The sequence below is a fragment of the Lytechinus variegatus genome, chromosome 1, assembly GCF_018143015.1.
Source record: "Lytechinus variegatus isolate NC3 chromosome 1, Lvar_3.0, whole genome shotgun sequence".
NCBI lineage: Eukaryota > Metazoa > Echinodermata > Echinoidea > Temnopleuroida > Toxopneustidae > Lytechinus > Lytechinus variegatus.
Genome location: NC_054740.1, coordinates 80,171,913 through 80,286,288, shown reverse-complemented (window position 1 = coordinate 80,286,288; position 114,376 = coordinate 80,171,913). Strand labels below are relative to the sequence as shown.

General features: G+C 34.3%; 4 protein-coding genes across 5 annotated transcripts; 2 read left to right on the top strand and 2 right to left on the bottom strand.

Moving 5' to 3' along the window:
* Window positions 1-26,878: 26,878 nt before the first annotated feature.
* On the top strand, window positions 26,879-38,227 carry LOC121424673 (chitinase domain-containing protein 1-like). Its single transcript, XM_041620419.1, has 11 exons — window positions 26,879-26,971; window positions 27,934-28,132; window positions 28,586-28,741; window positions 30,326-30,458; window positions 30,994-31,145; window positions 31,716-31,870; window positions 33,093-33,188; window positions 34,709-34,861; window positions 35,287-35,358; window positions 36,292-36,334; window positions 37,083-38,227. The coding sequence occupies exons 2-11, from the start codon at window positions 28,010-28,012 to the stop codon at window positions 37,179-37,181; spliced, it is 1,182 nt and encodes a 393-aa protein (XP_041476353.1). The 5' UTR covers window positions 26,879-26,971; window positions 27,934-28,009; the 3' UTR covers window positions 37,182-38,227.
* Window positions 38,228-41,404: 3,177 nt separating this feature from the next.
* LOC121424666 (26S proteasome non-ATPase regulatory subunit 14) lies at window positions 41,405-47,709 on the bottom strand. Its single transcript, XM_041620407.1, has 7 exons — window positions 47,638-47,709; window positions 45,866-46,017; window positions 45,105-45,224; window positions 44,102-44,323; window positions 43,068-43,250; window positions 42,527-42,652; window positions 41,405-41,869 (listed from the first exon to the last, which is right to left on the bottom strand). Exons 2-7 carry the CDS (start codon window positions 45,986-45,988, stop codon window positions 41,708-41,710), a joined length of 936 nt encoding a protein of 311 aa, XP_041476341.1. The 5' UTR covers window positions 45,989-46,017; window positions 47,638-47,709; the 3' UTR covers window positions 41,405-41,707.
* A 2,986-nt stretch (window positions 47,710-50,695) lies between these two features.
* LOC121424646 (endochitinase A1-like) lies at window positions 50,696-63,952 on the top strand. Of its 2 annotated transcripts, XM_041620375.1 has the most exons (5): window positions 50,697-51,061; window positions 54,837-55,730; window positions 56,472-56,652; window positions 58,525-58,563; window positions 63,798-63,952. In XM_041620375.1, the coding sequence occupies exons 2-4, from the start codon at window positions 54,837-54,839 to the stop codon at window positions 58,539-58,541; spliced, it is 1,092 nt and encodes a 363-aa protein (XP_041476309.1). In that variant the 5' UTR covers window positions 50,697-51,061; the 3' UTR covers window positions 58,542-58,563; window positions 63,798-63,952. The 2 variants fall into 2 exon arrangements, with proteins under 2 accessions (XP_041476318.1, XP_041476309.1); XM_041620384.1 differs by lacking the exon at window positions 58,525-58,563 and having other exon boundaries at window positions 50,696-51,061; window positions 63,798-63,887.
* Window positions 63,097-72,099, bottom strand: LOC121424655 (transmembrane protein 18-like). Its single transcript, XM_041620395.1, has 6 exons — window positions 71,916-72,099; window positions 69,104-69,221; window positions 68,459-68,513; window positions 67,367-67,460; window positions 66,335-66,485; window positions 63,097-63,969 (listed from the first exon to the last, which is right to left on the bottom strand). Exons 1-5 carry the CDS (start codon window positions 71,985-71,987, stop codon window positions 66,339-66,341), a joined length of 486 nt encoding a protein of 161 aa, XP_041476329.1. The 5' UTR covers window positions 71,988-72,099; the 3' UTR covers window positions 63,097-63,969; window positions 66,335-66,338.
* Window positions 72,100-114,376: the final 42,277 nt, after the last annotated feature.

Sequence of the window (114,376 nt, the reverse complement as noted above, 5' to 3'; positions counted from 1 at the left end):
TCATCCCACTAAATAGATAAAAATGTCCAAAAGAGATAATGTTGGTTGTACATCAAGTACCCCCATGGAGCATTTTTGCCCAATATTTTTAGAGTGTATTTTAAATATAAATATTTATTTGATCCTATCTTTCTAGCTCTCATTCTCTTTCTTCCCTCTTCAGCATAATCCATCTGAAAAATCTCATTTGGAATGATATCAAACGTCTGCTTTGTATTTTTCAAAGGCTTGGTGATTGGGGAAAGATACACTACCCGATATTTTCATGAAAAGAAAAATCCAAAATTCATATATATAAAATACGCTTGAATATCTGATATTCTGAATAATAACTCCATCAGCTTGAAGCAGCTGTTGAAATTATTGCCTCTTTGAATACGTTTCGAAGACATGATAAAAGATGATTTACTTTCATTGATGAAAATTTCATTACACTTCTATAAGTCAACAATGTTCACGATTCGATCATATACTGGTAATTTAAACTTTGGTTTATATAATTAACAGGTAATCGACTCATTCCGATAGGTATTGCTATAGTCATAACATCTACTCGAAATCATTGAAGGCTTCTTGCATATTTTTTTTTTTGCATGTTTTTTTTTCGTCAGCACCAGAGTCTTATTAAAGAGCTGGGACATTACAAACAATTAAAAAAATGAATTGATTTACAATTTAAACAAAAACACCATTCTCCCTTCTATCCTCATACTCCTAAATCACTTTTTGTTGTGTTTTTCGCCTTATTTGCACTGGCAAATAGAGCGGAGCTTGGAGGCACTCACCACCAAAAACGAGTTACACGACCAAGAAGAGAGAAGAAAAAAAAAGCAAAAGAATGGGGGAATTTTGATCATTAGGTCAGAATCGATCACAAAATTTTATTTTTACTCTAAAAAGAAAAGGAAAATTGCTCATGATCTTTCCATTTATTTTCCTCCCCATACACCATGTTGTATCCATTTTGCTCATTACTCCACTTCATTTATGTTTCCATTTAGATTTTGAGGTGGGAGACAAGAAAGGGGAAGGTACACCCGTTCTACCCCCCCCCCCCCTTACAGCTGTAGCATCGTCAATCATGACTAATGATGTAACTTGAGTTGACATCTTAAATGTCAATTTAACTCTGACAATAAGATGGTTGCAATAAAAGTAGAAAAATTATTGAAACATAAAATAATTAGTGAAGGTGTGATGAAAATCAGTTAAAGAAAATGTGAATGGTATTATTTATCGTTTTGACCGACAGAGAAAGGCAATGGCAAGCATAGTGAATCAACAAAAATATCCAAGCCTTGTGCAAAAACTAAGGGATTTCTACTAATGCTAACAATACTTAAAATCACATTTACCCATGCTAACAATACGCAAAATCCTAAATTTTCCCGAGATTATTTTGTAGAACCTGGTTTACATATACATGTAGGCCCATAGTAGAATCTGAAAAAGCAACCCTGTCTTATGAAACTACTCGAGAATGCTCTAGGCCTTGATAGTTGCTCGAAACCTTAAAAGCCTTGATTTGATTTAAGCCTACTGCTATGAGAGAAGAGAGAATAACATAACAAAATATCGAAATTGTCAAAAAATAGAAGCATTTACATGATATCAATCTGCCCATGTCCTTGGATATAGGTTCATAATGCCCTCTGGTTACACGTGTCCTTTTGAAAGGTAACGAAGAAGGCACCTATCGATTAGTGACGCTCATGTTTACGGTACGCACGTGTGAGAGGGGGGGGGTCTTTAGTTCATCAAAATATACAGAGAAAAAACTGTTAGAGCAAGGGGGAAAACTGGAAAGATATTCAAATTATGAAATAATCAAACGTAACATATATATATCTTCATCTCAATCACATCCCATGTAACTCTCTCGTGGGCGGGCGTATGGGCGTTGAAGGGTTGAAGGATGGAGTCGACAAGACGGGATAGATGAAAATATGTTGCGCCACAAATTGTCGCCCCTGCACATAGTGTGCATTTTTGCTCCGTAACTTTATACACGCTGGTAAAACGTGAAAAGGTGCGTGTGGCGTGATTGTTATCTTTTACTCCTACTGGTTACCCGATACATAGGAAAGTGTTTGCTGATCAAAAGGTGATCAAGAAAACAAAATCTTGATGAGTTTCTCTTTATTTTCCTCCATGTACACCCCCCCCCCCCGGTGATCATGTAATACTACCGTTTCCGACGTCTGCAATGATGGGAGATCCATTATATGATTTTTGAGGCATGGAACGATCGACAATAAGTATCCGAATGATTTATATTATTGTTTTTTTGTTATATACAGGATTGAAATTCACTCCTTTTGTAAGATTTGTTGTATCATTTGATTACGTTTTGTTTTTATTTTGTCGTTTGTCACCACAGATTATCCATCTGTTTTCTGATATATTCTCGCTATCAAAACTTTAGCTCATCTGACATGTATCAAAGCCGTCTGCTTGACATTTTAAAGTGCACTTCTGAAAGACGTGTATATTTTCATGGATACATAGTTATCTGTTCAATATTGATCCCTTGTAATTATAGACATACATCTACATCTATCTATTATTTGCATAATTTCGGTATCTTTTACACGACCTAACACTTTGAGATCTACCATCTCATCTCATTGTTGTTTAGATTCGCTTTTCAGACCCAAGGATTAAAATCATTCCACCTGTCAATTAACTCCGAACTTGAGTCAAATGGACTGACGGGATGGGTCTATAATAAAACAATTTGGCGTCGACGCAGTGCCTTAATACGTCTGTAGTCTCGGAGATAAATACGTTTCAATATCCATCGCTCACGACATTTAATCAATTTCAATAGCTCTTTTACCAAATTTCAACGTCCCTGAAACATCCTACCGCATCAGTAATGATCGGTTGCATTCTTTGTGATCATGTACTTGCAAAAGTATTTCATCATAAGTATATACAATGGTAACCTGAGTAAACATCTTAAAAAGGAAAACGTAGGCATGTCAATATGTCAATTGTCAGATTAAAAGTAACAAAGCTCAATGTGACATGTTGATGTTTGATAGGATGGTTTTGTTAGAATAAGGAACTAAAGATCATGGTCATGGGATGTATGAGGACAACAGAAGTGCGTATATATCAAAAAAAAGTTTACACTTTAAAAAAGCCCTAGGAATTAAAAAAATATACAACATGTGGGTATTTTTTCACATATAGGCCTATTCTTGGGTTTAGGTCTCATCTATCCAATGGAAGTAAAAGTTATGACAAAATGTTACACTCGAGTGAGCACTGTCCATGTTTGTAAAACTTGCGGAAATCTCTTTGCGCAGAAGTGCTTGTTTTCACGCTGTGTCAAGGGGAAAGGGCGAAATCAAACTTACCCTGTGAAACATTTCTCATACATTTCCTTTGCACTTTTAGTCAAGTGAAATAAAACGGATACATTCAAGCATTTTGTAACAGTTATGCCTCCCAAATTGAAATGTCAACACTTAGTAAGCACAATCTTTACCCTTGTTGTGCCAGCTGAATCCGAGGACATAACTATATAAATCTGAACAAAAGTTATATCAGACATCTCCAGCATTTTCACTAAGTTTTTATCATTTGAGTTGGTTTTACATTTCATTTTTCATTTAATACCTGTTTCTCCTCACTTTTTCCACGCTTGACAATGATTAACAAAATAAAAATCAAGCCTAAGCCATTTCATGTAAATCAAAGCTCAGTGTAAGGCAAATATCGTCACGATGGCATCGTTGTGTGGGGGAGTGGGGTGGGGCACTCTTCGAAGTGTCTTGGGCAAGGAAACAAGATAAAATAAGGTAAAATATATCTTCAAATCAATTTTACTAGCTAACTTACATTACTGTGTTCTTTATCATTAAGGTCTACTTTTATTCGCATAATTATTTCCAAGTTCTGCGCAAATCATTTTCACTAACTTTTCAAAAGTAAGTGGTGCTCACTCAAGCGGAAATATTTTTTTGACAATTGTATCCTCATTTTGCTTAAATGGATCTGTACCATTGTTAAAATGTGGATAAATCATCAGGATATTATTACAAATGTATAATTTTATAGGACTTTTTGTAAGTGTAAAGTTTTTTGATACGCACTGTATAGATGTTAACATGGTTAAAGCTGGCAAACTTTGAAACATGATTCGACTCACATTGAAATAAGTTTAAAAAATATTCCAACGCGAAAACATTACACACACCACTTTATCACATCCAAAATGTCCATCATAGATGGAGGCTTGGGGCACGAATTGACCAAAGAAAAGTTTCATGACCAAGAAAAAAAAAGAGAAGAGAAAATTTAAAAAATGAGAGAGAAAGGAAATGATATTCCTTTTTTTATTCCATTTTCTTCCCTCGCTGGCGTTTTTTTAAATATATAATTTGTCCCACATGCCATGTTGTGTCAATCAAAATATTTGGCTCTCTAGACTATGTAAACACAATATAAATGGATACAATTTTATGCAGGCCTGCCATTTTCGGGTAGTATTGATTTCTCCTCGGCCGTATGGCAAGCCGTATTGATATATATTGTGATTTTGTGATATCACGAATTCGAATTACTGATATCACTAATTCGAATTACTGATATCACTAATTCGATTTAGTGATATCACTAATTCGATTTAGTGATATCACCAAATCGAATTAGTGATATCACTAATTCCCATATGTTTTTCACACAAATCCCTTTTTTGATATCAAGAAATAGAATTTGTGATATCACTAAATCGAATTAGTGATATCACTAAATCGAATTAGTGATATCACAAATTCGAATTTGTGATATCACTAAATGAATTTGTGATATCAAAAATTCGAATTAGTGATATCACTAATTCGAATTAGTGATATCACATATTCGATTTAGTGATATCACTAATTCGAATTAGTGATATCACAAAATGACAAAAGAAATTTAGCACTCATGTTGTGAAAGATATCGCTTTGATTTCGAGCTTTACCTCAGTGCTAGAATTCACGTGGTATTTAATTTGAGCTTTACTTTAGTGCTAGAATTCACGTGGTATTTTGAGCTTTACTTTAGTGCTAGAATTCACGTGGTATTTTGAGCTTTACTTTAGTGCTAGAATTCACGTGGTATTTTGAGCTTTACTTTAGTGCTAGAATTCACGTGGTATTTTGAGCTTTACTTTAGTGCTCAAATTCAGCTCTGTTTCTATCGCTAGTTTAGCGTTTTAATTCACTTGGTATTTATTACATTGATGCAAAAAATAACCTGTGATCTAAACCTTTACATTAGTGCAATAATTCAGTTCTGATTTTTTTTTTTGCACTTTATTCGTTTAAATCGATTGGCAACATATCAAGAATGAAATTAAGGATATGTTGCCAATTTCTATGTAATCATTCAGTATTCTCTTTTGACGTATGATATTTTGGGGTTTGTTTTTTTTATTACAAAAAATGAACAACTTATACTTAATTTGCATTTTTATGGTTGAAATTTAGTTTTGAGTGGCACATTAGACAAAAAAAATGAACGCTAATTGTGCAAAAATTGGCAACATATCAGTAATTCATTTCGTGATATGTTGCCAATTTGTTGTTTTTAAATATTATTATTATTTTTTCGACATCGCGTCTACTACACACTCTCGCTAAACTACACTCACGTTGCCACAATCTTCATGTGCCAATCCATCATTAATTATCTCTTCATGTTTTATGGACAATTCCAAATTTGAGTAATATGGCGGCTAATGTCAATGATGATGTGGTACCAGACAGCGTACTCTCAAGAATGAGTAGAACTCTGCGAGAAGTGGAAACACTGATTTTGAACGATGAACGTGTATTGGCGAAGGTAAAGTTGGACGCAGTGAAAGTAAACCTCGAAAGAGTAGCCGCTTGTCTCGCTGTCGAAATGCATGGTTATCTCAAAGAATGTGTTAACAAATTGTTGGATATCTGCCAGCGCGAGTATGGCAAGCCGTATTGATATATATTGTGATTTTGTGATATCACGAATTCGAAATACTGATATCACTAATTCGAATTACTGATATCACTAATTCGATTTAGTGATATCACTAATTCGATTTAGTGATATCACCAAATCGAATTAGTGATATCACTAATTCCCATATGTTTTTCACACAAATCCCTTTTTTGATATCAAGAAATAGAATTTGTGATATCACTAAATCGAATTAGTGATATCACTAAATCGAATTAGTGATATCACTAAATCGAATTAGTGATATCACAAATTCGAATTTGTGATATCACTAAATGAATTTGTGATATCACTAATTCGAATTAGTGATATCACTAATTCGAATTTTTGATATCACAAATTCATTTAGTGATATCACAAATTCGAATTTGTGATATCACTAATTCGATTTAGTGATATCACTAATTCGATTTAGTGATATCACAAATTCTATTTCTTGATATCAAAAAAGGGATTTGTGTGAAAAACATATGAGAATTAGTGATATCACTAATTCGATTTGGTGATATCACTAAATCGAATTAGTGATATCACTAAATCGAATTAGTGATATCACTAAATCGAATTAGTGATATCACAAATTCGAATTTGTGATATCACTAAATGAATTTGTGATATCAAAAATTCGAATTAGTGATATCACTAATTCCGATATGTTTTTCACACAAATCCCTTTTTTTATATCAAGAAATAGAATTTGTGATATCACTAAATCGAATTAGTGATATCACTAAATCGAATTAGTGATATCACAAATTCGAATTTGTGATATCACTAAATGAATTTGTGATATCAAAAATTCGAATTAGTGATATCACTAATTCGAATTAGTGATATCACAAATTCATTTAGTGATATCACAAATTCGAATTTGTGATATCACTAATTCGATTTAGTGATATCACTAATTCGATTTAGTGATATCACAAATTCTATTTCTTGATATCAAAAAGGGATTTGCGTGAAAAACATATGAGAATTAGTGATATCACTAATTCGAATTTTTGATATCACAAATTCATTTAGTGATATCACAAATTCGAATTTGTGATATCACTAATTCGATTTAGTGATATCACTAATTCGATTTAGTGATATCACTAATTCGATTTAGTGATATCACAAATTCTATTTCTTGATATCAAAAAAGGGATTTGTGTGAAAAACATATGAGAATTAGTGATATCACTAATTCGATTTGGTGATATCACTAAATCGAATTAGTGATATCACTAAATCGAATTAGTGATATCACTAAATCGAATTAGTGATATCACAAATTCGAATTTGTGATATCACTAAATGAATTTGTGATATCAAAAATTCGAATTAGTGATATCACTAATTCGAATTAGTGATATCACTTATTCCCATATGTTTTTCACACAAATCCCTTTTTTGATATCAAGAAATAGAATTTGTGATATCACTAAATCGAATTAGTGATATCACTAAATCGAATTAGTGATATCACGAATTTGTGATATCACTAAATGAATTTGTGATATCAAAAATTCGAATTAGTGATATCACTAATTCGAATTAGTGATATCACAAATTCATTTAGTGATATCACAAATTCGAATTTGTGATATCACTAATTCGATTTAGTGATATCACTAATTCGATTTAGTGATATCACAAATTCTATTTCTTGATATCAAAAAGGGATTTGTGTGAAAAACATATGAGAATTAGTGATATCACTAATTCGATTTGGTGATATCACTAAATCGAATTAGTGATATCACTAAATCGAATTAGTGATATCACTAAATCGAATTAGTGATATCACAAATTCGAATTTGTGATATCACTAAATGAATTTGTGATATCAAAAATTCGAATTAGTGATATCACTAAATCGAATTAGTGATATCACTAATTCCCATATGTTTTTCACACAAATCCCTTTTTTGATATCAAGAAATAGAATTTGTGATATCACTAAATCGAATTAGTGATATCACTAAATCGAATTAGTGATATCACAAATTCATTTAGTGATATCACAAATTCGAATTTGTGATATCACTAATTCGATTTAGTGATATCACTAATTCGATTTAGTGATATCACTAATTCGATTTAGTGATATCACCAAATCGAATTAGTGATATCACTAATTCTCATATGTTTTTCACACAAATCCCTTTTTTGATATCAAGAAATAGAATTTGTGATATCACTAAATCGAATAAGTGATATCACTAAATCGAATTAGTGATATCACAAATTCGAATTTGTGATATCACTAAATGAATTTGTGATATCACTAATTCGAATTAGTGATATCACTAATTCGAATTTTTGATATCACAAATTCATTAAGTGATATAAAAAATTCGTGATATCACTAATTCGATTTAGTGATATCACAAATTCTATTTCTTGATATCAAAAAAGGGATTTGCGTGAAAAACATATGAGAATTAGTGATATCACTAATTCGATTTGGTGAAATAACTAAATCGAATTAGTGATATCACTAAATCGAATTAGTGATATCACTAAATCGAATTAGTGATATCACAAATTCGAATTTGTGATATCACTAAATGAATTTGTGATATCAAAAATTCGAATTAGTGATATCACTAATTCGAATTAGTGATATCACTAATTCCCATATGTTTTTCACACAAATCCCTTTTTTGATATCAAGAAATAGAATTTGTGATATCACTAAATCGAATTAGTGATATCACTAAATCGAATTAGTGATATCACAAATTCATTTAGTGATATCACAAATTCGAATTTGTGATATCACTAATTCGATTTAGTGATATCACTAAATCGAATTAGTGATATCACTAAATCGAATTAGTGATATCAGTAATTCGAATTAGTGATATCAGTAATTCGAATTCGTGATATCACAAAATCACAATATATATCAATACGGCTTGCCATACGGCCAAAAGAAAGTAAAGTAAAAAATTACCAAGTGAATTCGAGCGCTAAATTAAGGCACAATTACAAAATGAATTTGAGCACAATACTAATGCTCGAAAACAAAATTGAAATTCTGCGTAAAATCAATGTTTAAATGTTTGTACATTTTGTGATATCACAAATTTGATTTTGTGATATCACTAATTCGAATTAGTGATATCACTGAGTCGAATTAATGATATCACAAAATCGTATTAGTGATATCACTTAATGAATTTGTGATATCAAAAATTGGAATTAGTGATATCACTAATTCGATTTAGTGATATCACCAAATCGAATTAGTAATATCACTAATTCCCATATGTTTTTCACACAAATCCCTTTTTTGATATCAAGAAATAGAATTTGTGATATCACTAAATCGAATTAGTGATATCACTAAATCGAATTAGTGATATCACTAATTCGAATTAGTGATATCACTAATTCGAATTTGTGATATCACTAATTCGATTTAGTGATATCACAAATTCTATTTCTTGATATCAAAAAAGGGATTTGTGTGAAAAACATATGAGAATTAGTGATATCACTAATTCGATTTGGTGATATCACTAAATCGAATTAGTGATATCACTAAATCGAATTAGTGATATCACTAAATCGAATTAGTGATATCACAAATTCTATTTCTTGATATCAAAAAGGGATTTGTGTGAAAAACATATGGGAATTAGTGATATCACTAATTCGATTTAGTGATATCACTAATTCGATTTAGTGATATCACAAATTCTATTTCTTGATATCAAAAAAGGGATTTGTGTGAAAAACATATGAGAATTAGTGATATCACTAATTCGATTTGGTGATATCACTAAATCGAATTAGTGATATCACTAAATCGAATTAGTGATATCACTAAATCGAATTAGTGATATCACAAATTCGAATTTGTGATATCACTAAATGAATTTGTGATATCAAAAATTCGAATTAGTGATATCACTAATTCGAATTAGTGATATCACTAATTCCCATATGTTTTTCACACAAATCCCTTTTTTGATATCAAGAAATAGAATTTGTGATATCACTAAATCGAATTAGTGATATCACTAAATCGAATTAGTGATATCACAAATTCATTTAGTGATATCACAAATTCGAATTTGTGATATCACTAATTCGATTTAGTGATATCACTAATTCGATTTAGTGATATCACTAATTCGATTTAGTGATATCACTAAATCGAATTAGTGATATCACTAAATCGAATTAGTGATATCAGTAATTCGAATTAGTGATATCAGTAATTCGAATTCGTGATATCACAAAATCACAATATATATCAATACGGCTTGCCATACGGCCAAAAGAAAGTAAAGTAAAAAATTACCAAGTGAATTCGAGCGCTAAATTAAGGCACAATTACAAAATGAATTTGAGCACAATACTAATGCTCGAAAACAAAATTGAAATTCTGCGTAAAATCAATGTTTAAATGTTTGTACATTTTGTGATATCACTAATTCGATTTAGTGATATCACTGAGTCGAATTAATGATATCACAAAATCGTATTAGTGATATCACTAAATGAATTTGTGATATCAAAAATTCGATTTAGTGATATCACTAATTCGATTTAGTGATATCACCAAATCGAATTAGTGATATCACTAATTCCCATATGTTTTTCACACAAATCCCTTTTTTGATATCAAGAAATAGAATTTGTGATATCACTAAATCGAATTAGTGATATCACTAAATCGAATTAGTGATATCACTAATTCCCATATGTTTTTCACACAAATCCCTTTTTTGATATCAAGAAATAGAATTTGTGATATCACTAAATGAAATTAGTGATATCACTAAATCGAATTAGTGATATCACGAATTTGTGATATCACTAAATGAATTTGTGATATCAAAAATTCGAATTAGTGATATCACTAATTCGAATTAGTGATATCACAAATTCATTTAGTGATATCACAAATTCGAATTTGTGATATCACTAATTCGATTTAGTGATATCACTAATTCGATTTAGTGATATCACAAATTCTATTTCTTGATATCAAAAAGGGATTTGCGTGAAAAACATATGAGAATTAGTGATATCACTAATTCGATTTGGTGATATCACTACTTCGATTTAGTGATATCACAAATTCTATTTCTTGATATCAAAAAAGGGATTTGTGTGAAAAACATATGAGAATTAGTGATATCACTAATTCGATTTGGTGATATCACTAAATCGAATTAGTGATATCACTAAATCGAATTAGTGATATCACTAAATCGAATTAGTGATATCACAAATTCGAATTTGTGATATCACTAAATGAATTTGTGATATCAAAAATTCGAATTAGTGATATCACTAATTCGAATTAGTGATATCACTTATTCCCATATGTTTTTCACACAAATCCCTTTTTTGATATCAAGAAATAGAATTTGTGATATCACTAAATCGAATTAGTGATATCACTAAATCGAATTAGTGATATCACGAATTTGTGATATCACTAAATGAATTTGTGATATCAAAAATTCGAATTAGTGATATCACTAATTCGAATTAGTGATATCACAAATTCATTTAGTGATATCACAAATTCGAATTTGTGATATCACTAATTCGATTTAGTGATATCACTAATTCGATTTAGTGATATCACAAATTCTATTTCTTGATATCAAAAAAGGGATTTGCGTGAAAAACATATGAGAATTAGTGATATCACTAATTCGATTTGGTGATATCACTAAATCGAATTAGTGATATCACTAAATCGAATTAGTGATATCACTAAATCGAATTAGTGATATCACAAATTCGAATTTGTGATATCACTAAATGAATTTGTGATATCAAAAATTCGAATTAGTGATATCACTAAATCGAATTAGTGATATCACTAATTCCCATATGTTTTTCACACAAATCCCTTTTTTGATATCAAGAAATAGAATTTGTGATATCACTAAATCGAATAAGTGATATCACTAAATCGAATTAGTGATATCACAAATTCGATTTAGTGATATCACTAATTCGATTTAGTGATATCACTAATTCGATTTAGTGATATCACCAAATCGAATTAGTGATATCACTAATTCTCATATGTTTTTCACACAAATCCCTTTTTTGATATCAAGAAATAGAATTTGTGATATCACTAAATCGAATTAGTGATATCACTAAATCGAATTAGTGATATCACAAATTCGAATTTGTGATATCACTAAATGAATTTGTGATATCACAAATTCGTGATATCACTAATTCGATTCAGTGATATCACTAATTCGATTTAGTGATATCACAAATTCTATTTCTTGATATCAAAAAAGGGATTTGTGTGAAAAACATATGGGAATTAGTGATATCACTAATTCGAATTAGTGATATCACTAATTCGAATTTGTGATATCACTAATTCGATTTAGTGATATCACAAATTCTATTTCTTGATATCAAAAAAGGGATTTGTGTGAAAAACATATGAGAATTAGTGATATCACTAATTCGATTTGGTGATATCACTAAATCGAATTAGTGATATCACTAAATCGAATTAGTGATATCAGTAATTCGAATTAGTGATATCAGTAATTCGAATTCGTGATATCACAAAATCACAATATATATCAATACGGCTTGCCATACGGCCAAAAGAAAGTAAAGTAAAAAATTACCAAGTGAATTCGAGCGCTAAATTAAGGCACAATTACAAAATGAATTTGAGCACAATACTAATGCTCGAAAACAAAATTGAAATTCTGCGTAAAATCAATGTTTAAATGTTTGTACATTTTGTGATATCACAAATTCGATTTTGTGATATCACTAATTCGAATTAGTGATATCACTGAGTCGAATTAATGATATCACAAAATCGTATTAGTGATATCACTAAATGAATTTGTGATATCAAAAATTCGATTTAGTGATATCACTAATTCGATTTAGTGATATCACCAAATCGAATTAGTAATATCACTAATTCCCATATGTTTTTCACACAAATCCCTTTTTTGATATCAAGAAATAGAATTTGTGATATCACTAAATCGAATTAGTGATATCACTTAATCGAATTAGTGATATCACTAATTCGAATTAGTGATATCACTAATTCGAATTTTTGTTGATATCACTAATTCGATTTAGTGATATCACTAATTCGATTTAGTGATATCACAAATTCTATTTCTTGATATCAAAAAAGGGATTTGTGTGAAAAACATATGGGAATTAGTGATATCACTAATTCGATTTGGTGATATCACTAAATCGAATTAGTGATATCACTAAATCGAATTAGTGATATCACTAAATCGAATTAGTGATATCACAAATTCGAATTTGTGTTATCACTAAATGAATTTGTGATATCAAAAATTCGAATTAGTGATATCAGTAATTCGAATTAGTGATATCACTAATTCCCATATGTTTTTCACACAAATCCCTTTTTTGATATCAAGAAATAGAATTTGTGATATCACTAAATCGAATTAGTGATATCACGAATTTGTGATATCAAAAATTCGAATTAGTGATATCACTAATTCGAATTAGTGATATCACAAGTTCATTTAGTGATATCACAAATTCGAATTTGTGATATCACTAATTCGATTTAGTGATATCACAAATTCTATTTCTTGATATCAAAAAAGGGATTTGTTTGAAAAACATATGAGAATTAGTGATATCACTAATTCGATTTGGTGATATCACTAAATCGAATTAGTGATATCACTAAATCGAATTAGTGATATCACTAAATCGAATTAGTGATATCACAAATTCGAATTTGTGATATCACTAAATGAATTTGTGATATCAAAAATTCGGATTAGTGATATCACTAATTCCCATATGTTTTTCACACAAATCCCTTTTTTGATATCAAGAAATAGAATTTGTGATATCACTAAATCGAATTAGTGATATCACTAAATCGAATTAGTGATATCACAAATTCATTTAGTGATATCACAAATTCGAATTTGTGATATCACTAATTCGATTTAGTGATATCACTAATTCGATTTAGTGATATCACTAATTCGATTTAGTGATATCACGAATTCGAATTAGTGATATCACTAAATCGAATTAGTGATATCAGTAATTCGAATTAGTGATATCAGTAATTCGAATTCGTGATATCACAAAATCACAATATATATCAATACGGCTTGCCATACGGCCAAAAGAAAGTAAAGTAAAAAATTACCAAGTGAATTCGAGCGCTAAATTAAGGCACAATTACAAAATGAATTTGAGCACAATACTAATGCTCGAAAACAAAATTGAAATTCTGCGTAAAATCAATGTTTAAATGTTTGTACATTTTGTGATATCACAAATTCGATTTTGTGATATCACTAATTCGAATTAGTGATATCACTGAGTCGAATTAATGATATCACAAAATCGTATTAGTGATATCACTAAATGAATTTGTGATATCAAAAATTCGAATTAGTGATATCACTAATTCGATTTAGTGATATCACCAAATCGAATTAGTAATATCACTAATTCCCATATGTTTTTCACACAAATCCCTTTTTTGATATCAAGAAATAGAATTTGTGATATCACTAAATCGAATTAGTGATATCACTAAATCGAATTAGTGATATCACTAATTCGAATTAGTGATATCACTAATTCGAATTTTTGATATCACTAATTCGATTTAGTGATATCACTAATTCGATTTAGTGATATCACAAATTCTATTTCTTGATATCAAAAAAGGGATTTGTGTGAAAAACATATGGGAATTAGTGATATCACTAATTCGATTTGGTGATATCACTAAATCGAATTAGTGATATCACTAAATCGAATTAGTGATATCACTAAATCGAATTAGTGATATCACAAATTCGAATTTGTGATATCACTAAATGAATTTGTGATATCAAAAATTCGAATTAGTGATATCACTAATTCGAATTAGTGATATCACTAATTCCCATATGTTTTTCACACAAATCCCTTTTTTGATATCAAGAAATAGAATTTGTGATATCACTAAATCGAATTAGTGATATCACGAATTTGTGATATCAAAAATTCGAATTAGTGATATCACTAATTCGAATTAGTGATATCACAAGTTCATTTAGTGATATCACAAATTCGAATTTGTGATATCACTAATTCGATTTAGTGATATCACAAATTCTATTTCTTGATATCAAAAAAGGGATTTGTTTGAAAAACATATGAGAATTAGTGATATCACTAATTCGATTTGGTGATATCACTAAATCGAATTAGTGATATCACTAAATCGAATTAGTGATATCACTAAATCGAATTAGTGATATCACAAATTCGAATTTGTGATATCACTAAATGAATTTGTGATATCAAAAATTCGAATTAGTGATATCACTAATTCGAATTAGTGATATCACTAATTCCCATATGTTTTTCACACAAATCCCTTTTTGATATCAAGAAATAGAATTTGTGATATCACTAAATCGAATTAGTGATATCACTAAATGAATTTGTGATATCAAAAATTCGAATTAGTGATATCACAAATTCATTTAGTAATATCACAAATTCGAATTTGTGATATCACTAATTCGATTTAGTGATATCACTAATTCGATTTAGTGATATCACTAATTCGATTTAGTGATATCACAAATTCTATTTCTTGATATCAAAAAAGGGATTTGTGTGAAAAACATATGGGAATTAGTGATATCACTAATTCGATTTGGTGATATCACTAAATCGAATTAGTGATATCACTAAATCGAATTAGTGATATCAGTAATTCGAATTAGTGATATCAGTAATTCGAATTCGTGATATCACAAAATCACAATATATATCAATACGGCTTGCCATACGGCCAAAAGAAAGTAAAGTAAAAAATTACCAAGTGAATTCGAGCGCTAAATTAAGGCACAATTACAAAATGAATTTGAGCACAATACTAATGCTCGAAAACAAAATTGAAATTCTGCGTAAAATCAATGTTTAAATGTTTGTACATTTTGTGATATCACAAATTCGATTTTGTGATATCACTAATTCGAATTAGTGATATCACTGAGTCGAATTAATGATATCACAAAATCGTATTAGTGATATCACTAAATGAATTTGTGATATAAAAAATTGGAATTAGTGATATCACATATTCGATTTAGTGATATCACTAATTCGATTTAGTGATATCACTAATTCGATTTAGTGATATCACAAATTCATTTTGTGATATCACAAATTCGAGTTAGTGATATCACTAATTTCTATTCATTTACTACACAAACCCCTTTTTTGATATCACGAAATAGAATTCGTGATATCACAAATTCAATTCTTGATATCACTAATTCGAATTTTTGATATCACAAATTCATTTAGTGATATCACAAATTCGAATTTGTGATATCACTAATTCGATTGAGTGATATCACTAATTCGATTTAGTGATATCACGAATTCTATTTCTTGATATCAAAAAAGGGATTTGTGTGAAAAACATATGGGAATTAGTGATATCACTAATTCGATTTGGTGATATCACTAAATCGAATTAGTGATATCACTAAATCGAATTAGTGATATCAGTAATTCGAATTAGTGATATCAGTAATTCGAATTCGTGATATCACAAAATCACAATATATATCAATACGGCTTGCCATACGGCCGTATTTAGGTTGGTGTGTAGTAAATATTTTTGTTGAAAAATAGAGCAAGCACAACTTATTATTATTATTTTTTGTACATGGAACATAGAGAGGGTGAATTTTTTAAGTCCCACGAGAGAGCAGCAGTTGGTCGAAGTTTGATTTTGGGGGACTTGATAAGCGGCCAAAGAAAAGGTAAAAATACAGTGTGGTATATGGTGGTATGAAAAGAAATTACATATTTGTATTACACGGGCTCCTAATTCTTTAGATGTATTTCCAGACGACACAACTATTTCTAATTTAATTACTTTTCTTATGTGTATAGTCCTCTATTCACAGACTTCCTTAAAATGTGAACGAATCATTATTGACTGAAATGTTTTAAATAGAGACAAGTTTCGAATCAACATTGAATGGACAGTTCGGCGTATGGAGTAGTAAACTTGAATAATGAAAAATGAAATGCGGTAAAATTTATCTGGACTTATAGTTTTGGATCCAGTGTACGTTTTCAGAAATAAATTGCGCGCGAGCAAAAGACGCGAGCCCTAAAATTACCACTTATCAAATCAAGTAGCAAATTCCGGCATACACTGTAAAAACTGCGGTGTTAAAACTGACACCAATTGGTGTTAATATAGAGGACAACACCCTGAGGTGTTAAAATTACATCTTAGAGATTGAACATAACACCAAAGAGTGTAAATGTAACAACCAAAGGTGTTGTAATAACACCTATAGGTGTAAAACTAAGACCACCAATTTCACACCGGTGTAAAATAACTGGTGTGGTCCTCTATGTACACCGATTAACACCACAGTTTTTGCTGTGTACCACTTATCAAATCAAGTAACAAATTCTGGCATAGAATTTGTTAGAAAGTTGAATAGGTCTGATGGTCAAGGAAACCCCATAAATATTATCATGTTATCATGTTGGAAATATAATTCAATAAAGTTTGGACTTTCAGTCCTCTTCCCTCATCGGCTTCCACCATTGCCTGTGATGATCAACACAGTGCTGGATCATTCCACCATTTAACAGGAGTATCGATTTCACCCTGACCTTCCATTATTACCATTACCATCACCACTCTTTTTGGTATAGGCCTATTCATAAATCACTTTGATAGAGCTATATTGATATGAGTAGGCCTGTATTAACTGCTATCAAATAATGCAAACTACCCCTCTTAAAAGTTGAAAACTGCCGAGCATAAAGCATGTTGCAAATGAGTGAAATTGGCAAAAACATGAAAATATACCTTGTTGATTTATGAAGTGCGCCGTATCCATGATAATGCTAATTTTTACAAAATAAAATGATGCTAATGAAAATAACACATTTTAATCGTAAGATTATATTAGATAGATTAGAAATTTATTTATAAATGGTGATGCGTATTTTTTTAGGTTAAAAAAATCATTGTCATCACAAACTACACACTGCCGAGGTTGCCCAAAACTATTATACCACACGCCAGGGGCGAATGACGGGGAGGGGTGTAACATTTTTCTTTTTTTCTTACTTTCGTTCTCTTTTTGTTGCTTTTTTGAAGGAAATAACATGTTCTAGACGAAAAATTACATAATTATTGTAAATTATTTGTAATTGTTGTTTTGATTTTTGTAATTATGTCTTATTTGATCAATAAAAAAACATAATTCTTATACTTTAAAAAGGATATGTAAAACATACAATTATCGTATATAGGCCCATTTCTTCTTTAAATTATGACCAGCGAAAAAGGGGTTCCCTTCCAATTATTATCATCGCCAGATGTGGAGGGGTGAGGTCTTCTCTATATACATTGGCGGATTCAGTAGAGAGCCGCCCCTAGTATAATGAATACGCTTTATATGATTAGAAGTTGTAACTACGGGCTTAAAATGTCATTCCAAACTTCTCCTTTTCTTGTTCTCTGTAACACATTCATCAACTTCAGTTCTTTTTCATTTAAAACCAAAAACACACGACCTATAATTTTCGCTGTGTAAGCGGGTATTCCGGGTAATCCTAATTTTGATTAAATGAAACTCATAGAGCCTTGGGAATGTTGTCATTATGTGAATATGGTCGGAAAGAATAGCCTATAATCTTCGTGGAATACAATCATCAAGATTTTCGAGATGAAGTTTGACGAGAAGATTGGCCTAAAATCGATTCACCTTTTTCACGCTATGTGGAAAGTAAAACATCTCAACCATTCTTTCTAAGAAATTATTGAAATATAAGCCTTCATTTACTTCCGTTTATTGCTCACTTCATTGTTTTATTTGACAGAACAACAGATTCATTTTGATGTAGTACCGGTACACTTTGCATCCAATGGATCTTTAAGTTACTAGTACGTGTTTAGAAACTGCTCTTCGATCCTACAACATACGTTCATTAATGCATAATCATATTGCTAAGACGTCTGAATGCTATCTCAGCAGGTAATAACTGTGATTAAATGAGACCCTAGGGATTGCAGTCATTATGATCATACCATTCATCTTACAGTGCTGTGGGGGTATTGATCTACAGTCTGATATGCATCAGTGAATGTATTATGTGATGTTTATGATTCCCTGAAAATGCCTTAAAAAAGGTATCAATCGCTTCGTGAAAAGTATAAACATAAATGAAATGGAAATGTCAGTCGGTTTTCTCCTAGCGTATCCTGCTCAGTGGAAAGAAATGTGTTCCGGTACTTTTTTTAATCATTTAACAACATATATTATGGAGTATCTTTAATAAAATTATAAATTGTACATTTGTATAATTGTTATTATATATTGTTATTGTAAACATCATGCTAAATATAGTCTTATCAGTGAAACCGACCCCAGACCGATCAAAGCCATTCAGTTCTTTATTTTAAATGGACTTGGTTTGGAGTCTATTACGTTTGTGTGACGGTATCATGGAACCTACTAAATAAAGACATTATCGGACCTCATTTTATTATTTTGTGTGGTGTTAGTTGTATCAGTCCTGTCGTATTCTAATCTATATGATTTTGTAAATATACAGAAACCAAATCCCTGTTATAGATGACAATGTTTACTAATTATTTTTTATTTTCATTATTATAAAAAAAATAAAAGTTGCTAAAAACCCTATATTCAATAATGCAATTTTTTCTAACGGCATGCCTCCTATAAAAATGAAGTATTTATCAATATTGTCTAAAAAATAATTCTATTTTTCAACAATATATACATATAAAACAATGATCATATAGTACATTGCATCATATAACAAGTTATATCTGAAATAAACGTGGCATATAATTTTCAGGTAAAAAAAACATGAATAAAACAGGAGATCGCCATTGCGAGCGGTAAGGTTTTAGTGGATGGCAACCTCCGCAGAGGAATGGTATAATCTTGAAATTAAAAAGTCACATTTTAAGCGCTTTTTGTAATCGTGAATATTATGCAGATATGTCACTAACGAAACAAGCCCTGTACGAACGTAAGGGTCTAGAGAATTACTTTAGTTAGTAATGAACTGATTGATAAATAGATGAAAAGATAATGAATGAATGAGTTCATTAATGGATGAGCGGATGGATAAATAATTGTATAGAATCAGGAAAGAAGGACACTATATTGGGTTAAAAAGAAGAGGCAAACGATCGAGCAGAAATACATCTATATCAAAGTCTCGCAAGCGGAATGTGAGATGATGGAAATCATCATCATCATCATCATCATCATCACCATCATAATCATTATTGGGACGGTCGTGTTAATGATGGTGGTGGCGATGAGTAATTATCATTATTATCAATAATGTTATATGCTATTATTATCATCATCATCATCATCGTCGTCAGTCAATATCAACATTATTGCATGAAAAACAATTCTACCAGCCAAAGTTCATGAAAGTCTAAACGAAGGACAGAGCGACCGTTTTGTATTTATCAACTCTAATTTTAATTAGAATTCAATAAGCACCCCTTCCTTCATGCCCTGGTCGGTATTCACACATGACATCTTCAAAGACATTCACCCCAAGTTTATCCTGTATTGTTTTATTACACGTTGGCCATTCAACTATGCCGGATGTCATTTCTGTATCCCATCACATCTTCATATTTTCTTTCTTGCTTGAATAAACGATTTCATGTTTTTAATCATTGGCCATAAAAGTGATGCTCATCGGTTAACAACATAATTTATCTATCGATCAGGCCCAAGGGATTTGTTGAAGAGGGTGATAAATGTGGACTGATGAAAAATATGAGTTTAAACACTTGTACTTAGTAGACATTATTATGCTCATCTGAATTTAAAATCATCAAAAACACAAGAACTCCGGACAACTTAACGATGGGGATGCGAGCCCGAGTATTTTAAGGGGAGGACATGGAAGGGAGGTCACTCTTGTGTGGTTACAAATCTCTCATATCATATATTCTATTGGAAGTTGATGAAATGGAATAAACCCCATCAGACTTGGCTAGAGAGGATGTGTCTCCCGACTAGATCATATTATTCGGGGTTCGGTGTACAAACGTCCGTTTATCTGGATTTGCCACTCTCGACTCTGGATGGTATTGAAAAAAAGGCCATTAATTTTGTAAGTTACGCACGACTTTACACGACTCTGTGCTGAGTCAGCAACATAGGGATTTATCGTAAGTCATGCGTATAGTTATTCTCAACTTTCGAACAGCTTTATATATGAACGGTCCCCAGCTGACGTAACAGACAGGTATTTATATTATAGGAAGGAATAATGTATAAAGCGTTATTTAAATGTTAGTACACCCCCCCCCCCCATATTCAGGCTCCCACATCCATGCATATCTGACAGACAAGCGAATGAATTGGCGTCCTTCCAATGCAGGAAATTTAATGCAATTTATTCGCCATATATTCACAATTCATATGCACCTCCCGAGTTCGCCGTCGGCAATCTGAGTTGATTTTCAAAGAGCTTTGTTCATCTCCTGTTATTATGCACAGCAGGTTGCCATAGAAACTGTTGATTATTCTTCGTGAGATATCAAGTTAAGCCTTGTAATGACTGACGATATGCTTGATTGAAAAGTGCGCTTATCTTCTTTCCGAAAACGACGAATTGGGATAGAAAATGAGAGATGGGAAAATGAGGCACGTTTGTGTCCAACCATTTCTTCCATTATATGAATAAAACATTGCAGTACCATGTTAACTCAACCGGGTCCAATATTTTTGTGCCATACCCTGGAGAATCGTGTAGTGCGCTCGGTCATACACAATGTTTATTGGATTTAGTTTATAATAATGATAGAACAACAAACTACTTGTCTACTGCTACTACTACTACTACTACTACTACTGCTGCTGCTGCTGCTACTATACTGCTGCTGCTGCTACTACTAACGGGTCCTGCATAACAAAAGGCGAAAACCCAAATAATAACACACGAACAAAGTCAATTTGAAAAGAGATATAGAAATGTCATGTTTTTTAAAATCAAATATTATGTTGGAAAACCACTCGATATACTCAAGCAATCAATGATATATGATTATTTTGGGGAGGCAGGTTCTTGCTTTTAAGGGATACATGCAAGGGAAAAGTGGTGACCGTCCATATGGAAATTAATTTCCAAGTGCTATTAAAATCAAGTGCTATAAAAAGATCAAAAATGGGAATGGGGTGGTATATAGCAGAGAACAGCCAATTAAGAGAGCACGATGTGATCATATCATTATACTCATTACATTGTTTTCATTTATGAGGCGAATAAACTCCCATCTTACCACTTACCTCAACCGCTATCCGTGAACAATGTTTGGAGCATTATACATATTGCCTGACATAGGGAGTTTCGCTTAGCAACGTACAGAGAAAAGCTGAATAAATGTATTGGAAATGGTCGTCAATAAAAAAGAACAGCTAAGAGGTCTTTGTCGAGATTTGGTAAACCGGAACAGCAGTTTCGTCATAAGTTTTAGAACTGACGAAAAAATGCAATCTAAGACCAAACTGTTGTTTAGATTCACCAATGTTCGACAAATACTTCTCTCTTTTTTCATTCTCATGACGGGTATTTGACAATGCATTTTCTTTGTTTTTGAATCCTCCATACGGCGCAGAGTGAAAACTCCCTTTTTTGGCATGTTTAGCGACCATAATTATTATGCTCGACTCCAAGCTTTACCTGTATAACCACTCCCACTTTACGCGTATGTCGGCGAGTAGTCTTTGCATACGGTGAATCCAATATGTCCACGTCAAAGCAAAATTCTCTTTACCCGCTTTCCTGTGATATTATTTGTAAGCATATAATGTTGTGCATGAACTTCAATTACTTATAAATAATATATGACGTTACTCCCTGCTTTACATTCTAGCCCCGGAGAGCATTTCATCAACATTTGTGTGTATGGCAACATTTCACATCTGACAACTTTCCTTGTTTTTTGATTTGCTTAACTGAAAGATAAACCATGGCAGACATAAATCATCCCCGGACTTCAGCTCTCCAATGAGAGTAGACCAATCATTTTACTAGTATCTTCAGATTTGACTCGAACTATCTTGTACTGGTGGCATTTTAGTCATCAATACAACAATTATGAAATACTAAATGGAGCAATTGAAATTATTCTGGTAACCCCCCTGTTGCACCCACAAATGTAATAACGCCCACAAATGTAATAACACTTTACCCACAAATGTAATAACACGTTACCCACAAATGTAATAATTTTTGATCGCCCACAAATGTAATAATGACTTTACCCACAAATGTAATAATGACTTTACCCACAAATGTAATAAATTTGAAGGGATTTTGGGCGAATCCGTTCTAAACTAAAATCCTATAGTAATGCGTTCATATAGCACAAAAGTGCAAAGTCTTTTTTTCAGACCGGGTTAATAAAACATCAAAGTACAAGTCCAAAGTCTTTTTTCCAGACCCGGTTGTTTCAAAAATTATAATATAAATCCAGTCTTTTTTCCAGACCCGGTTGTTTCAAGAATTTTAATAAGTCCAAAGTCTTTTTCAGACCCAGTTATTTCAAAATTTATAATATAAGTCCAAACTAAGATACGATAATGATATTCCTGTGGAAAAAATGGGAATCGAGCTTAGTCTTTTCTCCAGACCCAGTTAATTAAAACTGGTGGAATTAATGTCTTTGTTGTTTCAACTTATACGGTGTATATTGTGAATATATGCACTAAGAGTAAATTGAGAATCAAGCGTATTCTTTTCTCCAGACCCGGTTACCTGTTATTTAAACATTATGAATAACAGTTTAAAAACAGTATAAAGACCCCATAATCTTATTAATGCTGGATATAGCGTAGTCTTTCAGCCCGACCATTTTTTTCTTTAAAAAAAATGCTAATAGTAAGAATTAAAAAAAATCAAAGTCTAAGACCAAACAAACCTTCAACCTAAGAACCTGTTTTAAAAGAGGTTTAGAGTGTTGTCTTTATTCCAGACCTAAAACAGTTACGAAAAAAATCTTCTAACATAAGACCTTATATTCTTATTCTCGTGGAATAACACGAGTTTTAAAACGTACTCTTTCCTTCAGACCCGGCTATTAAAAAAAGTAACTGAAAAACTTCAAATCTAAGACCAAATTTCCAAAGTTTCACCCAGTAAAAATATGTCTTTTTTTAGATAATACTATTACCCCTACTAACGCGTGGGTAAAGCAGACATCCTTTCTCCAGACTTGGTTACTATTTGAAAAATAAAATAATTTTTACAAATATTCTAAAACGAATACCCAATAATCTAATTACTGTGGAACAACATGAAGACCGATTGTCGAAGATCGACTTTCCTCCAGACACAATTATTTCAGGAATAAAAAATCAATAAAACTCAACCCCAACAACGAATCTAAGAACCAACAATCCTCCAAATTAAGACCATGCATGTAGAAAAGCACATGTTTAGAGCGTTGTCTTTATTCCAGACCCGGTGATTTAAAAATGATTTAAACAATCCTAAAAACAGAAGACTCATATTCTTATTCTTGTGGAATAACACGAGTATTATGCTTAGTCTTTCGTCTGGACCGGTTATTTAAAAGATAAAGAAATATTGAAAAAAAATGACAGCTGAGACCAATCTTCAAAATTAAACCCACTTAAAATGCTTGGGCTTAGAGTGTTGTCTTTACCCTCACCGACGTATATTATAACTTTTGAAACGACCGGGTCTGAATAAAAGACTTTGGACTTGCATTATAATTTTTGAATTAACCGGGTCTGGAAAAAAGACTTTGGACGTATATTATAATTTTGAAACAACCGGGTCTGGTAAAAATACTTTGGACGTATATTATAATTTTAAAAAACCTTGAAACCTTAAAAAACTTTGAACTTTCGTGCTCTTTGAACGCATTACTATAGGATATTAGTTTAGAACGAATTCGCCAAAAATCACTTCAAATTTATTACATTTGTGGGTAAAGTCATTATTACATTTGTGGGTAAAGTGCATTATTACATTTGTGGGTAAAGTGTTATTACATTTGTGGGCGTTATTACATTTGTGGGTAAAGTGTTATTACATTTGTGGGCGTTATTACATTTGTGGGTAAAGTGTTATTACATTTGTGGGCGTTATTACATTTGTGGGCGATTATTACATTTGTGGGTGTAACACCCCCCCCCCCGAAAAATAGGCCCTGTTGATCACGACGACCAAATGTCATTCTCCTGAAAAGATATTTATTAATTTGTTTTCTTTATCTAATACTGCATTGTAGGCCTGTTCAGTTATGCAAACTGCTTTCCAAAGGCGCCCTGCAGTTTAATAAATAACTCAACATCATAATGTACAATGTTTCTGTAGCATATAGTAACGGTTTAACATGTTTAGTAGTAATTTTGATACAGTGTGCATGGCAATTAAGGCTGGGTGCACCTTTGCGCGGAGGGGGGGGGGGGGGTAGCAACATGAGGGTGATTTTCTTGCTCTTTTTCAATGAATTTTCGGGATTATAAAGTTATACGAACGACGTACACTTTGATACTTTCTTTCCTTTCCATTTCCTAGTCATTTAAGTGATTTAAAATCTCCCATTTTTTGTTTACAAATTCAACAAAATCACAGTGGTTGAGTGATTTGTACTTTTCTTTTCCCTCTTTCCTGGGAACCTAGCTGCCGCACCGCATCATGATATGATTCCGTGCTCGTATTATATAGTGAATACGATAAGATTACACGAGTACTGTACGTGTGCACCAAACGCGATAGTAAAATCTTTGTGAGATGTCCAAATTAATATATTTGATTTGATTTATTATTTTCTTCTGCATCCATAACATTCGTATAATACATTTTTCATACCATAATAAACATAATATGTTAGCATTTTTGGCATGAATCATAAATAAAGAGTACTAAAAATAATTCCAGACAAAAATTATATATGATATTCACAATTTGCAGGAGAAGGATTGTCATCATAAGCAGATTGCTTGAAAAATGAAAATCCCAAACTAATACTAATTGAATTAATTATACATTTATAAAGCAGAATATGCACATATTTTCAAATACGAAACATGAATTCATGCAATATTTTGGTATGAAGATGAAGATGAGAAAGCTGAGGGTGACGATGATATGATGATGATGATATTGTCAAGATTAGTCACTAGAATTTGGGTCACTTTCACATAATCTACTTAATTTTGTGTGCCAGGTGAAAAAATATAAGGCCTGTATATTCAGAATTAAGTCACTTGCGCCCCAATTTTTTTATAAGCCAACCAAGGGGGTGTACCATTAAGAGCGAGTGGGCGAGAACATCGTGACTGTAGCAGTTACATTTCCCCCACGGCGAGTACCGTGACGACGAATCGAAAACAGCCGTTTTTACATTTTTTTTTTGTACCAGCTCCAATTATCGGTGGTTAGAATGAAAATGATAGGCAGTCACGTTTCCTTTACGGCGGTATACCAAAAGCTTCAGTCTCTGTATTTTTGTTGTTCCGCTGAACTACGTTCATGGCTCCACTCAGAGTGTCAGAAATTGTTGAATAAATCCCCAGAAACAACGGTTATTCCTGCTACTACTAGTAGGCTACTACGGCGGCCGTACAGCGAGTCGATAACACCATTTTAATATTTTTTTTACCACCATGGGTAGCTGATAGAACAATGTTAAAAGGCTGTTTCGACTCGACTTACGTCCATTGTAGAGTTTAAAATGGTAGTTTTCGACACGCCGTAGGGGAAATGTGGCTGCAGCGAAAATTGTCAATGTTATTATTTTTTAAGGGAATTCCCCTTCCACCACAAGCCACGCCCATAGTTGGTTTGTCGATCCGATTTAGGATTTGCCTTTGGCTTTGCCTTTGCTGGGACTTTGCTTCATCATCATCAATTTACTTGGCAGGTAAAATTTCCGACTGACCAGTTTGTTATGATAAACTGAATAATTATCATCTTCTGGTGCCTGGGGGCTCAATGATTTTGTTTGCAACGATTTGTACTGTTAATTATCAAATTAGGAGCTAGAATTTATTTGAGCTCAGTCCCACATACAGTACTTTGTGTATCGAATAGAAGAAAGAGCTCTAACGAGTAGGCTAGGTTATATTATAACCTTGTTCATTGAACGAGTGGCCTAGACTAGAAAATAAAAGAACGTTGTTCTGAGACTGCTAGATCCAGTAAAAAATATGAGCATCGTTATTCCTTGTTCCTTGTATTCTAGTATTTTATATAGGAAGTAGGATGTAGGCCTAGGCTATGATCCACTTACATAATATTGATCTACTGAAGAGTGTTACTCGGTTAGATCTTATCATTTGTCAGTTTAATGATTAAACAATATAGGCCCTAAGTCATTTAGACTAGTTGCTCCTAAATAAAGCTAAAAGGAGCAGATCTGTTCTTGAAATCTTGAATCTCCACAATCCATATCTTGTATTATTTTGTGCTTCTGATTATTAATATTATGTACATTTCTATGTTGCAATAATTGTTGTGTCCCGTTTATGAATTATGTGACCAAAATTTCTTAATAGTAACTTTGACAGTTGATAAATAATATTGATAATGATTTTTTTCCTTACAATTTTGTAGCAAGTGGTCCATTGCCAAGACAAAGTAAAACCTATGAAAAAACTAATTCCATGGAATTTTATATTTTGAAGGATTGTGCTATGTATTGTCGATATTCTCAATCAATTCATAAAATATTACAAATTCTCCAAGTTGCCATCTTGTCTGGAAAAACAGCCTGTCTTGTTGAGAATATATGACAAAAATTTGTTTCTAGACAACTTATTATACAACATCTGTATGTATGATTGCCTTTTCCTGTTTAATCCATGTATCATTTATGATTTTCAGATTTATCCAGAAGATTGGATACCCCCTGAACTGCATTCTCTCATTTCTTGTGCATCTTGTCACATGATCAAGCGAGATGCGTCTGAGCTGGGAATGGAAAGCTTGGATAGTCATCATCTTCTCCATCTACCTGTGGTCTTTACCAGTTGATGCAGGCAGTCCGCCTAAAAAGGCAGCCAAGAAGTCCAAAAATGGAACGGTAAGAAAAAATCCTGGGCCATAAATGTTAGTTGTTAAACTTGTTAGATAAGTGCCATGATATTCAGTTATTCAATTAAGCCTAACTGCAAGTCAATGGAAAGCCATGTACAAAAAACTACAATTAATATTCTTTTAATATCTTATTTGTATTGTAGAAATTAAATAAATATAGAAGTTAAATAAAATTTGCTTATTTTTGCTTTTTTATTGCTTTCCAAATTTAAGAAATTAAGTGACTATCTTACTTTTACAGGCAAAATTAAGTACTGATTTGATCACTCATTCTGATTTTTTTTATGTTTGTTTGTTTATATGGCTCTGTGCAAAATATGGTTACTTTGTCTTTAATGTTTTAAAGATCTGTGAATTGACCAAATCTTACTACCAAATTTGCTTTTCTCCATGTGTTAGATGAAGCATTTTATTCCTTATTTCCCCTTCTGTACTTCAGCCAGAAGTCAAGCTCTCTGATAGGACCATAATGGAGAGAGGACTGGTCCAAGAAAACCCCAAAACAAAAGATATCCACAAGGAGCATGCCAACTACTGCAACACCAAGGCAGAGGAAAGACAATTCCCAGGAGAGGTGCTTGGCTATGTTACCCCTGTAAGTCTATATAAGGGGTTCCTGCATTGTGATGCATCAGGCCTTGCAAAGCTTCACAGGGAAGTCAAATATAATTCGTAGTTATGTTGTTTATATTAATAATAGCATTTTTGGGGCTAAGGATAATGCCTCATATTTAAAAGTTGTCCACCTTGAACACCACAAGAGGCACTTCAAGCAGGCCCCTGGACCCTGCGCTGTGCCATTTAGCTCACTACACATGATGGATAGTGGTGCCATACAAATTTCTGATATCAAATATGGCACTTCAATAAAACTACTTGAGAACCAGACAAGCAATTTGTTTTGTATCCCTTTATATTTGATTAAAATGTAGAATTAAGCTCATCAACTGGACTTTTTTTTAAACCCACATGGGCATTTATTATATACATAATTGAACATTCAAAGTCACATCACATGTTTACATAATTCTTTTTCAAACAAATATTCCAAATTAAATTCTCGACAATCTTTTCCTGTTTTGTTTCTTATAAGTATACATTTGTAGATACACCAAAAAGCAATTGTAAGAAATGAATCTAGTCCGGTTTCTTTGTGGGCTTTAAGTAAATGCAATTCTGTTACTTAAAGGTCAACATTGTACTCCAACTTCGCTATTGTTGTCAAGTAAGAAAAGAATCTCTTATTTAGTTTACACTCAACGAAAGCATGTACATTATCTTCGTCCACGTAACAATGCGGGCATCTCCCATCTGTTATAACATTCTATTTTAGCAAATTCTTTCTTACAGGCAATAAATCATATATAACCTTAAAATTGAATTCTTTCAGTTTATTGTTTTTACAGTGACACAAGTTTCTTTTAAAAGTTTTTTTCCAATCTAATGGTGACCCAATTATCTGTTCCCAATACAAATAGCATCTGTTAGTGCTCGATAAATCTAAAGATAGTAGTCTATAGAATTGTTTACTTGAAATATCATAAATATTTTTTATTTGATTTTTTGCTCCTACATCTATTTTGGGAAACTCTAATGAAGGTTTATTATTGTGGTTGGTACAAGGTGTTGTATTATCATTTATCCAAATTTTAGGGATAGCCTGACGTAATAAAGTGTAATAAAAAATCAATCTTTGCTTACTCTTCTGTGACTTAAGAAGGGAATGAATTTCTATTGTAGGTAAGAAGTTTCCGTTCCTGAGAATATCTTTCAAAATACTATCAACTGGACTGACAATTAAGAGAACATTGTTTCACAACCGATGCAGGACAGATGAACAGACAACCTCAAAGCATAACTGCAGGAATTCACAAAGAACGTTCAATCTCGAGTTGATGTTTGAATTCAAACTGTTTTAACAGTGAACAATAAATTTGGGATAGTCTTTTGTCGATATAGATCTTTGTTAGTACAAAACAAATTGCAAGTTTGTCACTTAAGTTATTACTGCACTTTTGGATCTCAGTAAACTTAAGTATCTCTAAATCTGCCAATTGTGTTGACTACACACCATGTTCCTTCGAAACCTTGTATTTTGAGTAATGTCTTTCAAATTATATGAAAAATGCAATATCTTTTTTCATGTGTCTCATTACTTATGAAATTTGTATTTTTACAGTGGAACTCTCATGGGTATGACATTGCTAAATGGTTTGGAGGAAAGTTCACTGCAATCTCTCCAGTCTGGCTACAGGTAAAGCGGATAGCATCCAGGGAGTTTACTATCAATGGTGCCCATGATATAGATAAAGGTAAGCTGCTTTTGAAATTATACAAAATGCAGAATGTTTCATGTGCAAAATCAGATTATCAAGAATATGTTTTTCCATAAGCTGAAGTTGAAATCCAATATGAAGAATGCAAAGTTGTTTATTATTCAAATATGATTAAAATGATAAAAATCTCTCTTCCATTATTAAAATGGTGCACCATTTCTTTTATGTTGCCGTTTATACTTTTGCATGTCTTTCACTGTTGTGTTTTTAGATGTTGTCATGAAAAGTATGTATGTAAATCCTGAAACAAATTTCCTATTTTCCTTTATAGACTTGAATAAATTGAATAAGCATTTTTGAGTATCTCATTTAGTATAAAAAGTGATTGGCATTTGTGTGTAAAGTTGTGCTCGTGCATAAAAAAGTTTGATGAAACAGGTCTATGGAATATCAGATAATGGCTGGGCTACCCTGATTAAATAAGAGTGCTCATCATGATTATTATGTATAATCCAATTCCATCAACATCATTTATATTTATGGAAAATGACTCTCACTGTTTAATCTTCAGGCTGGGTAAAAGAGGTCAAGAAAGGAAAACGTCAGGTTGGCCTTGCTCCAAGACTTTTGTTTGATGGTTGGACCATGAGGGACTACGATGCAGTCTTCAAGAGTGAAGCAGAAATTAAAAGCTTGGCAGATACAATAGTCAAATTCTACCAGTTGACATTACCATTTCATTAAAATTGTTGATTTTGAAATTCGATACTAAACAAGCCACTATATATATTTTTTTTACAAATATTTTTATAATTATCAGTGACCAAATATTTAGAAGTAATTACATATAGGTTTTATTTTTATATGTAGCTATGGCCATATTTGGATGTAGAAATATTAGCAATTTGAATTAAATAAAAAATCACTTTGATATTTCAACGTGCTATGTAAACAGCAATCTGTAGGGATAAATATGCTCAAATTAGATTTAGGTTAAAACTTACGATTTTGCAATGCAGATTTTGTGTGTTTCATAATTAATTACGCTTCATGAGTACCAAATATCCTATGCCAAAAGTGCACAAATATTTTGGATCTTTTTCAGTGTAGGAACTGCATAATCCATGGTTTCAAACCTATTCTGGTTCACTCCTCTTTATGAATTTTGGCCAAAGTGTTTAGATTTAGGATTAAAAAAATTCTAAAATTTGAGGTGGTGGAGATTGAAGACTGATTGTTGGCATATCTAATGATTTAAATTACTATCTCGTTTTATTCCATTTTATTTCTCAGAAACAAAAATTTGACGGTGTTGTCCTAGAAGTATGGAGTCAGGTTCGTTCCATGAATAAAGACGATCTCCTTCACATGGTTGTTGATATAGCAGATGCAGTCCACAATGCAGGAATGACTTTCTATCTGGTTATACCTCCACCTTCGCTTGGCGAGTGAGTCTAATATATACTTGCTGTAAACTTTTGTCAATCTTCTATCAATAAGATGTACTTCAAGTTATGAATAACTGTAATTTAACCTGTTTGTTTCAGAGCGACCACATTTTATGTTTGGCTCAATTACTTAGGTGGTGGTGAGGATTTCTTTTTATTATTTTAATTGACGGCTAAGAAACCATAAATTGTTGTTAGTAAGCAACTAGAGGACCAATATAGCACAAGGTCCTCTCCAAGAGACTTGGTAATGAAGATAAATGTCATACCAATGGGAACTAGTGCATTGACTTGGAATTTAACTCAAATCACTAGATTGCTAGACCACAGCTCTACCGACTGAGCTAGCACGCCTCCTAATTATTGATGGAGGGGCCTAAATTTAATACAACGTAAGGTAAACTGCCGATTCGTCTACTGCCAACTTATTCACTCATCACATGGTTTACCTTCATTTAGTTTAATGCCATTCCGTCCATCAACATTTCGTCTAATGGCCACTTGGTCCATTAACCATTTGGTCCAATGATTACTTCGTCTAATCAACAGTTCATCTATGACCATTTTGTCTAATAACCAGTTGGTCTAATACCCATTTTCTTTTCATTCATTTTGCCCCATTAACACTTATCCAATTAGACCAAATAGTTTATGGACTAAATGGCTATTGGGCCAAGTGGTTATTAGATGGAATGGCATTAGACTAAATGAAAGTAGAGCATGTGGATAGTGGACGAATTGATGATAGACCAAATGATAGTCAACAAGTTAGTAATTAGATGAATTGGCGTTAGACCAATTGGAAATAGACCCAACCTACATGGTACACATGCACTGTGGCCTTTTTTTAAGCATTGGTGTATTTTGTTTAGTGTTAAGAAAAAATTTTAAAATAGCCTCTGTCTTCTACATGACTCTTAGTTTTTATCTAATTTATTTCAGTATTCTATCTTTTCAGTCTTTTGGTGTATTTCACTTTGGAAAGCATAATAAATATGAGGATAAAAATAAGCAATGATAAGTCACTAATATTTCAACATCTTCAGTTGAGCATTAAATAATATTTTTTGTTGGTTGGGGACCTCTTTTTTTATATAGATATCTGCCCCTAACCCTCTCTCTTTCTTTCTCTCTATCTCTTTCCCTCCCTCCTTCCTCTTTCTCTCCACCTTTTCTTCCCCTCACCCATTCTTGATATTTTTCTTCACCTTTTATATTTTAGGCAGCAATCTCTTTTTACAAAGGATAACTTTGATATGTTGGCGCCTGTGGTAGATGGATTTAGCCTCATGACATATGACTTCTCCAATGTACAAAGGTAAGTTTGTTTCGCATATCTACCCTTTACCCGAGATTCTGGAAGAGTGCTGTGGATCCCAGCAGTCAGGCTTCCAGTTCTGTGCCATTTTCATCCATCTCAATGATTGGTGTGGTGTCTGCTCAGTGTCGTTTTGGCTCAGATCTCTATCTTTTATAAGGGGTTTGCTACTCGTATGGTGAGCAGAACCGCTGGTCTGCCCACACCTTGTCCAGTCTGATCTTGAAGCTATTCACAGTCTGAGCTGTAAGCACTACTTCTTCAGGAAGTGAGTTCCAGTCATTTATGACCCGTTGTACAATGCCTACTTAGCTTGTTTTACGCGAGCAAATGGGAGGCTGAATGTCAAACATTCATACCATTGCACGCAAGACGTACCATCCAAAATGTACAGTTGCACGGCTTTAGAAGGTGACGTCACTATACGATTTAATTCATTGCGCTCAGTAAAAATGAAGGTGCAATACATGTATAAACCTGCGGGCTAAATGGGCAATGCTGTCCAAGGTCATGTGCGCTTATGGGATTTTGCTTTTCGCTTTCAATTTTTTTTGCTCGCTTGTCCTAGATTACTGCAGGGAAAAACTCTTGTTTTTTCATATTTTCGCTAAATTCCGAGGCGTTGTACAACACAAATAGCGAATATTCTTATTCGTGCAATGGTGCGAGATTTCGCATTCGGTGAAAGAAAGAGACGCCTTTTTTAATAAAGCATCCTTCTTTCACCTCATGAAAAATCTCGCACCATCGCACTCATGCCTATTCGCTATTTGTATACTGGCTGAATGAATCTTGGCTCAGTTTGGTCAGGCATCTGGGTTTAGAAAGCTTCAGGATGTGACCTCTTGTATTGCCTGCTGCAAGTTCAAAGAAGGCATCACTTGGGATGCGTTCAAATCCGTGAACAATTTTGTACACTTGGATCATGTCTCCATGACGTCTGTGGTACTGAAGGGATGGAATAATTATATGTACTGTCTACTTGCTTCAGAAAGAGAGTGGTAAATATAAGGGTACAATGAGAACACTAATAAGAGAAAGGAATTAAATAAGTGGGATTTCAAGAAAATATTGTTTAGTAGTTGGAGACATTGCCTTTTGGATATTCAACTTCTTTAGCTCAAATAAAAATGTCTACATTTATTGATGTTAGATCATAAGTTACAAACTGGACTGTGACTGTTGATATTGACCCATCCTTGTAGGTGGGGAGTTGATGATAAAGCATGACAAAGTGTCAGATTTCATGATTAAAAAAAACATGTTTTCTCATGTTACTGCACCAATTGAATTACCTTTTTCAGTAAGTTCCTATGACAATATTTACTGGGTTTATTTGTTGGTTTGGTTTCCAAATTGAATTATTATTGCTATTTAAAAAGTTGCTACAGTCTACCTGTAAGTCCTATTTGGAATTCATGCGAAATATATGTCATGGCTTGGCATTCATTTAATGTAAACTCAAATTTCAAATTTTCACTTAGCTTTGAAAATTTATCATACCAATATTTGTTTTTAAGACCTGGTCCTAATTCTCCTATTGAATGGGTGAGACTGTGCGTAGAGGCTCTGGTCCCAGATCCAGGACCTAATCGTGCTAAGGTCCTTCTTGGTCTGAATTTCTATGGTTATGACTTTGGTCCACAAGCAGCTGATGCTATCACAGGCTCAAGGTCAGTACCTTCTTCATTTTCATAACTGTTTCTCCTTTTTGTAGATATTTTCTAAAAAAATATATTTTTAAAGATACTTCTGCAGATGCTTTCTCAAAAAAAAACTTGGCTGATGTTTGTTTCACAAAGTTTATGTGAATAAATCATTGGGAAGTGAATCTGATGCATTGTATGAATTCATGTAATCTTGTGTTTTTTGTCAATATTGTATAGTGTACTTATGTCAACTTGCTTTCATTGTAGGTCCTTCCTTTGGCAGTAAAATTTGTTGTTATAGTTTCCTTATTATATTTTGTGTTATTTATATTTATTTATCATTTATCATAATAATCAGCAGAAATGATAGCAGTAGTGGTGTAACTGATCCATTCCATTATGTTTATTGGTTGAAAAATGCCTTTTATTCTTGCATTTTTTCATTCCAGGTATTTAGAATTACTCAAGAAAAACAAATTAAAATGGGACTCAAATTCAGCAGAACACTACTTTGAATACAAGTAAGTTAAATTGCATTGGCCTTCTTGGAAATTACATGCATGTCAATTTTTATACTGATTTTGATAGGGAAAGTACTTGTTATAACTTTAACACTGGATATGTCCCCCTCCCTTCATAGGTCAGATGTTCCTAATGCTCCAAAAGAATGTAAAAAAAATCTCAATGTTTTCCTATCAAAATCAATCTGTAGGTGAAGGTTTAGTCTCATAATAAGAAAAACTTAAGCCTTGTTTCAGGTGTGATAAGAAACATTTTCCACTATTCAAACACAATGATACACATTGCTCCACTAATGAAAATAAATCAAAATAAAATATCCATAAATGTGACAAAAACTTGTGACAATTCTGTTATGACTTTTGTCATATAATGCGATAATGATTCATTATTATACAAATTTGAGTTTATTTGTACTTGTGTTCATACATGGATGAGAACCATGGAACTGTTTAACCCACACTGAGGGCAGAGCCAAGCGGATATGACTAGTTTCCATATTTTTATTTACCATATACAAACTATTCCTATCAACTCACAAACATACCTGTGCTTTAACTCTTTTCTGAAATGAGACTTGAATCATTGTCTGATAATAGAAACAATGCCAATGGTACATGTATATGCTACTGTGCCCAAGTTTTTGCCAATGAACAGTAACTTTTGGTGGGGGTACATGATGTCTCTATTCCTGAACCTGTTAAATTATATAATTTCTTCGCATAAAAATCAATCAGAAATTTGGGGGATAAAGCTTTAGTATAATATCATTATCATGTTACTATTTTCTTTAGAAAGTGAAAAAATGAGAAGCCTTCACAAGTGTGATTTTGAAGGCCTCTTCTAAAATGATTATGTAAATAAAGACTGGGAAACTGGAAATATACATGATATATTCCAGGTCATGTTTCTTTTTCATTGTTCTTTTTTTTCAGAGATGGATCTATTTCTCGACGTGTATTTTATCCAACTCTTCAGGTAGGAATCTTGTCTTTGTTGTCATTTATCGTCTTTTATGTTCTTATAATTTGATAACTTATTTGGGAAGGGATGTTTCACAAAGACATTAGGTATACCCGTAACATAAAACCATACTTCAAAAACAAGATAATTTGATGTGTAATCTCATTAGTGACTATTCAGTAGTATGTATTCCTTGAGTATGTGGTGATGTATGACATATACTGCATGCAACTGTGAATGGGATGGAACGATGAGATTTCATGATCTCACAAAGCTCAATTTATGTAACTAGATGTACACTGTAGGTAGTGACAATCTTGGTTTGACCGACTTTCTTGTGAAATCAGTCTTTACTGCAATCACTTTGATTTATCTTTAAGTGCACCTTCATATCGTTCATAAATGTTGGTAAAACAGTTCCCACATAACTTGCATGACTGTTTGGGTCATTAGGAAGCAGATGCTGTGCAGACGACAAGTAATGAATTTTAAGAAAGAAGGGACGGTTAAATGTGTTCTAATTGTGCTTTTGAAATCTATCTATTTATTTAAAATGGGTTGATGAAAACTGAGAAATCATTTGTCTTGATGACCGGGTACTGGTGCAAGCAAAGGTTGGATACATGAATTCATAATTATACAGTATCCGTTGACAACATAACTATTACAAATGACATTATCTATGGTGTCATAAATTGTTTGTTAGGAATAAAATTTAATACTGATTGATTGTTCATGTCTTTCTCTTATATTTTTCTTTCAGTCAATATCAATGCGAATAGATTTAGCTCGGGAGCTTGGCACTGGAATATCAATATGGGAACTTGGACAGGGTTTGGATTACTTCTATGATTTATTATGATAAATTGATTATGTATATATTAGGTATTTGAAATTGACTTTTAGTTGTTAACTTCCCAGTGCCTTATGTGAGTATTCAGACACAGTACCAAATCAATCATGTCTAGCATTGTATTTATTCAGGATAAGTTTGTAAAAATCAATATTTAAAAACCTTCAAATTAAAATGTTTAACAAGGAATCCTTCAATCTATTTGAATTTTAAATTTGTAACCCAGCAAACCCATTGAATGTCATTGAGAACCTTTTATTTGAAGAATGTGGTCGATCTGAAGTGCTGTCTCATATTTCCTATGGGGACTTGTGTGTATTGAAGCTTTCTCTAAGAAATTTAAACAAGTTGTATTTGTACTAGATATGTTTGAATTCCCACTTGAAAGATTTCAACCATGTTTTGTGCCTGCAGACTTCTATATTGAAGTAGACTCAACAACTTACTGCTACCTTGAGTAATGGTATAAATCTTAAATTATTATTTATCATTATTATTGTTGGCGTTATTGTTATAAGTATTGGATGATATCCGGGCATCAATGAATTGTAACCCCTACTAATAATGTCAACCAAAGTGTAAATTACAGGGACCACATTTTATTCTGTTATTACATTCAAACATGGATGGGTATTTAAAACCAAGACTCAAACCTGTTTTTAATTCCATGGAACTTTCAAATAATACACACCGTGTAGAAGACATATGTCTATACAAAAAAGAACATGTTTTTATAAACTCTTCATGACTGTTTGTTTTGCATCTATCCAACTGTTTTGCATACTTTTCCTGATGTCATGGTCATAACAAGTTGGTTATCATTCCAAAGGGAATAAATTAATATTTTTTAATATCAAGCATGCATGGTTTAATATTGAACTGGGGTTAGTAATTAGCTGAAATCAGATTTCTATACTTTTTAAGGGAGTTCATTTTTAATTGGTATGTAATCAGAACTTATATTTTGGGGAAGTTGGTGTTTTTTAATTAAAAAAATTCACTTCATTTCCATTGTATTTGAAATTTCCCTTTTTGTTGTTGAATGATAAGTCAGCATTTTTTTTCTAGTAGAGAACTACATGTTCATTGGTCTGTATATGTTGGCAATCTTGTACATGTACTTACTGTAATAATGATTGAAGGTATGCCACACTGCATAAAATCTTTATATCACCATGGTAACATTACTTAATAACAAATAAAAGAAAATGATGGTATGATCCATGGAAACTCATTTGATAGAGAAGTTATCACTGATGGCAAGTTGTTTGTACGTGTAGCAGCACTTTTTTTAAGGCCATAACTGCACAAGTGGGTTAAAGTTCAATTTGCACATCACATGTACATTGCAGTTTTACTGTATTCCATTCAATGGTCAACATGTTTTGAATATTTGTTTTTCTTGTCTGTGTCTTCTTAGAATTTCTTATTAAAGTTCCAAGAGCTACAAGTTAGTGATAACTGTATTCCTTTATTCTTATCTTAAACATTGCAGTTATCATGAAGAAGAGTATTATATGAAAATGAAACCAGTGAAACAAGATGAATTAATATAAACAACAAAATAAAAAAGATTAATTTAGAATTTGAGGAAGGTTGAATAAATAAGAAAATTGAGCATTTAAATGAGATCACTTGTGCGAGTAGATCCTTCCATTGGCAAAGTGACCATGATTTGTGATGTCATACAAGTACATCTTCTCTATTACTTGAGTACATATTTCATTTAATTTTTTCTTTTATCAAGTATTGCAAGATCTGGGCATGGTAACACATAGGCTGGTGAGTAATCCCTAAATGAAATGGCGTATCAAGATCAGCGTTGAATGCGCATTTTGCTCTGTGGACTGACTAGGAACCAATCCGAATTGTTCTTTCAAATTAGATTAATCGTTAACCTTTGTGTTACAGGGACCTGGGCCCCGTCTTACAAAAAGTTGCAATTTATCCAATCAATCACAACTATGGACGGCCAGCAACGTCAACATCTATTATGCATGTTTGTCCAAAATATTTTCTTGCTGTGATGTATATTCATGCATTCATTATTTTCTTGAAAATTCATTGTGCTTTCCTTTGTTTAAAAAGGACATTGTGCAAATTTCCTGAAGAAAAAAATTATGACACTGATGGATTTCCATAGTTAGTTGATTCAATCAATCATAATGGATCAATTGTAACTCTTTGTAAGATGGGTCCTGAACTGTCCCTTTTTATGGGAAGATATGTAACATAGTTTTACATTATATCATGGATGGATGGTATATTTTCGATGATGAAAGGGATATAGTTATTCATCTATGACATTAAAGATCTTGGTCGTATTTCGAATAGGAAGATCTTCATAGCATTCATGGTCTCAACATTCAAATGCTCATCATAATTTTTTTTTTTAGTTTTACTCAATCATTTTCTGCTATCACACAAGCTAACTTGTTTTATGAGTTCATTCTCTTTTAAGGTGCTTTGTTGACTTGACAAGATTGGTGGAGCTCTGTTATGTCCAGGGGGTATTTCAAAAAATTTAAGTATGACTGTAATAGAGTGGCACTTATGTCTAGATGCATGCGGTATAAAAAGGGTCACTGCATTGGTCAGATCATGCGAAAAGGACGAGCACTACAGCATGTAAGTGTCGAAGTCATACCTGTGAAACACCTGGAATACTTTTAAGAAACTTTTAGAAAATGTAGTTGGGCAATGGGGGTGGAGAATAAAGTTGAACAGTAAGGATGGATCTGATGGAGTATGAAAAAAAATGGACAATGAGAAAGAAGAGAAAGCTTGGGGTGCAGGATGGGAGAGCAATAGAGAGCAAATAGAAAGAAGATGATTATTTGTGCACCAAGTATCAAATGAATCAAAGGACTGGGAGACTCTCTTTTTTTCATTGATACCAAACTTAACAGTGAAAAGTTATTTACTGTCTTCTCAATGTTGATTGAATGTATTACATAAGACCATACATAAAAATAAAATTAAAACAGGTTTAACATTGTACATTATGTACATCTTTAATTTTTACATAATGAAACATTACAAACATACATGTAATTACTTTATTCATGAAAACATTGCAACAAAATCCATTACAAAGTGCTTTTATTTTGTAATATTAATATATGGACAATTTACATGAGCCATGCATTGGACATCAGTGACTCAAAAGTTTTACAATAAATTGCTTCAAAGTTTGGAAAAGACAATTTTGGCAATCATGAAAGTGAAAAATAAATGGAAACCCACAACTCTTCACAATTTTTTTTTTCATTATTTTGTTTGGCTCATTTTGGGCTTGAATTGCTATGTCAAGAAAATTTGTTTCCCATAACTTGAATGCAGATAGAATTGCAAAGCTGAGCCAAATAACCAGAAAATAAAATATGACCAAAAACTAGATTTCATCATTTCAAGCTTAATTAATCTGAAAAAAAATTGTGTCCATAAATATTGCCCTTTGAACACTTACCCTACAGATTCAGTAATTGCATATCGGGAAGTTACAAAGATTGATATAGATATCAATTTAGATATCAATGTAATATCACCCAGATCTCCTATATCAAAGAAAAGTGAGGGTTGTAATAAATCTGAAGGACAGATCAAATCACCCTTCATGACAATCACATGCCATTAAGGTAAAGTCCCTAGTTTTCCTTGATACACAAAAGGTAATAATATCACAGAATTTGGGAAGAACATGAAATAGAGTTCCCCCTAAAAATACAAATTTTTAAACTAAAAAAATTTGAAGAAAATTGAATATCATGCATTAACCTGATAAACAAAACAGTGTATCAGTGGAAAATCTGCCAATCTAAATTGTTTGCACTTTTTGCATGCGTTTACCTGGTTTATGTGTATACCACAATTCATGTGCATTATTATCAGACTTGTATTTCTCTAAGATTTTTCACTATAATTGCTAAATCATATCATATGTGTTATGAACAATACCTGTCATCAGACAAGACAGGATTTGATGTTTAGAACACTGAAACACATGGGCCCGTATTCTGAAGTCAGGTTTGACTTACACCATGGTCTAACTTATGGGAAGCCAAAAGTGTCAAAATTTTTATTAAGTAGTATATTTCCTATGTTTACTGTGCTCTTTCCTGATTCATCGATGGTGAAGACAATCAAATATTTATACTTCCTAGACAATTATGAATGATTTGAGAACCAAACAAGCTAAAATATGATATCTCTTCTGTTACTGATTTATGTAACAATTGGCTATGCATACAAACCACAACTTTAAACCTGAGTTTAAGTTAAACCTGACTTCAGAATACGGGCCATGGAATTTACATTTTAGAAAATGGAAAACTGGGGACTTCACATATTGATACTGATCACCATAGGTGAAATATCTTCATATTCAATAGCTACACAAAGCATTTGTAAGATCAATTTGTTACATTACCATGACCAGTGGTAAATAGATTGTTCTGACACTTACTGATCAATAATAATAATAATAGTTTCAGAAGCCTACAAGATATTTACATGAGACAGCAGTTGGTCATATACTATTTAAACACGACCGTATCCAGCATAGCACCAAGGCACTGAACGATATTCGACGTCATTAGTACCTCCACCCTTTCCTCCAGATGGCGCTTTGGATCCAGCTTGCCGACATTCTTCACCGCGAGTTGCTCTTGTGTCATTTTGTCTTCCTCTTCTACAGCCTGTCCAAATAAATAAAACCAAATTTATTATTTTTGTGCACATTTTTCTGTTTAGAAGTATTGGAAGGTTCTGATCAAACTTTTGGAAAAACTAGTGTACTACCAATAGTCTATCCATATTATCCTTATGGAGGGAAAGATGTACAAACACAGAGAGACAAAAGATTCATCTGAAATACTTTGAGTATTCATATTACATTTTTATCACAATGTTGGACATCATTAATTACATGTCCTATTTGAGCACACAAATAGACAGAGCAACTGATTGTAAATGATATCAACTATGGAAAGCGAATAATGCCTAAATTCACCATTTCCCATGTGTCCATACTGTCACTTAAAAAACAAAGGGAAACATGTTGGGCAAACTGATATGGTCCAATCTAGGGAAAAACCCAGTGGACTGGCTAGTTGTACTCTATGGAGTGGTCCATTTGTGGAAGAGGTCCTCTGGGAGACTTGCCCCCTGGGGATCTTTTGAGGAAATTTCCTTCTCCATATTTTTCACACTGGAATTTTATCGGGGGGGGGGGGGGTTCCCTGTTACATACACCAAGATAAAAGAATGTGTATGAAGACATTGCTGGCCTTCCACAGATTTAAAGATTTCTATAAATCATAAGAAAATTGCTAAGTGAGGACACAGTCGCATACCTTGTTATAAACCTTGGCTAGGTTTAACATCTCTTTGACTGTTGATTCGTTCAGTTTGCAGTGTTCATTGTAATCTTTCAATGTCAATCCATCCATCCAGCTCTTTTTATGAAGATTTAACAGCATCTGTTATATTGAAAAATGATAAGAGAGTCATTAATACAACAACAAAATCATTTATGTCTCAGTTTTTATGTTTATTTGATGTTTAGAGTACAAATTAAATAAATAAATAACACCTTACCAAATAATCTGTGTGTAAGATTTGTAAATGCAAACAGAAGATTTTTACTGGAGATTTTTAGCAGTTACAAAGAATAATCCAGCATAACTAACATCAAATTTGACAAATTCAAAATGGGACATACATGTATATGGATGTAAACACCATTTCATGAACTCCCTTATAAAGAAAACATTAAAAAATGTGATTGTCAAGTTGCTCCAGGCATGTGTTCTGAAGTGAAATAATGATCCCTCCCTTTCTTGTAAATCAATTCAATACTGCCTGCCTTTTGTATAAACAAAATTATGGTATTACCTTTTGTTCTAATTCGTTTTTCCTGTAGTTGATAGCTATGGAGTAGTAATGTCTGTTGAGGCCGTGGATCAAGGCTTGAATGGATGGCTTCTGTAAATGACCAAGGTTTGATGTGGTCTGCCTAGGTTCCTGACCCAGCACCATCATGTTAGGGTTGATCAATCGGAATGCATCTATTACAACCTGGGTAGCAAAGCAAAAATAATTAGAGACTGGTCACAAACCTACAAGTACTCAATATACTGTATGCTCTACTTGAAGTTTTGATATGAAAGTAGCAATATACATGTATATGTGCTACATTAACAACAAAACAGCTGGTAAATTGTACTTATTAGTATCTTGAAGTATCTATCATAATTGGATTCAATGATAATTTTTTTTTTTTGGGGGGGGCTAATATGCAATGTAATATTTCAAGCTATTAGTAAAAGAAATTGTATTCTGATTGTAGCACTTGCACTCTCAACTACAAAACCCAAAATAAAACAAATACATTATGTATACAGAGTTCAAGATAAATAAATGAACTGATTTCATCAGAAAGACTGTAAAACCATTGTTAATAGTCACTAATTCAACACAGATATAGATCTGGTAATTGCATAAACTAAATCATGAAATCTAAGTGGAAAAATATTAATACTAAAGATCAACCGCACTGATGAGCACATTTGAGAAAGTGTATCATTGCCTGGAAAAAGACTTGATGTTTTATATTGCTAAATTCTCAGCAACAGTACAATTTCTCCAAAAATCCTTTGACACATATTTTTTGTATTCATACATACAGACACTTGGGTGGTCATTTTATTTGATTCCATACAACCACCAACATTTACATGTATCTTCACATTAGTCTTCACTGTAGTGAGTGTATAGCATAAGACTACATATAATAAATACGCTGCAACTTAGAAAAGGATGCAGGATTGTAATGTTGTATTTTAGATCTTAAGATAGTGCTGTTAACGTGACTGTAAGACAATGGGTTTAGCATTAGATTTGGACGAAAGAACCCCTTCATCTCTCACCTTTCCTTTGACACTCTGAATGGGATCTACTACAACAGCCACTGCTCTGTCTGATAGGGCCTCAAAGCTCTGCTGTGTGTTGATGTCAACTCCCGATAACCAGCATCCAAACCCGGGATGAGAGTGATACCATCCAACCACCATCTCTGGACGACCGGTCTGCTTCAGCATGTCCAACATCTTGGCTTGGAATACAGGATCTACTGCTTCTACGCTCACTCCCTAAAAAACACAGGAGGAGAGTAATTTAGATACACGAACATCTAATATACATCGACATCTTCATTTACAGTGGTGCTAACAAGTTAGTGAACCCCATCAGAAAATGAACTTCTTCATGCTGAGTGTTGAATGTAGACAACAACACAACAATGTCCAGTGAGCCTTGAGAAACAAACTTCATTGAATGTGATATTTTATCACCTGACTTGAGTTCACAATTACATATCTAAAAGATGGCCAAACTTGAAAACTATTAAATATGTTCATTTTCTGGTGGGGTTCACCGACCTTTTATCACCACTGTTTATCTACTAACATCGTCCAGCTTTCCCATAATAACAAAGCAGAGGCAGCACCACACTGAGAGAAGGGAGTGTGTGGAGCAACTGTCTGCTACCCTGAGAATTTTCTAAGCAATACAAAAAATAATATTTAGTGAAAGAAGAGAAGAAAAGTAGAATCTTGAAAGAGAGGTCCCCTCTAGCAAAGTACCTTGGTGCTGCCCTTACATTTAAGTACCAGATTAATAGGCTACAGAAGTACATCTTGAAAATATTTTGGGGGATCTTAACAGGGTATATAACTTCTTTAACATAAAGCTACACAACAGAAAATGAACATATTACATTAGAGGAGCAAGTCTCAGTCAATCAAAATAAAATTTTCAGATCTCACAACTTGTCATTATTTATTGATAGAATGTTCTCCTGGATGAAATATATTCTTGTTAAGGATCACTGCAAAGACAAACTGGGAGATAATGATATAGAGGCAAACTTACCGTTCCTGATTGTGGCATAGCAAAGACATCGATGACTCTGACTGTGTAATCATCAACAAACTCTCCCAACATAAGACCCATAACTTCCATAGGTACACCAGCTCTACCATGTTTCAACATCTGCAAGAGAAAACAAATCAATCAAACAAAATTATTCAAAATTCACATCAATTTTATTTTTAAAAATGGTCCAATCTTGCTAACCCTGTTATTCAAACTTCTTACTCTACTTGACAAACTATCTAAAAAGTTTGACAGGATTTAGTTTTAACACATAAATATGCCCTTTTTTCAATGAGAGATCAAGGTAAAAAGTGACAAAAAGGAAAGAATCTTGTTAAAAATACAAAATATTGACATTGCATGCACTGCACTTATACATACATGTGTAATGATATACTGTACCAGTACATTTTTTAATCACTTGTTCCTTTAATTTCTGGATGACCTATTCCATAATAATTATGTCCCTTTGGCTGACAGTAAATTTATATTCCATTCTTCAATTCATGAATAACAAAGGAGATCCTTTCTTAATTTAAATATATTTGAACACGGATGCTTTCTGTATGCACATTAACAGGGGAGGAATGTAATATATTAAGGGGTATCACATTCAGGCTAAATCAACCTAACACAGACCCTGTCCCAACACATTCAATATCAGTTTGCAGGATATCAAAGGAAAATTGTAACACGAGAAAATTGCAAACATTTAATTCAAACTTCTTCATCCAAATACATATAACTATTCAGTTTACCTTAAGAAGAGCAAGAGATGATATGTACACTTGTTCTGCAGTATCAACAACAGGTCCATCACTGGGTGTTGTGCCTTGCCCAAGGCCTGGCATACCACCTCCTAGTCTAAGTAACCTGTCCATTGTGGGAGTCTCTGTCTTGGTGATTTCAACTGAAAGATAACGAAGAAAATTGGTAGAGAATCATGTTTTTTTAATTCCCCAGTTTCATTGAAACCAACCTATACAAATGTTCTCCAAACTATCATATTGCCTTGCCAATTGGCACATCACAAAATTCCATCCCGAGGTTTGGCATTCTAATATTGACTTAATCACCTTCAATCATACCTGTACATGAGTTCAGAAGTCATGACGCCCATACAGATTACTCCATTGAATTAGATTTGATTCAACCTGCAAATAAAACTGGGCCACAGGCATGAGATTCATTAATTCAGGTATTCAAAAAAAAATATTTTTAAAAATCCTACAATTATTTTTCCTGATTTTTTTTATTATTACCATCTTCCCATTTAAAAGATGAATGAAAAAATGCAGTCCTATATTAATTAACTTTACCTAAAGTTCTGCTGCTTCATATACAAGGTCTTGTCTATCTTCTAATTTCTATCTAGCATGTCCAAGGAATAGAGTCATGAGATTAATCTGCCCAAGATTCAACTGCAATATCATTTGTTCAATCCTTTCCTTTTACAAAACATTTCCCCCATACATGTAGATTGTCTATTCTTAATTGCAAAATCCAATTTCGACTCACAATTCAACAGACTCTAGAGTAATCTGCCTGGAGTTCGGCATGTTATTTCTGCAATATATTTTGTTCTAAAATGTCTTTTCACATAATAAAAGATGCCTCATTTTGTTGAATATATTTGTCTATTTGTCTATGTTTCTCTATTTCTGCAACATATTTTGTTCTAAAATGTCTTTTTACATAATGAAAGATGCCTCAATTTGTTGAATATATTTGTCTATTTTAAACTGCAATGTTTATTTTCTCCTATCTCAATATTTTGAATCTTGTTATGTATCACATTATTTAGCACCAACCATTCGATAGCCCCGCCCTCCACCGTTCAAAGTCAATGCATGCAATATGCAACCCGGAAGTAGCAACAGCCCTTCGCTCCCGCCTTTACAATATGCTTTATGCTCGGGAACGGACTCATGTAAAATGGAGGTCTGCCGCAGCCCGCATGTCAACTTGATTTCTGTGTAATTTCAATGGCAATATGGCAATAATACAGTAGACTTTCTGTGTTTTTTTTCTTGATAGGTAGGTTTGAATAGATAAAATCCTAAAAAATATAAATTTGCAAGAACATTCACAAATTCAGAACAAAACTAAACTAAATTCTAATAAATTTGCAAGAACATTCACAAATTCAGAACAGAACTAAACTAAATTTCTTCATTTTTACTTTTTTAGTGAATTTTTCAGTGACCAACTTCTTATTGGAGTCAAGCAGCCACTTGATTTGAAAATAGCTCGCAAATTCCGCGTTTTAACGCAAAATCGACTGCACGGAGTTCACTCAGCTCAGGAAATTGTCTTCAGAATTGCCCCCGTACAGGCCTAATGACAAAAATCTATACATATGGGACCGAGGTGAAGATCTCAATTCAACGACGAACAAGGCATAAATTATACAACAATTCTTTCAAAAGTGAGTCACATAATGAACCTAAAATTTTATCTTTAAGTTCGAATACAACTCATTAGTCAATCTATATTTCGTATAGGTCATATAAAAATGTAATTTACTCACCTAATGAACTTTTCAGACACCGATTTTTGGCATGAGTCGTGTAAATTTTGTTCCTTGCATGTACGAAACGTAGAGGGCGATAAACCTTTTTTTTTCACCCGGACTTTTGTCTTTATATTTCTCGACAAAGTTGGGGCAGAATTTTCATGGAACTCATCCCATTCGTCATCATAAGAGAACAACACAATTGGCCCAACTTGAAATTATGCTGTCAAAGCAGCATTTTTGGGGGATGTAGAATAATGATTTTATTAATGTTCCTTTTTTTGGGGGGGGGGGTGTTGTCTGTGGCGGATCTTTGGTGATTTTAGAAATCTTAGTGGCAGTTTGGGCAGTCATGAGGATGATGTCGCCAATTATTGACCTCTGCATTTTGCTCACTGACACGTTTTACAAACGAGCTTCAAAGCCTTTTGAAAAAAATGTCTAAATAAAATACATGTAAATGAATAATAACTGTAATTATATCAATAAATAGTAGAATTAATGATTTATTTGAGTTAGCGGACTGTTTTTTTTAAATTCATTAGAAAATTGTTGAATAAAATTATTTTTCACTGAAAATTGTAGTCAGCTCATCAATCAGTTTATTTTTTATATCTCTTTTCAATAAAATCTAAAAAAGGAAACGATTTTTAAGAATGCATGATGAAATCTAATTATTTTACTATTTATTACAGTTTGATTGACTTTTTTTCATAACTGAATATTTTGTTGATTATCTTTATTAACATATCGAGAAACAGAAAGTATAATCAATAACTAAAGACTCATTATAATAGAAAAGGTATGGGTACATCAATGATACTACTATTATGCGGATCTACGGGGCCGCTACGCCATTATTGATTTTCATGATAAAAAATGTATGCAGAATGCCCAGATTCTGTGTAACTCTGACTCACGCGCACTACGCATAACATGTTCTTTATTTGAAACGTGCTTAAATTATCCACTTTCAGATCAGAATAATAAAAAAATTCTGCTCGCATCATTAATACAGGGAGATACCAAATCAGCAATCCCTTTTTATGATTTACAAAACATGAATAGAATGTCCCGTTTTCAGGGCTTAAATCTCTTTTTTGCGCTTCGCACTCGAAACTATAAGAAAAATAGATAATAAGCTATCAGACAGCAAAACAAAAATATGAAAAGATTGAGGAAATAAAACAAACATATCACAGAAAATATCATCAAAATCAGATGTGAAATAAGAAAATTATTACTTACTACAGAATCACATCCTGGTTTGTATGCAATATATGACATATTTTGTCCCCTTCATAATATTAAAATGTGAAATGTGTTTGTTTCTCCTTGAACGTGTGGAGTTGTTATTCTTGTAAGTTATGGCTGTTAAAATGAGAGCTTTATTATTTTCAAATCTGTAAAAAAATAATATTCTGTAGTCATCTTCAGCCCTGACTTCACGGGGTATTCGCTTGACAAAATAGCCCGATAAATGTACAGTAAGGGTTAATAAAATACAAAAAGAAACAGTGATATCGACTCTCTAATGCACCTACAGCTCATGTTAAGCAAAACTTCATAGGGTATAAATCATAACTTTCGTATTTAATATCAGCTTTTCTGCGTTGTAATCGTATTGTTTGTTTCTATTTAGTTAAAAAAAATTTTAGTTGTTTCAGATGGACTTGAATTATTCAGAATGCTTGATGGAGATGGTTGCACGTTAATAACAGATCAATCAAAATAAAATCACCCTATTATGTGCACTGCATTATTAAAAAAAATTATCCTCATCAATACATCTTAATTTTTATCATATGTTTATTGGCCCATTTGATGGTATTTCTGGTGAGAAAGTTGTAAATTGTAATATTAGTATTGATACATTTTGTTTTTCAAAGAATTTCTATATATGTTACCTTTATCTCTTAACGGCTTAGCGACAATTTTGCGATTTTGTGGTATATAAAGTTTTTATTATTAATCAGTATCTCTGCACGTTTATATAAATGAAACTATTACGTATTTTGTTCTCTTTATTTTGTATAGGTTAATAATACTGGGTACTTTGACACAATAATGTGATTTTTAATAAAAAATAATAAGCAATAATCGTAGACAGAGAGTGATTAATAGAAAAGGAGAGGGGAGAGAAAAGGGATTCCTTAATTGGCTATTTGTGTGCCTATTCACGTCCGACATAAAAGTCCATTGAGTTGTTTGCATGCTATATTTCAATTCTAGTAATATTGTGTCTTTGTATTGCCAAATGGAGGCAGGGGGCTCTATCTGTTTATTTTATCGTTTCATCTTGCACTTGCTTGCCTTATCATTATTCTAGTCGTTATTACTCTGATTTATAGGGCCTACTCTTAATCGCCTTTTAATTGGAATTGAACGAAGCATTAATGTACATAGACTTGAAACTTCTTTAAAAGTTCATCATTGTCTCACGGTCTGGATCGAAGAGCTGATGTCACAACAGAAACGCAATCTCGCAGAAAAAAATATTAAGGGGGGTGAAGCTGAGGAGATTGTAATTATTATCTATTTTTTTTTAAATATTTCAACGATCTTTGCCGCTTGCAACAGAAAGTTGTGAGCTCTTTACAAGACTGCATATCAGTTGGGTTTCATGTGCCTAAACTTCTACATTGCGGTTGAATACGATGCGGCGCGCCGATCAGAGCATCGAATCATTCGAGTTATCTGTGAGAAAGGAATTTTTTATTCAAAGTCATTAACCATTCCCGACGGTTCCATTTACCTCGAGGCATCGATACCCGGCGATACATATACCTACGATTCAGTATGATCGAGCTCCTTCATGATGACCTTCCTTTAGCCTTACCACCAACTTTTCACCATAACAATAGGAGATGGTGTATGTCGTTACGTAATTCGTAACGGACGGTATGTCTTTAAACACCATAACCCATTCACGAAAGTGATTGGAATAGACAGCAAAAAAGGTCAGTTGTGGTTCTAACTTTTGAGGACTTTGGGAACAACACACCGCCCTGAGTTTATTCAAATCGATCTTGTTCTTCGGAGGCATTCAGCCATACTTTCTTTTTTACTCACTTGGGCAGACGGCCGCCGACACTCCCATTCATACTGCCACGGGCCACTACTTGCGTCCTGTGAAAAGGCTGGTATTGTTATAACCGTTTTCTTGATCTACAAGAAAATTCATATTTGCAGAGAGATTTACGCCATTGTTCTCCTTGAGTTCAGGGTTTTAACAATGCTCCTTCGGAAAGACATCAAAAAGATGCCCGCGTAGTTAGCATGATAATAGAGCTCAAAGCGTCGAGAAATTCCAGAATATATTCGAGGAGCCTGGTGTTAGAGCACATAATTCTGTGGCCAGTTCTATTACTTTACAAAGCAGAATACGAGATACAACACGCCCATTTTTCAAAGATCTAGATTCAATACACGATGCAAGGTAAGTAACGCCTTTTTGCTTATGTTTAACATGTAATGTGTGGACCTAATTGGTACTAGGAGTGTTTAACAATGGTATTTTTTCATCATACAGTTTCATAATACACAGAGGTTGATGCCATCTTCTCCATGTCAGTCTTTTTAACGTAATGTTATAATCATGAAAATACCTGAACATACTTTACTTCTTTGAAATTCCTGTTTCTACCAGTCTTCCGAGAGTTTAACAAGGGGTTTATCAAGCAGATGTATAGTCCATGATTTAATTATTTTGATTCAGATAGCAAAACCAGATGAATCAACGAGTGAAGACAATGGTACAATATTTGCATTGTCTATCCTGTCACACATCAGTCGAAAATTACGGTTATGTTAATAATTATGACCGAGATGTGCAAATTCCGGCATTATGTTCGGCTTTATACAATTATGGACTACATCTGCATCAATCATGTTGTTAATGAATTGTTGTGGTTGTTACAAAAGATGAGGGTGACGATGATGTTGCTGCTGCTGAAGGTGATGATGACGACGATCTTGATGATGGTGGTGCATGTGGTGGTGGCGATGATACTGATGATGATGGTGGTGGTGATGATGATGATGCTGCTGCTGATGATGGTGGTAATGATGATGATGATGCTGGTGGTGGTGGTGGTGATGATGATGATGATGATGCTGATGGTGGTAGTGGTGATGATGATGGTGGTGGTGGTGGTGATGATGATGAATGTGATGATGATGGTAGCAGTGGTGGTTGTCATCGTGGGTGTGGTGGTGCATGGTTGACAAAAATAAAGATAATAATGATATTGCGATGGTAAATGGTGACGGATGTTGACAATGATGATGATGATAATTTTGCTGGTAATGGTGCAGACGATAACTTATGATGATAATGATTGTGGCAGTGACGACGATGACATCTGATGATGACGGTGGTGGTGAAAAAGCAGTGACGATAATGAGGCACTCTCTTGCTTTTATATCTGCTTATACACTGTACATCTCACAAAGGCCACAAAGTTTAAAACATATTCCCAATCTTTTCTTTTTTTTATTGTTATTTTTCAAAGGGCATCTCTGCCCGTGGATGATGTTAGAATATGTCTAAAATATTAACATACTGTCGATGCATCCACTAACACTGTTTAAAAGTTTTATTTGTAAGGGACAAGTTCATCCAGCTAAAGGTTAAGATGATTAAGAGAGTGAGAGAGAAAAAAAACCATACCAGTTTGATTATGAACACTTTTATCGAAATGGGACCTCAATTGAAAAACATTACATTTTAATTTGGGGCTTACTTTCACAAAAAAAGTTATATGCACATTCTTGTTGGTATGCAAATGATGACATCACCCACCCACTATTTATTTTGCATTTTGCTTTTATAATATCGAGTATGGAATATTTCTATTTTCTCCTCATTACAATGTTACACAAAGTTTTATATCTTATTATTATGGAAGTGCGATTGTTGTAATATATTGTTAATCGATAAAGAGTCTCATTATTGTCAGATATTCAAAGATGATATATTGTATAATTCAAACACTAAAATGCAAAGAAACAGTGAATGAGTGACATCATTGACTCTCTACTACACATCTATGAGTTGTGCATAATTTTTTTGGGGGAAAATAAGCGAAGTTTTCAAATGTCATAACATTTACGTGTGTTTCGAAACGCATAAAAAACACAATGACGATTTGCCTGGTAAGAAATTGTCCATAAAATCGTCATTGTAAAAGAAATCAGAACCTTTAGCCTATAGAATCGTTTATTGTACTTGGTCACAGTCAGTGGCACACACATCAATTCAATGGTCATTGTAATAGAAACGACTCACTTGACTGTTCCCTTTTAGGGGATCCGAAGAGGGGGGGGGTATCATTTGATAATGGTGCCTTGGTTGTTCTGTGAATTAAACTGTCATATCGCGATTAAAACCATACTCCAAATAAAAAAGTCAAAAGTTTGTTTGAAGTGGTTCCAATTACCAACTGAGGCCTCCCATAATTGTTTTTCAAAGTTGATAATAAACATGTCCTTGTTGTTTGAAGGTTTGCGTGGTGGCAAGTACAATTGCTGATATGGTTTACGTTACACCATGTGGAGTGTTATAGAAACAGTGGATAGAAGAAGAGAAGAAGTGGATAGGCGAGAAAGTGGAGATTTGAGAGTAGAGTATTCTTTCTTGAAAATAGTCCTGAAAAGGACTGTAAACCAGAAGGAATGTTGAGTGAGAACAGTTTGAGTAGTAGAGCTGATGAGGAGATGTTGACTTGAGTCGGCGAGTAGAGATGATGAGTAGTAGAGGGATTCGACGTTTCGGACAGGTTGACTGTCCGTCTTCAGGAGTCCTTCATATCAGCTTGATATTGTACAAAGGCAACGGATAACAATTGAAAATATGACAAAATATGAACAATACCTCATATTTTATTTCTGGCGGTCATTACCTTTGCCGTGAGCCTTATCCAACAGCAAGAGGCCAAAGCCCTTTTATAACCTTTTTCCGAGATCAATGATGTCTTACGAATGTAACCATCATATTTACCAGAGTTTCACTGAAAAAGAATATGAAAATAAACTTTCACGCACATGTTCTTTTTTTTAAATAGTTCTTCCCGTGTGACGTAATTCATAATGACCCGAATTCGTTTTCATACTACAATGTATACATTGTCATGATTATGCTATTGTATATGAGATACCAACATTGTTATCATTACGACAATGGTACTTTATGCAAATATTTTCACATAAAGTACCATTGTCGTAATGGTACTTTATGTAAATATTTTCACAAAGTCAGGTTCATATTGTGAGTTTATCAAAAGTAAAAGACAATATATATCCGAAGTGGTTAAAATCTATAATATTACGTTAATGTGGTTACTACATTCTTTCAAATTAAATTGGTCTCATAAGATCATGGTGCCCCTTTAAAACAGAAAATTTAGATTGTGCTCATCAGGGAACTAGATCAACGACACTCCACTTCTCCAGTCTTGTTTTCCAATCACTCATTCATATGTTCCTTCCTTCACCCCCCCCACACCCCTTTCGTACACTTCCATCTCGGCGAGTGTGTACCCCAGTTTCTTCATGATCTTATCAATATGATTAACATCAAAGTTACATCTATACGCATGCTAACATTGGAAATGTGGCCATCCTCTAAAATATCGCAAAAGATACAAATTAAAATGATTATTTCGAAGTGTCATAGCCTTTTCGAAATATCACCCTATCGATTTTGGGTTACTGAAATAACTGTCGATCGATATTTGTCATTGAAATGGTACGTCGCATCGTCTGCCCAGTAATATAACGATTTGATTGTATGGTTTGATATAGATAAGATAAAAAGATGTACTGTCCTTTCATCTAAGAACATGATTTACTACATATTTTACCAAAGTACATGTATATAGGCACAACGAATGTTAAATAACCTAACTTATAACTTATTATGAAAGTGTAATACTATTTTACCCCACTTTTATCCCACATGTGTTTATATTTCTGAACCGCCAGGACCTCAATCGTGTTTTTATGTCATAATTGATTGCGGGGCTTACAAATTCATAAATAATCTAGAGCCCTGGCAAAATAGGTACATTGAATGATTTACATTATTTCTGCGATGGTTTAAGTTCATAACAGATTCAAATAGAAATTGAAATGAAATACATTTGTCAAATAAAAAAAACATCTACATGTTTATAGCATAAAGTTTATTTTCCTTTTTTTTAAATATTATATAGATGAGGGACCGCAAATTACCCGATGATGAATATAATCGTAGGCTACACATCTATGCCGAAACCCCGGGTCTTCAACAGCCGGTACTAGTCCCAGCCTCAGAAAAAGAGCTCAACGCCCCTCGACCCCCACCATCATCAGCATTACCCGCTCAGGGACACAGTAGTATACAGACACACCCCTATGCTAGGATTCCAGCCGCTAACTTTGTGGAAGAAGAGGAGGAAGACGTTGACTTGCCGTCATCAACCCCAGTCACAGGTCAATCGTCGTCGTCGGCATCCTCCATAATTTCTCCGGGGACGTCAAGAAGCAATGGTTTGACGAATGGCAAGACTGTTGGACAAGGTCGAGATCCTATTTACGCCGAGTTGGATCATCGACATTCAGAAGATGACAGAACGGAAAATGCTTCGGAAGGCATTACGAAAAATAAAGCAGCCAGTATTCATTCATCAACACCGTTACGAACATCAGATGTAATTCTTAATCCGTCTGAAAGTACAAGCGATGGTCGATCCCGAACAGTTTCACCTCAACCACTATCGAAACGGCAAGCACCTTTGCCAGGGTCGTCAATCGCGAAGAAATTAGACTTGACTCAAGGGTCAGGACCTCATTCGAAAACAATAAGGACACATACACGACTTGATGCAAGTCTTGAAATCCCAGCGACACCACGTCCGAAATATTCAGGGACGGAAAAGAAGGATGACAACGGGATACTGCTTATACGGAAAACGGAGCATAGTTCCGAGGTTAAAGAGACGACGACGTCCTCGACGAAGAATGAAAATGATGGCGTCGTCACCAGGCCCAATGGTTCAGGTGGCTCAGGGATCACTCTGACTCGCGTCAGGAGTATAGATGGTCAACCGACAATGGCTCTTAGAGAGGTATGATTTCTATTTAAAGAGCGACGGCAACAGCGGGTGGTTTAGATAGAGGGGCAGGGGTGGATAAAATTACTGTCAATTATTTTTAAGGTTACCGAGGTGATTCAATAAGGGAAACTTGGAGGCCCATTTACATGCTACCCATCCCCATTTTCAGGCATAACCCCTACTGAAAGGGAGGGGGTACAGTATCTTCTACAATACATGACCAGAGGCCGCGGAAGCGGGGGGGGGGCCGGGGCTGGGGGCTTCAGCCCTCTCACTTTTTTCCAAAACCGTGTACAAAAACGTGAAAATATACGATTGCGATTTTTTGCATGGTCAGCCCCCACATTGAAAACCGTTCCGCGGCCCCTGATGACTGTTAATTCAATAGATTTTCAGAGAAAGAAATCATACCACGTTTCTCCATAGAATTACTTTGGTGAGGGGGGGGGGTAATAAGACTCCTGAGAACTGAAGATTTTCATGAATTGGGAAATCGTCCATAGTCATCGTTGGTGACGAGATATTCTTCTTTGCGTTCACCTTAAGGAAGAGAGCTGAGGAGGGGGGGGGGGGGGGTGGTTAAAGAACTTTGGAAAGTTATTCAAACCCTTTTAGCAAATAGTGCGGCAGTAAAATTAAAATCAACAGTGAAATTTACCCACTTTAGTAAATTACATAACTTAGATGATCTCCCCACAAAAATATATATATTAAGAAGTAGCAGTTCCAGTTTCCGTCTTCTTTTTTTTCCAGGGCGACGGCGAGGGTGAAGCCCAGATTGCAATGCCAGTCGATCCTGAATTCGACGCAGGCATGGCTGTCATAAAAAAGAAACAAAGGTTCCGAAGAAATATGATCTTCATCATTTCATTTCTTATGATACTTCTAATCGTCGTCGCTGCTGTCATCATCTCTCTCGTCATCGTCACCAAAAGTAAGTATGGATAGTACACATTTCTGGATCATTTGCCGATGGTATGGAAGCTAGGGTATACGGCATGGGGGTGGAGGTGAGGGGGGGGGGGGTGGCGGTGCAAATTATACCAGTCCTTTCACGATTCCCTAAGATTTGACCAGCGAGGGGGAGGGGCAATACTCACCCTGCGGGATATTTACAGGAGTTTGTTGTTCCGGCGGGTGACCTTTTCGCCATAAGTTCTGAACAAAGGATGTGGTTATCGGACAGATCCCTATAACATCGGGTGTGATTTATAAATCAGAACCAAATCTGAGTAACTGACATCAGAACCAAATCTGAGTAACTGACACGGCCCCGGCCCCAACTGATAACGATTTGACGTTCGAATATCTTTCAGTCCAATTCATAATTTGTTGGAGAAAGTTTTTAATTGAAGAACGTACGAAAAAAACATATCTTGAATAAATAGTAATTTCCCCTTTGAAAATTAACATACATCTGAACTAATTATTATATCGCCGCGATCATTAGAGTAAAAGGCATTACATTTTATTGTTCCTTCTTTCATTTCTTTTGGCAACAATATTGTTTATATGTGAAACGGGAGTTGCTCGCTCTTTATTATTGGTGGATAAACTGACGATTTTCTCCGCTTGCCCCTGACGTATCCCCTTTCTCCCCCGATTTTTTAGAAGAAAAAATATAGAGGGCCTCATTGAGGCACCAACTTGAAATTATAAATTACCTTGACTACTAAATCTCAATAACATCAGCTTTGGAACCATACTTCTCAGCTCATATTGCCGGATAGTATTTAGTTAATAATTCTCTGTGTGGGAAGCGATTTAATTTCATGTATGATTTTGAAGTAATGTCTGTGAGCGAGCAGACAAAACAAACATTGGAAATGTATATTTTTCGGTCCGAATTTGACTATGCCTCAATAATTCTATTCATTTCCCCATCTCACCCTTTCGTCATTTATTATTTGAATGCAATGGCGACCACATGCAGAGTTATGATACTTTCCAAAAAATTGGGATGTCATTTTCAACCCCTTTCTTTCAATGATAGAGGTTGGTACATTTCCAACTACATTATACAAAAATAACAGGATTTGAGGAAGTTCAGCGGGAATTATTTGTTCGAGGTTATAGGATATAATAAAATGTATATGAGATAATGTGTACATTCAATTTAGAGACTGGTGGGTTGATCATGATTTTGTAAATATGTGTGTGTGTGTGGGGGGGCTAATTAAATGCACTATATCCCTCTAAAAAATATCTGACTAGGCCTATAGCTAAAAAATATTGCTTTTGTTCCCTGAAAGGTAAATGACTCACTTTCAAAACGGGGGACAGGTTATAAACAGGGGGATATGAAAAGTGCTGGATCTTATAGTCAAGACTCACAAAAATGATAACAGAAATATCAATTCAATTTACATTGGGCATACTTTTGCATAACTTTGTATCAGTATATGATTTCGAATGCATTTTCTGTACATTCCTATCATAACTTTCTCCCTTTGGTATACAGTCGTGTCTATAATTCCGAATGATCCACAGGTTATATATAATTGTCTTTTCATTTTCTTGTAATGTATTTCAAAATCACAATATAAACTTTTATCTATAAAAATTAATGTCACTTATGTGATTTCTCTGCAGATATCGCTCCCATGCAAAATAATCTGGTTTTCTCAGTAACCTGTTCTTATATTCTTTTAATTTGCCATGATGCAATTCTTTTTTGTTGACTTACGGTGGTTGGTTCAAAAGTATCATACAAACTTTTGTATTATACTTTTAATGCTTATGGACTTTGGGGTGCTTTCTGCATTCCTCTCTCCCTTTTTTGTTCACCTGCATTGCTTGCATATAGTGGGAAGGTTTTGGTAGACAGACTGACACTGAAAGAATGGTGAGTGTGTATAAGGGCCAGTCATATCATTCTCAAACTTATGGTTTCAAAACTTTAGTATATAAGTCTGTTGTAATTCATTGGAATGATGAAAAGATATATCCAGAAATGATTATTTTCAGGGGTGATTTATTGAGATCTGCCTGCATCTGTGCAATTGTTTGAAATTTACTACATGTACTCCTATTCTGGTTGCACCATGGACCTTTATGGTACATAAGACAGCTTGTTTAATTCCCAATTATGTATCTGATTCACAAATTATATATTGCAAATTTAGAATGGTATCAAACACCCTGAATACTCTTTAGATTGGCAATAAGCATTTAATAAATTACAAAGATGCATTTAGTTGAAGAAAAATATTGATAAAGTGATTTGATGTATTCATATAAGATCTTCTTATTGTGGATGGGACGTTTGGGATCAGAAACTAACAATACCTACATTTATGACAAAACCTTCTTTTTTGTAGATATTCCTCAGGCATTCAACTTTTAACATTAACTTTAGTGTGTGAGCACAAAAAACCCATGATAAATGTGAAGAATGTTGCGTTTCATAAAGACTTGTTTTAATAACAAATGCACAATTTCTATTCACTATCAGCCAGTCAGAAGCAGCTTGTAACTGTTAATGTAAAGTTGTCATTACATAAAGTTTCATGAAATGGGCCCCAGGGTTACCTTTGATGGTTTACAAGCATTTGGTCTACATCTGAAACCCCTTGGGCTAAACTCCTACTACCAATTTGATCCAAACTTCACTTGGTCTAATAACCATGGCCCATATTCTGAAGCCGGGTTCAATTTAAACTGTGGTTTTAAGCTGTGGTGATGTTGGACCAAGTGAATATAGGACAAATTGGTATAGCCCACTAGCGTACCTATGGGGGGGGGGGCAGTCACAACCCATGCAAGGGACATATCCCTGCCCCCCCTGACGAGTCACAACTGATCCCTGACGAGCCACCAGTGGACCCTCCTTTGAAGTTTAAGACCTTTTTTGTGCTTGTCAATTTTTTTTTCTGGTGTGAAATCCTTTATTTGTGGTTGAAGACTTTTTTTACTTAAGCGGACGATTTTGCCCTCCCCCCCACTGTGGAAAATCCTAGGTACGCTACTGGTATAGCCTAACCATGGATCCTACTAGATCCATGGCCTAACTGGAATTTAGAAAAATATGGGCTGAATGGCAATTTAGGTTAGACCATGAGGGGCGAGACCAATGGAAAGTAGACCATTTCTTTGATTCACAAAACAAAATAGAAATTTCCCTTCTTTCTTTAAAATACAAGAACTTTTGAATGAAATTTGAAAGGAATGGCCTTACACACAATTACTATCATCAACTTAGTATGTAAGTCGGCCGGCAGTTAATGAAAATTTTAACTCACAAAATTGTCAAATGGTATATTAAAATGGGTGAGTTACCTAATTGGTGTGTTTAAAGCAAGTTGGACTGTAATTTTGATTTTAAGTAATTATTGTGTTTTAGTACACTCACCTGTGGTCTGTTTCATAAAGATCTTATTTTATTGTAACATTGACATTGTTACTACCCTGGAAATGTTGATTGTGATTGGCTGTTGAGCCATGTTACCATGGTAGTTGCCTTTAAATAGCCAAGTTACCATGGTTCTAACTCTTAATGAAAAAGGCTCCTAGAGTAAATAGGATTTTTTTTTGAATTTTAGATATCTTATTTTAACAAGTTTCTGAGTGATCAATGAATCAATCCCTCTTCTATAAGCAATGGGTTACTTTAACTCTAGGTCCCCAGTTTTCTTTGATAAAACAGAAAAACTATTACCGAATGAGACTAAATCATTCATGAAAAGATAAAGCAAAATTGATTGGAATGCTTTGTGTATGTCATTTTTAAAACATTTTGCTATTTAAAAATTGCTATGCACATTTTCTTGAAGAAAATCTAATTTGAATTTAAGAATGATGAACAACAGAAATTTCTTTAGAAACAGGGGAAAACCGGGGACTTCATTCATACTTAACTACTCTATAACAAGTTCAACTAATATTTATATTAAAATTGAAGAAAATCATTCTAATCTTGTTTAACAGCCACTTTGGAAAATGAAAAAAATTGGGAGAGTTTTATTAGAAAAACAAATGGGTTGAAATTGACAATACCTTGTAATCGGACAGGGAATACAAAATTTGATGTTTGAATAGAATAAGATCACCTGACTATGCAAATATCAATTTAGCAACATGGTGAGTAGATTGTGACAAATGGCAGGTTAACTTTCCCATTCATGTACATACATGTAATGATCAGGAATATGCGGCTTTCTAAGCATCTTTCCCTCAGTGCAGTAATCAAAGTATAACATTTACATAAATTGCATATTGTTACAAATCCTCATTAAAAATAGATGTAACTTTCCAATTTCCATAAGTATAGTGATTACAACTTTCTGCTACTTCGTGAAAACATTACTCTGTCCATTTTTTCAAACTTCACCTCACTTGCTCCTCTGATTTGTTTTTTGTTATTAACAGTAACACAATCTTTTATTTGGGTTAGAAACTAATTTTTCTAAGCCTACTGCCTAAATATATTACTTCAGATATATTACTTCAGATAAGCCTTAAAAGACAAGTCCACCCCAATAAAAAGGTTATTTTAATAAATAAGAAAAAACACCAAACATAGCACTGAAAATTTCATAAAAATCGGATGTGAAATAAGAAAGTTATAGCATTTAAAATTTTCACTTGATTTCACAAAAAAGTTATATGCACATCCTGGTTGGTATGTAAATGAGGAGACTGATGACATCATCCACTCACTATTTCTTTTGTATTTTATTATATGAAATATTCTAATTTTCTCCACATTGTCAAGTGAAACAAAAAAAAAATCCTCCCTGAACATAAGGAATTAGCATTTATTAATACTATATGGTTCGTATCCTGAGACCATGTGTGAAATTTTTTAGCTAATATTTGAGCAGACAATGCTGGGCTATCTGTATCGTCTAATCCCTCAAATATTTGTCAACATTTGTGATCGTCGAAGATTGTCTAAAATGTATTGTTTATACACTAGAAAGAGATTCATTACACCTCAAATCTTGACAGAAAATTAATTTTCTTTTGACAGTCATGAAATTCATCCCCCTAAGCCAAAACAAAAATTGGAATTTGGCACAAAGTCGACAAAGAAATTGAATAAAAAAATATATCGATGTAATTATTTGACATAAAAAATCATATTTAATAAATTAATGAACTTCATGTTCACAAACACAGCTTCTTTCAAAGAAATTGTGGATATGAACATAATAAAATGAGCACACTGAAGTAAAATTACTCTTCAATATGAATGGTGTCTGAGTACAATTTCGATATTTTTTACATTTACAATTAAGTCTGCAAAATTGACATTTCACAGGTTGAATAATACCATGTTGAAACTTTTTTTAGACCAGAATATGAGAAACATGTGTCATGTTAATAAATAAGAAACAAAGTTTGCTGAAAATTTGCATTTTCTTGTGATAGATACCCAAAGTCAACTTTGACATGAAGTATGGAATCTTGTCACAAAAATTTAACTCATAAACACGATTAAGACTTTGGTTGACTTCACAATGTTCAAATATTGATTCCAGGAGAAACATACCGTAACTTTAAATTATCTTTATCATTTCATGATTACAGCATGATCATTATAACACACAATTTCGTTTTAACCATCATGTGCTAAACCCACGATTCTTAGTCCTGAAATTAATATCACTTGTGGAACATGTACAAACATACACAGAAGTTGGATGTCTTCAAAGTGAAAATCACATCTTTGGTGTCAAAAGTAACTATATATAAACTAGTATATCATATTTTTTTATTGAAATTGGTGTGATTTATGGCCAATTCAAAATAATTCATTGATTCATCTGTCCTGAATACTGTTATTACAATGCTAAAACTTAGTAATGATAAATATATGAAATACAGATGTTAGTTGGAATGTAATGACTTTGGGCTAGAACATAAAACCTATCATATGACAGTCTAAGGTACCACATTGCCATTATCAAAATGTTGAAGCCTATTCTACTGTGGAAAACCCATTAAAAAAACAGATCACCTCACAGAAAGAAAAGTTACTTAGAATATGAATGCAAGTGTTCATAGCACAAAGTCTCAAAGTTAGGTATTACTAACCAATTAATGTATTGTGTTACATACCATACGCTACCAAAATTCTTATCCTTTATGAAAAAGCGCACCAATAAAGCCATTTCCTGATATAACAAGACTGCTTTTCACTCTAACCCCGACACTGAGGGTGTTCTTGGTATAACATGATAATGTCATTGACTTTGTACTAATATCCCACTGTATAGAGCTTTGTTGTAAAATCAATTGTTCTCCATAACAAAATTCTGCTGTAAGTGTACAGTATTTATAAGCAAAATCTACAAATCTTAACAATCTAAATGAAATCATATATTGACAAATTAATCTCCACTTCATCTACCCAAAAATTAATGGTCAACTGTTCTCTAGGTAGCGTAGCGCTTGCTGCCCTTTTTTGGAAAGTCTTGCCCACTTTGAGATTTTCCAATGGGAGTGGAATTATGTGGATTAATCCTAAACTGCACTTTATGGCCCCAAATAACATATAGTTTGAAACTGTGGTCTATGCAGATTATACTTGATCAGGTCTGTCATGATTTGTCAGAGAATGCTTGATTATGGTTGGAATCAATGGCAGAATTGAAATAAAATTGTACAAAGTGGGGCATTCTTTACAAAATTGTGTACAACCAACTAGTAACAAACATAAAGTTAGCACAATTTCATAAAACACTGTTCTTTCAATAATGTACCCTTTCTGAATGTAAGTTTTAAACTCAACTTGTTTGCACTTTGATCTCAAGCCATGGTTTTAAACACCACCTTTTTAACTTCAGGCTCAAGCAGCTCTATAAATCAAAATACAGCTTGTAAATGTGGTGATTAAAACCATTTGTCTTCTAATAAACTTTCAAGGAGTGCCAAAGTCATAGCACTCACAATGGCAAGTGTTGCATGCAATATTCAAAGAGAATATTTCTTCATGAAGTCTCTCCACGACACTAGCAAATATACAAAATAGTACTTTTCATGGTTACAAAAATAAAGGCCATTTCGTTGCTTTCTACATGTATGTACATATAACCTTTTGCTTTGACATTGTCTTGTTTATCTCATGTTGTACAGATAGGTGACCAGAGAGGGCAGTGTTCAACTTCTGAGTTTCCAGCCTGAGAGAGTTCTTCACAAATCCAGAAAGCTTCTTCCATGACTGACTGATTATTCCTGCCGTGATGACCTGCGTCTGAATCCACCAAGCAAGGATGCGAGCATGGAATTCAGTATTTGAGAGACAGATCTGAAAAGAGAAAAATGTCAAATCTTATTACACAAAAGTTGAAGAATATCTTTAGATTTTTAAGCCTATTACGAATCATTACATTCTACATCTTTAACCCTAAAAAGACCATCTATTTAGATGTCTAAGAAGAATGGGGGGGGGGGGGGAGGAGTTCTGATTCAGCCCCCCTTAATATCTTGGACGTCGATCACGTGATCACTACAAAAATTGGCATGAGTGTAAACAATGGCATAATCTACATAACTATAAGATCAAACTGAAAAATCTCATTACTAAAAGCTAATTTACACATAAAATCATAAGTTTGCTCTAATTAACTAAATAATGCCCTAAAGTGCTAATTTTTGGTTCATAGACTCTTCATAGGAATCTGATCAAATGAACTTTTAACAAATTTGAACATCACATTTATTTCATTTTTTTATGGCTTTCTAAATTTCTCATGCACTTCATTGTTTTTTTCAACTTTTTGTTTTTTATTGTTTTTTCAATGGAAATTGTAGGGGACATTATTTTTTTACCATAAACAAAATGATATTACTCTAATTTAATCAGCAAAAGGAAAAATATTGATTAAATGAATTTTGGAAAAAAACACTATTTGCATTGGATCTGTACACAAATTCACATTTTTGAGCAATTTTGGGTCTGCATGCATGTATGAAATTGTTGTACTATTTCAGAACAGCGTACCCAAGGGTTGCAATTTTGGTCTCAATAGTTGCGCAAGACTTGAAAGTAAAAAGTCAGTGACATGGTCAAAAAAATTTGCACAGCGGGGGGGGGGGGGGGGGGAGGCTGAATCAGCCCCAGCCTTCCCCAGTCTTATTTAGGGTTGAATTTACCAAAGGCCTTATTATCTGTTGCACATTGTAACATTTTCACATACACTCACCTGGTGTACAAAAAGGAAAATGGAGGGGGGGGGGGGCATTTGTGGTGTATTTCAATTGCATAAATTCATCTTTTATCTAAAAAAAACAAATTTATTTAAAATACTATTTTTAAAACTACTAATTTTTTTATTTAAAACTACTTTGTAATTGCCTGACTTAAGTGGATATATCTATGATTTTCTAGCAACAAAGATACAGAATGCTTTTTTTTTTCAAAGTTACATTCAGGATTTATTCAGTAATTAAACAAGCCAACAGAATTACATAAAATTATTGAATAAATCATGGAGCTCACTTATGACAGAATATTAATGATTACTGGTCCATTACAACTTGAATTACTGGCACTGTTATCTTTAGTGCACACTGACAAATGTTTGAAATGTTAGATATTAAATCAAATTTTAGGCAAAATCAACATACTGGACACAGTCAGGTAAGGAATGGATTACACAAACATGGGAAAACAAAACATTTTGTGAAAATTGTTTTATCAGTTTCATGATACTAACTAAATGGACAAAAGATGACATTGTGGATATTTTTAAGGATTTAGTAGAGTTGAGATGTTCTGCAAGTTTGAATCTGAGATTCTGAACCACGCACCTTTATAACTGTTTGTCGGCTCGTGGAAAGGGTATGGTTAATGACTTCTAATGAATAGTACTTGATATTAAATTACAAAACTAATCTCTATTAAATAAACTTTGTTTCTTTTGTGTTGATAAATGTTCTACTTTTATATCCAACTAATGTTTAATAATCAACTAGGGTTACTTTGGACATACCCTCAGACAAAGATGTATTCTCTTTCCCAACAAAATCTCTATCTCCCTGCTATTAATCAAATACCGGTAATGCTACATACATCTAATATCATTCAATAAAAGCATTTCTATGTCATAGCAAAAGTGACTTATATACTTTGGAATAAATATATGTAAACACTGGTGGTACATGGTAAATCTGATATTTATCTTGCCACATGGTGTGTTAGACTTCCTATGGGATCCAATAGTGGCGGATTTAACTTGGTTAGATAAAATACCATTTCAGGGATGGTATTGTTTGTGCAAAGTTTTCGTTCCTAATCTGGTTAAATTTACTACTACTCCAGGATGTTAATGTCATGCAACTGATCAAGTTTCAAATCACTTATTTATTGTGAACCCCATTGCTTTTCTAAAGCAGTAGCAAAATCATTCACAAAAGAGAACATTCCTTAACATTTTTGCATGGCTGCAGCCATTCTTAAAGAAAAGGATGGCATCTGTTATGTATACATGTATATACGATGAAATATTTTAACACCAATAATGAGATACTGAATATGTACAATTACTATCATTAATAAATACAAATATGAATGAAAAATGTGGTCAGTTTGAATTTGTAATTGTTAAAAAAACAATTTTATTATATATGTTGCAGATCAAATCTGTGAATCTCTGTAGGAAACATTTTACCTCTTCAGTCTTTCTTTTTACTGTCTTCATCCTTCTCAACCGGCTGATCTTCTGTTTCTGAGGACTGCACTTCCTGGGATTTGGCCTTTTCCTTCAGCTTTCCTCTTTTTACAGACACCACCATGTGTGCTGCTGTGTGTAACCATATACACTGAAATAAAAAAATTTACAAATACATAATCATTTTCTATTATATATAGCTGATGGTCATTCATTCATTTCCAATTCCTGACAATACACTTCAAGCATAAAATAAAACCCCATTTATATGTATCTGAAATTCTCATTTTAAGACATTTAAATCACTTAATCATTTAAAGGGGTGGTCCAGGCTGAAAATATTTATATCTTAATACACAGAGTAGAATTCACTGAGCATAACACTGAAAATTTCATCAAAATCGGATAACAAATAATAAAGTTATTGAAGTTTAAAGTTTAGCAATATTTTGTGAAAACAGTTGTCTTGAATATTCATTAGGTGAGCTGATGATGTCACATCTCCACTTTCTGTTTTCTTATGTTATTACATAAAATCATATTTTTTCATTATTTCATACTTGTGTGAATAATATGTTCCCTTATAATAAAATAAGTTGCAGCAATACATATCTAATGCACTAAATCAGTTGTCAATCCAATTTTTCTAGTTCTTGGAGGAAAAAAATTGAATAAACCTAATTTCATATAATAAAATACAAAAGAACAAGTGGAGACGTGACATCATCAGCCCACCTAATGAATATTCATGCAAGTGTTTTTACAAAATATTACTTAACATTAAAATGCAATAACTTTGCTATTTGTTGTCCGATTTTGACGAAATTTTCGGCATTTTGCTCAGTGAATTCTACTCTATTTATTAAGCAATAAAGTATTTCAGCCTGAACCACCCCTTTAATCAGATTAAAGAGAGTTTTGCAAATTTGAGATATCAATGCAATTAAGACTAGAGATTTAAGTTATTTTATTCAAATCTTCAAAATATGAGAGTAATATTTGTATAAAAGAAAAGAAAAAAAAGGTACTTACAATCATAACAAGACAATTGATAAGTAAAGGAACATTGTAAACAACAGAAATGAAGAGGCCTCCAGAGTCAAAATACTGTAGTCGAGAGAACATTCTGTAAAAAGAAAATGAAAATCATTTTTAAAATATCAATGACTTCTAAAAATATATTACCATATCATTCTAGGACCTGCATTCGGTTGCTTAAAAAGTGGCAAGTACTTTGTCATTTTGCTACCATGAATACTTTTATTTGTAGCCATGGTATTCCCCATAATTGCAGAGATAAAATCAGAGTAGCCAACCTGAACAAGAACATCTCAGTATTTTTAAAGCTGAAATTCAGTATTTTGGTGAGGAAATCAGTATTTTCATGAAAGTTGAAACCATCAGTATTCTTCTATTTTTTTAATACTAAATACAGAAAATCTGTACTACTTGACAGCTCTGTAATATATTTTTTTGGTGAAAAATTACATGTTGTGTATTGTGAAATAGCAAGACAAATTTTGATATTCCCAAACACTCTCTTTCTCTTCCCTTTAATTTTGTTTTCTCTCTATCTTTTCTCTAATTTTGTTTTCTCTCTATCTTTCCTAAACTCTCTCATATCACTTTTTTATCCCCTTTCCCTAATAGCATTTGTTTGTTTGGATATGCACTGATACCTTTGTCCCCATTTCCTTGAAATATTTGGTGCATTAATATTGCATAAGCTTGTATGTATTTTTCAACGTTGTTTTCAATGTTCCCAACTAAATTCAATTCAATCATTCACGTTCAATCTAATTCATTCAACCCAAAGATATTTGAAGCAAAAGGAAGAAAATAAACTTGATAAAAGAAATATATATGAATGTTAAAAAAATGCTTGTATTAATTGCATAATTTGTGCTACTCTTACAGTATATCACACTGCAATAAAGGCAAAGTGCGAATGGATAAAGCAGAATGATTTGCAAATATCAGGGGGCAACTGCCCCTGATCTGTGTGCATTAGAAAATTTCCTTTGATAATAACCCATTTCAAAACATTGTTTGAGTAAATTCTATAAGAAAGGGTATCCTAGAGATTGATGGTATATAGTAAAATTAACATTGATTTCAACATACCTGTAGTGTTTGGCAGCATACTGGTTCAGATATTCTGACAGGTAGATCATTAATACTGTCAAAGGAAATAAAAGTAAAAAACAAATTTCAACATAATAATTTTATTTACGCTTACTCACATTTCCAGGTACAGTACATATAACTGGTACGAAAAATTACTTAGTAGTAGGCCGACTTATTCAGTTACACGTTACCAAAGAAAATGGCCATCTTTGAAATGATCCCAAATGGTGCTACTCTTACATGTACATATATTCAAAATTGTTCTTTTATTTTATTTATTTATTTGTAGATTTATTTATACAGGGTGGCATTGTCAGTTTCAAAAACTGCTTTCCACAACGGCCCTGTATTCACATACAATTAAAGTACTACAATTCTAATGCTATGTATTTTTATTTTTTCTTATTTTTTTTTACTTCTCTTTTACATTACCATCTACCCTTATTTTTTTACTATGTATTTTTAATTCCCCCAAAATTAAAATCAAATCTATTTTGGATAAAAAATAACAAATCAATCAAATATGTAACATAGATAGAAAAGTGATCGGACTTCACAAACTTCTGTCACATGCAAATTATGGTCATGTCATTTAGTAAGAACTATCTTTAAAGGATTAAAAAAAATGCAGAAAAGCCTTACACATAATGAGAAATAGGATGATCTGGAAGTTGTTATATCTCCTAGTGATTATGGTGATGATGAGGCAGAATAGATGGAAAGCTATCAGTGAGATGAGCCAAGGTTCTGACCAGTCAATCTAAATGGAATGAAACATACAAAAGATATTTAGAAAGAAGCTAGCTCTGTATTTTTTTCACGAAATATCCCTTCGCTTCTGGGCTGGGATCACAAAACCTTGACATTTGTAAAAGGTTCGAGAGAGTTAAAAAATATTATAATTTAATACTTTATCATCATCATCAGCAGCAGTAACCCAGGGAGCTCCCGCATGCGAAGTGGGCGGGAGCCCAGGAGCTCACCGTGCATTTACTCATACTCATGGGACTAGGGTAGATTGTGGTCACAATAACTTGGAAAGAAAATTGTGAAAACAGAAATTATGCACTTATCATGATTATATGGATGAAGGTCTATCGTGTGGCAGTATCACGACATCGAGGCACAGACTGGAACCTCAAAAAAACAAAATGCTCTGTCGCGATACCTCTCCTAATTCTTTCAAAATTCATAACAAAATGGCCGATCGAGACTGGGGTAGCCGGGTAGGAGAGAACTTTTCGTTTTTTTGAGGTTCCAGTTTGTGCCTCGATGTCAGGATACTGCCACACGATAGACCTTCATCCATGTAATCGTGGTAAGTGCATAATTTCTGTTTTCACAATTTCATTTCCAAGAAAATGCGAAATTTTCGACAAGCATAAAAAATTGCCAGTTTGCAAGCAAGGGTATCCAAATAAATAAGTAGGGCCTTAGTAAAATTTGATACCAACCGAATTTATGGCATTTTAACCTCCATCTGATGCAATTATCTTACCTTTGTGTAATTGATCTATCCTTGTTTCTAAAGCTTTGCAAGACGATCATGCGCAAATTATGGTCACACTTTTTTATGACATTTTTTCAGAGTGCATTAGTCGATCGCCATGTATTTTAATTTTGAGATCGCGATACATGCAAAACCATTGTCCTACTTAAAATTCCATCAAGCAAATTTGACTTTGGATCGGATCTTGCCTTCTGTCTGCCGGTCTGGTATATTGATTAATTTTGTGTGAACGGTGTGAGAAATTTTTGATTGAAATTTTAAATGAAAATCAACTTGTTCAAGATAATTTTAATTAAAATGTGCGCAAATTATGGTCACCCCATCATTTTGGCCAAATCGTGGTTTTGGGAACCACTCGTAGATTTGTGTACGCGCACTTGTGTACAGAGTAAATGGAGGTGGAAATAGGGAACCGTGCGTGTGACTGAATAAAGCGCTGCTGTATGAAGTGAACGGTGGTTCCCAATATCACGATAATGCCGCCATCATTTTCATAGGCCATAGGACCCTAGAGCTAAGTTATGTAAACCTAGATCTAGTGGTACCTGGCGGTATTTGACAAACTAACCCGGCCCAGGCATGCCAGAGGCAGGTAGCTGCGGCGGCAGCCGACAGCTCCTGGCTCCCTGGACCTGGGCACTTGTCCCGGGGGGGGCCACTTCCATTCACGAGTGGATACCATGCGCGACCATGGGGTCTCGAAAAGCACCCTAAACACGTAATTTTCATATTCTGAAAATGCACCCCTTAACAAGTATTGGGGTGTGAAACCCTACCCTTAACAAGTATTAGAAACAAAACGATACTCTTGGCAAATATTCCCTGAAATGAACCCCTAAACAAGTACAGGAATGTTTTCTGGCGGTCGTCGGCTTTACCTTATTTGGTTTAGTACGACCCCACCTTCTACACCTCGCGCAAATCGGGACTCTAAACACGAAGTGTTGGGGCAAAAAGGACATCCTTTATAAAACATTTTAATTTTGTTTTATCATCCCCGCAAATTCGACCCTAAACACGTAATTGTCCTAGCGAAATAGATACCCTTTTTTCATTATTTTTGTGTTTTTGACACCCTTATCACGTTACGTACGTAACGTGCCCTATCGTGAAAAAGACATCCTTTTTACGTGTTTTTTTGGTCGCGCATGGTATCCACTCGTCAATGTAAGTGGCCCCCCCGGGACACTTGTTCACTGCAACCATCCTGCCTGTGGGGAATCTACAGGTAGGACTATGGTATGCCAATGCTGTACATAACACACACTTTGAAAAATCATTAAAATATCACTTTTGACTGTTTTGTGACTAAAATTACTAATTCTCATACAGTTGCAATTTATTTTTCATTAGGCCTAGTAACTTGGAAATAATTTTTGTATTCACCAGAGCGCTCAAAAACTTGAATTTGGGGCATATTTTTGTGTATGCCCTCTATTGGTGGAAAGTAACATGGCAAGAAAATTTTCATTTTTCAATCTCTATTTTTAATTAAGAAAAAAATAATTTAAAGAATTAAATTTACATACATGACATAAGTGCCAAGTTGTATGATAAATAGCTGTATGAAAACTGACAGTGTGAGCATGGTGGAAAAATCAAGCATTTGTCTCATATAAAAAGAGAAATTAAGCCAAACATTGCCACCATTATTTTGCCACACATGGGGATGTAACTGAGAACATATCATAACCTTGTTCAATGAATGAGTGGACCTGGGCCGGTTTTTATTGACAAGCGGAGCGGAGCGCATGCTCGAGCCTCGAGGTGCTGGTGGGCAGGTGATTAACACCCATAGGCTGTTGGCCGTGTCCGCCCAACCTCTGGCGATGCTTACTCGCAACTGCCCGCTCAAATCAACAAGTGACGTGGCCAAATTGAGGCAAGACTGTCTCTATGTTAGGTCGAAGAGACAGGTACACAATTGCAATTATACACACTTACGTGAGACAAAAATGACCACATTCCATCGATCTCTCCAACGCGAATAGCATCCTTGAAGTGATCTTTCTCCATCTCGTAACTATTCGGAAAACGAATGTTTTTAATGCGAGTATAACTCGCAGGGTAACTCTTTGATAGTTCGGGTCAAACTCAAAGCAGACAATTGTGATGGTACGGTACGTAAGTTATCCTATGTAACGTAGCTGCTGATTGGCTGACTCCTTAATTGAAATATGTAGTCGTAATGTTCAGACACATACGGTACGTTGAATGTCCCAGTGGCTGGACAAAGGCAAATTGTTTCTGTGGTATTAAAGATTTGATTCATAATTACATACATGTAATTCAATATTTATTTGAGAATTGTCATTTGTTTACCAAGGACATTTAAATGAAATATCAGGGATTGCTAGGAAAACTCTGATCGAAATCTACTGTTGCGGGGCCCGTTGCGGGCGGGCCTTTATTATTTATTTTTTAACTGTCACCCCCACCCTCATCTCTCTTTCTACTTTGCTTTCACCATATTTCTCCTTTTTCACTTTTATCCGGCTTAATTCTCTTTCTTTCTTTCTTTCTCTCTCCCCCCTCTCTCTCCCTTTCTCTCTTTCTTTTTTTTTTCTTTCTTTCTTTCGATCCTTTTTTTCATTCTTATTTCTACCCCGCTTTCTACCCCTTTCTACCTACTTTTCCTTTTCTTTCATCCTTTTTATAAACAGGCCGGTCCCTGCAATATGATTTCATATAAAATTTGTGCCTATTTGTGTTGTTATTTGTTATATGTTGAACTGTATTAATGTTAATGTTATAACTATGAATAATGCAAGGGATAATATAGTAGATGTGTGTATTTATTGGTTCTCGACTTTCTCGTAATTTTTTTTTTTTCTTTCATTGTGGTAGTTTAGTTTTACTCCAACGGCAACGATGTTGTAGGACTAAGCCTGTCCATCGATCAAAGAAGAATGTCTATGGCTGCTCTCCTTCAGACAATATTTTGAATATTGTACGATGATTATTTTCAATTTACTGAAATTTACAGTATGAGTGCAATTGTGTTCCTGGAACTGATGAAATGGAGTAAATAGATAAATCTCGGCAATTGTCCTAAAATTCCTCGCATTCTTAGAGATAATAAACCAATCACGTTGGATGTACCATAACAGTTAGATACTTTCGGCGACCTCAAAGCAAAAGAGGAAGAGTTCCCTCGTGTGTAATGTCAACAAATGATAAACTCGGCGCGGTTACGTTGTTTACGTGATTGTGTATGCCCGTGAGTTCTGAGACTGATCTGACAGAGACTGAGAAAAAGCGGATTCTGAGGCAGGTGAATCTTTTGAGAAGTGATACGAGATACGGCTGCAGGTATAATTCAACTGGTGTAATATTTTCCAAAGGACGGAATTCTTCTTTCAACAATGGATGAGGTAACGTGGAACTTGCATTTTCACCATGTTTTTAATGCGTGTGCATGCAGTGCAACGTACCGTACCGGTACGTGTGATGTGGTGTGGTGTACGAGCTGCTGAGCTGAGCAGATGCAGAGTGCAGTGAAGTTGAGCGAAGCCAAAGCCAGGGCCGCCGGCCGACCGACCTGAACTTCGTAGTTGTTCCTCTCCGCACGCCCGGGCCATGGGCGGAAAAAAGGGGCGGTATCAATCAGATTAGCAAATTCGGCTTTAGAATCCAATGTCATGAATCAATTAAAGATAAATGAAAGCAGTTGCAGTAAACACTGCATACAGATAATCATAATAAGCTAGCAGGAACAATATAATATAACAAATTATATTCACTCATCTTTTGTCTCGCCTGCCATGCCTGCATTGGCAGAGTGAGACTAGTAGATATATAGACGCAAGTTTTCTGAAGGCACCAACATCAACATCAAACCTTAACCAAAGGTTTAGTTTTTTAATTGTCATAATAACTTAGAAAGTATATTGCCCTAGTTCATGGTTATCTTACTGAACGATATTTGTGAGTTTCAGGTCATACATGCATGATTTAGAAAAATTAGGGCTTATGTTGGGGGAATCAAAATGAAATCTTAACCAAGGTTAAGTTTTTGTCTCACCTGCGAAGCAGAGTGAGACTATAGGCGCCACTTTTCCGACGGCGGCGGCGGCGTCAACATCAAATCTTAACCTGAGGTTAAGTTTTTGAAATGACGTCATAACTTAGAAAGTATATGGACCTAGTTAATAAAACTTGGCCATAAGGTTAATCAAGTATTACTGAACATCCTAGTAGAGTTTCATGTCACATGACCAAGGTCAAAGGTCATTTAGGGTCAATGAACATAGACCATGTTGGAGGGATCAACATCGAAAATCTTAACCTGAGGTTAAGTTTTTGAAATGTCATCATAACTTAGAAAATATATGGACCTAGTTCATGAAACTTGGACATAAGGTTAATCAAGTATCACTGAACATCCTGCACGAGTTTCACGTCACATGACCAAGGTCAAAGGTCATTTAGGGTCAATGAACTTTGGCCGAATTGCGGATATCTGTTGAATTCCCATCATAACTTTGAAAGTTTATGGATCTGATTCATGAAACTTGGACATAATAGTAATCAAGCATCACTGAACATTTTGTGCAAGTTTCAGGTCTCATGATTAAGGTCAAAGGTCATTTAGGGTCAATGAACTTTTGCCGAATTGGGGGTATCTGTTGAATTACCATCATAACTTTGAAAGTTTATTGGTCTAGTTCATTAAACTTGGATATTATAGTAATCAAGTATCTCTGAACATCCTGTGCACGTTTCAGGTCACATGACCAAGGTCAAAGGTCAATGAACTTTGGCCGAACTGGGTGTATCTGTTAAATTACCATCATAACTTTGAAAGTTTATGGATCTGATTCATGAAACTTGTACATAAGAGTAATCAAGTATCACTGAACATCCTGTGCGAGTTTCAGGTCACATGATCAAGGTCACAGGTCATGTAAGGTCAATGAACTTTGGCCATGTTGGGGTTTTTTGTTGAATAACCATCATATCTCTGTAAGTTTATTGGTCTAGTTCATAAAAAGTGGACATAAGAGTAACCATGTATCACTGAACATCTTGTGCGAGTTAGAGTAGTATTCAAAGTCAGCACTGCTGCTATATTGAACTGCGTGGTGCAGGTGAGACGGCCAGAGGCATTCCACTTGTTTTTTAATATAATCACTCTGAAAGTATATCTTCATGTAGTTCATCCAAGGCTAATTTCATCTTCGAAATATGCTGCAGAATCCTTTGAAGATTATAGCTGGTGATGATAATGATGAGGTGTAGATCTACTCCGGAGATTATCCAGCAAGGTCTTACTTCCTAAGCTACATGTATGCTATAAAGTGACATGAATGAATGAGTTAACTTTATAAAGGCCAAGTCCACCCCAGAAAAATGTTGATTTGAATAAATAGCGAAAAAATCAAACTAGCATATTAATGCTGAAAAATCAACAAAATTAGAAGTAAAATAAGAAAGTTATGACATAGTTTCGCTTATTTTTCATACAGTGTATGCACATCTCAGTAACATGCATATGAGACAGTCGATATCCATCACTCTGTTCATTTCTTTTGTTTTTTATAATTTGAATTTCATTTTTACAGATTTGACAATAAGGACCAAGTTGAGTGAACCATATAAACAATGCATATACTGGGTAACTGTTTTGTGAAATTAAGCGAAACTTTAAAATGTCATAACTTTCTTATTTTACATATCTGATTTTGATGAAATTTTCAGTGTTATGCTTGTTGGCTTTTTCTCTTTTTATTCTAATAAACTTTTTGTTGGGGTGGACTTGTCCTTGAAGAATGTCAAGTTTCATGGACAAAAGTGGCTTGACTTCATGTACAGTAGGCTCTAGCCAGAATGTGTTTGGGTAGATCTAGTACATGTAGGTCTATTTCTGTCAGGGATATGCACCGCTGGGACTTTGTAGAGCTCTGCAGTATCCACTCCCATCATTAGACTGATGACGGTCATTTGGCTCGTAATGGTGGAGGTTTGACCGACACTTAACTACATCATCTATGGAGAAAAGGGTGAGCTAGCACACCCTCTTCAATTACATGTACATGTACTCCTCAATTCCTCCTTTTTTAATGGATAAAACAAAGCGTTTGAATTAAAAATATGATTTTATAAAAAACAATCAGCTTACCAGTTTCTTGAAATATGTGATTTGACTTCCAAATATTAAATTCCAAAGAGCTGATGTACGGTTCCAACAATTGATTGTCGTCATGTTTATTTTGTAGCTTCATACATTACAAATGCACAAGCCAATCACGTTTGTGTTACATATCCGTGAAAGAGAGAAAATGCTTGCTCAGATTTCTGGTCGAGTTTTAACTCCTTACCTTATCAAGGGATTGTTTTTAGTTTGTCTGTCTCTTGAATACAGACTTACATGTAGAGGAGAAAGGAAGATTGAGCACCACCCTGCACCTGCACATTGTAGGAAATGTACGAAGACGACGGGGGATTTCACCGTCATGACAGCCAAAATTGCCCTAAAACTTGCAAAATGGAAAGCTTTGGACTGACATCTTTTCTAAAGTTGCCGCAATATAAAATAAGAAAGTTATGACATTTTTTTAAAGTTTTGTTTATTTTCACAAAAAAATGTGCACAATTCAGTGACTGTAAATGAGAGAGTCGATAATGTTCCTCACTCACTATTTCCTTTTGTTCGCTTTTGGTTGACTTGTCCTTTAATAAAATCAACATTCTACACATGAGAATAGTGCTTTTAAGCACAATTGCTCACTGGAGGAAAAAGTAGCCCTTGAAATGTAAGAAATATCTCCAACAAAATTCAGCCATTGGACCTACAAATGTATATCTATATGGCAAAAAAAGTAGCCCTTTAATGATATGAAAACAATTATTTTGTACCCTGGTTCTGGATTTCAGTTCAGTTTGTAAATTTTACACATCAATGGTGGTTACAGTATGTCTCAATGTTTCCAGGGAACAAGACACCTTAAAACCTTACAAGGTGGACTCGTAGATTGAGAAAAGATAGGGGGTAGTGGGGACATTTTTAGAAGGATTCTGTGTGGAGGTTCAATGCTGATTATTAAAAAAAATATTTTAACAATATAAGCATGGTAGGCAAAAATGAAGGCTACTATTAACAGATAATAAGTGCAGTTGGTTATTGTTATTGTTTGACCTGTTAAGAATAAGAGCTTCTGCAAAAGACAAGTCCACTCCAACAAAAAGTTGGTTGGAATAAAAAGAGTAAAATCAAACTTGTGCAACACTGGAAATTTCATCAAAATCGGTTGGAAAATAAGAAAGCTGCATGACATTTTAAAGTTTTGCTTAATTTCACAAAACAGTTATATGCACATCCTGGTCATTATGAAAATGAGGAAACTGGTGACATCCACTCACTATTTCTTTTGTATTTTACTACATGAAATATGACATATTCAAATTTTATCGTCATCATGGTCATGTGAAAGAAACGTTTATTCCTCCCTGAACATGTGGACTTACCATTCATTTAACATTCTGTGGTTCAAACAAGAGGACCCTTTTGTCAAATCATTAAAAATTGAATTCTTGTATAACTCAAACAATAAAAACAAAAGAAATATTTAGTGAGGGACATTATTGATTCTCTCATTTGCATATTACTGAGTTGTGCATATTGCATAAACTGTTTTGTGAAAATGAAGCTAAATTGTAAAATGTCAGAACTTTCTTTTTTACATCCAATTTTGATAAAATTTTTAGGTCTGGTATTTTGCTTCTTTGATTTTCTCTTCTGATTCAAATCAACTTTCTTCTGGGATGAACGTAACCTTTAACAATGTATACAAACATGCATTTGAGTCAATATTTTGGTTACAAATGATATAACTTTTCTGTTTGTGTGCCGTGTGGCTAACATAGCGCCAAAGTGAATTACAATGTAGGCCTATTACTTTTCTTACATTATAAATACATGTACAGTATAATGAAATGATACGATTTTCAGTGATAGTCGTATAAGTTAATAGAAGGCAAGGAAACAGATCTGGGGGTTTTAAGCAGAGAATACAGTAGATCAGGGCTCTGTCTTATAAAGAGTTATGATTGATCCAATCAATCATAACTCCATAGAAATCCATCAGTGTCATAAATTTTTTCTCCAGGAAATTTGCAAAATGTCCTTTTTAAACAAAAGAGATTACACCAAATTGTCATGAATTTATGCCCATACATTCATATAATTTTTTTGAAATAAACATGCATTTTATATGTTGACTTTGCTGGCTTTTCATATTTGCAATTGATTGGATCCATCGCAACACTTTGTAAGATGGGGCCCAGGATTAAATCATGAATGAAATAATACATGTGCCTTTTAGTCGACAGAAACGAGTCCTTGTTGATGTTAAATGTAGTTGAATGTAGAAGGGAAAGGTCAGTGGAACTCACCTGTTCACTGAGAATGGATATTCTGGGTGTATACACATGGGCCTTTCAATTATACATATGTTTTAATAAAGAGGTGATAGATAGTATATAAAACACATTGTCTGAGTGGTGATATTCTCAGGCAAGTTTACTGCATTGTGTTCAGTTTTAAGTGAAGGTGAGGTGGATTAAGACGTGGGTGGAAGCCATTCCAATGGCAATGCCAAGGTACATCTGTTTTCCAGTTTTCAAATTCCATTACATATCCCCTACATAAATCCACCATGTGAGAATTTCAATTCCATAAATACACACAGGAGTGACTTCACACTAGGAAAGTGATGTATTTGAAATGGAATGATTGCAGATAATTTTTTCTCCAACATGTAGGGGAAGGCGGGGTAAGTTGTGACAGTTTTTGCTTTTTGCATGTTAGAATTGATATAATTAATAATCTTGTCGTAATAAGTACCTTGCCTTGAAATTTAATTCTTCTGAAATATTTTCCACCTATATATAACTTTTTATCCCCACACTGAAATTCATCATGACCTTTGAAAAAAATGATGTCAAATGGCTCAACTTGCCCCATATATGGGGTAAGTTTGAGCCACCTTCTGGGGTAAGTTGAGCCACAAATACTATGTACAAAATGTATGAGGGGAGAACTAGCATGTCAATTTTTTGTTTAAAGTCGTTTCACTTGCTAATTCTCCATAAATACTAACATCCTTTAAAAGGAAAAGAGTAGTCATGTAAATTTGCTCCTTTCAGCCAGCATTTCAATCGATTTTTATGGTTTGTTTGTTTTTTAAGATACATTACCATAAGAATTACCATGGCTCGACTTGCCCCATGCTGTTTGGCTCAACTTACCCCAGTCCGAACTTAGTGCGATAATTTTGTATCCACACATTTATTATGCATCCATCATATAAACGACTATGACAAGAATGAAGATCCATACCTGGACTAATAATGTTGCTATCATGTATTTATTATATTTAAAGACTTGTGTGTTTATAAAGCACTTATCTATTTCACACTCTTTTTTACTTTTTTGGCTGAAATTCATATTTTTCCCTCTAAAAATCTACTTTTTGTTTCAAAGTTGAAAACAATGTGGTGGGTTTAGGGGTTATGCTATGGGTCATCAATATATGACACCACCACAATGTCTGACTCATTCATTATTGGCCTGCGGCTGGTGGCTCAACTTGCCCCTATGCTCAACTTACCCCGCCTTCCCCTACCAGTGATGTGAGTGATTAATGTACATACCTAGATGGATTTTGTTGTTGTTGTTGATGCATTTATAATCAGACCTCTTTCAGTTTGAATGGGATAAAACAAAAAATGAAACAAAATTATGTGTACAGGTAATTCTGAATGAATTTCTCATTTAGCGTGGGGGGGGGGGGAGAGGGAGGAGAGAGGCAAGAGTCTTACATGTATTCAAATGACATTTCGAGGACTGATTACTCCAACCTTGATTGAAGTAACTGCACAGTAAATCTCCTGACACAGGGGTCAATGCAAGTGCAACTATATTAAAACAAGCATAATCCTACATATTATTTTTCCATTTTCAACACTTCTTAAAATAAAAGTTTAGTTCAAAGCTGGGGTGTATTCAAATATTCTACTCTAAAATTGAAATATCTCATGTCCCTGATATATTGTATTCTTTGGGTTTAAAAGTAAATATAAACTTAAACTTAAACTTAAAGATCCATGGTTGTTAGAAATTGCTTGAAATATACTATGTCAATGATGATCCTACACGTATGATCTTATTGTGGCCTACTTCATGAACTATGTACAGTTCGATTATCACTGACTACACCAACTGCCAAATGAAGGTTGAAGTGGGGTATATTATAATATAGGAATCAGCGTACGGTTGATCGGTGCATTGCCAATCTTGCGCTTTGAACTACTTCCTCAAATAGTAAACAATTCTCATGATATTTGGAAGTAGTTGGTCTTAGGGTAAAGATGTGCAAGACACTTTTTTTGCATGGGTTTCAATTGTGTTGCCATGGTAAGGGTATGTATAGTACATCAAAATTAAGTAAAAAATCTTGCGGTTCAAGATACCTCATCAGTTCTCCACTAATTCTCATGAAATTTGGCTCACACATTGGGTTTGAGGTAAAGATGTGCAAGACATAGTTATGCATGTGTCCAAAATCATGTTGTCATGGTAACTGCATATTATGGCCAAATACTCAGGAAAACTCATTGCAGACCAAAATACTTTCCCAGTTTATGGCTAGTGAAGAGTTGGCAAGAACATTGGTCTTTGGGTAAAAACCTAAAAATTTAAAATTCATCTTTCCAACTACATGTATGTTTTGAATTGTGTGGCCATTGTAACAGCATGTTATTGGCAAAATCCTACAGTAGGAAAACTACTTCCAGAGTTTTTTTTTACCATAACTCTTGAAACTTTACACACGCATACATCTTGGGTAAAGGACGACATGCAATTTTAATTTTCCAAGTGTGTTTGAAACTGCATTGCCATGGTAACAGCATAGGACTACGGTATTAATCACCTTCAATGATCTAGTTTGATCAGGGTCCATCAGATGCAAGGATTTGGTAGCTTATAAAACATTGCATGGTCAGTGAGATGAAATGCTCCCCTGAATTAACTGTGCAGTGTCATGTTACTATTTGAAAAGATAGGGGAAGTACTTACACATGTATCTGAATTTATAATTCATTCAACGACCATTTGGTCCAATAATCACTGCATCTTTTCACTAGTTTGTTTATGACCATTTTGTCTCATAACCTGTTGGTCTAATATTTATCTAATACCCATTTTGTCAACTAGGGGCCTATAAATATTACAATACTGTAAGTATGAAATACATGTACATGTATAAGTATGAAATACATGTTTTGTAAAAAACATGGAAGTTTTGCACTCAAATCATCGCTTCCCAATCAAATTGGGCAAGTGACTGTGAACTTTACTTGCCCGTCTGTGTCTTTCACTTACTTTCACTTACATGTATGGTTATTGTTATGTTTGTTTTTATTCTTTAGGACTTTAATAGTTTAAGAATCGCTTGAATGCATCCTTTATACATGTACATGTATGCTATAGTCACATCGATCTAACCAACTTTTAAGACCGATCAAAGCTATTACGTTATTTCAAATGGTATATCATCTGTCGGTCTGGAGTCGGTTTCGCTGGTGTAACTGAAGCAGTTGCTGCACAAGTTCATGTATTTCCCTGTCATCAGCTGATTGTATGTGATGTAAAGTCCATCACACACGTGCTGGTCATCTATCAATGTCTCTCCTGATATGAAGAATCTGTGCAATTCGGCTCAGCAGAGTATGATGTCATTGTCGGAGCAATCCCTGGGCACCCGGCCACAACACGGTGTCTATGTATTTCAAATTTTACTTTGGAATAAAGAAATCTAGTATCAAAATACAGGAACTGAATTTTATGTCACTGTAATCAGCCCTTGGCTGATTTTTAGTAAGAAGTAAAATTTTCAATTTATCCGCCAACTCGTCCACACATCTCATGGTCCACGTGTACCTTCCATTGATCTAAAATGCCATTCCGTCCATCAATATTTCATTCAACAACCATTTGGTCCAATAATCACTGCATCTTTTCACTAGTTCGTCTGACTATTTTGTCTCATAACCTGTTGGTCTAAAATACCCATTTTTTTTTCATTCATTTTCCCCAAATTAACACTTAGTTCAATTAGACCAAATGGTACATATATGGACTAAATGGCAGTTTGACAAACTGTTTATTAGTAATAGATGAAATGATGGATGGATGAAATGGCAAATAGACCCTGTGGATTGTGGACGACTGATGGTAGAGCGAATGATAGTAGACGAGATGGTAATTTCATTGAATGAATTGGCATTAAACCAATTGAAAATAAACCGACTCTATTCCCCACAATCCTTGTGTCACTGAATGAAAACAAAAATGGGGTGATGATCACCTCAACTTAACATTGAGGGGAAACCTTTAGGCTCAAAGCCAGGCTTATTTTGCATCAACATTTTTGCCTTACTTTCCAGATGGCCTTGATTTGTGATTTGAAGTTTGCCGACTTTGATAGGTTTGTAAATCTGAGATTCAGTTGGTGTCAAGTTATTTCGGGGCCGTTCAAACAGACAAAAAAAAACCCAATCATTTTCCTTGTATTTTATGTAGGCCTATTGAGTATTGACTCCAGAATTGAAAGTCCATTCACACAATCACACTTTTTGACTGAATGACAATAGAGACTTGGTCCAGAGATTTATTTCAATCCAGACTTCAGAGTTTGTATGCTTGTGATATTCAAGAAAAGTCATGCTGTGTATCTGTACTTCCAGGTGAAGGTAGTTTCTTTGGTGGCCCTATTGTACATGTAGTCTTGGCACAGTTTCTATCTTGAACAGGTCTTTGATGAAGCCGGCCTATGTTTCAGACTAGAAATATTAATTGAAGGGAATGTGGCTAATGGTTTTGTACACCGATTCTAGTAATCTGAAAGGGGTCAGGGATCTGAAGCGGAGCTGTGACACCTTATTCATGCTTTATTCCACTTTGATTTCCCCTGGGACAAGATGAAACATTCAGTGACCCCTGGAAGCAATTATGATCAAATGAATCAATGTTTAGCCCATAGCTAGACCAGCTGCTGTATTTGTATGTTGCACTTACTAAAGGTCCATTTATACCAGAGTGAAATGATATTCAGTCAATGGAAATAGACCTTTGGTTTATGCATGGACCTCCTAGCAAACAGTTTTATTCCCACAAACTCAGCAACAGATCTCAAAAACAGTAATTTTCGCATGAATTCTAGTAAAGAGCCACCATCTTGTGTCATAAAAATTCACAGTATTCAGACTTGTTCCACCTCCAATCTCTCTATAATTATGCCTATTCTTTATTTCTTTCATTGTTATGATGATTTTAAGCTTTTATGAATCTATATAGACATACACATGGATTAATAAAATTGAAGTGAAGAATTAATAAAGATTATGATATCATGGCATGACAGTATCCATAGAGCCAAAATGGCACTAGGCTTGGCAACCAAGGAATAGTAGGCCTACATGTATTTACATGTAGTGCAGAATCGACTCAGGCTTAAATTTTACTGGTAATAATCATCATACATGTACCTCAATGTAGGCCTATTTTTTTTGTTATGTCAGCAGTCAGCTACAATTTAAATCTGAATATACAATGAATGCTTCATGATATAGTGATACATGAAGATCTTGAACTGTAAATTTTTTTCCTCAACCTTGAAAATATGCATGAACCAGACAAGCAGACGACTTCATAAATATTGTCAGATGCATGGCAAATTTTTCACTCTATTGAAGCAGGCAGAGGTTTGTTATTTTTTGAAGTCACAGTTTGTTTTGCTAGCGTGCTTCTTGCCAATAACTTTTAAAGGTCATGTACACATGTATGTATTTTATACACAGTGTATGGTTATCATACTGACAAAGTCATTTAAGTTGATGAACTGGATTAAATCATCCTAAAGTTTATTCATGTCACATCAAATTTGAAACATTGTTTAGCAATAATGTACAAGCACCAAAAATACATGGCATGTAGCTAAATTGACCTCATATTGGTGCCTCTGTGTATCAGTGTGTTGCAAGTATGTATGTATACATGTACCCATGTATTGTCATGATTGTAGTCAGAAATATAAAGGTTGTTCCAGACAAAGTCAATTAGTCAAATTAGTCAACCTGAGGAGAAAAAATGGTAATAGTGACTAAAATAATAGTTGATTGTAAAGTATCTGTATATTGAAATTTGAAATTGATAGCTGTAGTAAAAAACCTTGATTTTATTAACATTGCTAATTGCAGAATCAGTATAATTAGTATTCTGTACTATTATTTTGTATTATTCCAGGCTTAAACATTAGTTTTTTTGTTTTTTTGGGGGGAGGTTGTTAATAATCTACATTAACACAATCATATACATTTGTTGTGAATAATTCAAGATGTAATGTTTTCACTTATTCTATCTGTAAGAAGCAAGCGAACCTGTACAAGTACATGTATGTTTCCTCAAATTATTAATGGCACAGCACCCTCTTGTGGTCAAGTTTATAAAGGATGAGAGTTGCTCTCGGGGCAGGTTACAAGGAGGAAACCTCAATGCTGTGATTTAGTTTTATGTTCTTTACAGCTAAAGGGCATTGTAATTGCTTGATAAAATATGAATTTTGGTGTGGTTGGTTACTTGGTTTTGTTGCATGTGTAGTGTACATGTATAGTAGCTAGTCAATTACAGGTAGCAATAACATTATGTACATGAATGTATTCATTGATTTTTTTTTGGGGGGGGGCAGGGGAAGAAAGACTGGATGGGGTGTTGAAGAGGGTACATGTACATATTGAATCTTTTTTATGTTTTTTAAATTTAATTTATCTTTATATTCTTTATGTTTTGGGGTCAACATTAAAAGCAATTACAATATTTGCAGGTAATCATATACATGTAGTCCTCAGAAAAACAGAATGAAAAAACATATCCCCCCAAAAAAAAGGGGGTGGAAAAAATTCATGCAAAGTTTATGAAATGAAATGAAGTGGCTCGTAAAATTAACTAGGAGGAAATATTGTTGTCTAACATGGACTTTGGGTTTGGTATAAAATTGGAATTGTTAATTGTTTGGATGGTGACGGATTCATCGGATTACAGTACGGTACATGTAATAACATTTTCTGATTAATTGGAAGCTCAATCTATTATTCATGATACACAGCCATAATAACAGTTGGATGAGTAGTAAATTAAACAATAAACAAATTATAGTTGGATGAGTATTTGCATCCACTCCCGGATCTTCCACAGAGCCTTTGTATAGCAACACAATAAAACTCGCCCAGTAAAAATGAAAATAATGTAGACTGAAAATTTTCCCTCCAACATTATTTGAAGTTTGCTCCCACACAGAAGTGGGAGAGACCATCTGTCATGCAAGTTGATGCAACCTCTCATTTTCATGTGCCGTGTATGTATATACATGAATGCATTACAGTGCATGATAAATCAAGCCACATCTGTAATTGTTTATCAATATCTCCTGATGTTTGACAGCATTTATAAAACACTGGTGACAGATACATGTAGGAACTTGGCTTAATGTCATGGTGGGTAGGAGTTCAAGTGGACCTGCTGCTCATTCAAATTTGCTGGAAAAAGGGCACTTGTCCATACTGCGCCTACTTAAAGAAAAGAAAGAAAGCAAACTTGTATTACAAAAAATACAATATTAAAAAAAAAGATTCCTTTGTAATTTTTGTGAGAGAGCAAAATGAAATTTTGTTAAGATTCTCTTCTTCATTCAGTCAAAGTACATGTACACGTAGGCCAGAGCAGTTGGCAATTTCATTCTAAAATGTCATTGTGTGCATCCTCAGTGCTTCAGAAAATCTCTTTGAGTAAATGTAAAGTCTCTCAATATTTTTTGTGTACTACAGTACTCGAATTTAGTGGCAATGGAAGAGTATGTATATGAGCCCTATTTTCATTCTAAAAAAAAACTATTCATCTAGATCAAACTACTTGAGCTTTTAAAAAGAATTCCAGGATATGTATCAAATATTGTATATGTGACCATCTGCTTGGAATTTGATGTTAAAGGCCTTCTTCCATGTGAAGCTGATAGTTGTATCAATCATAATTTCTGAATCATGAAAGTCAGAGACTCGTAAATATCCAAAGTACTGTGCTTAGGCTGTAAAATCAGAGATGCAGAGATTGGAGGCTGGATGTAATACTTCACCTCACATGCTTAAATGCGATTTATGTACAATCCCGGACATTCCTTTTTATTATTTGTGTATTAAATACAAGTATGTCCTTTTTTTTTGGGGGGGGGGGTTAAAATGCTACCCTTTTCTCCCAGCTAATTGTTATCATTCTCCTGTATTAACAAAAAATGTGGAGGGGGGGGTAGAGGGTACGTAGGATTATTCTTTTTAATCCTAAATCCTAATCCTGAAATGTTTGAACAGTAATTTTATCAGTAATTTCACTATAGCTATTTATTCATTATGATGTGAAATAGGACACTACATGTAGGTATGTTCACGCATGTATTTGCTTAATAAATTCCGTATATTTTTAAAATCTACTCTAAGTATTCTCAAACCCCTCTCCCCTTTCCTTAAATTCTTGCACCCCCTCTCTTTGTCTCTCTTCCTCTCATTTACTCCCCCCTCTCAGACATATGCCCATGACCTGTCTACCCACATTTTCCCCGACGACTGTGTTTCATCATCCCACTTGTAATCGCTATCCATCTGCGTTTCCTGTCATTAGCATGTATCTACAACCATCTCCATCTTGCCTTTGTCTCTGCCCACCTGTGTTCCATCTCCAGGCAGGCTTGCCAGTAACCTAATCTGTCTACTGCCCTCGTGGGGGCACCGAGTGCTCACCCTAGCTGGTTCATCATCACGCCTCTCCTCCCATCGCTTGGCGCGCAAGAGGAAGACCCCCTTTTCACTGACACTTTGATCTGTGCCTGGCTGGCAATGATGCAAACACATGAATATTTAGGCATACTAATATATGTAGATCTTGCTTTCTTGTCTTGTTCAGTAATCATTTGCATAAAACAGGGTTGCCCCGATATTGTTCCCATCATCAGTTAAATATACATGTATGGCATGATATGTATAAAAATATATGGTATCAACTAGATTGAGCATAGACAAGAATTACATGTACAGTAGCTATTCATTATTTTACAATTCATATTTGTGAATTAAATAATTTAAGTGATTGGTCCCAACTACATATTAAGAAAGAAAATAACATTATCATGTGATGGAAAATTGAGGGAACAAGTGGTCGAAGGACATTTTGGATGGACACTGGACTCGGTTGTCAGTAGAGATTGTTTGAAAAGAGAGGAGTAATATGAGTGTCACTAATACTTTCAATAAGAGATACTGTATATATAGGACCTTTAGGATTATTGAACAGTATGGAAGCCACAGTTGAATAATATTTGAAGTTTTGATGGAGAGAAACACTTTTCTTGCTGATGAAGTATGGATGTAGCTGTGGCATATTTCCTTAATAATGTATTCACATCTTCATGAGATATGCATGTACAAGTGCATTTGTACTACTAATGAAGCTAAAGCCAGAATTCGATACTTCTTTATATGCCTATTTCTAAAGCCTGCACACAGGATTGTGCAATAAAAGAAATACCCCAAAGAGTTTTGAAAACTCCCACCTTTTTTAAAGTGCACCAATTAGATAATTTAAGGCCCAGATGAGGGTTCTTGGACTGTGAATGATCTTTCCAGATAAGTGGTCCTTTTAGACAGGTTACTTTCAGTACATGAAAAATCCTTTGACATTTATGATTATTGTAAGATTCCATTGAATAAAAACTCCATCAATGTTCCTTATAATACAGGTACTATACATGGAAATGGTCTTTAATAAAGAGCACCCAAACACACTCCAAGAGAACACTCTTTAGATAAATATTGAGGATTGTCTTCATTAATAGATGGCCATCATGTGCAGGTTTAACATGTATTGGATGGAAAATGTACATGTGCTGTATGGTGCCAAAATTACGTCTGGAGGTTATTCATGTATAAGGAGTTTTTTAGGATAATGCATGTTATATTTCTTTGGCTACCTGTACATATATATCTCATTAATTATGCGTTACTTTTCAAACCAAGGCAGTATCCCTTGAAGGAGTCTTGTGAAACCAAAGCCAGTTTTAAAACTCAATCCCCAGTAGTCCTTGCGCTTGCCCCGTGGTGGTAGCGTTTATGACAAATTGAAGTGGACACTTCATATGACCCGATTGATTATACTCCCACTCTCACACATCTACCGTGACAGACCGGTCTAGTAGCACGGGTTGGCAGTGCAGAAGGGTTTGAGGATTCCGGTCTTGAAAGATCTTTGAAATTCTGAAGAGTGCATACAGTCAGTTTTCTCATAAAACTAAATTAAGACAAAAACAAAAAATACTATGAATCACAAAACAACCATGAAACACAAGTCATACTAGTATTCACTTCAGGAGAGCATTCAAGCATTTTTTTTAAAATCAACAGTGATTCTTTCATTTCAAGCCAAGCCACTGGACATGGGAGGTATCGGTCATCTTGGGGTATATGCAGTGTGCCCAAATGAGAAGAAGTTCTGACATATACTAGACTTTCAATTGTTTAAAGGACAAGTCCACCCACAAAAACTTGATTTGAATAAAATGAGAAAAATTCAACGAGCATAACACTGAAAATTCCATCAAAATCGGATGTAAAATAAGAAAGTTATGGAATTTTAAAGTTTTGTTATTTTCAACAAAATAGTTATATGACGAGCCAGTTTCACAAATGAGAGAGTTGATGACATCACTCACTCACTATTTCTTCTGTATTTTATGAAATGAAATATGAAATATTTTTATTTTCATCATTGTCATGTGAAATGAAGTTTCATTCCTCCCTGAACACGTGGCATTCCATTATTTCAACATTTTGTGCTTCAGGCAAAGAGGTCCTAATCGTCAAATTCGTAAAATTGAAATGTAATTCAAACAATAAAACACAAAAGAAATAGTGAGTGAATGACATCATCGACTCTCTCATTTGGATGGAACTGGCTCGTTCATATAACTATTTTGTTGAAAATAAGTGAAAGTTTGAAATGTCATAACTTTCTTATTTTACATCCGATTTTGATCAAATTTTCAGCATTGTGCTTGTATGATTTTTCTCTATTGATTCGAATCCAATTTTTCTGAGGTGGACTTGACCTTTAAATGACCATGCATCTCAGAATCTAATGTTTCATATTTGTTTTTTGAAGGATGCTTGTCTTTGCGACTGATACACCCTTGAACACACCTTTGCATGATCTGAAAACTTTATCCTAGGTTTAGGGATACATTGCACACAGCCATGGTTCATTATGCAAAAAACAATGTTTAAGGGTCATTGTTTTAAAAAAATATTTGAAAGTAATATTAATTCATTTGTATACATGTATATGAGAAGTGCAAACTCTGTACATAATAAACACTACACAGCAGCAATGTTACCACTTGGGAGGGGGGGGGGGTGTAAACTCATATTACTTATAGCTTTCATTTTGAGCAAATTGAAATGTTATGAATATTAATATTTTTTTTTTAATTGGAGGACAAGCAAATTAAATTTAGATATGAGTATGAATTTTGCCTCTTTTATAACCCCTATCGTCAATGTCATTGCCTCATCAGATCAGGCTTTCAGATATTTGTGTGTACCTTAATTATTCTTTAGGAGATAAACATACCATTTCTTTGTTAGTTTTGTTATAGAAGGGGTGGTATCGTTTCTTTCTGAAGACATAAAGTTTGGTGACAAAGCCTAAAATGATTTCATGACCATCATGCTTGCATTGCAATTGTCACGCTTGTGAGCCCTGACTTGAAATCTTTGCGGTAGCTTGCATGTCTGTGCGTGAATTGGATGATGATTTATGTAGCTCATATTACTTCTAGGTCAAGATTCTCTCTCTCTCTGATCTTGTTCTTGACCGCTGGTTGTTTATCTCACTGCTGTCAGATCAACACTTGACTATGCTCTTAAAAAAAGTTGCATTCGTTTTAATTCTCTACAGATTCTCAACACGTAAAGAGCTCTAAAGTGACTAATAGATATTCTGATTTTACAATTTGATTTTGACCTTTGAGATTATATTAGTCTTGCTGTTGCAATTTTGTTTTTGGGTTCAATATTAAAAAAAAATATGCATATTGCATATACTGTAGAAGGAGAGTTGTACTTTATTTGATTCATATTTTCTACAAACCTGTACATGTTTGACTTTTCTTCAGTACTACAATTGGTTATTTCCCATTTCATTCCTCACACTTCCCATCTTCCATTAAAAGGTCAGTAACCTGACCCATGGCTCCTCACGCCTTCTCTGCCCTAGGGATGGAGGAGTTCGTTAACCCCCTTGTGACCCACTAGGGGGGCAGGGAAGATAGTTCCAAGTGCTAACTGAATTTACTTATTCCAATATAAGTGATTATGATAGGGCGGTGTAGCTGAAGAAGAGAGTCTCCAGGGATCCTGTATTAGCAGCTGCTTGTGTTAATAGCATCCACTTAAGAGATTTTCCTCTAGTTATTCTTCTGGTCAGTTTACATAGGTAATTCCTCTAAGGGCCATGTATGTGAGTTCAAGTCTAAACAATTTACATGATTAGAGAGATCATGAATAAATAAAACATATAGTGTATTGAGGAGTATTTTATACGGGCCTATCTAATTTAAATTTTTTTAAACAGTGCTTTTTTGTACTCCTTCCTATTTTACCCTTGGTTGACCAAAATATTAAAAGAAACACTGAGGTACAGTATATATTACATACATTTACAGAAAATTCTTTACATTATTTTGAGTTATCAAATCATAGAAATTTTTATTATGTAATTAAAACTACTTTCTGTTCTCATCCCAATCTCCATGTACATACACATGTATGCCGTCATGAATTAAAAAAGAAGTGAACCATATCAATGGTGTATGTAGGGGCCTAGGGGGGGGTTACATTTATTGGGGGTACAAAACCTAAAATTTGTGGTGAAGACCTTTTTTGGGGGTTGTCAACATTTCTTTCAGCTTGTAACCCCCTTTCAAAATCCTGCGTACGCCACTGAACCATATTATGCCCTCTTGACTTTAAAATCCTCGATGCATGTCCTTTTTTAACACAATTTTTTTTTGTCAATATGAAATAAAGTTTTGATCAATATATCTGTTGTCATTCAAGGAGTTTCCACTTTTGTATTTATTTCATTTGTCATTAGGTAGAGTTGGATGTAAACATCTTGAACACATCTGCTTCCGACCGCAAGAATCAATTGAATCCCGAAGCTCAAGAATGCATAATAAAGGAGAGACTATTTGTGGCTTGTCCCCTCTTCTGCCTTCAGTGCCTTGGTAAAAAGATCTCGGGAGGTTTAAACTCATGGAGAACATCATTTACGATACTTCATGATAAAAGGATAACCCCCTTTTTTCTGTTCGTAGCTGTTTGCAATTTCTTTCAAATTAAGTACCATCGAGTTGATGACATTTTACCATCATTTTCTTCAATTTGGTCATTTTGGTGGGATGGTCTCTGATTAGACATTGCTATTTGAAAAAATCTATCCGTTCTTGGACATAAAGAAGATATGTCAAGAATAAATGACCTTTGATCGATATATAATATTGTTTTATTCTTCAAACTTGCTGTATAATATCTGCAGCAATACTGCAAGTTTAGTGACTTGTGAAATTCCTCCTTCCAAATATTCATTTTTTAACTCTTAATTTTAGTACATTATGAAATCTACATGGCACTATGAATTTTCTACATTTTTATACACATTATTAGTGCATTACAGCAATGTATTTAAAAAATACATTCTTGGATGTGGCAGAATCAGGAATAATTGATGGGATGAGGAGGCAGTAATCTGGAAAAAAATATGCATGTAAAACTATGTATTATCTTTTTGCAAGTTTATGGCTGATTTTTTTTTTATACATGTACATGTTTTATTCATGCCACCTACATGATAGGATGATTTCATAGGGAGCTCATATAATGGCTCCCAAATAGATTTTTACTGCTTTTATTATCTCCATTCCTTGAAATTTACTACATGTATGTTCGTCAATAGAACAATGTTCATGAAAGTAAAGTGTACTGGTACTCCTACATATATCTTCGATGCCATTTCATTTGATAAAGTCAGATTGCTCCTCTACATGGGCAGATGTTGGACCTCATAAATGAGGGAGGGGGAAATAAAAAAAATGTGTTTTTAAAGATCATCCAGCCAAGCAAATGAAAAAGAATGGGGTAAAGGTTTTCAGATCAAAAGTGACTGCATTGAAAAAAAGGGCATACTTGGTAGTGAGTGTATCCATTTTGGGGCAAAAAAGAGGGTCCACTGCCTCTCCTCCTCGAAATGACCCTTGTAGTGCAATTTTACTTTTTCATGGAAAACATGAAGGCAACATCCTTGTGTGGGGGAAGGATCACAAAGCCTTAGTGCATTGACCAATTTGTCTTTATTGGAAGAATGAGCCGTGGTTCCTAGGATGAAAACATAATACATCTACTCCAATCTTTCATTATTGTTTTGACTGAAATATCCAATTGTTCATTCTTTTGTATTGTGTGTATAGATATGATCAACACAATTGCATGTTCAAAACATCCGCAAACAATAGAAAGGATCTGATTGCTTTATGTTTCTGTTTATGGTAACTCTCGTAGGAACTCGGCAGGACAGCTTTTTGCTGGTAAACGCCAAGCTGGTATGTAACTAATTTCTTACAGGAACATTTTACGTCTAGGTTAATCAGTCATAGTGGCTGACCTTATGATGCATTACAAGATACCATGAATTGTTGCCATTTTCAATGAGGTCTCAATAACAAAATACCTTTATTCAACATGTTTCATTAATGGGTAGGCCTACATGTATGCAGGATTCAGATTAACTGCAAGGTTAATATGGAGTGACTTTTGATACTATAGAATATTGATAAACCATGTAAGGAGGACGCAACATATACCTTTTATAACCTGATTTAGGGATGGTGCTTCAATACATTTACTTATTATGGCCTGTTACTCCTACTGGAGCATAGGCCATTGACGACAGCACACCAGCGTCTTCGGTCCTGGGCTGCGTTCACCACGGTTTGCCACCCCATCAAGATCCCTTCTCCAGGTATTCCTGGGTCTGCTGCGACCATGTCGCTTCCCCCGAGGATTCCAGGTAAAGGCCTGCCTTGCTTTGTTGTTTGATTTCCTCAGTGTGTGGCCAAGCCACCCCCATCTTCTTCTCAGGATCTCTTCTTTCTTTGGTCTTTGATTTGTTTGTTGCCAGAGATCTGAGTTGGAGATTGTCTCTGGCCAGTGAATCCTGAGAATTCTCCTTAGACATGTGTTGACAAATGTCTGAATCTTGTGCAGAATGATTTGGGTGGTCCTTCAAGTTTCTTCGCCAAAGAGCAATACGGACTTGACATTTGTGTTGAATAGGTGCAGTTTGGTTGCCCTACAGATCTCCTTGAACCCCAAATGTTCTTGAGTTGTACGAATGCTGCCCTTGCTTTACCGATTCTAGTTCTTACATCTTCATCCCTCCCTCCCAGTTTGTCAACAATGCTTTCAAGGTACCTGGAAAATTCTACCTCTTCTAGAACCTCTCCTTCAATAATAATGGAGTTGCTGTTGGCTTTCAGAAGCTTTGTTTTTCCTTTATGGATGTTGAGTCCCACTTTGCTTGATGTTCCTGTAATTACTGTACCTTGTCCTGCATCTTCTGATGTTTATGAGAGAGAAGAGCAAGATCGTCTGCAAAGTCTAATATATATTTACTATGCAATTATTGTTAACTTGTGGGGTGTTGCAAGAAAACTGCAATTGATTGCAAGTCAGTTTTAATAATAATTAATAATCATACTTGCTTATATAGTGCTCAATACTTACTTTGTCGGAAGTCTCTAGGCGCTCTACAGTATATGCAGCATAATTACCCTGGCTTTAGCAGTGCAGCTGTTACATGTATGTGCGCTGTGTTTCAAGGAATAAATTCCTGCCAGGTACTCATTTACCAATTTTTTAAGTCCTTACACCAGTTGAAATTCATCTATTTCATTACAATATTGAAATTGATTGATGGTCTGCTTCTTGCATCAACAAGTATAAATTGAATTGCTTTAATAAAAAATTGATCTATTTGCATTTGATAGCAAGTATTTTCTCAAAACCCCAGAGAACTATCATTTAAAAAAATCACCAACACTGATCAGGTCTCTTTGAATACCATTTTAGTAAAAAGAAAAATTCTGTTTATTGCTTCATTTCAAATAATTTGTCATGTATTTTCAGCTCAAGTTACAATTTGGTTGCATTTATAGGCATGTCAGTGTTTCTCTCTATATTTCTCTCTTTCTCAAAATAGCATTGCATCTGTGATGCAATAAAAAAGTGTAAACTGTCATAACAAATTTGTTTATGCCTTGTAAAGCTTGTTCTTCTTCCAGGCTTTGATTTCTCATTTGATTTGATGTATTGGTATTGCAGCAATATGCCACTTTCCCTTTCATAGCCAGACCTCCCGGTTTTCTTTATTGCATTTAAATACTTTTTTTCTAACACATGGAAGGCTTATAATATACAATGTCATTTTAAGATATTTTTGCTTCAGTCCTATTAATACATGCATTCTTTTTCATTTTTTTTTATTCACAAACCATTCTCATAATGATTTTTTTAAATCCTAAATACATGTATAATGCACTTTAGCTTAAAGTGATGTGGTAAATTAATTATTGCATTTAAATACATTTTTTTTATAGCACATGGGAGGCTTATCATATACAATGTCATTCTAAGATATTTTTGATTCAGTCCTATTTAATACATGTAATCTTTTTCATTTTTGTATTCACAAGCCATTCTCATTATTTTTTTTTATCCTGAATACATGTATAATGCACTTTAGCTTAAAGGACAAGTCCACCCCATCAATAACTTGATTTGAATAAAAAGAGAAAAATTCAACAAGCATAACACTGAAAATTTCATCAAAATCGTACGTAAAATAAGAAAGTTATGACATTTTAAAGTTTTGCTTCATTTCACAAAACAGTTTTATACTTATCTCGGTCGGTATGCAAGAGGGAACTGATGACATCACTCACTCACTATTTCTTTTGTATTTTATTATATGAAATATGAAGTTTCATTCCTCCCTGAACACGTGGAATTCCACCATTTTAACATGTGCTTCAGGCAAGGAGGTCCTAATCATCGAATTCGTAAAAATTGAAATATTGTATAATTCAAACAATAACAAACAAAAGAAATAGTGAGTGAGTGACATCATCGACTCCCTCATTTGGATGTAACTGGCTCGTTCACATAACTATTTTGTTAAAAATAAGCGAGAATTTGAAATGTCATAACTTTCTTATTTTACATCCGAATTTGATGAAATTTTCAGCATTGTGCTTGTCTGATTTTTCTCTATTGACTCATTTTTCTGAGGTGAACTTGACTTTTAAAGTGATGTGGTTAATTAAAAATTGTCAATGATTCTATTACTTTCTGGACAACAAAACTAGATAATCATTTATGATAAATTGAAAATATCATTTCCTTTTTTTCTAGTTTAATTGTGTGCCAAATTATTTTTGTATAAAATGAAAACTTGCATAATAGTGAACAAAATGATATGTAAACTCACAAGGTAGAAATTTGATGGAATGAATTACGAAAATGAGGAAGATGCAAGATACTGTTTTCATGAGTCTGTTCCTGGTATTTTCACGACTTAATCAATTTACGATGTGCATTATAGGTACCCCATGGCTACAAGTCTCTAGGGAGTGTGCTCATTAAGCCTTTTCTTTTCCTCATGCAACAGCTAAGCGATGGACATGCATGATGATCACTAGCAAATATCAAGGTCGGCGATGGTGTCTGAGAGATCAGGAATATATTGAGAAAGCGCTCACGATTTCAGCGTAATGGAACGTGAAAGAGTTCTCGGCAATCAAATTTTGGTGTCATTAGAGTATGCATATTACTATCGGATAGCTAACAGTATAAGTTAAAAATAAGCAAGATCTGTTTCAAAATGGAGATGCGTGAGGGTGTTGCATTTGTTAAGATTTCATTTTGGTGTTCTGTTCTGATTACAAAAGTGGGGAGATTTGTTAAACATTCTGAGACATTCTACACTGCATCATATTCAGCTATAGAATACAGATGGGAGCAGAAGATGGAAAAATATTAATTGCATATCATAGGGAGGAAGGAAAAAACGAAGTTATGAGGGACGAAAATTAAACAACAACTTTGTAGGGGAGGGGCGGGGTGTTGAGATAAGGAGATGGTTTGTAGGGAGTTTTAGAAGGAAGAGAGTGGTGATCAATTATAAACTTAATGAAAATTGTAAGTGTGATGATTTAAACTTTGGGGCCAATGAAACTTTCGTGCCAATGAAACTTTCATGGTAAGTCTAGTTTAACTAGTAAATGAAATGGTTGTTTGTTATTTGTATGGGTGAGATGAATTTACATGTGGTAGGGTTTGATAACAAATAGGACTGATTGAAAGAGTGACAAAGATAAAGAGAGATAACGATAAAGAGGGTGAGTGTTCAAGAGGGAGAGAATATCATTGTAATTGGTAATTTTGTCAACTAATTAAAAGTAGAATTATTTAAAGAAAGAAATGAGAATTGCATTCATATCTCATACTGATACAGTGTATATGTAAACTTCTTTATAAACAGAAATAATTGGAAAATTATTTTTTGTTTTAAACACTGATCAACATGTACATGTTGTGTGTACACTAATACATGTATACACTATATCAGATTTCTGTCCAAATATTACAAGCATGAATTCTAATAAAGGAAGAGAGACAGATAGGGAGAGAGAAAAAGAAGATCAAAATTTTCATGTAAATAGGCTAAGGATTATGGATTTTTTGCAGCCAAAAAAAAATTGTTTGAGGCAAAATACAAGTGAATCTGACTAGGGGAGGGAATAACATACATGCTTTTCAAATCATATGAATGAATACATAGATGAGTAGGAGGAGGAGGACAAAAAAAAGTAGGACAAATGGAAAGGTGAGATCAGACAAGTGTGGGGGAGGTTGTAATACGGTCTATCTCTGATATGTTCTGTATACCAACGTTCAGAGTGCCTACCGGTAATTTTGCACAGGAGCTCTCTTCTCACGTGCGAACGTCGGAGGGCATCAAGCTCTGCTGCATTGAGTGGCATTCTGGATGCACGGCTCATTTGTGCCAGGGATACCAGTGGGTAGGCATGCAGGGAAAGATGCGGGGGAAGGATCGAGAGGGGGTTTTGCGACGACGACGGCGGGTTTGATGGATGATCAAAAGCTGTGTTGACAGCTCCTTGGAGCACCGAGGATTCACCTGTCCAACACCTCTCTTAACAGTACATCAAATCTTCTGTTTGGAATATGTGATATTACTCTGTTATTCACCGCTTGAAATTGGATCCTTTGTGTTGCTTTACGGTTGAAAGATTAATTATGAGCCACCGTTGTGGAATAGGAGCACGAAATGCAATTTAATTGCTCTCTATTAATCGTTTGAATGGAAAATTGGTTATTGCTATCGGAGGTTTGGATCTTATCAACTGCCTCTTGAATTTCTTTGAATGAATCATGCAATTTGCTTTCAGTCGAGTCTTTTGGAATTTCTCTTTGAAATTTGTAGAACATGAACAGGAGTAGACTTCTACTGTCAAAGGATCTTACAAAATTTGTCCTGGCTTTTTTTTTCTCTGTGCTTCGAATTGGGATTGTTCATTCTACATACAGCTACATGTTTTCAGCTATTTATTTTTCATCTTGTTTATTACTACAAAATATCATAGATTGTGAAGTAGTGCCATTATCGTGGAGTTATGGTTTTCCAGCTCAAGGGCATGCTGTAAACAGTTATTTACAGATTTACCTGTTTTATGTTTAATTTCAAAGCATTTTTTTTGTACATCTTGTTTTCTAGTATCGTTAAATGTCTAAATTACAGTCTAGCTTCATTGTTAATATGTAATGAGCCTTGGTTTTTCACAGTGCTCCTGTTTTTGGGGGGTGTAATGATAAAGAGCATAAATTTGTTTTCCTGTTGTTTTGAAAATAAGCAAATTTTCTTGTTCTCTATTGAATCCCTCTGCTATTGGTAGGTTCATATGTATACGCCAGGCCTGGGATGGAAAGCTTATGTACATACATGTATGAACATTACTGTATTTGTATGATTTGCTCATTGGGGATAAACTTATGACACACACATGAAGTTGATTGTGATGTATATGGCCATGAAGGCGGACAGTTAACCAGCATTTGTGACTAATCCAATGAATTGTCAAAACCACAGTAGGGATTGAGTTCAATTCATATTTTACCTTTTGCTCAGTTCACATCTTATGCTGATAGCAGCTGTATGATGAGCAATATGTGAACGGATCATTGCTGTATCCATTCTTCCTCTGGAGGGAAATTTCAAGTTTCCTTTTGATTTTAGCCCTGCTATCACACCATTGATTCATGAATAAGGTCTGCAAATTTATGCATAAGACCTGATCAATGGCTACCTGGGGAGGATGTTAAGGCAATTTATGTGTTAAATTCTCATTGAAAATGCTATTTTATAATATTTTTCCTCTGGGAACATTTGAATAATAAATGAAAGGAAATAGATCATACAATAATATATAATGATATATACAACAATATATACAAATTTCAGTATAAAAAGATGCATTCCATTTTTCAATGCCTGAAGCTTTACAACTTGTACTTCTAAACAGAAATGAGAAAGAAAATATCTATGCATATTCTACTCTACCTTTTTTTTACAGACTTTTGTGGTATCACACATCTTTTTTATTCATTTTTGTTATACTGGTATTGTCACTTCATTATTAAAAGGTATAGTAAGTCAATTCTTCCAGAAAATGGATTTACTACATTATCACAGTCAGGAAACAAATTTACCAAAAAAACTTCTTTATAGTGTGGGAAAAATTTAGAATTTTCCTGCAATTTTGAGTCATGCAAATATATTATAAGTGAGGTATATGAGGCTTGGGACAAGGTTTTTGTTGAATCTCAGCATGTGCTTATTCCATTGATTTTCAGGCATCATGCCCAGAGTTGCATGAATGATTGACTTGCATGCTCCAATGCTCAACCAAATGTCGTACACCTGAATGACATCACGTTGGACTTTCTCGGAACAAGTTTATTGCGTCTTCGTCCAGTTTAGAGCTGCACTTGAACCTGTCATTGTTTCTTGAGACAGGAGCTCACCAGCTGATTTTCTTCTTAAACCATTGACACAAATACCCCACCTTGTTTGTAAGCCAATCCTCATACTGCAAATATGGTGGTGTTAACAACTATGCCACCAGTGTCAACTAAGGACCACATCAATTATTTTACGCCAGTGTTAAATATGTAATTTATGGTGTCTTTGCAACACCCAATGGTGTTTTGTTCAATGTCTATGATGTGTCTACGAGGATGCGGTCCTGTCAGAACACTGACTGGTATTGTTTTAGCACCATAGTTTGTACAGTTCTTAATACCCTGCTATTTTACATGTACATTTTTCTCGAAGATTATTGTAGCTTCTTAGAACTAGTTCATGGCATCCTTATCCAGTGAAAACTTTAACACCTGGTAGGTATTTCCTAAAGCTGTTCAGTTTTTAGGAACTTAACAAACGATAAACCTCTCTCAGATGCTAAAATAAACATCAGCAAAAATTTGGTGTTTATCATTTACCACAAGAAAGGATCACCAGTCATTTTTCAAGTCACTTGTAACTGATGAGCAGCTTTATGAAACATCCACATGTTCTGCAGTTATTACAAGATACCCTGGGTTTTAGGGATTTCCCCCATCTTTTTTTCTTTTGTTGGTATTCTGATGCTCTTTACATTTTGGCAACATTCATCCTTCTCTGATAGATTCAGCTTGAATACATGAAGAACAGCGAGCCGGGGAAGCTGAAGCTTTGCATATGTGTTCTCATGAATGTGACTAGTTTCATTTTCTGCTTTTCTCTGATTTCTTTGTGGAAATCACGCCCCCAACAAACCTTGGACATTTCTTTGTTGCCATTTAAACTACTAGAAGGAAAAGCACCCCTGTGACAGTGTGAGGCCTCCATGAATCCATATGAAAATACCCCCAATAGATTGAATATTTGAATTTGTCTCTATTGCAGCTGTCAATAAATCTCTTTGAACAGAATGCATGTTTTTCTCTCAGTTATCCCTAAAAGTCGTAATTTCCAGCAATTCTCGTTCACATGCCCATTATATGACTGCTGAGTTTCATGAGATTCAACCTGTTTTACGGTTTGCTTTCTGTGAAGACTCCCTGTCCTTGCCCTTCACATCTCGTATTATCATCTTGGTCCTGTTTGAGAAAACCTAGACTTCTACAACACATTTGCTCTTTTCCAATGAGGTTGCATCGTTTCAGTACATTGTAACAGTAACACTTCTCGTGAAACCAGGTCCTTATCTCGCCATCATCCATTCCAAGGTCAGCCATCAGTTCTTTCCCACAAAGCAAATATGTTTGAACTCCTCTCCAAGCCAATTCTCAGGCACACCTTATTATTTGACTGCCTGCCATGTCCTCTGAACAGAGCACTCTCTCCACCCTTTTACAAAAAAAGCCGCTTAACTCATTCTCTTTACAATTATGAGCAATATGCTGCATGACTTGAAGGATAGAAGACTGGGAGTAAACAAGGTCTGCTTCAACAAATGTCAATGTACTTTGATATAAATGGACAATGGATCAATTGGGCATTTCAAGTGAAGAATTAGAAGATTAAAGGGAGAAATTTTGAAGAAAGTAGAAATAAAAAGTGGAGAGAGGGTGTAAATAGAGAAAAGGGAAAGAGGTTCGTGAACATACGTTGTCTATCTAATATTGTATTCATGACATGCTGCCTTAAGGAATATTTTATTCACTTATGAATGTTTGGATCTGCAGGCAAAATATCCATTTCACGATTGAATAAAAACCTCCATGTACATACTGAAGTATGGATAATGTACTGACATTATTACAATATCATGGACTATTCTTCGTTACTTAAACTGATAAAACAGTTTCCTTGCATGAAAGTTGTTTTTGATTTTTTATTATTTTTTTCATGTACCTGTCTGTGTAGATCTCGTTTAATCACCAGAAAAGCATGTGTGTCGAAGCAAATACTTTGCATACAAGTCTGCATGGCACCCATGCAGCAATGGAGAATCCATCCATGAATTATATCGACAAACAATGGGTTCGAGTAGACTGCTTCAGGTTGAAAAGCAGAATTTATGAAAGGCAGGGAGCATCAAGAATCTCATTTCTGCATCTATTTGCAGGAGTAGGAAAGAGGTTGAAGTAATTGGTCGTGAGAATTGCAGTTGGCGGCAGAGAGAGTCTGTGAAGTTGGATTGTGAGTGAGGCTTATGCATATTATTAAAGGGAAAGTTCTGGAGGAATCTGAAAAGATTTGGAGGGTCATCTTGACAGAGGATGGGGCCGGAAGTAATAGCCAGGGGCCCACAAGATCAAATGTGATAGTTCAAGATCGACTTAAAGGAGTTACTATTAAAAAAAGGATAATCTATCATTTAAAAAGGGACCTGTAGCAAAACAGAGCCTTCACCCATGGCTGTGTGGGACTTTTGAGTTGGTTTATTTAGAAAAAAATGAGAAGCCAATACCATCTTTAGGGCCCAGAATGTAGACAAGTGTACTACATGTATTTGTTATAAAAGTTGGAGAGGGTGTTATTAGGAATTGATCTGTGTGAAGAGGGGGACCATCCAAAGTACTCTGACCTTGTCATGGTTCTTCATCCAAACTGACCCAAGAAATGTATTAGTCCAGTGATATGTCTTGGAGAGGACAATAAGAGTCTTGAATTTTTAAACAAAACTTGTCGAATTTTCAACTGTTCATTTGGCTGAAATCATAGCATTTGCTTTTTGTAGACCTTTTCAAGCCTTTGAAAGAATAATTATACATGAAAATAAGCAGTTGCTTGTCAACTAAGTTTTCGTAAACCAGGTTGAGGTGTTCTCATCAGTGGGACTGCATTGTTCTAGAACAAAAGAAAATGCTTCATTTCATAAGGATTTAGGGTAAGCATTTGCTTGGCCCATTCCCTTTTCTTGCTTTGGGGAAGAATTCGTTTTTTGTGTTATCAATTGCAGTCACACTTGGGTGAACAAACTTAAAAGTAAGTTTAACTTTTGAATGATAAATTTTGGATGCTGACTGCTACCTTCCACATCAAACATCTTTCTTGTTATGGATAGCTTATACCTTATGTTTTGTAGGATTGTATTCTAAATCTTGTTCTGTATGCCCCCATCAAGTATAATGTCTTATTTCTGCAGATATTTATCTTTCAAAGCCACCTGACTGATTTTTTTTACAGAATATTCTCATTTCTTGAGTGCATCCCTTTTTTTCTTTTATATTTCAAGCAATCTTGCACCATTCAAAAGTGACACATAACATCTTCAAAGCATGCTCACATACATATCTCCCATAGATGTACATATGTTTCCATTGATAATAGAATGATGCCTGGTCTGTCTCCACACTTCTCCCATCTCACTGTTCTTCATGTATTCAGTTAGTCTAGCATCTCCATGGCAAGAATTTACTTTGCAAATATTGGCGGGGAGAGCGTCGCTGACACCGCAGGGCTGCCTTGTGTCCAATTTTCAGCTGCAAACACGCTCAGTACACTTGTGGAACATGCGATGTCATGTGCATCACGGACTGAATTAGGATGTTTCTTCTGACAAATATTGACTGGATTTACTCTTACAGTTGGACTTGTGTGGGTGGATCAAAGGCACTGTTCAATTCATATTTCTCTTTTTCTTTTTTTTATCAAAAGATGATTTTTCTCATTTATAATGAGCTACATGTATAGTATGAATGTAGTTAATGCATTTTCTAAGCAGCACTGGGGTAGTATTTCAAAAAGTTTATTGTATTCTTCCACTTGTTTATAGGTGTATGACTTAGATTTGCCATGGTCTACAGTTTGATCATATATTGCAGACTTTCTTCAGATCAAATGTTGCGATACAATTCTGTGGTGTATGATGATAAAATTCCAACTTTGCCAGGGTTGTTCCCATTACTGCTTTAAGAACAAACCTGAAAGGAGATTTGGAAAATCTTTAATATGGATTTCTTCCGTTTTTATCTCCAAGGGCTCATTTTCCATGCGAGACAAGTTGGCAACTTGACAAGGCATTTACGTCTAATACTCTAAGTAATGGAGATCTCTTATTCAATCCTCTTTCCATTCTGATGCGGCATAAATCGAGAATGGAAAGAGGATGCACAGCCTGGGACATTGAATTTGGGATGGTATCTTGACCTTACCACTCTTTGACCGACATCCAGGCTACTTTAACGGAAGGACGAGAAATCGAGATCAATCAATTATTTGATCCCCACTTCCGGACGTAGCTCGAGATATGCTGTTGTCTGACATTACTTATATATGATGGAGCAGTGCTCTGGATAAAGCCAAGTTGAAGTGAAGTTGTACCCTCTTTTTAACCGTAGGATTTTGTTTCATTGGCCCCTTCAGTTAACATGTAGGTTGATGTTTCCAGAATATGCTGGTCATTGCATATCATTTTTCATTGTTATAAATATTGAAATTTATTATGGTCTTAGAATTAGAATTAGCATCAAACAATGAATTTTACTTTATAAATTCATTCAAATGCTGATTGTTTGTTTGTTATTCAAAATAGCATCAAATACTTGAAATATGAAATGAAAACAAAACTCAAGTTTACACAATCTGCTTTCCAACCAATTGTAATGACCCATATACTTAAAATGTGCTCATTTAAGTTTTTAAAGTGGCATTTGATTTAAAGTTCTATGTAATTGAATGTACACGTACTTGTAGTTCAGAATACTTTCAACTATTTGACATTCTAAAAATGATGAATATGCCATTTCTTTCTGTAGTAGATGTTTATGGTGCATGCAGGCCCCTTTTATGTGGTGTGGGGATTTATACCGTGGCTTCAATTTTCTAATGGTAGGTTAGAAGATGGAAGCCATAATTTATGAGTTGAAATTGGTATATTTATTTACATTTGGCAGTTGATATGCTATAGACTCACAGACTGCAGGAACTTAACAAGGATGAATCAGACCTCTCGACATACAAGACAATGACAGAATCAGACCAGTCCCATATACATCTTTTTACGTTTGTTTTCAATGCCAGACACACTCTGTTTACATCAGGACCTGCTAAATGTGTTTGTATAAGCATGGACCTAACTAAAACAGAGTGGCCCCACTATGAAAATAATCAGGTATGTCGGCTTCTTGCATGGAAATGACTTTGGCAAGCTCACGTTTTTGTTATGGCAGTGGGGGCATGCAGATCTAACTTAAAAGCTTACAAATGTATTATGTTTTAATTTCAAAGTGAAGGTGGAGCTGAAGAGAGGAATGTGACACGGGCTGTACTAAGAAATGCAGTGGACTATAGGGGGAAGAGAGAAGATGAGAGATCAAGGCAGCAGGAGAGGGTGGTGTAGGAGTAGGGATGAAGAAGAGAGAGGCAGAGAAAAGGAATTTGCCTTCTGTTTTGATTCATATTAGGTAACAGCACCTTTTGCTCATTAGCTTCCGCTTGTGCCAGCGAAACCGTAGTTCTTTTCAATTTGGAGAAGGCAGACGGCTTGTGGAGTAGCAAAGAGTTGAAGAGGTCTTGAGAGCGTAAACGAAGAGCGCAGTGGTTTAGATGTCTAGAGAACGCCCCAGGGATGGGAGACGAGTCCATGAGCCTATATGGTTAAACCTAATCAGATTATGCTTCTAAGGATGTCGTTTGTTTTGATGTTGTCTCTCCAGCTTGGGATTTTTGCTCTTGATTTTACCCTAAAAATCAATGACTGTTTCACTTTCTAGTTGACATTCTAGGATCAAAGTATAGGCAATGTAGGCACGAGTGCAATCAAGTATTAGCTGTTTGATTGATTCTGCGCAAACTTTTGGGAGAATTTTTTGTGAGGGGCTACTTTTCTAATTTTCTAAAACATTTTTATAACACATTTTGTATCGATCTTGAGGGCAATCTACATGTACAGGCACATTTGCTGTTAGGGCATTTTCATTTTTTTTTTTGGAGGGGATGGCCACTGTAACATCTCAAAACACTCCTTTTTAAGATAAAGTACTATGTATCAAGAATAAAAAAAGCAAGATGTGAAATGAATTATTTTCATGCACTTGAAACATTCTGGTTTGGATAGTGAAGAGACAATATCTAACAAGAACATTAGTTCATGTTTTGATCCTGTTTACTTTTGGGGGAATTCACTTGGTGATTTCCGAATAAATGGAAATGCAATAAAGCTGGGAATTTCGTCTCTCCAAAATTTTCTTGATGCTGTATGATACAGAGATACTGAAATGATATCGCCCTGTAATGTCTCTTCCAAAATCCCAGGTCCTGTTAGACATATACATATCAATCTTTCATCTTACTTAAAATGATGTGTAACAACAAAAGCTGAAACCATACACCTTGCTCATGAAAGGGTATAATGATCTTACTCCATTGCTCGGTTTAGAACTAATTCACTTTCTCTCCAAGTGCTTCACAGCAACCTACCACCGAGCACGTCGGATCGCATCATTTAGCCCACATTCTTCCTTAATGAAAGAATGCCATTAACACTGCGTAATGGACACTCCAAGACAGGAAACACTTTTCTTAAAGGGACTGCGGAGTTCTGGCACTGATTTTAAACAAAGATTTGCACCAGAATTTATATTCTTGAAAGCAATAAGAGATATGTCGAGCATATTCATAACTTCACTTTTTCAAAATTATAGGCTTAAACTCTCAGTCATCGTTATTAGATGATGCATATAATTTCGTCATATTTTTTTTAATCCTTTACTTTCAACACTAATTTCAAAAATGATACAATGCCAGGATAAATGTTTTTTCCATGCTATTGCAGGGTTTACAGTTACAATACAAAAAATTGAAACAAGATGTTCAACATATATGATGTAGTCAAATAAATAAAGTTAAAGGTTTGTAAAGATAGAACTGTAATTACATGCGTAGTAATAGTAGATATTGAAAACAGTTTGCCATTGTACAAATTTTACTAACAAAATATTCCTAGGGAAAGCAATATTTAGTAATGAATCATCTCGCAAAAGAATGGGCAATGATAAATCCCTTACCCAGCTTTCTAATAGGTATATTGCAAATTTACTCGGCAAACATGGACACTTTATTGAAATGGGTATTTCTATGACATATATTGATATGTTATCCTCCGTACGTACCAATATATCAACCTGTTCATATATCTGTGGTCAGGCCCAATCTAGAATATGAGATATGTTGACCTTTCCACATACAGGTGGTGTGGTTATGAATCTACATCACTGACTGGCTTGTGATTTCAACGTGAAAATGCATGGAATGATATATTGACAAATATATTAGATTTGGCTTTTGACACAGATCTGCACAAACAAATATGCTTGATATACATTATGTTGTGCTTGGGAATAATGTGTTTAAGGCATGTAGATTGCATTGGATACACACTTTTGATTTCTGTTTGTAATCTGAAAAATATATATCTTTAATGCAGTATTTTGATTCATCTCAGCAATTATTCAAGCTAATATAGTCCTCTTTCAAAAGAAATATCAACATTTATTTGACTAGTTATCTAAACTGAAAATCTCAACAATAATTGAACGGGTTGCATCAAGGAGATACAAAGTGATACCTCCTTGGTTTATCCATTCATTTAACTCAATGGTTCATTCTTGCTACTTTATTGTGTCTATTTAAATAGTGACTTGGTTTATGGTTTATTCTTTATTGTTACCAGTTTTATATTGAGAGTAACATTTCTTCCCATTAATTTCTATGTATTAGAAAGGGGGGGGGGTGGTTCAGGAACAAGCTCAGGAGGAAGGTCTTCCTTTAATGTAAAAAGGTTTCATCCATTTATGATGATATGGAGGAGGAAGGAGGGTTTTCTCTTAAAGTTTCATGAGGAGGAGGAAGGATTTCTCTTTAATGTTTCATCCATATTCTTACTCCAGTATGCCAGCGAGGTTTTGTTTCTTTCCAAAGCGCTAAAGACTCTGTGTGAAACCCAATGCAGTAATAGAATAGCAGTGCTGAAGTTTTCAAAGAGATTCTTTTTTTTCTTTACATTTCTAAGATTAATGTATCCTCTGAGATTCTGTATTTTCTCTATTTTAAGTTTGTACATAACCCATCCAATTTCTGTCTGAATTCTTGAAGTAATGAGTTTGTGAAACTTTAAATGAAGTATGGTTCAAATGTAGCCCAGCAGGTGTCTTAAAGTGATTTTCCTGCACATTTTGTGAGTTTGATTTGCAATGTGATTTTTTTCTAAACTTCAGGGATAATGTAACATTATGACTGAGTATACAACCTTTCTTCCTACATGTTATTGTATACAGTGAAGTGTAGTTTCTCAATTTGTCCAAATTCATTAAATCCCATCCCAAATACAGGATGTGTTTTTATTCAATAAAATGTTCACAGTATTTTGTCACAGTGTGTAAAATTTCCCAATTCATCTATGGTAACAAATATTCTTTACTTTTTTCCTCATGCGAGCTTCTTTGTTTTGTGATTCTCACCTCAAAAAGAGAGATGATAATTCTTCTTTTAAGGTACACAATTTTTACAAGTCTCTCTTGCACTTTATGGCCTCAAGACTAGACGTGTGATATTACCAAGTGATGCATTTTTGTTTCTTTGATATAACCATCATTATTTTCCTCCTTTGGGCTAGAAGGGTGTAAATTTGTTGTTATGGTGTAAAGTTGATGATTGTTTTATTTTTCCATTAAATTATATTATTTTTTTGTTTGTAGATTTTTAGAATATTATGATTTCTAGCTTTAGTATGTTGCAAAGTAATATTTTTGAAAGGTAAAGATGAATCTCAGGTGTGAGACTAAAATGAAAAAAAAAATAATAAAGCCCCTTCCTTATGATTACAAAATTTTAATTAAAATGAAATGCACCCTAGAATTTGTGTATAACAAAAGAATTTAGAATCAAACGTAACTAAGATTTACATTTCATACGATTGATACGCAAAGCACACAGAGGAACATACACACAGATGTTCAGTCCCAACAGGTTGTAAGTTTTTAGTAATATTTTGGATATTAAGACAGAGTAATTGTCTGCAACAGACCTATTTGATTTCAAGGGTCAAAATGATTATTGAACAATCTTTTTTTTTTAATAATAATAATAATAATATAGGATATTTATATTGCGCACATATCCACCTTGTTAGGTGCTCAAGGCGCTCCTATATTACCCGGCTAAGCTAGGCGTTCATAGCGCACACAGCTTCTTAAGGAATTACTTCCTACCGGTACCCATTTACCTCACCTGGGTCGAGTGCAGCACATCGTGGATCAGTTTCTTGCTGAAGGAAATTACGCCATGGCTGGGATTCGAACCCACGACCCTCTGTTTCAAAGTCCGAAGACTAATCCACTGGGCCACAACACTCCACTTTTTCAATAGGAGTTTCCTTTAATATCACTTTCAGGTGCAAACATATAAAGATTATTAACATTTTAATATCTGATGGAAAATTTGAATTGTAATCCAATCCAACCATAGATGTAAGCTTGTTTGTTTGTTTTATTTTATTTCTGCGTTCACAATACATTATCAAAAATTATTTACATTGTTTGCAATATATAAAATAATCCATAATGTTTACAACATAAACATGATACATAATTTGAAAAAAAAATGGGTTTGGGTATATACTTCACATTACATTATTAGAAAAAAATGGTTGAGGCATATACTTCACATTAGGATGATAATAAAAAGCAGCATAAACAAATAAACGCAGGAGACCGCCATCGTGAGCGGTTAAGCTTGTTGTTGATGGCGGTCTCATAAGCTGCTTTTAAGCGAAGCCCCTGCCCCCCCCCCTCCCAGGATATGACCATCAGCCATTTTTTATGCACTTTCATATTAAAGCTCAGACCCCACCACCCCCCCCCAAAAAAAAAAAAAAAGAAATAAAAAAATGGTTGCTATTTTGCTTTGATCACAAATAAATCACAGATGAATGGAATACTTCTTTGTACTGTATTTTTTTCTGTCTGTTTTCACAATTTTCTGAGTTTTTCATTCTGAACCATTTCATTTTGTTGTCTGTTTCAGTAAGCATACTGTGAAATAATGAGACTGCCATATTGGTGTTTACACTTCTTATGTCATACATGGGAGAATCTGCTGTAAATAAAAAGTAAATTTGTTCTGTCAAATAATTTCTGCATCAGCAGAATAATGTGATTTGTGGATACAGTTTGGGTTTTTTCAAAGGGGAAACTGTTGAATGGTTGAGGCAATTGTTATATGTGTGCAGGATACTGAAATTACTGTATGGGAAGGTATATGTGAATGGATATGTTAGGATTCTTAAGGTGATATATGAGAAAATGGAATTAATCTATAAAATGCATATTCCATCGACTTTACAGGATCTTATAGAGTTACCATGTGTGTGATCAAGCTTCATGTTATCCAGTTGTACATTCATTGCTTGCATTAGTAAAATAGGGTAAAAATGAATCTTCTTTGGTTGTGTGTTCAATGAAAATCCATACTGTATTAGATTTATTTTAAAATAATGATGAAGATGTTGATAATTATAAAATAGGTTTGAATTATTTGGTAGTTTCATATCAGCAGTAGATTCATCTTGCACCCATAAAGCACTTTACCCGGAATAATATTGGTAGTTTAACAAGTGGTATACATGAGCATTCCACATAGTGGATGCTTTCTTACTTAAAATCTGTACCAAGAATTGTACTGACTTGAAAATTGTATGCTTGATAGTTCAATATCTTCAGTAGATTCGACTTGCAAGATATCCACTCTATTTTATGACTTAACAACTTTATTTTTTTACAAATATGAATCAGTTTGATTGAATGAATTGCATCTTTTTGTACATATAATAGTATTACATGACACTGTTTCAGTGTTAGTTTTGTTTGTTTGATGAGACTTAAATTTAGATTTACCATGCCGCTCTAGTCTTAAAGATTGATATCCATGCAGCTCAACTGAAATGAACACAGTCTCACATTGAGATATTTTGCAACATTCACTTTTTCCAACATTTTTATTTTTACCTGACTGCCTTCGGGAAAACATAAATGCCCAAAGTAAGCACAGAGGACAAATGGCCCAAAGTCTTTTGCTAGGACATGGTATTTAAGCATTGATTCTGTACCAAAGGGCATTGTACTTTTATTTTTTTTTCAAATAGTCAAATTGCACTCAAAAAGACTTCAGTTGGTCAACAACTCTGTTTCAAATTAAAGTGACGAAGGTTTTTAAGATTTCAAAATTAATTTAATCCAGAAAAACAAATGCATTGACAGAGAAGATTGATGCAATTTATGTCAAAGTCAAATTATCCAGAGGTAGATTTAATTACCCCGAAAAGTAGTGTAGTTGGTTTAATACCCACCCCTCCCCCCCAAAAAAAGAGCAAATACACAATTATTTTTATTTTGGTCAGGATAGTTTTTAGTTTATAATTCAAATTTCATTTCATTCTCCATAACGTAATGGTAGCAGTGTAAAGTGAAATAGTACCACAAAATTGGGGGATATAACAAAACTTAAGAGCTACATTTGAAAATCTGTCAATCTGCTATGTGCGCTTCGAAGAATTAACCCACTTGAGTTAGTGGATGGCCATTAGGTATAAACTCAAATTGAACTCCTGCCTATGAATTCCTATCTAACAATTTCATCTCACTGTGAAATATACCCATACAAGTGATCTGCGCTGTATCTATATAGTTACCCGTCATCTGAAATGTTTCCCCCAATATAATGTAATTTCGATATTGATGGAAAATATGGGTTAGCCAGCCCCAGCTCCGCCAATTGGTTGCTATGACGATAGAGCACTCTCTAAAAGCCTTTGCCCACTTGTTTTCACAGTAATGTTTGGCCATATTTAATGTTGATGAGTGTAAATTCAGTACTTTTAGTTTTGTAGATGCCAGTTCCAGCCATACAATTGTTATATAGCGATTGTGTCTTCATGACATTAAAAGCTGAGTTGCTTTCTGTTTTTCTTCTTAGTAAGGTCTACAGTGAGAATGCATGTGTGAAAAAAAATTCAGTAGTAATTGGTATTTTTATTTCCTGAGACTTAAACATATTGATTCTATGGACCTCTTCTTACATGCATACATAATCATTAATTTCTTTTGTTACAACATTTTGTTCAGGATATCATTCAAACTTTTTAAAAGTTCTTTTTTATGTTGATGAACCATTATCTAATTGCATGCCTCATTTAGGTTTACATTAGGTTGTTAATTTTCCTATCTAGGAAAACAGGGTTCCGTGGCATCTTTACTGTTTACTTCAATGTCTGCACAAACGGCCACACTTCAAATTTGACTTTATCTTTAATCCTTCTGTATATCCTCACCTGTAAAACTCAGTCATTACCCTTATCCTAACCATAGACCCTATACCTAACTACTGAGATTCGGATACAGGAGCGATTGTTGTAGGAGCACTCGTATGTCAGTCATAAAGGCAGTGTTCATTCACCTCGACCTCATGCTGAGGGGTGATTTCTACCCAAGATGCATTGCAACTTGTTTATAGTTGCACTCTGTTTTCTGATTGATATTGCTTGTTTAATTCACCTGACAGTGTGAATAATGGGCTACACATGTTGAGCTTCTAAGCTAACACATCCAATTAATCTTAAAGTCAATGAGAGGCCAACACCTTATCTATCTACATTTTTAGGCTTGCAATCTTCCCTGACATTTTATTAACTCATAGTCAGATAGTAAAACTCCCATCCATGCATTGTGATTTCACCCATTGTAAGACAAGAGCACTATATAACTGGTATTATTTTTATCCCACACAAAGTTGTTTACATTTTTGAATACTTGTTGAATGGTGAATTGTTTTTGTTGATCAGCTTTCATTCTTCAAATTGGCAACTTTCATTGCTGAATTTTCTGTTTTTTAATTTTTATGGACCAGAAATTAATGAGATTTATACCTTTGAAGTTAGGAATTTGCAGATTTGCATTTGATGCAAATTTTGATAATTTCATCTTATTGCCACTTTAAAAATTTTAGTGATTATTTTCTTAAGAACATTTGTAGCACTGAACAAAAATAAATGTAACATAGGCATAATTCATGCATTTTAATGTAAATTTTATCATGGATTTTTTCAAGTGCATTGTAAGGCTCTGTATCAAAAGTTAATAGGCGAAAAATACGTACATGTAGTAACGTGATGGTCACTTTCTTGTGAATGGGTTACGTCAGTTATCAATCTTAATACCTAACTAATATTTGCCATAGTCTGTTTGCATTCCTGTACTCCAAGTTGGAAAACAAGTTGTGAGCGCTTGCCTTTTGGTTGACTCGGTCAACATTGAAAGTGGAAAGAGTCCTTTCTCTGGCCTTTTCTGTCTGGCAACCTTGACTGTAATTGTTTGTGTTTTAATTTCCATTTTCAATTGCAGAGACCACTTTATGAGATTGGGAAGCCTATTGAATTTAAATGAATAGAAAGGAGAGTTGGAAAGAGAGGGTGTTTGTTATGCAGAGGTTCTGGATGGGAAGTTGTATTGGGTTAGATGAGGGAAGGTTAACAGGAGGAAAGGGGGAAAACAAAAGAGAGATAACATGGAGCAATTTAGGACATTTCAATTAATCGAGAGTGACTGGAAATGAGTGGGGATAAATGGGGGAGAGGTGGAGGATGGGAGAAAAACAGACAGAGTAAAAGAAAAATAGAAGGTGTATCAAGAGAGGAGATAGAACATAAGAAATAATATGTAGGTAGGGAAGGGGGAAGAGAAGACGGGGAGGGGGAGGAAAAATGGTAGGGAAGAAAAGGGAGTAAGGGGGGCAGATTGATAAACTGATAATCACTTACATTTTTACTCATTACCTCAACAGCTTGTCTTAGGATTCCCAACATAAACATGCTGAATACATACAAGATTCAAAATAGTTGATGGGACTCTGTCCTTAAACATTACTATAGTCAAATGATTATCAAAACTGGTCTTGAGGGATGTATTTGCACTTATTTTTTGTAAGTTACATGTAAGTTAAAAAACAGTCATTTTTGGAACATGATTTTTCCATTAAACATGTGAAGTTGTATGTGCTGATGATACCGCCAGTCTACAAAGATATTTGAGAACCTATGTTGCACAATATTCATGGTTGTTATTAGTATCAGGGGATCAAAAAATGAGGAAGAAGATACATTTTTGAACATCCCTTTTCAGCAAGGTGTAGAGCATTTACACATCTCTAGTCAAAAAGCATTAGGTATATTGTTCACACCCGTAGCCAAACTTAGTGGAAATCAACACTGAAGTGGCTTCGTTAGGAAGATATTCAATGCTATACATGCATTGATCTATTCTCTGGTCCAGATTACCACTTTGATCAATCATTTTTCCCCCCTCTCGCTGGGATATCACTCGATGGGTTGTTCTAGTCTCCTACATCTCCGTCCCTCCCCTCGGGCGCTGTTAGTATTACCTTTACCAGGGTAGCAGTAGTTTTCCTCGTTTTCTCTTCGTCCATCTGTCAGTCTCTCTCCTTTTCTATCTCTCTCTCCCCCCTCTGCCTCCTCCCTTTCTCTGTGTTTCTTATTTTGTGTTCTCTCTAGCTGCTTGTTCACCCTCTCCTCCATGGGCTCAGTTCTTCCTGCTTCCTCAAAATGCTCAACAATATTTCTTCTTCATGCTGATTCATACGCCACCATCCCGTATTATGCCTGCCATGCCCATGCCGTTGGTCCCTGGATACCTGTCTTTCGTCGCTTGATGAGCCTGTGTTGATATCAGCTGATTGTTTTGTCTAACAGCCTTCAATGTAGATCAGGCCCTGTCACATGCAGCCGGCTCAAAATACTGTCTATTTCCATCTTAAGATGTTCATCAGATGGTAGCAAAGTCTCTCTGAATATTCTCAAAGTATTGAAGACACACCAAGAAAAATCAAATCGTGTCAATGACTTGATGTGTCTATGAACCAGCTGAAGAACAAACTCAAAAAGTCAAATAATTGTTTGCACTTGTTTCTCAGACAGTTTTGTTCGGTGGCATTGTGTGACAGGGCCTATTTCTTCTTTTTGAAATGTTTCATAAAGAACTTGCTTTATCTGACAGATACCTTGGGAGCTGTGCTTCTCAGCCAATTAAAACCATGGAAAGTTGTCAGAAGACAA

Coding starts and splice junctions, on each gene's coding strand:
- LOC121424673 (XM_041620419.1), top strand. CDS start 28,010: ATGCGTCTGAGCTGGGAATGGAAAGCTTGGATAGTCATCATCTTCTCC. Junction 30,459..30,993: donor TGCCCATGATATAGATAAAG/GTAAGCTGCTTT, acceptor TTTAATCTTCAG/GCTGGGTAAAAGAGGTCAAG. Junction 36,335..37,082: donor TATTTTATCCAACTCTTCAG/GTAGGAATCTTG, acceptor TTTTTCTTTCAG/TCAATATCAATGCGAATAGA.
- LOC121424666 (XM_041620407.1), bottom strand. CDS start 45,988: ATGGACAGGTTACTTAGACTAGGAGGTGGTATGCCAGGCCTTGGGCAA. Junction 42,653..43,067: donor AAAACGAATTAGAACAAAAG/GTAATACCATAA, acceptor TCAATATAACAG/ATGCTGTTAAATCTTCATAA. Junction 41,870..42,526: donor TAGCCAAGGTTTATAACAAG/GTATGCGACTGT, acceptor TTATTTGGACAG/GCTGTAGAAGAGGAAGACAA.
- LOC121424646 (XM_041620375.1), top strand. CDS start 54,837: ATGAGGGACCGCAAATTACCCGATGATGAATATAATCGTAGGCTACAC. Junction 55,731..56,471: donor CGACAATGGCTCTTAGAGAG/GTATGATTTCTA, acceptor TTTTTTTTCCAG/GGCGACGGCGAGGGTGAAGC.
- LOC121424655 (XM_041620395.1), bottom strand. CDS start 71,987: ATGGAGAAAGATCACTTCAAGGATGCTATTCGCGTTGGAGAGATCGAT. Junction 67,461..68,458: donor TATGCTGCCAAACACTACAG/GTATGTTGAAAT, acceptor TTCTTTTTACAG/AATGTTCTCTCGACTACAGT. Junction 66,486..67,366: donor TCAATTGTCTTGTTATGATT/GTAAGTACCTTT, acceptor TTTTTATTTCAG/TGTATATGGTTACACACAGC.